The 144,179-nt window shown below is 44.6% G+C and overlaps 2 protein-coding genes across 3 annotated transcripts; both read right to left on the bottom strand.

Moving 5' to 3' along the window:
• Nucleotides 1-9,970: 9,970 nt before the first annotated feature.
• Nucleotides 9,971-71,718, bottom strand: LOC131204636 (carcinoembryonic antigen-related cell adhesion molecule 1-like). Of its 2 annotated transcripts, XM_058196096.1 has the most exons (8): nt 71,578-71,718; nt 66,707-67,093; nt 28,839-29,111; nt 28,185-28,445; nt 21,404-21,527; nt 16,907-16,959; nt 15,072-15,100; nt 9,971-12,903 (listed from the first exon to the last, which is right to left on the bottom strand). In XM_058196096.1, the coding sequence occupies exons 1-8, from the start codon at nt 71,666-71,668 to the stop codon at nt 12,781-12,783; spliced, it is 1,341 nt and encodes a 446-aa protein (XP_058052079.1). In that variant the 5' UTR covers nt 71,669-71,718; the 3' UTR covers nt 9,971-12,780. The 2 variants fall into 2 exon arrangements, with proteins under 2 accessions (XP_058052079.1, XP_058052080.1); XM_058196097.1 differs by lacking the exon at nt 16,907-16,959 and having other exon boundaries at nt 12,814-12,903.
• A 50,455-nt stretch (nt 71,719-122,173) lies between these two features.
• Nucleotides 122,174-143,958, bottom strand: LOC131204572 (carcinoembryonic antigen-related cell adhesion molecule 8-like). The gene is made up of 7 exons (XM_058195964.1): nt 143,655-143,958; nt 141,907-142,188; nt 140,048-140,213; nt 127,789-127,937; nt 126,101-126,370; nt 124,929-125,189; nt 122,174-122,484 (listed from the first exon to the last, which is right to left on the bottom strand). The coding sequence occupies exons 1-7, from the start codon at nt 143,956-143,958 to the stop codon at nt 122,174-122,176; spliced, it is 1,743 nt and encodes a 580-aa protein (XP_058051947.1).
• Between the last annotated feature and the right edge of the window lie 221 nt (nt 143,959-144,179).

A 144,179-nucleotide genomic window follows, 5' to 3' on the forward strand; every position in this document is an offset into this window, starting at 1 on the left:
GGGATGGAGTGGGGGTGGGGGAGGGGAAAGTACATTCAGACTTGCAAGCTTGAATAAGTAATATTAGCTTTGGTTTCCAATTTTGGTCTCCTTTGGTGGGCCCGAGTGAGGGAACGTTCCTCTCCATTCTGATCTCAATTGATCTTGGAATGAAAGAAAGTAAAAACAAAATGCACAGGTATCGTATATGTGGTAGCTTGCTCAATAGTAGTAACTGCCAGAGGGATCTTGGAGTCCTAGTGGACAACCATTTAGATAGGAGCCAGCCGTGTGCAGCAGCTGCCAAAAAAGCCAACACAGTTCTAGGCTGCATAAACAGAGAAATAGAATCAAGATCACGTGAAGTGTTAATACCACTTTATAATGCCTTGGTAAGGCCACACTTGGAATACTGCATTCAGTTTTGGTCGCCACGATGTAAAAAGGATGTTGAGACTCTAGAAAGAGTGCAGAGAAGAGCAACAAAGATGATTAGGGGACTGGAGGCTAAAACATATGAAGAACGGTTGCAGGAACTGGGTATGTCTAGTTTAATAAAAAGAAGGACTAGGGGAGACATGATAGCAGTCTTCCAATATCTCAGGGGCTACCACAAAGAAGAGAGAGTTGGGCTGTTCTCCAAGGCACCTGAGGGCAGGACAAGAAGCAATGGGTGGAAACTAATCAAGGAGAGAAGCAACTTAGAATTAAGGAAACATTTCCTGACAGTAAGAACAATTAATCAGTGGAACCACTTGCCTCCAGAAGTTGTAAATCAGGGATGTCCAAACTTGGCCCCTTGAAGAGTGGTGGACTTCAACTCCCAGAATTCCCCCAGCCAGCAACTTGCTCATATTTATAGCTCATGCTGGCTGGGGAATTCTGGGAGTTGAAGTCCAAAAGTCTTAAAGGGACCAAGTTTGGACACCCCTGTTGTAAATGCTCCAACACTGGAAGTTTTTAAGAAGAGATTGGATAACCATTTGTCTGAAGTGGTGTAGGGTTTCCTGCCTACAGGGGGTTGGACTAGAAGACCTCCAAGGTCCCTTCCAATTCTGTTGTTGTTGTTGTTGTTGTTGTTGTTGTTGTTGTTATTATTATTATTATTATTATTATTATTATTATTATTATTATTATTATTATTATTATTATTATTATTATTATTATACCTAAGGCAGGACTAGAACTCACCATCTCCCTGTTTCCAAGTCTGCACCTTCATCGCTAGTTCAAACTTGTTTTTTTAATATTAATCTTAAACTCTCTAGTGTGTTTTAATTTGGCCAGATGAGACCATCTGAAAAAAAACCCCCATCCAACCCTTCCTTGTATTGCGTGCAGGAAGAACGAATCACAAAAATCCGGCACCTTTGGAATCCTTTAGATCCCATGATTGAAGTAAAATATTTGGAGGGTGAGAGGTCATTGGCGGAGCTGGAGTTCATGACTTCCTCATAGGCTTTTATGACCAAGAATATTCATTAAGTCTGTTCTAAATATAATCAGGTTTCGTGAAGTCAGTTCCTTGCTTTGCATCCCAGGCAGAAATGGAAACCAGCTGAGAAGGTGGGGAAGAAAAGGGGAGGGGGGGAGGAAGAGAAGGCAAGAAAAAGAGAAGAGAAAATAGAAGAAAGAGAAGAGGAAAAGATGCAAAAGAGAAAGAGAGGTGAGAGGAGAGAAGAGAAGAGATGATAAAGAGAAGAGGAGGGGAGGGGAAAGGAAGAGAAAAAAGAGATGAGAAAGCGAAAGAGAAGGGAAAAGAAAGAGAAGAGATGACAAAGAAAAGGAGGGGAGTGGAAGAGAACAGAAAGAAAAGAGAAGAGAAGATAAAAAGAAAAGGAGAGGAGGGAAGGAAGGAAGAGAAAGAAGAGATGAGAAAGCGAAAAAGAAGAGAGAAGAGAAGAGAAAGAGAAGAGATGACAAAGAAAAGGAGGGGAGGGGAAGGGAAGAGAACAGAAAAAGAAGAGAAGAGAAAGAAGAGAAGAGAAGATAAAAAGAAAAGGAGAGGAGGGAAGGAAGGAAGGAAGAGAAAGAAGAGATGAGAAAGCGAAAAAGAAGAGAGAAGAGAAGAGAAAGAGAAGAGATGACAAAGAAAAGGAGGGGAGGGGAAGGGAACAGAAAGAGAAGAGAAGAGAAAGAGAAGAGACAATAAAGAGAAAAGGAGAGGAGGGGAAGGGAAGGGAAGAGAAAGAAGAGATGAGAAAGCGAAAGAAGAGAGAAAGAAGAGAAAGAGAAGAGATGACAAAGAAAAGGAGGGAGGGAAGGAACAGAAAGAGAAGAGAAAGAGAAGAGACAATAAAGAGAAAAGGAGAGGAGGGGAAGGGAAGGGAAGAGAAAGAAGAGATGAGAAAGCGAAAGAGAAGAGAGAAGAGAAAGAGAAGAGACGACAAAGAAAAGGAGGGGAGGGGAATGGAATGGAATGGAACAGAAAGAGAAGAGAAAGGATGTTTTTAAGGGATGTTTTAACTATTGTGTATATCTGTATTTTATCTGCCTGTTCACCGCCCTGAGTCCTTTGGGAGAAGGGCGGTATACAAATTAAAATATTCATATTCATTCATTCAGAAGAGAAGAGAGGAGAAAGAGAAGAGAAAGAGAAGAGAAGAGAAAGAGAAGAGAGGAGAGGAGAAACAAAGAGAGAAAGAGAAAGAGAAGAGATTTGCTGTTGAATTAGCCTTAGGAAGGAACAAGTGGAGAAGAAAAAGGAATTTATGTGCTTGCTTTTTCCACACGGGGTGCTTCACACACAAGGTCAGGTTAATGCATAATCAGCTACCCCTTGTAACCTGCTGCCTCCCAGTCTGGAATGAGGCCACTCGGCTCTTGTAGCCAAAACAGTTCCCAGAAGGTTCAAAAGTTCTGAGGTTAACTTCTTCTCTGCAGGCCGACGGTTTGAAAAAGACACAACACCAAAGGAAGAGAGACGGGGAAAGAGAAGGGGGGGGAAAAGTAAGCTCCCCAGTGGGGAAATCGCCCATGGCGTTGCTTAGAAAATAATAATAATAATAATAATAATAATAATAATAATAATAATAATAATAATAATAATAATAATAATAATAATAATAGAGTAGGATTGCTATCCCTTGTACATTGTCTCTGTTCTAAAGTTCCCTTAAAGTCCTCTTCCTCAACAAACAGGGGTGGAGATGTTTGGCTTTACTACCGTTTTAACACACAACCAACAACGCCTTTCCGAATTGATAGGAATGATAAAAGGATGGTCTGCCTTAGCCAAACATCGTAAAGGTCTTCCTCGCCCTAAAATCCTCTCTTAAAAGCTGTGTCAGAGTTACTTCCCGGATTTAACTGGATAAGGCGATGGGTCATCAAGGTGTTTTTGACTCCTAGCAACCTCCTCAATAAATTTTTCGCCTGGAGCATCGGTCCCCCGCCCCATCCCTGCCCAACTTGGTTCTTTAATAGATTAACAGAGTTGGAAGGGACCTTGTAGGTCATCTAGTCCAACCCGCCGGCCAAGCAGGAGACCCTACACCAGGGGCGTCAAACCTGATTTCATTGCACCCGGAGGCTCCAGTTAGTTCAGAATGCGGCTGCGCGGGTGATAGAGGGAGCCCCTCGTGGCTCCCATGTGACACCTCTCCTGCGCAGACTGCACTGGCTACCTGTGGCCTTCCGGGTGCGCTTCAAGGTTTTGGTAACTATCTTCAAAGCGCTCCATGGCATAGGGCCGGGCTACTTACGGGACCGTCTGCTACTACCGAATGCCTCTTACCGACCCGTGCGCTCTCACAGGGAGGGACTCCTCAGCGTGCCATCGGCTAGGCAGTGCCGCCGGCTGGCGATGCCCAGGGGAAGGGCCTTCTCTGTGGGGGCTCCCACCCTCTGGAACGAACTTCCCCCAGGACTCCGCCAACTTCCTGACCTTCGAACCTGTCGCCGCGAGCTTAAGACACATCTATTTATCTGCGCAGGACTGGACTAGAATTTTAAATTTTAATTTGGTTTTAATGGGGTTTTATTATTTGTCTTGCTATTTTTAATTATTCGGCCTTATGTAATAAGTTTTTTAATGGATGTTTTATCGTGTATTTATATGTATATTTTATCTGGCTGTGAACCGCCCTGAGTCCCTAGGGAGATAGGGAGGTATATAAATGTGAAAAATAAATAAATAAATAAATAAATAAATAAATTGAGGGCTGCATCAAGGTGGGTGTGGCCAGCTCAACCTTTGTTGGAGGAAATGGGGATTTTGCAGGAACCTTCCACTGCCACGCCCACCAAGCCACACCCACCAAGCCACACCCACAGAACTGGTAGTAAAAATATTTTGAAGCCCACCACTGTTCTGCAATGACTTTACAATGAGGACTTCCGCTCCCAGAATTCCCCATCCCGCCATGTCTCTATATGCTGAGAGGGTTTAAATGCCCATTCAAAATCACAACAGCGCCCCACCTCCTAAAAAAGCGACTTCCGACCGGCCCTCACACTTATGATTGTCGTAGCGTTCCCCACGATCTTGTGGTCCAAATTTGTGCGCTTGGCAACCGGTGTGCATTTACAATGCACACCTGATCCAGCTGCTGATCCAATTCTACAGAGGAATTATTGAGTCTGTCATTTGCACCTCTATAACTGTCTGGTTCGGTTCTGCAACCCAACAAGAAAAACACAGACTTCAGAGGACAATTAGAACTGCAGAAAAAATAATTGCTACCAACCTGCCTTCCATTGAGGACCTGTATACTGCACGAATCAAGAAGAGGGCCGTGAAAATATTTGCAGATCCCTCGCATCCAGGACATAAACTGTTTCAACTCCTACCCTCAAAACGACGCTATAGAGCACTGCACACCAGAACAACTAGACACAAGAACAGTTTTTTCCCAAAGGCCATCACTCTGCTAAACAAATAATTCCCTCAACACTGTCAGACTATTTACTGAATCTGCACTACTATTAATCTTCTCATCGTTCCCATCACCAATCTCTTTCCACTTATGACTGTATGACTATAACTTGTTGCTGGCAATCTTATGATTTATATTGATATATTGACCATCAATTGTGTTGTAAATGTTGTACCTTGATGAACGTATCTTTTCTTTTATGTACACTGAGAGCATATGCACCAAGACAAATTCCTTGTGTGTCCAATCACACTTGGCCAATAAAAAATTCTATTCTATTCTATTCTATTCTATTCTATTCTATTCTATTCTATTCTATTCTATTCTATTCTATTCTATTCTATTCTATTCTATTCTATTCAACTGTTGCACAGTCCCAGGGATTCCATAATTGTTATTTGCGAGCTTCCTAGCTGGCTTCCGACTGGCCAATGGTCAATGGAAGAAGCATGACTCACTTAATGACCTCATGGTTCACTTAACGATGGCAGCAACTTGCTTAACACACCGTTAACAAAAAGGTCGTAAAATTGGGTGTGACTCCCTTAACCATTGTTTAGCAACGGAAATTTAGGTTATAAGTCAAGGATTATATGTACTTCGGAGCAGACTTTTGAGGTGAAAAGGTGCTTATCTGAAAATAAGCCCTTCCCCAAAAATAAGCCCTCCCAAAATTATTTAACCGCATGCGCAGCCGGTCCCCGATATTTCCTCTGGGTAGGGTTAGAGAGACAGAGCTGGAAATCAGGTAAGACGGCAAGAGGATCCCCGTCTTGCTCCACGCGTCCCAAAATAATAAGACCTCCCCCAAAATAAGGCCAAGAGCTGATTTCGGGGTTCAAAATAATATAAGACAGGGTTTTATTTTTGGAGAAACAACGGTATGAAAAATTCAGCATTCAAGAGACAGAAATTTGTCGTGGACCATCCTATTCTTCCAAAACACCTTTTCGTGCCTCGTTTTGGAGAATCAGGGTGGGTGGTACCTTAAAAAACACACACATCCCCGCAAACGCCCCCCCACCAAAGCCGACCCCAAAGCCCGAAGCCTGCCCACCCTCTCTTTAAATAGGCCCTTCCAACACGACAGATGAATGGGGCCGGAGGTCAGATAGCGCTTTCTAAAATTACCTCTTTCTCTCCTTCTTTACATTCAAGGCAGAGGCCGCCTTCGGAGCGAAACTATTTTAGAAATCCAAAGTGTGCTGCCCACCAACCCACCCCCAAACCGGGAGAGGTGGGGGAGAAATATGCATATGCTTCCTTGTCCCAATTTATTGAGCAGAGCTTCAATTTTCCTCATCCCTCTTTCTCTCTGCTCGGTTTGATTGCCTTGCCTTGCCTTGCAAACGCTTAACGTTAATGTTTCCTAATTGTGTGAGTTCAGATTCCGTCTGTGTGTGTAAGGGGTGCATCCAGAAATTAAATTTCCAAGTGGGAGGCATTGCCACTGTTATTTGTGAAAGCCCATCCCTCCGGTGCCACCATTGCCCGCCGAGGTGCGGAAAGCAACCTTCTGCTTTGCACATCGAGATGATGTTTTTGAACCATAGGAGATTTATGACTTTCCTTGCCTAGCGATGTTGGGGACAGAAATATCCCTGTTTCTAGCACTTTTTCTGTGCAGGGATGTGAGTCACACAAAGGCTCCGTCAGCGGTATTGGACTTGCAACTACCGTCGTCGCCAGCCAGCAACTTAATCTTGCGTAGCTTCTTCTCCGGAAAGATTACACTACTAACCAGAGCATACAAAACATTTGCTAGACCAGTTCTCGAATACAGCTCGCCTGTCTGGAACCCACACCTCCTTTTGGACATTAATACAATTTTTTTGTTTTTGTTTACATTTATATCCCACCCTTCTCCGAAGACTCAGGGCGGCTTACAGTGTGTAAGGCAATAGTCTCATTCTATTTGTATATTTACAAAGTCAACTGAATTGAACGTGTCCAGAAATATTTTACAAGAAGAGTTCTCCACTCCTCTGATCGCAACAAAATACCTTATGCCACCAAACTTGAAATCCTGGGTTTAGAAAATTTAGAACTCCGCCGCCTTCGGCATGACCTGAGTATAACTCATAAAATCATCTACTACAATGTCCTTTCTGTCGAAGACTACTTCAGCGTCAGTCGCAACAATACATGAGCACACAATAGATTTAAGATTAAAGTGAACCGCTCCAATCTTGATTGCAGAAAATATGACTTCAGTAACAGACTTGTTAATGCCTGGAATGCACTACCTGATTCTGTGGTCTCTTCCCAAAATCCCCAAAGCTTTAACCAAAGACTATCTACTATTGACCTCCCCCCATTCCTAAGAGGTCTGTAAGAGCCGTGCATAAGAGCACCAGCGTGCCTATGGTTCCTGTCCTATTGTTCCCTTTGATTGTATCCAATTCGTATGGTTATTTCATGCTTATATATACTATATATAAGTATATATAACTATATATACTATATACTATAGTATATATACTTGACATAGTGTAAGCCGCCCTGAGTCTTTGGAGAAGGGCGGGATATAAATGCAAATAAAATAAAAAATAAAAATAAAATAAATATACCATTGTGTTTGACAAAATAAATAAAATAAATAAAAAAATAAAAAAACTTCAGCCAGGTGTGGGAAAATGTCGGAAAACTTGCTGAAGGCTGATTTCCCTAATGGGGAGAGAGCTGGAAGGGACCATTGAGGTCCTCAGGTCCAACCCGTTCAAGCAGGAGGCACTCTACCAGTGTTGGTGAACATTTTCGGCACCGAGTGCCGAAATGCACATCCATGCGCGTGCATGCTGGAAATCAGAAGAGCAGCCGCCCAGTGCACATGTGCACGCCGGGAAATTGATCTTCCAACTTCCTGCACACACATACGCACTGGCCACCGGCCAGCTGGTTTTCATGCGCGTGAAAACCAGCTGGCTGGTACTCCGGAACCGGGAGAGCAACAGGTGATGGCTTTGCGTGCCACTTCCGGCACACTTACCATAGGTGGCCCTATAGTCCGGGGTCTGCAAACTTGGCTCTTTTAAGACTTGTGGACTTCAACTCCACAAGTGGAGAGTTGAAGTCCACAAGTCTTAACAGAGCCAAGTTTGCAGACCGCTGTCCTATGGCATCCCTCCATAATTGCCCAGAGGTGGCACTTTTCTAGCTCTTATTCAGAGGACTATAAAATACTCCCAGTTGCTAAAACAATTCCGTAAATAGAGAGAGTACTCTATTGAGCTGGCTTCTAACGACGACGGGGATCAACTTACCTCGTGTGGGTCTCCGGATTGTTTGATGACGGGGAAGTTACTTTGCAATTATGTTCTGTATACAGGGGTCCGCAAACTTGGCTCTTTTAAGACTGGGAGTTAAAGTCCACAAGTCTTAAAAGAGCCAAGTTTGCAGACCCCTGCCCTATACCCAGTTGTGGGATTCAAGTAATTTAACAACCGGTTCTCTGCCCTAATGATTTCTTCCAACAACTAGTTTGCCAAACTGTTCAGAAAGTTAACAACCGGTTCTCCCGAAGTGGTGCGAACTGGCTGAATCCCATCACTGCCTATACCAATTTCAGATAGGTGGCCGTCCAGTCTTTTCTTAACCTCCAGTGAATGGGAGTACCGGCAACTTCTGGTGGCAAGCTGTTCCACTGGTTAATTGTCCTCACTCGCTCATGGGATCAAAAATGCCCCGATGTTCATGCGTTATGCATTGCGCTATGCGCCATGATTGGATGATAATTGCCTGTGTCTCCTTGCCAACCCACAACGGGAAGCATTTTAAACTGCTGTTCAGTTGTCCAGATTTTAATATTTTCCTCTGCTGGCTTCTCTTGTTGATAAATGACGGCACAAGCAGGATCCCAAATCTGTCCCATCCGTAGTACAGGTAGTCCTCGACTTATAACCTCAACTGGGTGACGGCTGGCTCTGAGTGCCAGTTCTAGCACACGTGCCATAGGTTCGCCAATCACCAGGAGACGGTGAGTTCTAGTCCCGCCTTGGCCATGAAAGCCAACTGGGTGGCTTTGGACCAGTTCCTCTCTCTCAGCCTAACCCACCTCGCAGGGTTGTTGTTGTTGTGGGGAAAATAGGAGAGAGGGAAGTGTGTTGTTGGATATATTCAACTGCCCTGAATTATTTGTAAACGGAACGAAGATGGGACACAAAGAAAGAAATAAGCAAAATGTACAAGGATCACAAACATTCTGCGCATCCCACTGACTGCAGAGAAACAGCTTAATTATACACTGCAGGATAATTATGGCGTGCCGTATAAGCATTTAGGTATGTAAGGAGTTACTGTTATCTGAAAGTGCTGTGGTCTTTTAAATAACCCTGTCAAAACTTGTGCCTGCGGGAAGTCTTAGGACTGTCTCCTACCACCCACCCTCCAAGATTTGTGACTTACCAAGTTGAATGCAAGCCAACATATACACATTAACATTTCTGGTCACTTGGTAACCTCAGATAACAATTTCCTCCCTGCAACGTGTTTTTTTTTTTTTTGGCAGCATGCAATCCAAGGCGAGGAAGAGGCTATGGATTTTGGGGGGGGGGAAAAAGATTCTGCCTTCCCCCCAATCTGAGGGGTCCCTGATGCTCTCTGAGTTTTGTTGATTTCTTGCAGATGTTTCATTACTAGTGACACTGAGGACGTCACCCAGCTGGGTCATGAAACGCCTGCAGGAAAACCACCAAGCTCAGAGAGCACCAAGGACCCCACAGTCCTCCTCCTCCTTCTCCTCCTCTCCTCCCCTTTTCCTCCTCCTCCTCCTCCTTACAAACCCCACTCCCTTCTAGCACTGATGACGCTACCCAGCTGGGTCATGAAACGCCTGCAGGAAAACCACCAAGCTCAGAGAGCACCAAGGACCCCACAGTCCTCCTCCTCCTTCTCCTCCTCTCCTCCCCTCTTCCTCTTCCTCTTCCTCCTTACAAACCCCACTCCCTTCTAGCACTGATGACGTCACCCAGCTGGGTCATGGAACGTCTGCAGGAAAACCACCAAGCACCAGAGAGCATCATTCCAATCCTAAATTACAAATATTCTCCTTTATTGCCCCCCCACCCCCCCCACCAATAAATCTACAAGGCAACAAACTGGATGTGAACGTTTGTTGGTTCCCCTGCAACGGAGACTGGGTAGGATTCAGCCGGTTCGGACCAGTTTGGGTGAAGCAGATGCTAATTTTACATCTGGTTCGCCGAACCGGTAGTTGCAAGGACTGGCTGGCCCCATTCATCCCTCCCATCCCCACAGTTTCCACACAGCCCGTTTTGGATGCCAGGTAAGTGCAGGGGCCAGATGGAGGCTCCGGGAGGGCGAAAAATGGGCCTACCAGAAGTACCGGAAGTCTGGAAATGGGCCAGTTTCCGACCTCCGGAGTCTGGGGGAGGCTGTTCTCGCCCTCCCGGAGGCTCAAGGAAAGCCTCTGGAACCTGGGGAGGGCAAAAACGCCCACCCCCCCCGCCACTGTGGTGCAGGCAGCGGACTAGGCCACTCCCACCATGGCCACGCCCACCCAGCAACCGAGCAGAGAACCGGTTTGCTAAAATTTTTGAAGCCCACCCCTGACCCGAGAGCAATTCTGATTTTTTTTTTGTTTTCTTTTAAGGGCTGACGATATACAAACTCGTCTCTTTTTTTTTTTCCCTCCTCGTTTTATTATTATTTTTTTTATTTAAATTAAAAAATAGATATCCAGGCACATCCATCGAAAAATCAGCTTCAAACGACCAACGGTGAAAACAACCGGCCAAGCCAAATACGACAATGAACACGAGGTCTCTGGATGGGGAGTTCCTCCGCAGATTCCGCTCTTTCCAGAAAACACAGATGATGACAGATGGTTTCATTTGGAGCCCGGGAACGTTAAATGCGACGTCCTTATTCCCAAAACACTGTGCCATTGTCCTTGTGCGCCAAAGCTTCGTGCGATCAGCAGGCTGTGCAGCCATACCTGACAATTAAATCGTGCGAGGCCCTGGTTGTGTGAGATGCTATCGTGCCAGGTAGAGAGTGGCTGAAGAGTTTTTTTGTTTTTTGGTTTTTTGATCAAAGGAAAGAAACAGGGAAGGCGGAAAGAAGGGCAGGGGAGACCTAAATTGGCTATCCCAGGGGTCTGCAAACTTGGCTCTTTTAAGATTTGTGGACTTCAACTCCCAGAGTATTTTATAGTCCTCTGAATAAGAGCTACAAAAGTGCCACTCCTCTGGGAAATTGTGGAGGGATGCCATAGGACAGGGATCTGCAAACTTGGCTCTTTTAAGCTTTGCTTTGCTGGCTGAGGAACTCTGGGAGTTGAAGTCCACAAGTCTTAAAAGAGCCAAGTTTGCAGATCCCTGGGCTATCCTAACACCAAGCGGTGGATATTAAAAAATAAAAAAAAATTCTTCTCTCCTGTTCCAGACCTTAAATGGCTTGCATTTGGAAACAAGATAGACCGGCTAATTCGAATACCATGAAGTTGAAGCAGGCAGACCGTTTAACTGTTAAAAGAGAGTTGCTTCCCTCTACACCCTACACCCGAAATGAGGAGACACCCTTGGCTAAACACACCTTCTCTCTCTCTGCTTGGATGCCTTCAAAGAGGCAGCCTTTCTTTCTGCCTAGCTCAAGTGTTTTTATTTTTTCTGCAGCGGGGGAGTTCTTCGGACATTTGGGCCCTGTTATTTTACAATCCTTCTACGCTAGCGGGTCATTTAAAAGCTGCTTCTTCTCGTGCAGATGTCGTACTGCCCTAACCAGATGTCGATCTGAAGAGCTGGGACCAGCTCAAAAAGAGATGGTCTTCCAAGCTTTTTCTGTAGAAAGATCATCCAAAGTTCTGGAATTGTCAACCAAGCACCAAAGTCATTTTCATCTGGAGTTACGGGAAAACCTCACTGGGATAACTAAATTCCTGTCTGCCTGGGGCTCACCTTTTTCGTTCCCTCCTGCCCCCAGCAAATGCCAGTTGGCAGGAGAAAAATAAAAAAAACAAAACCTGGGAAAAGTTATTTTTCAAACAGGAACCTCATCGCTCCCTCATTGCTATCTGGCGCCTGATCGTTCTTCGTTTATTTGTGTCTTCTAATTTGGTGTAGCTGATCTGGAGAAAACAAAGAACGGTTCCAGAAGGAAAATCACAATGCCCTTTTGTCGTCACCGCCTCCCACCGCAGCCTGCAAGAACAGAAGCCCAACTGATCTACCTATCGATTAAAAAAAATAAATAAATGCCAAGGGATATTTGAGGATCTAGAAAGCGGCAGGAATCTGGCTGGGGGAAATCAGCTCCTCTGCCTTCAGAAAAACAATGAGGGCCGGCAGCACGTCATATGCTTTTCCGAGGAAACGAGACCTTTAAAAAAAAAATTTTTTTTTTCACGTGGCACGAAAAAGCCCAGGAGGGTTAGAAGCCACAGCTGGCTGGCAAACACCAAAACTCAAGTTGCAAAACAAAACAAAGAACCGTTTGGCACAACTCGGGAATCGCAGCGAGGACGAGAATGGGAGGGGAAGGCAGAGAACGAAAAATGCAACCTTCTTGTTTTGCTTCCTGCCGTTTGGGGGGGTGGGTGGGTGGGTGGGTGGGATGAAACGGCTTCCCCGCTCCGCACACATGGAAGTCTTAACATGATAAAAAAAAATGTACGTGCTGGCTCTCGCACGAGGCTGCCAACCCTTTCATTACATCCTGGAGAGGAACTTCGCTGTTGTTGCTGTTTTGCATCCAACTTGAGAGGCGAGGCGGCATCTGGACAGTAATCGAGCACCTGGGAAGTGGTTTCTTGTCCTTCCTTCTTGGAGAAGATCATTTTTATCCTCCCGTCTTCCACATCAAAGCTCGCCACTGGAACCCAGCCGAAAGAGGAAGGAAGCAGAAGGAGTGGAGGGGGGGGGGTTAAATAACCTCTCCCCTCTCCCAGACAAAGATCAATCCGCAATCATTTTTTCTTGATTTCAGAATAAATGATACCGCTGTCCAAAGGCCGGGGGGATTTGGAGAGTGGTTGAGAAGTAGTTTTTGTGTTGAAAGCTAGTGTTGAATATTGTACGTCTTCTTCACCCTGTAAAAAGAGGAAGGCGGAGGGAAGGGGGGGGGGAAGAGACGGAGAGATTAGAACCCAGGACACAGAACAGTAGGAGAAACGGACAACGCGCCCTCTCTCTTTCTCGGATCGTCAGGGTGAAAATCTGTGCGGAATTGGCCCTTCCCTTTGCATCGTCAGCTCTCCACTGAAGGAAGGAACGAGAAACAGGAATAGCAACGACGGCACAACAATTGTGCGCCTTTGGGTGCCAAACAAGGCATAGCAAACATTAGTTCAGAGTTTTCACAGCACACCGTGTTCTTCCCTTCCAAACGGCAAACGATTCGGGAAGCACGAGAAGTCCGTTTTAAAATACACGCACAAACACACACACACACACACACAAAACCCCCCACATGTAATTTGTCAAGCTATGATTTAAATACTCATGCTTGTCTATTTTAATTCTTTTTGCATCTTGCTCCTGTTTTCTCGAGAGGTTTTTTAATGGTCGTTTTGCTTGGATTCTGCTCATTTAAAGCATCATTACTGGGGGTTCGCAGAGGTTCGGGTGAACCTCTAGCTAAGATTCTGTGCAGTTCGGAGAACTCCCCAAATCCCACTCCTGGCTGACCCCACCCATCCCTCCCCTCCCCAGAGTCCCCACGTGGCCTGTTTTTGATGCAGGTAAGTGCAGGGCACGCGCAGAGGCTGGGGGAGTGTGAAAAACGGGCCTACCAGAAGTTCAGGCCCATTTCCAGCCTCCAGAGCAGGGGTCTCCAACCTTGGTCCCTTTAAGACTTGTGGACTTCAACTCCCAGAGTTCCTCAGCTAGCTTTGCTGGCTGAGGGACTCTGGGAGTTGAAGTCCACAAGTCTTAAAGGGACCAAGGTTGGAGACCCCTGCTCCAGAGGGCTTCCAGAGCCTGGGGAGGCCCTTTTCGCTCTCTCGGAGGCTTGAGGAAAGCCTCCGGAGCCCAGAGAGGGCAAACCCCCCCCCATGGTGCAGGAGGATGACTAGGCCATCCCCACCCAGCAACCAGGCAGAGAACCCCTTGCTAAAACTTTTGAAGCCCACCCCTGATCATCACCCCCCAATAGCGGTGCCCAGTTAAAGGCACTGGAAGAGAAAAAGAATGTGTGGCAACTCTTCCTGCTTTTTGTAAGAGGCCCAGAAAACTCACAACTGAATCTGGTTTTCTTAAAACTCTTCTTGGATCTCCGCGGCCAACAACTGACTATACTACAGAAATACTTAACTTACCCAAACTTACCCAAGAGTTTAAAAAAAAAAAGGACCCTCTTGATTGTCTGAACTGGGACTATACTTTACTCACCTTGGGGAGAGCTGCTCGGGCTCCTGAGTCTTTAGAATCCATTAAGTTATGATCACCCAGGGACAGGGGTGAAATGCTACTGTTTCGCTCCGGTTCGGGCGAACCGGTGGCGGCGGCACTTAGTTTGGTGAACTGGTAGCGGCAGCAGTATGAGGCTCCGCCCATCTGCCTGGACGTCATTACTTCCTGGTTTTAACCAGAAAGTAACCTGTTTTTGACCATCTGCGCATGCACAGAAGGCTTTGCGCATGCACAGAGGGTCTAAAATTGGATAATGACGATGGTGCGCGCACTTCCGAACCGGTAGAGAATGTAAGTAGATTTCACCCCTGCCCAGGGAATAATTGATATTAACGATGAAATAATAACGATGGTAATAATACGATGCACCTTAGTAGCAACTTGGTCTACAGAATGCAGCAAGTTCTTATTTGGTTTTTGGTTGTTTTTTTTAGTTTTCAAATAATCTGGAGATATGTACAGGCAGTCCTTGACTTATGACCATAACTAGACTTTCAGTCGTTGCGGGTCATTAAGTTGAATCAGGCCGGATTTTATGATAATTTTTATGATGGTCGTTAACTTTTTCCAAGGATGTCGTCCCTTTGAACCGCCGTTAAACAAACAAGTCATAAGTCGAGGACTCCCTGGTATGACTGCTTGGCCAAAGTCTGTAGAACGAAGTGCCGGGAAAGCAAAGCAGCATGATTGAAATAGTGGGCCATTCTTAAGCAGGCCCTTCATCTCTCTCTCTTTCTCAAGACTGAAAAGGGATTCTAAAGTTAGACCCTCAACATTTCCAGTTTTCTGACTTGACCTTCTTTCCACCTTGAAATCTGGAGACGATAGAAATGATAAGGATTCTTACCGGTTTGGATTTGGTATCAGTGACCTGGTCTGAAATGACAGAGACAGACAGGATAGAGAGAGAGAGAGAGAGAAAAAAAATCAGGGAACTGGAACAAAAACAATTGCATCCATGCCCATAAGAGATACACACACAGGCATGGACTGTTGTCTGAAAGCACATATGCTGGCCCTTAAATCAGTCCCTCCTGGTTTAAGAGACGTGGCAGAGCATGGAGAAAACACCACATTTCTTCTCTCCGTGCCAAAGTTATCTCCAACTAAATTCATTCCCCCCCACCCCGCCCCCAGATCAGAGGTCTTCAAACATGGCAGCTTTAAGACTTGTGGACTTCAACTTCAGCTATGCTGGCTGGAGAATTCTGGGAGTTGAAGTTCGCAAGTCTTAAAGCTGCCTGCTCTAGATTATTATTTTCAACTAAAGGCCAGGGAAGGAAGAGCCAAGATGGTTAAAGTCCCTTCTGGTGGAGTTCTTGAAGGCTCTCTACGCTCGATGGTTTCGGTGTAGAATTGGGTCTTGAAATGAGAAGCTCATCGAGCTCAGAAGATGACAAGAAGACCACTCTTCAATCCCAAGCTACAGATTCGCTTCCGTTGAATGGTCCTTCCATTCTTAAAGAACTTCAGGAAAGCCCAGATCGTGGAAGATCAACGGAAGACCACTGTTGATTTGACAAAAGGGACTGGAGAGTTCTAGAATGGGGCTCTTCTCGCCTCTCCCATGGTTCAACCCACCTACCTTCCCCTTCCTACCTGAGTCAAGGTCTGGACCATCCAAGCCAATGCAGGGGTAGACAACGAAGGTCAACAGCTTCCCCACCTCCCCAACATGCCTTCTTCATGTTTGTATCCATGCAGCAGAAGCTCAACGGAGATGAAGAACCATTTCTCCAAAGGATCCTGCCTAATCTCACCACCTCTGGGGAGCTGTGGGGTTTCATCCCTCCACCCTCCATGAAACTATCATGTAATATAGCAGCAGAAATCCCAAGTGATTCAAGCTTTGGGGGCAAGTGAGGACAGAAGGACAACCACAGATGGACAGGGGAGAAGAGGAGAGATGAACCCCGACAAAAGCAGTAGCTTTTCCCCCCCGAAAACCAAGATGCCAAGAGTAAAGTCAGAGAAGGATATTCCCTTTGTAAATAGGAGCCAGAGCAGCTGGGGAAAAAACCCACCCTGTACCATAAGAGCATGCAGGAAATTCCCAGGATGCATATGGGCTGCCGATGAAGACACCTAGGCTCCTACGCTCTGGCTGTAAAGCAGTACTTTCGCAACCCGCTGACATTTTAAGACGCGTGGACTCCAACTCCCAGAATTCCCCAGTCATGCAGGAATTTCCCCAGGATGCATTAGGGCTGTAGATAGAGAAACCTGCTCTCCTATATTTTGGCTCTAAAGCAGTATTTCTCAACCCGCCGACATTTTAAGATGCATGGATGCCAACTCCCAGAATTCCCCAGTCATGCAGGAATTTCCCCAGGATGCATTAGGGCTACGGATGGAGAAACCTGCTCTCCTACATTTCGGCTCTAAAGCAGTGTTTCTCAACCGTTGGCATTTTAAGAGGTGTGGACTTCAACTCCCAGAATTCCCCAGCCAGCCAGGGTGGCTGGCTGGGGGAATTCTGGGGGTTGAAGTCCACACCTCTTAAAATGCCAGCGGTTGAGAAACACTGCTTTAAAGAGTGCAGGGAAATCTCCTCCACCTTTTCTCCAATGTTAGAGAGGCTCCCCTAAATGGTGAAGCGAAGTGTTAGTAGCAGGGAGACCGTATCACAAAAACACGCATGCGTCATACAGATCCCGGCCCGGCCCACGGGCTGATACTTACTGTGGCCGGGTCCCGAGGGTATGTTTCCATTGGATGCGTGCTGTTCCGTCTTCCTAAATAAACAGCAGACACGTGTGACCCCAAACGAAGCGGGGATCCGTTTCCCGACATAGCCAGACAGTTATTTGGGATCCTGCACTACTAAACATCCACCCACCACGCTTCTTAGAAATTCACCCGGGGTTTCCCTTCCTTGCTGTTTATCTGGCCAGAGATACTACTGTGGCTTTCATTTTTTAAAAGTTTTCTATTTTTAACGGCATCTGTATTTGCAGATTAACTCTTTGTTTTCTTTCCTAGGATATAGCTTCTTTTCCAAGGGGGGACGCCTGTCAGGCCTGGAAACCATACTAGACTTTAGGGTTCCAGACGCTGCCACATTTTTCCCCTGAGGGGAAGAAGGGGGGCTGAGGGGTATGGTAACATTCTTCAAGCGGTCAAGGTCGGATGGTGTTCACATCTGCAGGAAGAGTGGCGAGAAGATATTCGAATGAACAGGGAGAACGTGGGACCATGTGACCAGCAAAGGGGTCAGGGGGGTGGGACTCTTGGGGTTTGTATAACGGGGAAAAGAATCCGGAAGTTCAGTTTTGGAATTTCACTCATCGTGTGCCAGTTTCCTCATGCTAGTAAAGAACACTAAAAGACAATGGCTTCTGAGTTTTTTTTATGCAGAAAAGGTTTTTCTGGAACCTTGACATTAAGCTCTGCATGGAAGGAATCCAAAAATCAAGATAGTAGTAGTAGTAGTGGGATCGTAATGAACGGCCGATGCTTTGGTAGTACTGGCACGCCTCTGCTGTTTTTGCCAGTTTGAGGCTTCCCTGCAGACGCTGCTGCCAAGAGGATTCGGGCGCGAGGGGTCCTTGGTGCTCTCTGAACTTGTGTTGTGGCCTGTCGGCCGCCGGGCCCTCCAGCAGCCGAATCAGAGGAGGCGGCGGCGTGGGAGTCAAGGTCAGCATCAAGGCAACCTGAGAGCTCCGAGGAGGAAGACGGAATGGAGCTGTCAGAGAGAGAGAAACAGAGGCGGAGCCCGGGCCATCCGTCAGTCCTCAGATGGAGAGTCAACGGCCCCCAGGTCTGGAGGTGGCTGATGAGGAAGAGGAGGAACAGCTGGGTCCAGTGCCTGATGCATGGAAGCGCAGAAGGCAGAGGAGAGGAGAGCAGTGGAAATCTATGGGCTGATCCTTGGGACTGTCGTGTTTGGAAGCCGGGTCATTACTCAACTAGATAACTTCACCAGAGTCACTAATATGGGTAATGAAACGTCGACAAGAAAACCTCCAAACTCAGAGAGCACCAAGGGCCCCACATTTCAACCCTGAGCTACAAATATTCTCCTTGACTGGAATTCTGGCATCTATGCACATGCTCACTACTCACACCTGACCCCGCTGATAGGTTTATAAGTAGTCCTCAACTTATGACCACAACTGAGATTGGAAAATTGTTTGTTAAGCGGTACAGTTGTTAGGTGAGGCATCATGTCACCGCAGCCGATGTTTGTGACCACTTTTGCTGCGGTCGTTAAGCAAGACACAATGGGATCGTCCCAGAAATCAACCGGGAAGGTTGCAAGTTATGGTCACAGGACCCCCTTGGATGCTGCGACCACATGACCCCAGTTCTTGATCACATGACTACGGGGACGTTGTGATGGTCATAAGTGTGAGGACCAACCATAACTCACTTTTCCAGCTCTGTTGTAACTTTGAATAGACCACTAAACGAATGATCGTAAATTGAGGCCTACCTGAATTGTGGGCTGTAGTAACAGTAGTGGCCAAAATTGTGGAAACCTTTTGGGAAAAGTGTATTTTTGAAGTTTGATGGCTCATAATATAGAATAGAATAGAATTTTATTGGCCAAGTGTGATTGGACACACAAGGAATTTGTCTTGGTGCATATGCTCTCAGTGTACATAAAAGAAAAGATACGTTCATCAAGGTATCATTGTTGTCAAGAGCTGCCAGAAGGCAAGAGCAGCTAAAGCAAAAAGGACGACTTGGGAGTAAGGCCAGGAGATGATTGGCCCCTCCCATAAGGCTTAAAAAAGCAGCAATGACTCCTGGGATCTTTGTAGGAAAGCATCGTTGCTACATTTGTTTCCAGTCAGCGTCTCTTATTTCTGAACTTCATGGGGCTTTGCCAAGAAAGGCCTTTGGCAAGGTGCCAAAGAAGACAAAGGTTTGTGATAAGGCCGAAGGACTTTTTCTGAAGGACTTTGTTTTGGAATTAATTTGGACTAAGCTGGGAATGAAGTAATTCTCAGCTGTTATAATAAAATAGTTTTGTTTAAGACTAATTGTGTCTTTTAATGACTAAGTGATATCATTGTTGTTGTTGTTGTTGTTGTTTTTTGGAGTTTCAAGATCATCCTATTCCATTGCTGGAATGGCCTGGGAATAGCCCAGACCTTCACCCAATTGAAAATCTATGGAGCTGACTAAAGAAACTGGTTAATCAGAACTTGCGACCCAGCAATAAAACCCAGTTAATAGAAGCCATCATTCCATCTTGGTTTCACATGATAACAGCTGCTGAACTCAAAGACTTGGTTCACTCTATGGGAAGATGTTGTAAGGCCGTTCATTCATGCTAAAGATTACCCAATGAAGGATTAACTGACATGGGGATCATTTTTGCATATCTCATTTTTCTATGGTGATCATATCTCATTTTTTCTATGTGTTTCACTTTTCTTCTTTATACTGTAACTGCTATTCTAATAGCAAATCCTTCATAAAAGTGATTTACATTCTTGATTAAATTATCTTTCCATTGATATACAATTTTAGGGTATGACTCAAAAAAAACCCCCGTGGTGTTATTAGCTACGTCTTCTCCCTGAACTTCGGACCTTTAAACGCGAGCTCAAAACTTTCTTGTTTCACCAAGCAGGGTTGGCCTAATGATTTTATTGAGGGTTTTCAGTGGGGCTTTTAAAATTTTTAGAGTTTTATATTTCTATTTTAATTCGTTTAGCATATTTGAATCAGATTTTTAACTTGTATTGTATTTTAACTTTTTTGATATTTATGTTTTATTTATGCTGTACACTGCCCTGAGTCTTCGGAGAAGGGCGGTATAAAAATTTGAAAAATAAATAAATAAAATAAATAGTTTTAGAAAATACACTTTCCCCAAAAGGTTTCCACAATTTTGGCCCCTACTTAACAGAGTAAGGCCAATTTTTTTCAGAGAAATTTCTCTGACATTGGTTTGAAGCTCAAATCAATGGGATATTATATTTAAATGATAGATAAGTTGGATGGCCTCGTTGGCTGGAAATTCTGGTCCCACCTAGGTGCCCTCCAGATGTGCTGTAACTACAATTCCCAAAATTCCTAGCCCTTGCAGCCAGCCCTTATATACTGTATCTGCATGGCATAAGATCAGTGTGAGTAAAACGTTTGGTCGCTATTTCCTTGCTAATACCCCAAATTGTCATTTTGGCACCGCTCTCCCTTATACTTCTCCCCTAATTTGACCTTGAACCAGGGGTGATATCCACCAGGTTCTGGAGAACCGGTAGCGGAAATTTTGAGCAGTTTGAAGAATCGGTAGCGGAAATTTTGAGTAGTTCAGAGAACTGGCACATATCCATCTCTGGCTGGCCCCAGAGTAGGGTGGGAATGGTGATTTTGCAGTATCCTTCCCCTGGAGTGGGGTGGGAATGGTGATTTTGAAGTATCCTTCCCCTGGAGTGGGGTGGGAATGGAGATTTTGCAGTATCCTTGCCCTGGAGTGGGGTGGGAATGGAGATTTTGCAGTATCCTTCCCCTGCCACGCCCACCAAGCCACACCAAGCCTACCAAGACATGCCCACAGAACCGGTAATAATTTTTTTTTGGATCTTTCAAATATTATAATTACAAATATTATTTAAAAAAAAAACATTCATAAATTCTATGCAAACTGCCTTCCTCCCCAGAAATCCAATGTCTTAATATTTTATAATAGTTAAGACATCAGGAAAGACTCCAGCCTTTCCCAAAGATGAACTGGGACTACAGCTCCCAGCATCCCCAGCCAGCACACCTGTTGGCTCATCCACGGGGATTATAGCTCCACATACCTGCAAGGCCTTGGAAATTGAAACGTGTCCGGTTGAGGTTAATCTGTTCTTATGGCCCATTGTGCTCCGGTCTATTAGAATTATTAGATTCAGCAATGGGCACTGAATCTAATCCCAGATCTACTGGGATGCGGATACCTACTCTGTTCCTTAGCAGATCCCATTTTGAAGCTAGAGTAAGCCTGGTTAGAGCTGGTGTGCTTGCCATTTGCCCCCTTAAGAGCTTCCAAAAGGTTGTACCAGGATAGATTGCAATCCGAGGCGAAGGAGGAGGAAAGAAAACAACAATTGGTGAAATTGGTGCCACCAGCCCCTTAAGAGTGCAAGTCCAAAGTTAAGCAAAACCAGGCACCCAAGAGGAGGAAGGACCTGGAGAAGTTCGAGAAGATCGGGAACGCCGACTCGGTGGGAGACTTACCAACAGGAAACCTTGGTCCACAGGACGTAGACAACGATCACGCAAAGCACCACTCCGGCTACAGTACCGATAGTTGTCCCAGCAATGGCTGCAGCCGACATACGGGGCTGTATCGCACTCTCGTCTGTCAGAGAAGACATGTGAAGGTTGGAGAGCGCATAGCTATGGACGTTTTGTTGAGTAAGTCACTGGGGGAAAAGGCGGGTAAACGTCAGTGGAAGTCCCACTCTATGCCTGGTATCTTCTGAACACGAAGCTAAGATGGGAATCTAACAGAATCACAGAGTTGGAAGAGACCTTCGAGGTCTTCTAATCCAACCCCCTGCTCAAGCGGGAGACCCTGTACCATTTCAGACAAATGGTTGTCTTCTTAAAAACCTCCAGTGATGGAAAACCTACAACTTCGGAAGGCAAGTCATCTCCCTGGTTAATTGTTCTCACTGTCATGAAAATTTCAATGCAGCTGTAGCCCTGACACCTTTAAGAGCCATCTGAAGAATAGATATTTCTCTAGTACTATACAGTGTTTCCCAAGCTTGGCTATTTTTAGGGATATGGACTTCAACTGCCAGGATTCTTATCAGTGGCCATGCTGGCAATGGAATTCTGAGCGTTGAAGTCCACTTATCCAGAAATGATCAAGATTGAGAAATACTGCCTTGGTGGGAGAAAGGATAACATCAAAAGCTTTGGATGCTAACACAACCCCATACACCAAACAACAGCTTGTCACTTCCGCTTTCCACACCTGATATAGCTTCTGAACACTGACACACAAGGAGAAGTTGTGACCCTCCTGTTGTGGTCCACCAGTAGCCTGCGGAGCTGGCAGTGGAGTCAGATAGTGAGGAGGCTGGGGAGGACAATGGGCCAGTCCTGGAGTCAGGGGAAGGCCCGGACAAGGGCTCTGTATCGGAGGCATAGATGGGGCGAGGGCCATCTGGGAGCGATGCGTGGACTCCGGAGCCTCCAGAGGCGGACAGCAGAGAGGCAAAGGAACAGGAGGAGCCTGTTCCTAGTGCATGCATGCCAACAGCTGCCAGAAGGCAAGAGCAGCTAAAGCAAAAAGGACGACTTGGGAGTAAGGCCAGGAGATGATTGGCCCCTCCCATAAGGCTTAAAAGAGCAGCAATGGCTCTTGGGCTCTTTGTAGGAAAGCAATGTTGCTACATCTGTTTCTATTCGGCGTCTCTTGTTTCTGAACTTCATGGGGCTTTGCCAAGAAAGGCCTTTGGCATGGTGCCAAAGAAGACAAAGGTTTGTGATAAATAAATATGAAAAATAAATAAAATAAATAAATAAATAAGACCGAAGGACTTTTTCTGAAGGACTTGTTTTGGAATTAATTTGGACTAAGCTGGGAATGAAGTAATTCTCAGCTGTTCTAATAAAATAGTTTTGTTGAAGACTAATTGTGTCTTTTAATGACTAAGTGAGCCTGGGTCACAACACCTGCAGGAGATAACGTGAGAATGAAGGCTTTTGCCATACTTGCTCAAAACAATCCCAACGAACACTTAGGTGTTGTGGAGATGGAATTCCATGACTACCTTATTTAAAAGTTTATTGTCATTCTAGATTCACAAATTCTTATCAACTGGTAGTGCTAAAACAACACAATGGCGATTTCCAAAAACATTTAATGGTATATGGTATTAAAACTCTTTTTCCTGTAAGCTTTAACTGGGCAAAACAGTGTATCACAGGACAAAAACATTTTGAACCAAGTTTCCTCAAATAAGCTAACTTACAGAATGCATCTAAACACTAGCAACCCATGACTCTTACGGTATTAAAATTTTATAAAATATTTTATCACATTCAATGATCACCAGATAATTTTATGACAAAATGTGGGAGAAGGAGTGGCAAAACCAAGGGGCGGGCGGAGTCAAGAGAGCAATTAGCCTAGCAGTGTTTCTAGGCAGCCACAAATGGACTAATCTCTTGAATTCCTTTGACTCTTTATCTGATGCCAAGATAAGGCTAACCAGTAGTTAAGAATATTCCTGCGCCTACGCTTTTTTAGCAAAACATCCGTTTAATTGGGCCTTCACATCTGGATCTGATATTTCACACCTGACACACATAATACAATATGTCGTAAAATATTTCCCGGTCAACATGAGCTATTTTGCAGACAAATGCATATCACAACTACACCAGTAAAAACCATACGTCAGAAATTCTCTCACGGTGGAAGATATTAAAGAAACTAGTAATGAAATATCTCTGAAAGAATAAAATTAGCAGGTTGTGAGTTGTCTACTCTCTTTTAACATTATCCCCACAACAACAGTCCTGTGAGGTAAGTTTGACCAAGAGAAGAAATGGCCCAAAGTCACCCACCCAAGTGTTCGGGTTTAAGATGGACTTGAAATTCCTCCTACCCTCAAAACTCCTACCCTCAAAACGACGCTATAGAGCACTGCACACCAGAACAACTAGACACAAGAACAGTTTTTTCTCGAAGGCCATCACTCTGCTAAACAAATAATTCCATCAACACTGTCAGACTATTTACTGAATCTGCACTACTATTAATCGTTTCATAGTTCCCATCGCCAATCTCTTTCCACTTATGACTGTATGACTATAACTTGTTGCTGGCAATCCTTATGATTTATATTGATATATTGACCATCAATTGTGTTGTAAATGTTGTACCTTGATGAAGGTATCTTTTCTTTTATGTACACTGAGAGCATATGCACCAAGACAAATTCCTTGTGTGTCCAATCACACTTGGCCAATAAAAATTCTATTCTATTCTATTCAGAAATGTGGTTCTTAACTTAACCCCCATTTGGGCAGGTGAAGGTCAGACTAGAAGACTTCCAAGGTCCTTTCCAACTCTGTTATTCAGTTATTAACCAGGTAAAAACCTTGCTGAGCATTTCAAGAACATCCAAGGTTGGCTGGGTGCTATCGCTCCCCTCGTTTCTTTTGTTTTGCCTTGAAAACGTTTCGCTTTTTGTCTAAGAACCGAAGAAGCTTCTGGGATGAGAAGCAAAAGGTCTTCAAGGAACAATGAAGAAAGTCCCGTTGCCTCTTGAAAAAGCACCTTTGGGAGAACCCCGACCTGGATGACTGAGAATCTCCATAGACACGTGATGGCGAACCTATGGCATGCATGCCATAGGTGGCACACGTAGCCATATCAGTGGGCATGTGAGCTCAGCTCTGGCATGCATGTGTGCGCCGGCCAGCTGATTTTTGGGTCTTCTGGGCCCACCAGAATTATGGTAACAAGCTGTTTCCTGCCTCCGGAGGGCCTGGGTGGTGGTGGTGGTGGTGGTGAAGGCCCGTTTCTCTCTCTCACCTGGCTCCAGAGCCTTTCTATGAGTCTGGGGAGGGCAAAAACAGCCTTCCCCATCTCCCCTGGAAATCCTCTGGACGCTGAACTCAACAACTTCTGGTGGGACCGGAAGGCCTGCTTTTTTGATGTCTCCAGCCTGCAGGGCCTCTCTAGGAGTCTGGGAAGGGCAAAAATGGCCTCGCCCCCCCCGGAGGTCCTCTGGAACCGAAAACTGCCCATTTGACAACTTTCCACCCCCCCACCCCGGCACATGATGGCAAAAAGGTTAGCCATCACTGCCATAGACGTTCCCTTGTTAGGTAGTAGATTGCAAATCCTAGAAAAGTATGAAGGAAAGCAAGGTATGGTAGCATCTCCTGCCATGGGCCGAGGGTTAGACTAGAAGACCTCCAAGGTCCCTTCCAGCCCTAGGATTCTATGATTCTATCCCCTCTACCCCTGTTGTGTCTTGCCCGCTCTCACCGCAGCCGGGGCCTTCTTATCTGCTTCCGAACGCTGAGGAATGTCCTAGTATGCCTCCCGGCCCCAGCCCTGGCTCCATGCCCAAACAGGCTGAGGAGGAAGAAGTACCTCCAGCCCCCAGCTCTGGCTCCATGCCCAGGCAAACGGAGCAACTAGACCCCTCCCCCTCCCCCACAGCATGTGAGCCTGAGGGAGGCCAATTACCAACAGCTGCCGACTGGAGTGACCCTCGCTTCAGAAAAATTGATAGGCGGCGGCGTCAGAAGGAAGGGAGGGGCAGGCCTGGATAAGTGCTGAGTCATGGAGCCACACCCCATGGCCTATATAAAGGATCTGCTTTCTGGCATTCTCTGAGTCAGGCAAAGTCTAAACATATCTTGCTGAAGTCACTTTCTGGTCTCCTGCCTGCCCTGAGGACTTTGCTAGGACTTTGGCAGAGCTGCAGAGGGACGCCTGATTCGGATTTCCCTGACCCGGCCGTCAGCGGAGGAGTGGGACATGACAACCCCCACCATGTCCACAGTGGCTCCAGATAGCCCAATTCTTAAAAGTCACAGCAAGATTGACCAACTCATGGAGAATCCCAAATCCGTATGCAATAGAAGAGGTATTATTATGCGTATTACCCCACAATATACCTTTATAACACCTTCTCAACCAATTTTCTCCCTGACAAACACACCACAAACACACCTATGTACGCTCCAGTGTAAAACATTAGTAACACACAAAGCAAAAATCTATTTGGGGAGAACGTTGCTCCAATATTTTATTCAGCAGCAAAGATAGAAGGCCTCAATTGGTATTCCCGACGCCCACAGGTTAATTTTTCTATGTTGCAAGGGGTGCGCAGTGACAGAGTAGTTTTGTAAATCAAAAGCTACCCAACCACAATTTTATTTACTTAGCTTTTTTTATCTGGTCTTCTTTCCTTTAACTAGCCTGCCGAGGTTGGCAAAGAGAAGCGAAAAATGTTAATCTCTCCCACTGTTTTGTTCCACTTCTGCATCTGGAATCTCTGACAATTAATTTTTCCTATCAGGGCATTGATTTTTTTTTTTGTGTGTGTGTGTGTATGTGTGTTTGCTAAAACCCTAAGTGCGTTTTTTTTTGTCAACTGGGAAGGTTTGAACGACAAAGCATGAAAAGCACATTATTTGCAATGCAGTGAAGTGCAAGGAACAAAAATAATACATCAACAATACCACAATAAAGAAATTACATATGTTATAAGAGCGGTTTAGTAGCACTGCTTCCGATGAATGCATTTTAAAAAAAAATACCACGTATCATTTTTAAAAGGCTTTCTGCCTTTTATTGCATTGAAAATGATTAGATGGAAAAGGCGCCAGTGAATCCTTTTAGCACCAGAGATTATGCTGACTCTCCCCTTATGATACATGGCAGCAGTGAAAACATGCTGAAACTTAAGGGAGGGAAAAGATTACGGAGTAAATAAAGCCAAATATAAAATCCATGACATACCAATATAACATTAATTCAATCCTAAAACCTGCTCTTAAACGTAGAGCGGTGTCTCTCAAACTTGGCCACTTTAAGCGGTGTGGACTTTAACTGCCAGAATTCCCCCAGCCACCTAGCTGGGGAATTCTGGGAGTTGAAATCCACACCGCTTAAAGTGGCCAAGGTTGAAAAATATTAATCTAGACCAGGGGTAACAAACGCAATTTCATTGAGGGCTGGCATCAGGGTTGTGTTTGACCCCGGGGGACCAGGGTGGGTATGGCCAGGGTGAGCGGGGCTAGCTTGACGTCACTCATGTCGGGAACGCCTATGGTGGCCCGAGTGCTCTGCCATTGAAAACGGGCTCCCGAGCTCCGTTTTCGGCTGGAATGGCCTCCTGCAACCCTCTGCCAGTGAAAACGGAGCTCGGGTGGACCGCAGGCGGCCCTCCCCAGCTCCATTTTCAGTGGCAGAGGCACCACAGGCCGGTCCTTTGATGTTTCCAGGGTGGCCCTGTGGGCCAGATCTAAGCACCCCGCGGGGCTGGATCCGGCCCCCGGGCCTTGAGTTTCACACCCCTGATCTAGACCCAAAAGGTCTCCAACCTTGGTCCCTTTAAGACTTGTGGACTTTGCTGGCTGAGTGACTCTGGGAGTTGAAGTCCACAAGTCTTAAAGGGACCAAGGTTGGAGACCCCTGATCTAGACCATATAGAAACATATGATGGGAGTCATACTGTATGTTTCTATATGGTCTATATCCATGATGGCGAACCTAGGGCATGCTTGCCATAGGTGGCATGAGGAGCCATATCTGCGGGCAAGCGAGCCGTTGCCCTAGATTAGCTTCAGCGTGCATGCACGTGCCGGCCAGCTGATTTTTGGCTGCCCACGCCACCCCTCCCCTCCCAGGAGTCTCCACATGGCCCATTTTGGATGCCAGGTAAGTACAGGGTTCATGCAGAGGTTCCAGGAGGGCGTTTTCGGCCTCTGGAGGGCCTCCGGGGTGGGCTGTGGGAGGCTGTTTTCGCCCTCTGGAGGCTTCAGGTAGGCCTGATAGGCCCAAAACAGGGAATGAAAGGGGGGTTGTGTGCGCATCTGTGGGGGAGCGCGAGGGGGTCATGCACTTATGCATGGAGGGGTAGGGCGCATTGGTCTATGGGTGTGGGCACGCACATATACGACCCCCCCCCGCTTTTGGCACGTGACAGCAGAAAGGTTAGCCATCACTGGTCTATATCATCCCTCAGACTATGAACACATTTTATTAACAGATTCTCTTTGTTGAGCCCTGGACTCCGCACCAAGACTTCTGTTCATGCAGATATTTGTGCTCAGTTCCTGGAATGATAGCGAATATAAACCTGGATTCACACCTCCTTTTGGCATGAAGCTTGTTATACTACTACCCTTCCCAGGATATAATCTCCAGCCCCGAATCATTTGACCCATGAAGACCTCAGATGAGCCAAAAACGTGGGAGGAACCAGAAAGGATCATGGACGGGTGGTCGATTCCAAGAAACCGGATGTCTCACCTGTCAATTTCACATAGACAGAGGCCGAAGTGGTGTGATTGGTGAAGGGGTTCGTAGCCTGGCAGGTGTAAGTGCCTTCATCTTCCCAGTCCTTCAAGTGAACACTGAGCGTGTCCTCCGTCCCATTCTTGACCGTGTTATTGAAGAACCACTCAAACGTGGCCTTAGGCACGGATTCTGCAGAACACTGGAGAACCAATCCGGAACCGAGGGGTTCCTCTATGGTTCCTGACCGGTTCAGCTGAGCAGACTTGGGCCCGTCTAGAAAGGAAAGGAGGAAGAATCAGGGCAAAGGGGTGGAAGAGAAGAAGGCCCAGCTGGTAAGCAGGAGGAACGTACCCCACCCCACAAATCAGCAAGATTATTAGGACACCGTTGGGGGTCAGGAATGGGGCTTCTCATGATTCCAACATAAATTTTGATGGTGCGGTTCCATCTCAGCATCTGAGAAGGTTGCATTGAGTCTCTCCAGAGACTCTCCTTTGGAAGGTCTTCTTCAGCCGTCTTCCAAGAAGGTTTGGAGGAAGAGGGCTCATCTCTTGTCAACTAAGAATCCCCGTATTTTTCATTTTGGAGATGGGAAGGAAAACTCTAGTAGCCGTATCTTCACCATGAATCAGGAAGAAAGGCCCCGTCAAAGGGGAGATTACTTACATGCCAGTGTAAGTGTACTGGTGTCGCTTGTGACGACGCTGAGAAGGTGCTGGGCCGTACAAGTATAGGTCCCTGCATCTGGTTGTTGGAATTTGCGCAGTGTGAGGGTTCGGTTTCCATGGTCAAATTCTACATTTGTTGGGAAAGGTTTACTGTCCTTGGACCAGGTAACGCTGACCGTGGAACTATTGGAGGTGTTACAATTCAGCGTGAAACTTGCGTTCTCAGCCACAAAAGATTTCGAAGGCCACAGGATTGGCTTTGAGAGTTCTTCTGCACACAAAACACAACAAGGGTCATCTACTGAGTACTTACAGCTTCTGGTATTTGGCTTGTCCAGCAAGGTAGGTCACCATCTAGGATTTCCAGAGTGTTCTGTCCCCCCCAGCCACAATCAAGAAGACATGCGAGCTGACTATATTTGCCAGCAATTTATTCCTACGACAGATATCAATTCTGGCAACGAACCTGCGATTGCCTGCCAAGTTCTCTTATCTTCTCAGAAGCCAGCGTAACTGCAGTTAATAAACAGAAATCCAGAAGCCAAATTCTTAGACTCGAAATATTGCAGCCAAAGTTTCCAAGAGTCACTTTTTGTCCATCACAAGAAGCTATAGAGCAGCTCATCCTGCTTTTATACCCTGTGGGGGTGTGGCTCTGTGACTGAGCACTCTCTAGGCCTGCCCCACCCCTTCTTTCGTTGTTCCCGCCTCTCCTTTCTGCGATGCCTGGGATTTAACCAGGACTGATTGTCAGCAGCTGGGTCTTGAGGCATTGCCTGGGGAGGGGGGAAGGTGCGGGAGAAAGAGGTCTCGTCATCTCCTCCACCTGGCCTGCCTCTGGGACCTGGAGTGGAGCCAGAAAGGAAGGTCCTGCAGAGGGAAGTCCTGTCGGCTCTTCCCCCTCACTCTCTGAGTCACTCTCTGCCAGGAGGCCCGGCTCGGGAGCCAAAGACACGACACAGAATTGGGAAGTTTTGAGAACTCTCCTTTGTTTGGAGCAGCTTACAAAGACTCAGGTGCCTCAAACAACAACAACAACAACAACAACAACAACAACAGTGGGTGTGTTATCTTACCCACTTCCCCTTCAAGCCAACGGACCAAGTCAGGGTGATGGGTAGCACCAACAACTTTCTGCTAAGAAGTTCCTGCCAGAATCCTAGATTTGGGTCCACGAGCAAGCTGTGCACCAGAAAGATACTAAGTTGGGTTGAGAATGGCTCGTGCTGCCCGCTTTGAAACCAGCCATTAAGTGGAATCATTTATCACAAGCTTTCAGAAAATGGAACTTTAATGGTTTCTTTCCTTCTCTTTGATTGAACGGGCTGGACATTCTCTCTTATACTGGTTCAGAGGGTCGGGTCCCTTTTCTTGAAAAGGACACGGAGAGCTAAAGACTGAAGGAGGCCCTGGCCATTACCCTCCACCCCAGTGGCGAAATTATTTTTTTTTTAAACTACCGGTTCTGTGGGCGTGGCTTGGTGGGCGTGGCAGGGGACGGATACTGCAAAATCCCCATTCCCACCCCACTCCTGGGGGAAGGATATTACAAAATCCCCATTCCCACCCCACTCCTGGGGCCAGCCAGAGGTGGCATTTGCCGGTTCTCCGAACTACTCAAAAGTTCCGCTACCGGTTCTCTGGAACCTGCCAGAACCTGCTGGATGCGCCCCCTATTTTAACGTGAAGCAGGACCCAGAGGAGGGGCAGAAAAGGGTGGGTTTCCTTCTCAGTAGGTCTGCTTCTGGACTTGCCGTTCTTGGGGGCCCCAACCTTGCAAGAGGAGAGAAAACTGGCGAAGAGAATTGAACCTTCTCCTTTTTTTTTTTTAATTTGCATTTATATCCCGCCCTTCTCCAAAGACTCAGGGCGGCTCACACTATGTTAGCAATAGTCTTCATTCTATTTGTATATTTATATACAAAGTCAACTTGTTGCCCCCAACAATCTGGGTCCTCGTTTTACCTACCTTATAAAGGATGGAAGGCTGAGTCAACCTTGGGCCTAATGGGACTAGAACCTGCAGTAATTGTAGGCAGCTGCTGTTAATAACAGACTGCATTAGCAGTCTGAGCCACAGAGGCCCCTTGATCTCTGAACTTGCTTTATTGGCAGGTTAGGGCCCCCAGGCGTCCAGTTGGTTGCAACAGGCAAAAACGGGGTGGGGGTGGGGGTGGGGGAAGGCACCCGCTCCCCCTTTGGAATTTGGACAACTACTAGAAGAGCTCTCACAAAATGGCTGCCACTGGCCATTGCGAAACCCCCATCAATACGAAAGGAAACAACGGAGGCGGCTGCTTCCTACGTTTTAAAATCCCGATTGATCTCTCGGCTTCGAAATGTTGAACCCAAAACGTCTATTGTTAAGCGGGACATCTGTTAAGTGAGCTTTTGCCCCAATTTTACAACTTTTCTTGCCGCAGCTGTTAAGTGAATCGTGACTTTTATTTGCCAGAAGGCTACAAGAGGGGAATCAAGTGATTCCCGGACGCTGCCATAAATATGAGTCGTTTGCCAAGGGTCTGAATTTTTGATCTCGCAACCATAGGAATACTGCAACGGTCGTAAGTGCGAAAAAGGGCCGTAAGTCTTTCCTGCCACAATTGTCAACTGAATCATTACAGTTGCTAAGTTAGTTAGAACAGTTAGAACAATTAATAAGTGGAACGACTTGCCTGCAGAAGTTGTGAAGGCTCCAACACTGGAAATTTTAAAGAAAATGTTGGATAACCATCTGACTGAGATGGTGTAGGGTTTCCTGCCTGGGCAGGGGGTTGGACTAGAAGGCCTCCAAGGTCCCTTCCAACTCTGTTGTTATATTATATTATATTATATTATATTATATTATATTATATTATATTATATTATATTATATTATATTATATTATATTATATTATTATATTATATTATATTATATTATATTATTATTTTATATTATATTTTATTATATTATATTATATTATATTATATTATATTATATTATATTATATTATATTATATTATATTATATTATATTATATTATATTATATTATATTATATATTTTTATTTATTCATTTATTTATTTGATTTTTATACCGCCCTTCTCCCGAAGGACTCAGGGCGGTGTACAGGCAGAATAAAACGAACAATACAAAATACAATTAAAACGGAATTTTAAAAACTTATTTAAATTAGCCTGAAAATTTAAAAATTTACCATACGCTAAAAACCCCATTTAAAATTAATAAAATTTAAACATTTAAAATCAATTTAAGCCAGCCCCGCGCGGATGAAAAGGTGTGTCTTCAGTTCGCGGCGGAAGGTCCGAAGGTCAGGTATTTGGCGTAAACCCGGGGGAAGCTCGTTCCAGAGTGTGGGAGCCCCCACAGAGAAGGCCCTTCCCCTGGGGGCCGCCAGCTGACATTGTTTGGCGGACGGCACTCTGAGAAGTCCCTCTCTGTGAGAGCGTACGGGTCGGTGGGAGGCATGTGGTAACAGCAGGCGGTCCCGTAAGTACCCAGGCCCTTATATTATATTATATTATATTATATTATATTATATTATATTATATTATATTATATTATATTATATTATATTAGATTAGATTAGATTAGAATAGAATAGAATAGAATAGAATAGAATAGAATAGAATAGAATAGAATAGAATAGAATAGAATTTTATTGGCCAAGTGTGATTGGACACACAAGGAATTTGTCTTGGTGCATATGCTCTCAGTGTACATAAAAGAAAAGATACGTTCATCAAGGTACAACATTTACAACACAATTGATGGTCAATATATCAATATAAATCATAAGGATTGCCAGCAATATTATACAATGGTTAAGCGAACCTGACTTTGTCAGAAAGTCACAAAAAATGGTTGTATAACCCCGGGGATATTGCAACCGTCATAAATGTGAACCTGTTGCCAAGCATCTGAATTTTGACCATGTGACCATGGGCCATGAGTCACTTTTTCAGAGCTCTTGTAGCTTTGAACGGTCACTAAATGAACTGTCATAAATAAGAGGACTTCCTATGTTTCTCAGTAGTCTCCTTGAGAAAAAACTGGGCTGTAGCCCAAAATCCATGCATTGATTGATGCCCAGTGAAGCTGATCAACTCAACCTCCCATCTATTGATTTGGCACACCTAGCCGCTCCACCGGACTTTAAAGGCAGTCCTCTACTTACGATCAAAAATTGGGATCAAAATTTCTGTTGCTAAGCAAGGCGGTTGTTAAATGAGCGAGCTCTCGGATACTGACTGGCCTTTTGTCTCTTTTCGGTCTTCGATTTTAGACTGCACGTTTTATGGAGAATTTTAGAAGCCCGGAAGAAAGCTTTTTAAAGAAGAAAGTGTTTGTAATCTGATAGTTTATTCTCTTTTTTCCTATGTCCGGCTTTCTAACATTTACTGGGTGTTTCATTTGTTTAGAAAAAAGGATCCAGAGATTATTTTGCTACGGGGAAGAGACAATGGAAGACATAAATAATAATTACGCAGCTCTTGTTTTCTTGAAGTGCTGAACGCATTCAAAACAATCATAAAAGAAAGAACGAGAGAAAGAAAAGCAATATATAACAACCCACGGATACTATTACTCGGGGTTGGGGGGGTGGGAATCCTCTTTTTACAAAATTTCTCTGCACGGAAGACACGTACAGGAATTTTCTCAAACAGCAGATATATTTTCAGCCAAGCACCGTGCCTCATTTTTAAAAAAAATAACAATTCTAGTAAGCATTGGCATTAGACTGTTTTTCATAAGCTGAGGATAGATGGTTCCCATGATCAGTGCGGTATATTGCCAAGGTGGACTGCTGCCAACATAAAAGGGCATAATATTGGCAGATTTTTTTTTTTTTAAAAAGGAGGGCAATTAAACACAGTGGCTTCCATCCAGACATGTCTGTATTAGCCAGGATATTCCCTGTTGGCTCTAGAAACCATCACTCTATCTCATATCTCAGTAATTGAATTTCATGAGTCCAACGAAGGGGAAAACGCCCCCCCCCCAAGAAAACAAAATATAGATATATAAATCGCAGCATTGGCTACAATATTATTCAGGATGCCTTATTTTGCTGGCATCAATGGTGGGAATTTAAATAATTTAACAACCGGTTCTCTGGTTGGGTAGGTGTGGCCGGGTGGTCATGTGACTGGGAGGGTGTGGCCAACTCAACGTCACTCATCACACCCAGCACACCTCCTGGCCAATCGCCTCAAAGGCAGAGGTGGGATTCAGCAATTCTGACCGGTTCGGCTTAATCCCAACACTGGCTGGCCCCACCCCGCCCATATTTCAGGCCTTTTTCCAGCCGTTTTCCATCCACCCAATATGGTTTAAGGATGACCAAAAGGACAAGGAAAAAAAAAAATAGGAAGAGAGATCACAACACTATATACTTTGACATAAAGGCAACAATATCGGAGAATTTTGAATATGGAGATGGAGACAAGTGAATTTCTAATGTCCCATCGTATAAATTTCAACTTAAGAAAGAACGACAGCAAAAGGTGGTGGACTATCCAAACCTTTGAAGGAAACAGTAAACAGTTGCGTCAAAACTGAAATCCAGTTACAGGACACAAGAACGTATCTTAGGAAGGACAGTCGCAAGCACAAACCATACAAGGAGTTGGCTAACCCCCAATGAAAAGTGGCGTTCCAGTGTTGACTTTTGAAGTTTTCGTCATGAGGCAGACAGTTTAAATCCATCCAACCCAGTCACATGGGATCATTTGGGGACAGAACCCCTGTCAACACACCCAAAAGAGTCGTAGATGGAGGAGAAGGAGCTGTCAAGGAGACAAGAATACCTAAACAGGTACAATAAATAGAATGGAATGTGAAAAAGAGACGTTGTCAGGCCTGGAAACCATACTAGACTTTAGGGTTCCAGACGCTGCCACATTTTTCCCCTGAGGGGAGGAAGGGGGGCTGAGGGGTATGCTAACATTCTTCAAGCGGTCAAGGTCGGATGGTGTTCACATCTGCAGGAAGAGTGGCGAGAAGATATTCGAATGAACTGGGAGAACGTGGGACCATGTGACCAGCAAAGGGGTCAGGGGGTGGGACTCTTGGGGTTTGTATAACTGGGAAAAGAATCCGGAAGTTCAGTTTTGGAATTTCACTCATCGTGTGCCAGTTTCCTCATGCTAGTAAAGAACTCTGAAAGACAATGGCTTCTGAGTTTTTTTTATGCAGAAGAGGTTTTTCTGGAACCTCGACAGACGTTGGGACTGGATCTGGATGATTCCAGACAAGTCCCATGGAGATAGGAAATACAGAATAACAGATTTCGAAAGACCTTGGAGGTCTTCTAGTCCAACCCCCTGCTCAGGTAGAAGATCCTAGTGCCATTCTGTACAATTGGCTGTCAAATCCCCATCGACCTCCAGTTGTTCTGTCCCCCCTCGCCTCCGTCCGAGCGATGGCTTAATTAGCCGGCACTATTAGCTCTGGCAGCAAACTAGCGAGCATCTGCCAAGTGCCTCTGTTATCTCCCTCGATGCCGATGAGTCAACAAACAGTACTTCAGCTCTAGTCAAGCAGTTGATTTGCCTGCTACGAAGAGGCATAGCAGCCCTTGCTGCTTTTATATCCTGTGGGGTGTGGCTCCATGACTCAGCACTTCCTAGGCCTGCCCCACCCCTGCTTCTGTTGTTCCTGCCTCTCCTGCCTACGAAACCTAGGGTCCAGCCAGGCCTGATTGCCATCAGATGGGTCTGGAGGCGTGGCCTGGGGGGGGGAAAGAGTCAGGAGACAGAGGCCTCGTTATCTCCTCCACCTGGCCTGCCTCTGGCTCCTGGAGCTGATTCAAGGAAGCTGGTGCTCCCGAGGTAAGTCCTGATGGCACTTCCCCCTCACTTTCCAAGTCACTTTCTGGCAGGGTGCCCAGCTCAGGAGGCGCAGACACAACACCAGTGATGTAGCATCCATAACTCCTGGAGGCAAGTCGTTCAAATATATAAATTACTAGCCTCAGAAAAGCTCAACCCAGTTAAGAGAAGTCATTTATGGAGACCAGAAGTCCATACAACCATGAATATACTCACCCAGGACACAGACTGGCTGGACTTTAGACTGGGAGAGTTTGGTCTCGTCGTTGGAGGCCTCACACGTATAGGTCCCATTGTTGGCAGAAGACAAACGAAAGAGCCGATAGGTCCCCCCTGAATGTGTAGAGTTCTTGAAGGACCATGTATAGTTGGCGGGTGGGTTGGAGTCGGCTTGGCAGGAGAGGGTGAGATTGGAGCCTTCTGCATAAAACTGCCCACTGGGGCTGATGACTGGCACATCAGGCCCATCTGGAGCAAATATAGGAGAGTTACAGGTTGAAGGCGGCCAGGGAATTTGGGGACAACGCCACGTTCGATCAAAAAACCTACGAGATGTAATGACGCATGCCCGTGTCGTTGGCGTGCCCGTGTCGTTGGCATGGGGCCACAACGTTGTTCAGGTGATAATATAACACCAGGGGTCTCCAACCCTGGCAACTTTACGACTTGTGGACTTCAACTCCCAGAATTCCTCAGCCAGCTTAGCACAGCCGGCTGAGGAATTCTGGGAGTTGAAGTCCGCAAGTGATAAAATTGCCAGGGTTGGAGTGGAGGCCCCTGTTATATAGGGAGGAGCTGCCCTCCAATACTGAGCTTGTCCTTCATATCCAGGAGTTATTTAGTTCATCAGCCTAAATAGCAATAGTGCTTAGACTTATATACCGCTTTACAGTCCTCTCTGAGTGGTTTACAGAGTCAGCCTCTTGCCCCCAACAATCTGGGTCCTCATTTTACCCACCTCGGAAGGATGGGAGGCTGAGTCAACCTTGAGCCTGGTGAGGTTCGAACTGGCAAATTGCAGGCAGCCGGCAGGCAGCAGAAGTAGCCTGCAGTACTGCACTCTCACCACTACGCCACCGTGCCTCATATACAAGTAGTCCTCAACGATACAAGTAGTCCTCAACTTACGAACGCCATCGGGACGAGAGTTTCCATTTGTGGCTGTTAAGCGAGTCACATCCGATTTTACCATCTTTTTCACCGGAGTTGCTAAGCAAATCACTGCAGTCGTTAAGTGAATTGTGTAGTCGTTAGGGCGAAACCAGCTTCCCCATTGACTTTGTTTTTCGGAAGCTGGCTTGGATGATCCTGTGACCCTAGGATGCTGCTGCTCTTGTTAATACATGCCCGTTTCCCAAGCGCCTGGATTTTGGTCACGTGACTGTGCAGCTGCTGCGCCGGTTGTAAGTGCGAGGAGACAATCCCAAGTCACTTTTTTTCGCCCAGCGCTGTCGCAACTGAGCATGGCCGCTAAACAAACGGTTGTAAGTCGAGGACTACCTGGATACCTTCCAGTAGCCTTGGAGCAGGTCTCAATATCCATTTATCTCAGTTCCATGCCTACCAAGCATTCAGAACCCCAAATTCTTTTCCACGAAAAAGAGGGACGGTAAAAGAAATCTGATTTGGCTCGTTATGATTCAACTTTGGGGGCCAGGCATCTAATGCACACAGTTTAACATTCTCAGGGTGCCCAGGGACCCTCCTTTGGGGTACCCTGGCCAGACAGAGAAGCAAAACAGGGGAGCTAACTAACATGGGACAGCTAAGGCAGCTAGGCAGCTAGAAGGATGGGTGGGTGAGTGGGTGGGTTTCCAATTCCTGTTTTACGTCATGCTAGTTTCATCAGCCTGATGTTACTTTCTCGAGTTACAGGTGGCCTGTAAGCCAACCCCCTCCCTCCCCCAGAAAGCCTTAAACTGCCTTTCGAGAATAATAAGCCCAGGTGGGGCATTGAAGAAACTGGAAAACGAAACTACTCTTTAAATATGCAGAAGAAGTTAATTACTTCTTCTGGTTCTTTGGGTGGGGATTGTAAGCAGCAGTCTGCAAACCCCCTAAAATAACATTTTGGCAAGGAAGCTACCTATTTCACGGAGCAGGGAGAAGTAATATACAGGAAGTTGCAAAAGGTGTACAGGACGCCTCACAATGTTGTCAAGTGTGGCTTGCTTACAACGAGAAAAAATAATAATTGACGTATCTACTTAAAGATAGGGGAAAAAACACCACCTTTTGAACAGAGACTGTGTCGTGCGGTGGAGGAATAATCGATGGGACATTTTATTCTCTATGGCTGTAGGGTGGGACCAGGAAGGCAGGGTCAAATGCGTCACCAGTTTGGAATCCTTACGCTCCCACAAATTATTTGCCTCAGCCATCTGTGGGTCAGATTCTTGTGTATAGGTAGCATGTAGTAAACTTAGAGGGCTTGGAACTCAACTCCTGTTCCTGGTGATGTGTCCTGACTACTGTCATCTCGTCAGCAGGAATTATAATTTCTGCTCTGCCCTAAATATCCTGCTCGTTCTGATTTTGCTTTCATCACCAAATGTTATTATCGGATCGATCTGATTTTATTTCCTTGAGCGCAGGGCTACCTGTAGTAACTCCAACCCTTTTGAGATCGTTTAGAACAGGGCTCTCCAACTTTGGCAACTTTAAGCCTGGAGGACTTCAACTCCCAGAATGCCCCAGCCAGCAAAGCTGGGAATTCTGGGAGTTGAAGTCCTCCAGGCTTAAAGTTGCCAAGGTTGAAGACCCCTGGTTTAGAATAACTATATTTCCCCCCCTCCTCTTATCTTAAGTAACTGTTTTATTTGTTGTTCTATGATGGGGAGAAAAAAGTTTTAATTGATTGATTGATTGACTGACTGACCAATCTCTACTTAAGGATTTTAAGTCTAGGCTGCTGGAGAGATTCCAATTGCCCATACAGATGGTGAGTTTCATACTACGACGATGCCTGGATTCAGTGGTGGGATTCAGCCGGTTCTGTCCGGATCGCGTGAACCGGTAGTGGCGACTGCAGGAGGCTCCGCCCACATGCCCGGACGTACTGCACGAAGGCCGTGCGCATGTACAAAGGTGGCCCCTGCGCTCACTTAGGGAAGGTAAGTGAATCCTACCGCTGTCTGGATTGTCTCCGTTTCACCCAGATCCTTGTGGTTTCAAGGGAGATGGTTGTCCCATGGATTTTTTGAGTTTCCCACAAAAAAGCTGGTCCTTCTCCATTCAACCTACCACTGGCAGATGACTCTAAACACTTGCTCAGGATTTGTGTTTGCAATTATATTATTATATGTAGCCCAAGGTGATCCTCTCACCCTGTCTAATGATAGGTTTCTCCTGTTTAGTCAGATTATTATATTTAGGAGTGATGCAATTTCTCAGACGGATTGACCTGTTAGCGACACGGCTCCAGATCAAAGTGAATCTTGCAAGCTGACCTATCTAAACAGTTATTCGAGGGGTTTGGATAACAGGCCCAGGTAGTCCTCGACTTACGGCCACAACGGAGCCCCCAAATGTCCGCTGTTTAACGGAGACATTCGTTAAGTGAGTCTTGCCCCCATTCTACGACCGTTCTTGCCTCAAGTGAATCCCAGCACAGTTGATAAGCGGGTAACTCAGTTGTTAAGTGAAACCGGCTCCCCTATTGACAGAAGGTCGCCAAAGTGGATCACGTGACACACACCCCTCCCCCACCCGGGACACAGCAGCCGTCATAAACATGAACCAGTTGCCAAGCGTGTCGATTTTTCATCACACAGATCACCAGGATGCCGCAATGGTCGTAACTGTGAAAAACGGTCGTAAGTCACTTTTTTTCCAGTGCCGTTCTAAGTTGAGGACTACCTGTAGGAGTTGATGCGGTGGCAAGGGAGAGAAGAGTGACCGGATCACATGGAATGCACTCAGAATACTGGATGCCTCAAATGAATCCGTTCAACGTCTTATCCCCAATTTAGAAGTTAGACTCTTACATAAGATTGTTCGGGACGCTTATTCCCCAAATCCCCACATCTCTACAGTCCCCCCTCCCCACATGGCAAAACCAGACTTACAAAAGACATTCAGTGTGTAGTCGGTGGAGTCGTTAGAGAAACTGTTAATCCCACAGCAAGTATAGAGGCCCGAGTCCTGACGGCTTGTTCGACTCAAGCTAAGGTTTTGACCATTGCTGCTTAAAGATATGTCACCTCCCGCCTCCAGCTTCTGGTTCCCCTTAAGCCAATAGTAGGAAACATTAAAGCCAGAGGCTGTGCAGTTGAGATATGTGGTGCTATTCTCGACAATCTTGCCAGGGTCTCTGACGGAGATATGATTGACGGCCTCTGTTAGAAAGATAAAAGAGAAAAAGAGTGGGACGTCATTGTTATTTAAGACAAACGTCTGATGTGACTCCTCATCGTGGTTCACTGACTCAGGACTTCAAGATCTAATCTTGAATTTCCATTCAGAAGGGGCTGGGCAGTCAGATCTGTGGCTGAGAGGTGAGCCTCTATGCATTTAGAAAACAATGGTCAATCGATTCTTGTACCTGTGAGGCACAAAGGAATGGTAAAGTTAAAGGTTCCCCTCGCATATATGTGCTAGTCATTCCCGACTCTAGGGGGCAGGTGCTCATCTCCATTTCAAAGCCGAAGAGCCAGCGCTGTCCGAAGACGTCTCCGTGGTCATGTGGCCGGCATGACTCAACGCCAAAGGCGCACGGAACACTGTTCCCTTCCCACCAAAGGTGGTCCCTATTTTTTTCTACTTGCATTTTTTACCTGCTTTCGAATTGCTAGGCTGGCAGAAGCTGGGACAAGTAACGGGAGCTCACCGGCGCTAGGGATTCGAACCGCTGAACTGCCGACCTTTCGATCGACAAGCTCACCGTCTTAGCCACTGAGCCACCGCATCCCTTAAAGTACAAAAAAAAAAAAGATGGAGAACTTTGATATAAATCAATTATCTTCTCCTGGATTTTGCCAAGGTGACTCAAATGTTCCATGGAGGACGATGGCTAAAATGGGAAGTTGGGAAAAGATGAGGCCAAAATGAGGTTAAGCTGAAAATCTTGGCAATTTAAAAAAAAAATACTAGGTTACAGTATTGGAAACACACACAAGGAAAAGAACTAAGTTTGACCTGACAGGCTCAAAATAGGCCAGTATCTGAACTGGTGACCGTAAAGGAGAAGTTTTGAAGGTGACCTGTTGAATGTAGGACTTCATTTTTACTGGAATGACTTTCAGAGGAATCAGATGGAAATCTAGTCTACCAAGATCACAGAGATAGAATAAGAAAAGGAATCAAAATAAAAGAGGAACAGTCTCTTCAGGTAGTCATGGTAAAATATCCAGGATGGAGTACCATGATAAGAAAAAAAAAAAAAAGATGGAGAACTTTGATATAAATCAATTATCTTCTCCTGGATTTTGCCAAGGTGACTCAAATGTTCCATGGAGGACGATGGCTAAAATGGGAAGTTGGGAAAAGATGAGGCCAAAATGAGGTTAAGCTGAAAATCTTGGCAATTTAAAAAAAAAAACTCAAACGAAAATGCAGGAACGTCCAAAACCAAATCCATGCAGAGCTCTGAAACGGACATCCCAGATGACAGGAAGCGAAGACAGAGTCACACCAAAAGATACCCAAACAACAAAATCACCCACAGCAAGTATAGAGGCCCGAGTCCTGACGGCTTGTTCGACTCAAGCTAAGGTTTTGACCATTGCTGCTTAAAGATATGTCACCTCCCGCCTCCAGCTTCTGGTTCCCCTTAAGCCAATAGTAGGAAACATTAAAGCCAGAGGCTGTGCAGTTGAGATATGTGGTGCTATTCTCGACAATCTTGCCAGGGTCTCTGACGGAGATATGATTGACGGCCTCTGTTAGAAAGATAAAAGAGAAAAAGAGTGGGACGTCATTGTTATTTAAGACAAACGTCTGATGTGACTCCTCATCGTGGTTCACTGACTCAGGACTTCAAGATCTAATCTTGAATTTCCATTCAGAAGGGGCTGGGCAGTCAGATCTGTGGCTGAGAGGTGAGCCTCTATGCATTTAGAAAACAATGGTCAATCGATTCTTGTACCTGTGAGGCACAAAGGAATGGTAAAGTTAAAGGTTCCCCTCGCATATATGTGCTAGTCATTCCCGACTCTAGGGGGCAGGTGCTCATCTCCATTTCAAAGCCGAAGAGCCAGCGCTGTCCGAAGACGTCTCCGTGGTCATGTGGCCGGCATGACTCAACGCCAAAGGCGCACGGAACACTGTTCCTTCCACCAAAGGTGGTCCCTATTTTCTACTTGCATTTTTACCTGCTTTGAATTGCTAGGCTGGCAGAAGCTGGGACAAGTAACGGGAGCTCACCGGCGCTAGGGATTCGAACCGCTGAACTGCCGACCTTTCGATCGACAAGCTCACCGTCTTAGCCACTGAGCCACCGCATCCCTTAAAGTACAAAAAAAAAAAAGATGGAGAACTTTGATATAAATCAATTATCTTCTCCTGGATTTTGCCAAGGTGACTCAAATGTTCCATGGAGGACGATGGCTAAAATGGGAAGTTGGGAAAAGATGAGGCCAAAATGAGGTTAAGCTGAAAATCTTGGCAATTTAAAAAAAAAAGATGGAGAACTTTGATATAAATCAATTATCTTCTCCTGGATTTTGCCAAGGTGACTCAAATGTTCCATGGAGGACGATGGCTAAAATGGGAAGTTGGGAAAAGATGAGGCCAAAATGAGGTTAAGCTGAAAATCTTGGCAATTTAAAAAAAAAAGATGGAGAACTTTGATATAAATCAATTATCTTCTCCTGGATTTTGCCAAGGTGACTCAAATGTTCCATGGAGGACGATGGCTAAAATGGGAAGTTGGGAAAAGATGAGGCCAAAATGAGGTTAAGCTGAAAATCTTGGCAATTTAAAAAAAAAAGATGGAGAACTTTGATATAAATCAATTATCTTCTCCTGGATTTTGCCAAGGTGACTCAAATGTTCCATGGAGGACGATGGCTAAAATGGGAAGTTGGGAAAAGATGAGGCCAAAATGAGGTTAAGCTGAAAATCTTGGCAATTTAAAAAAAAAAAAGGAAGTACGAGGTTTATGTTTTCAGGAACAACATCTATATTGCTTTACTATAAAAGAAACAGCGGGTTTCTGAATTACTTCTGAGATATTCTACAACCACCGAGAAGGAAAGCGGTGGAGATAAAACTTCAAATGAGGCAAGTTTGAAGCAGATAATATAAACGGAAGAAAAGAATGTCGAACAGTTATAGAGTCTAAGTGAATATCAATGGGTGGGCTTGAAAACTTAAGCCAGAATCTGGCCAGTTTGTCAGTGCCAAAGATATAAACGAAACAAAGTTAAAGAGAAGGTACACGAAAAAGAAGAAAGACTAACAAAAAAATTGCATAACTGTTTTAAATATTTGGGTTCTCACAACGGTGAGGAAAAAAAAAATACTAGGTTACAGTATTGGAAACACACACAAGGAAAAGAACTAAGTTTGACCTGACAGGCTCAAAATAGGCCAGTATCTGAACTGCGGTGACCGTAAAGGAGAAGTTTTGAAGGTGACCTGTTGAATGTAGGACTTCATTTTTACTGGAATGACTTTCAGAGGAATCAGATGGAAATCTAGTCTACCAAGATCACAGAGATAGAATAAGAAAAGGAATCAAAATAAAAGAGGAACAGTCTCTTCAGGTAGTCATGGTAAAATATCCAGGATGGAGTACCATGATAAGAAAAAAAAAAAAAAACTCAAACGAAAATGCAGGAACGTCCAAAACCAAATCCATGCAGAGCTCTGAAACGGACATCCCCAGATGACAGGAAGCGAAGACAGAGTCACACCAAAAAGATACCCAAACAACAAAATCACCCACACAGCAAGTCCTCCAAAAGATTTGGGTGAGCTTGGCCATCCAAGCTACTCACCCCGAATGCTGATCTCCAGTATGGTGGCGTTCGAAAGTCCACTTTCAACATTGGTAACTTTACAAGTATAGTTTCCAGCGTTCTTCAGAGTAAGACGCTGGGCCAGGTGAGAATCGTTCTGTTGTTGCAAAGGTTCTCCATTAAGATACCAAGAAAACTTTGCAGGTGGATTAGAGACGGCAGAGCAGAAGAGGTTCAGAGTCGAATGTTCATTGTAAACTTGTTGTAGGGGGCTGATTATGGGGTGTTCAGGCCCGTCTGGAGCAAACATAGCAAAGTTATATGTTGGGGGAAAAAAATTATGCTGCTTAGGAAAACTACCAAGTGCTATTATGGCATTATGCCCGAAAACGGAATAGGACAACTCCACCCGCGGCCAACTTTTTGTGAGACAAACTCACCGTGGGACAATTCAACAAATACAAAAGTTAAATTAATTTTGACGGATATGTGACCCTTAATAACAACGTAAAAGAAGCCAATCCATAAATAAAAGAGTTACAATAATTTCGGCAAGAACGTGGTGTCACCAAGAATCACCAAGACCTGAATGAAATGATTAAATACGGCACTAAATTGTCCTGCGGAGAATAGTCCTCCAGGGAGTTGGCCATTGCGAATTGTCCTAGACCCATCTAAAATACAATCCTACATTTTTGGTGTAACTATATGCTGGAATCCCAGGAAGTGGAAGACTAGGGAATGTCTGAATGAAACCAAGAAAAACCAACAACTACCTCTCAAAATATTACTTGGCTCAGTTTGTTGGGTCATCTTTTATTTCTTGCTCGTTGTCAAGCTCAAAGCTTTAATTCAAGATAGCTTGAAGCTCAGTGAAAAAGCTGGTTCCTATTTTGGGGCTTTTCTTTAGCATCCATTTGAGGAGCAAAGAGCTGGTTAGATGATCCTTCGAGGAGCACGTTGGGTTGAAGGAGAGTTACTAGGCCACAATCACCCGGCTGGTTTTCAAGGTTAAGGCAGTACTTGAACTCACAGTCTCACGTTTTCTATAGCCTGATGCTTTAACCCCTAGACCCATGATGGCGAACCTATGGCATGTGTGCCACAGGTGGCACACTGAGCCATATCGGTGGGCACACGAGCATTGCCCTAGCTCAGCTCCAGCATGCATGTGCATGCCAGCCAGCTGATTTTCCAGCCTTCCGGGCCCACCAGAAGTCTCCGGAGGGCCTCCGGTGGGATAGGGTTTTCACCCTCCCCAGGCTCCTAGAAAGTCTCTAGAGCAGGGGTGTCCAAACTTGGTCCTTTTAAGACTTTTGGACTTCAACTCCCAGAGTTCCTCAGCCAGCTTTGCTGGCTGAGGGACTCTGGGAGTTGAAGTCCAAAAGTCTTAAAGGGACCAAGTTTGGACACCCCTGCTCTAGAGTCTGAGAAGAGCGAAAAATGGGACTTCTGGTTCCACTGGAAGTCGAGAAACAGGCTGTTTCCGGTCTCCGGAGGGCCTCCGGTGGGATAGGGAAGGCTGTTTTCACCCTCCCCAGGCTCCTAGAAAGTCTCTAGAGTCTGAGAAGAGAAAAAAGCGGGACTTCTGGTTCCACCGGAAGTCGGGAAACAGGCTGTTTCTGGCATCTGAAGGACCTCTGGGATGGGGTGGGGAAGGCCATTTTCATCCTCCTCAGGCTCCTAGAAAGCCCCTAGAGCCTGGGGAGAGCGAAAAACGGGCCTACTGGGCCCACCGTGCCATTGCGTGCCAAAAGCGGGGGGGGGGAGCGCGGGGGGTCAGGTGCGCATGCCTAGTGGCGCGGCACATTGAATTATGGGTGTGGGCACGCACTTGCCCCCTCCCTCACTTTTGGCACGCGATGGCAAAAAGGTTAGCCATCACTGCCCTTGACCAAACTGACAATTTATGCTTGTTGGCCGCTGGTAATAAATTACAGGACTGGATCCTGCATTCAGACCAACAACATTTCCTGCCTTTAGGTTCAGCCTGAATTTTTTTCAGCTCCCTGGGCTGAAAGAATAATTGCCACATAGGGCAGGTCAGGGGAAAAAAAATAAATAAATGAAATGCAAGGGCCAAAGTCTCATCCTTCCTTGGATGCCGATTAACCAAAAATCCACCTATTCCAAGGGAAGACGGTGAGAAACTAAAACCAAGCACATGGCTAATCAAGCACATGGCAAATTTATTGGAGGTTGGCTCGCCTTCCTTTTAAAGCCAGCTGTCTTCAGTTAGTTAGGGGATAAAAGTGTGACAAAAGGCATTTTATAGTGCAGGGGTCTCCAACCTTGGTCCCTTTAAGACAGCGGTTCTCAACCTGTGGGTCGGGACCCCGTTGGGGGTCGAATGACGATTTGCCAGGGGTCGCCTAAGACCATCGGAAATATGGGAAGTATACTTGCGAGTCGAAGAATTGTGCTCCAATGGTTGACTCCACAAGCCAGCTGCAGGCTCTTCAAATCGCTAGCCGAATTCGGCTTCAATGCGCGATGAATTAAAAAAGAGAGAAATCTTTGCTCTGATGTCTCCCTCTCAAGCCAGCTGCAATCACTCCCAATCGCTAGCCTAATCTGGCTTCAGGCGCGATAAACTTAATAGGGGAGGAGTCTCCGCTTTAATGCCTCCGTCCTCAAGGCAATCGCAAGCAGTTCAGATCGCTAGCCAAGACGGCTTCGGGCGCGATAAATTCAAAACGAAAATAATTTTACTCTGGGAGTTGAAGTCCACAAGTCTTAAAGGGACCAAGGTTGGAGACCCCTGTTATAGTGGTACCTCGGTACTCAGCGGTACTCAGCCGCTTTGAAACTCATCGAATTTGGTAATCAACGCATCTCACTGAGAAATTTTTGTCCCGGTACTTGTTATGTGTTCGGTACTAAACATACAAGCTAGAACTTGTCATTGTCGGTAGCCCTTTCACACAGTAGCTCTTGCCCTGTGCACATCCCTTTGCTGTCTTATACTACTTTTTGTGTAGTTTGAGCTCCCCCCCCCCCATCAGTACAGGCCAAGTGAAGTTTTTATTTTATTTAATCCAAGCATGTCTTAATTTGTAGGTTTATTTCTTATTTGTTTATTTGTAGGTTTAAAGTAATGATATCCGACTCTCATCTTTTTACAGATTGCCTTAAAATGTGCATTGTCTTTGGTTTGGGAACAGATAAAATTTAATTACATTATTCCTTACGGGAAAAATTTGTTTAGTACTCATTCTTTTTGGTATGCCTCCCAGAACCAATTAATGATGAGTACCAAGGTACCACTGTATCTTCTATTGAGGGTCTATTAAAAGTATAGGTTTCCCATCTCCTGTTGTGTCCAACTCATCATTTTTTGACCGAGGGGCTCAGCATTGTCAGAAGACATTTTCTGTGGTCATGGGACCAGCATAGCTATACGCCAAAGGCACACGAAACACTGTTCCTTTCCCCCCAGAATGGTACCTATTTATCTACTTGCAGTTGCTTTCAAACTGCTAGATGGGCCGGAACTGGAGCAATTAACAGTAGCTCACCCTGTCTCACGGCATTCGGGTCTTGAACCCAGGCTGTCAGCTTTCCAGTTGACAAGCTCAGTGTCTTTAACCACTGAGCCATTGCACAAACACCCACCGAAGGTCCAGGGGTGAAATGCTATCAAATCACTCCAGTTCTAGCGAACTGGTAGTGATAAAAGCTACTGATTTGGGTGAACTGGTAGTAAAAAAAAAAGCTTACCGGTTCGCTTGAATCAGTAGTTAAAAAAGCTATCAGTTCAGGCGAACTGGTAGTTAGGTACCGGTTCAGTGAATCGGTAGTTACAAAAAACTACCGGTTCTCTGAACTGGTATTTCCGACGATCAGTATGGCGCTGGGTTTAGCTTTGCTAGAAAGCAGATAATCCTGCTTTCTAGCGAAGCTAAATCGTGCGCCACAGTTGATCCTCTCCTCACTTCTAATTATCTTCCCAAGCTTCCTTTTGGGAAGCATACGCGTGCGCACCAAACATTTGGTACGCAGCATGCATACGCGGCCAGCGAAGCGGTAGCAAACCAGTTCGGATTTCACCACTGCGAGGGTCTATTAAAAGGGGCCAACTGATGGTGAGCCATTAGATTGGTCCGGTGGCCTAGAGGTAGAGCTCTTGCCTCACAATCAGGAGGCTGTGAGTTTGATCCTAGGTAACAGGCAGATATTTCTCTCTCTGGGTACACTGAGAATATATCTGCTGAAAAAAACCCTCCACATTGGCGACAGGCCGTTAAAAACACTCAGCTCCATTCAGTGGCCCAGTGGCCCAGTAAGCCTAAATTTCAGTGACCCAGTAAGCCTAAACTTACAGAAGATTTCAAGCTGGTGAGGCTCACTGCTGTTGGCCGAGAAGCTATTTTGCCCAGAACAGGTATAGCTGGTTGCATCACTCCGAGAAGTTGAAAGGAGCGTGAGGCTGTTGCTCTCCACAAGGACCTTCCCTCCTGCTTCAATCTGTTGGCCTCCCTTCAACCAGGAGTAGGAAACATTGAAACCCAAAGAGGAACAACGAAAAGTGACAGGACGGTTTTCTACAACATGAGAAGGCCCGGTGACGGTGACTTTAAGGACAGCACCTGTGAGGATAGAAAAGGGGCAGAAGAAGCTCCAGATTGCTGGGGGAATCAAATCGTCCAGCCCACCACCACCAATTTCAAAGCAGATCACAAAGTCCAGGAAAAGAACTAAGCACCTCTTAGAAACAGACACAGATACCAACAGTCACAAGGAAGGACAATCAATTCTCTGAACAGTACAGAGGAACACACTGTAAAACAACAGCATTTAACGGCTGCAGGAGAAGTCAGAGAAATACAGGTCGTCCTCGACTTACAACAGTCTGTTTAGTGATCCAACTTACAACGGCACTGAAAGAACTTAGTAATTTAGGATTGTTTTATCGCACTTAACGTCCCACGATCGAAATTCAGATGCTTGGCAACCGACTCATATTTATGACGGCTGCAGTGTCCCAGGGTTGTGTTTGGTGACCTTCCAACCTTCCAACCCACAGTGTCAATGGGGGAAGTCACTTAACAACCGTGTTACTAACTGAACAGCTGCAGTGATTCACTTAACAGCTGTGGCCAGAAAGGTTGTACAATGGATCAAAACTCACTGAACCGCTGTTCGCTTAGCAATGGGAATTTACGGATCGTTAGGTCGAGGCTTACCTGTATTAAGGACTTAGAAATAGGGGCAAAGTAACCAAGGAACCACGTCATCAGAATTAGGTTGAAAAATTCTTTGTTTATAGGGTGGCAGGATGAGATGGATGCCAATCCTACGGAGTGGAATGGAGACCCCCAGAATCCAGCAAACACAGAAAAAGTGTTATAGAATTCATACATACACAAAAGAGATACCGAAAGCCCTTTGCACAAATGCCTTTTTGGGGTTTTTTTGGGTCATTGCTCAATTTGTTCAGTTTTTTAATGAACCCGGTAAAACACGCAAGCGATCAATAAAGCGCACCTTAAAACACAGAGGAACTAAAAGAGAAACCGTTAAACCCAAAACTTCAGCAAGTTATAGCTAGGGCTGGGAAAACCTGGCAACCTTTCCCAGCCTTTGGCCCAGTTAACCATCGGTATTTATGCAAGACGCAGGCGTTTTATGAGTTATCGTTAAAATAATACAACTTTGCTGTGTACAACTGTGCAATCCTTCTACTTCTTTTTCCATCCAGGGTTACAGTTAGGAGGGTCTGCACTGCAGTCACGGACGGTGGTCTCAATCATTGGATCAAAGCCCTTCCTGGAGTTTTGATGTGCATCGTTGTCATGTAGCTTGGACTGGAGTGTCGTGACCACAATCTTCTAACACCCCCACACTAGGGCCTGCTGTGGACCGACTAGTCCAGGGGTCGGCAACCTTAAACACTCAGAGCCACAAAAGTCTTAACCGGAAGCCCACCCTCCCCTGTTTCAATTCTGGAGCTGACTGGAAGTCCGGTTCCCCCACCATAGAGTCTCCTCCTAGCGCAGCATCCTTTTTCCTCTACCTGTCCTAACTTGAAAGCCCTATCAATTGTGGAGCTGACCAGAAAACCCACCCTTTGTTGTGTCTTGCCCACCCTCAGAGCAGCCGGGGCCTTCTTACCTGCTCCCGAACACTGAGGACTGTATGCCTCCCGGCCCAAGTCCTGGCTCCATGCCCAGACAAACTGCAGAAGAAGGAGCACCTCCCGGCCCCAGCCCTGACTCCATGCCCAGGCAAACGGAGCAGCTAGACCCCTCCCCCTCCTCCACAGCATGTGAGCCTGAGGAGGGTTTATTACCAACAGCTGATTGGAGTGACCCTCGCATCAGAAGATTGGATAGGCGGAGGCAACAGAAGGAAGGAGGCAGGCCTTAATGAGTGCTGAGTCATGGAGCCACACCCCATGGCCTATATAAAGGATCTACTTTCTGGCAGTCTCTGAGTCAGGCAAAAGTCGAACTTATCTTGCTGAAGTCACTTACTGGTCTCCTGCCTGCTCTGAGGACTTTGCTAGGACTTTGGGCAGAGCTGCAGAGGCAAGCCTGATTCGGCCGTCAGCGGAGGAGTGGGACACGACACCCTTTGCCATAGAGTCTCTTCCTGGTGCACCGTACTTTAACTCCCCATAACTGGAAGCTCCTCTCAAAATTGTGGCAGTGACAGGGATGGAAGAGCACAAGAGGGATGGAAGAGCCACATGCGGCTCCAGAGCCGCAGGTTGCTGACCCCCGGGCTAGTCGGTGCGTTTGTTTGTTTTGCACACCTTATAAAACGCTTCTGATTCAGGAGAAACCAAAGCTGGATTTTTAATGGTTTAATGGCTTAAGGTGGCTCTTCTTTATTTTGAACAGACACCGTATTTCTCGACCACAATTGAGCCCAAAATTTCCACTACTAAGCGAGACAGTCGTTAAGCGACTTCCCCATTTTACAGCCTTTCTTGCTACGTGTCGTTACGTGACTCGTGGCAGTCGTTAAGTTAGGAACATGGTTATGAAAAGAATCTGGCTTCCCATATTGCTTGTCAGAAGGTCACAAAAGGGGATCACACGTCCTTTGAATGAAATATGAACCAGTTGACAAGAATCTGAATGACCATGGGGATGCTGCAATGGTCGTAAGGGTGAAAAATGGTCATAAGTTTGTCTGAAATGGTATAGGGCTTCCTGCCTGAGCAAGGGGTTGGACTAGAGGACCTCCAAGGTCCCTTCCAACCTTGTTTATTCCATTCCATTCCGTATTCTCTCCTCTCCTCTTTCCTCCCCTCCCCTCCCCTATCGTCGCTTTTTTAATTGCCGTTTTAACTTTGATTGGTCACTAAAAGAAGACTGTCGTACGTCGAAGACAGCTTGTGTAAGAATGCTAGGTGTGTGGCCTCCTCTCACAACTTCTGCCCAGCTCCTTTGAATGCGACAACCTCCGAAACTGCACCAATGCAAGCTCTAGCAAAATCTAATTTTGCTAAGCAAAGCTAAGCAAAATCACATCAGATACCTGTACAATTAGCACAGCCACCCCTCCCCCACAAGGCTGTGTGCTCTCCCCACTTCTCTTCTCTCTGTATACCAATGACTGCATCTCTAACGATCCATCTACTGAAGTTTGCAGATGATACAACATTGATTGGTCTCATTTGAGACAACCATGAATTGGCATGCAGATGGGAGGTTGAACAACTAGCCTCGTGGTATGACTGGAACAATCTGGAACACACTCAAAACTGTATGGTGGTAGACTTTAGGAGAAACCCTTCCATACTTCTACCTCTCACAATACGAGACAACACAGTATCAACAGTAGAGACCTTCAAATTTCTAGGTTCTATCATATCCCAAGACTTAAAATGGACACCTAACATCAAAAACGTCATCAAAAAAGCACAACAGAGAATGTTCTTTCTGCGCCAACTCAGGAAGCTCAAACTGCCCAAGGAGCTGTTGATCCAGTTCTACAGAGGAATTATTGAGTCTGTCATCTGCACCTCTATAACTGTCTGGTTCGGTTCTGCAACCCAACAAGACAGACACAGGCTTCAGAGGATCATTAGAACTGCAGAAAAAACAATGGCTACCAACCTGCCTTCCATTGAGGACCTGTATACTGCATGAGTCAAAAAGAGGGCTCTGAAAATATCTACAGATCTCTTATATCCTGGGCATAAACTGTTTCAACTCCTACCCTCAAAACGACGCTACAGAGCACTGCATACCAGAACAACTAGACACAAGGACGGTTTTTTCCCAAATGCCATCACTCTGCTAAACAAATAATTCCCTCAACACTGTCAAACTATTCACTAAGTCTGCATTACTATTAATCTTCTCATCGTTCCTATCACACTTACGACTGTATGACTGTAACTTGTTGCTGTAGCCTTACAATTTATAGATTGTTTCCTAGTGTGATTCGATTGCTTATTTATACCCTATGACTATCATTAAGTGTTGTACCTTAGAATTCCTAATGAACCGATCTTTTCTTTTATGTACACTTACGCACCAAGACAAATTCCTTGTGTGTCCAATCACACTTGGACAGTAAAGAATTCTATTCTATTCTATTCTATTCTATTCTATTCTATTCTATTCTATTCTCTTTGATCTGGTGCTGACGATTTCCCCTCACCTGTTACCAAAAAGCTGCATAGATATAACTATCTATGCAGACTCTATAACTGTCTGGTTCGGTTCTGCAACCCAACAAGAAAAACACAGACTTCAGAGGATAATTAGAACTGCAGAAAAAATAATTGCTACCAACTTGCCTTCCATTGAGGACCTGTATACTGCACGAATCAAGAAGAGGGCCGTGAAAATATTTGCAGATCCCTCGCATCCTGGACATAAACTGTTTCAACTCCTACCCTCAAAACGACGCTATAGAGCACTGCACACCAGAACAACTAGACACAAGAACAGTTTTTCCCCGAAGGCCATCACTCTGCTAAACAAATAATTCCCTCAACACTGTCAGACTATTTACTGAATCTGCACTACTATTAATCTTCTCATAGTTCCCATCACCCATCTCTTTCCACTTATGACTGTATGACTATAACTTGTTGCTGGCAATCCTTATGATTTATATTGATATATTGACCATCAATTGTGTTGTAAATGTTGTACCTTGATGAACGTATCTTTTCTTTTATGTACACTGAGAGCATATGCACCAAGACAAATTCCTTGTGTGTCCAATCACTTGGCCAATAAAATTCTATTCTATTCTATTCTAGATCACACAATTATTTGCATTCGAGGATTTTCTGCCCTGTCTTCTTGCTTTGACCTCTTGTCCTGCTGGCACCATTTTCAAGGCACGGCTGCTCTTCTACTTCCTTGCTTTCCGAGGGAATTGCTAGGTCTTGTTAGGTGTTGAAAGAAAGCAGCACCTGGGAACTTTCCTATCCGCTGGGGATCTAGAAGATTACGAACAGCCTCAGCAGGATTTGTGCCACAACATATTGCAGAAAGGCGCAGGAAGCTGTAGCACTCGGCTAACTGTCATCTCAGAAATCTAAGTACAGGTACGCAGAATAACCGAGCTGGAAGGGACCTTGGAGGTCTTCTAATCCAACCCCCTGCTCAGGCTGGAAACCCTATACCAGCGGTGTCAAACTCAAGGACCACAGGCTTGATCCCACACGCGGGGTGCTTAGATCTGGCCCGCGGGGCCGCCCTGGAAACTGTGAAGGACCGGCCCGCAGTGCCTCTGTCAGTGAAAATGGAGCTTGGGTAGCCAGTGTGCAGCCCTCCCGAGCTCCATTTTCACTGGCAGAGGGCTGCAGGAGGTGTTGTGTCTTGCCCGCTCTCACCGCAGCCGGGGCCTTCTTATCTGCTTCCGAATGCTGAGGAATGTCCTAGTATGCCTCCCGGCCCCAGCCCTGGCTCCATGCCCAGACAGGCTGAGGAGGAGGAAGCACCTCCCGGCCCCAGCCCTGGCTCCATGCCCAGACAGCCTGAGGAGGAGGAAGCACCTCCCGGCCCCAGCCCTGGCTCCATGCCCAGGCAAACGGAGCAACTAGACCTCTCCCCCTCCCCCACAGCATGTGAGCCTGAGGGAGGCCAATTACCAACAGCTGCCGACTGGAGTGACCCTCGCTTCAGAAGAATTGATAGGCGGCGGCGTCAGAAGGAAGGGAGGGGCAGGCCTGGATAAGTGCTGAGTCATGGAGCCACACCCCATGGCCTATATAAAGGATCTGCTTTCTGGCATTCTCTGAGTCAGGCAAAGTCGAACATATCTTGCTGAAGTCACTTTCTGGTCTCCTGCCTGCCTTGAGGACTTTGCTAGGACTTTGGCAGAGCTGCAGAGGCACGCCTGATTCGGATTTCCCTGACCCGGCCGTCAGCGGAGGAGTGGGACATGACAGGAGGCTGTCGCAGCCAGAAACGGAGCTCGGAAGCCCGTTTTCACTGGCAGAGCGCTCGGGCCCCCATAGGCATCCCCGACACAAGTGATGGCGAGCTGGCCATGTCCCCCTGGACACCCTCCCAGGTCCCACCCTCCCCCAGGAGGTCAAACACAACCCTGATGCGGCCCTCAATGCAGGGGTGAAAGGCTTCCGGTTCGCACCAGATCGCCTGATCTGGTAGCGAAGGTGGCGGGTGGTTCAGAGAACCGGTAGCAAAAATCCCTGCCCTCACCCATGCCCAGCTGAGCTGCACAATTATCAGAGGGTTTTTTTTTTAAACTTTTAAAAGCATTTTTTTGCAACCTTTTCGACGGAAGAGGTTGTAGAAAAAAAATGCTTTTAAAAGTTAAAAAAAAAAAGTTGACAACGCCCACCCAGTCACATTACCCCCCCTCACCCCACCTAGCCACGCCCACAGAACCGGTAGTAACAAATTTTACATTTCACCCCTTTCTCAATGAAATCGAGGTTGACACCCGTGCCCCTATACCATTTCAGACAACCTGTAGAGTTGGACGGAAAGCGACAGAGCAGACTGAAAGTTGAAAAACGTTTTGTAAGTCGGCAGTGGCAAAAATTATTTTTCTGTTCGGTGGCCAAGAAAACGACACGGATGTATCCACCAAATCCCCAGGAATTTAGCCTGACTAGTGAAAGAAAACTTATCTTTTTATGGTGGAAGAAAAAAAACATCAGACAATTCTTAGCACACATTAAACTTGTCTACTCAATCTTGATATATCCAACCAGGGCGATATTTATTATTTCTTTATTCCTTCCTTCCAAGACAATTGAGAAAGTGCTCATCATCACAAACATAACATACAGGCGGTCCTTGTCTTACGGCCATATGTCTAAGCAACGTTCAAAGTTACAACGGTGCGGGGGAAAAAAGAGACTTACAGCTAGTCCTTGCGCTTGCTCCACTGGTCACAATCAGAGGTGGGTTTCAGCAGGTTTTGACCAGTTCGGGAGAAACTTTGAGTAGTTCGGAGAACCGGTAGAAAAAATTCTGACTGGCTCCGCCCCCATCTATTCTCTGCCTCCCAGGTCCAAGCTGATTGGGAGGAAATAGGGATTTTGCAGTATCCTTCCCCTGCCACGCCCACCAAGCCATGCCACGCCCACTAAACCACGCCCACAGAACCGGTAGTAAAAAAAATTGAAAGCCACCACTGGTCACAATGATCCAAATTTGGACAATTGATAATTGAGATGTATTTGCAACAGTCCCAAGGTCACAATTTGCAACCTTCCCAGCTGAATCAACGAGGGAAACTGGATTCACTTAGCGGCTTAACAATTGTTGCAAAAAAACAAAACAAAAAACCCAAGGTTGTAAAATGAAGCATGACGCACTCAACAGCCACTCTGCTTAGCAACGGAAATGCTGATCCCAATTGTGGTCATAAGTAGAGGACTAGCTGTTTGCTGATCTGTTTTGGTCTGGCGTGCAAATGGAGCAAATTAATTCATTCTTTGGATACGAAATGTGCTCTAATCGTGACCAGAAATCTTTACTTTGCGAAGCTCCGTGTTTCATGATTAAAAATTATCATTCCGTGGCCAGATAACTGCACTTCAGTGGCGACAATAAACTTCTTGGTTTCTGATTAAATTTTTGCCCTAGTTGACAAAACACTGCTGGGCAACTTGGCTATGAAACCTCGGCCCCCCAAATAAAAAGCGACTTTAAAAATTTGCAGACAATTCCACATTAAAGGCTGTTTTCAAGCGCCTGGCTAACAGGCGAGACAGAGGGGAAAAAAATTATTGTTTAGTTAAAAAGAAAAAGAGAATAAATGGTTTCTGGAGGGCCATTTCTGAATAAATAATAGATGAGCGTCCTTGGATTGCTTCGTTTTCAAGGCACAGCCTGGGATCTATCTCAATTTTTGTCCCTTTGCCAACGTCAACCCAAGCAAACGGTGCGGTTCCTTCTGCCCAATTTAATCTCTCCTACCGGTGCGTAGGGGGGCAGCGTTCCTGATGCCAGCAGTCTTATCTAGGCCTGGTGCCAGCCCATTAAAAAAAGAAAAAAAATAGCTGTTGGTTAATGAAAAACAAGGAAAGAGAAGGAATGTGCAAGGCTTGGCAAAGGGAGGGAAAAAAACAACAACAGGTAGCGTGTATCTCTACGGGCCCTTTCGTAAGAGAAACCCTTTCGCACTTACAACCCGGGTGCGAAACCATATTGAGAGATCCTCGTTTTCCCGAAATTGCTGACCCCACTCTCTGACTAAACGTTTCTGCAGAATCTGTCACGAGAACAGAAGAAGGAAAAAGAGAGTAAGGCAGGCTTACAAGTATCAAGGAAACGAGTCGAGTGAACAGGAAACAAGATGTTTCTCCTATCCTCCTTTGCCACGTGTTGGTTAACGGACTCAGAATTCAGAATAATGAGAACTCGTCTCACGCAACCATGAGTGTCTTCTCTTGGTCAATAGAATACAATCACTCGCCTTGAAAAAAACAGGCTTAAAAAGGTTGCAGAGGCATTTTCTCAAGGACCTGGAGATAATATTGGAACAATATTGATTTTATTATTTCACTAATGCTTCTTCGGGCACTTAAAATGCTTTCTGTTCTTTTCCTTCCTTCCTTCCTTCCTTCCTTCCTTCCTTCCTTCCTTCCTTCCTTCCTTCCTTCCTTCCTTCCTTCCTTCCTTCCTATTTTTTTCCTTTCTCTGTCTCTCTCTCTCTTTCCTTCTTTCTCTCTCCTTCCTTCCTTCCCTCCTTCCTTCCTTTCTCTCTCTCTCTTTCCTTCTTTCTCTCTCCTTCCTTTTCCTTCCTTCCTTCCCTTCTCTCTCTCTCTTTCCTTCTTTCTCCTTCCTTTTCCTTTCTTCCTCCTTCCTTTCTCTCTCTCTCTTTCCTTCTTTTTTCCTTTCCTTCCTTTCCTTCCTTCCTTCCCTCCTTCCTCTCTCTCTCTCTCTTTTTTCTCTCTCTCCTTCCTTCCATCCACCCTTTCCTTCCTTCCTTCCTTGATAAATAATTCAAGATGGCAAACATACTTAATACTCCTTCTTCCTCCTATTTTCCCTGTAACCACAACTCTGTGCGATTAAGTGGGGATAGGGTTGGTGACTGTCCCAAATCACCCAGGTGGGACTAGAACTCACTGTCTCCTGGCAAGTGGCTCAAAATAACCCAGCTGTTTTCATGCCTAAGGTGGGATTAGAATTCCCAGGCTCCTGGTGACTCTTCCAAAGTCACCCAGCCAGCTTTCACGCTTGAAACGGGACTAGAACTCACTGTCTCCTGGTTTCTGGGCCAGCACCTTCACCACTAGACCAAACTGGCTCTTTTGTTACCGTAGACCAGCAGTAGTTTGAAACAACAATACCCTTCAGAACCTCTGCACAAAATTTTGTAAAAGCAATGCTGGATTATGTGTCGTGTCCCACTCCCACTCCGACGAACGAGTCAAGGAAGTCCGTAACAAACTTGGCAACGAAGCCTCTGCAGCTTGCCAAGTTCCTTCGAGGTTTATCAGGGCAGGCAGGAGTCCGAGTTATGACTTCGGCGATAGGGTCCGATATCAGCAAACTAGATAAGACTTTGTTTGACTCAAGGTTGGAATGCCACAAGCAGGTCCTTTATATAGGCTGTGGGGTGTGGCTCCATGACTCAGCATTTATCCAGGCCTGCCCCACCCTTCCTTCTGCTGGCGTCGCCTCTCAGATCTCTGGAAGCGAGGCTCCACCCACCCTGAATTGTTTTCAGCTGGATCTGCTGTCAGCGTCTGGGAAAGGGAGGGGTCAGAGGGAGTAGGCCCGGGTAATTCCACCACCTGGCTGGCTTCCTGCTCTGAAGGCTGAGCCAAAGGAACACACGCTGTATGTGAATGAGGTTTATTGGGCTTCTCCTTTCACTCCTGGAATCCTCTCCGGGCATGGGGCCAGGGCCGGGGGCTGGAGTCATGACAGGCCGTTCATCTTCATTATCAGACTCGGAGTCTGATAAAAGGCCTGGTTGGAGACAGGAGGGGCCCGGCTGAGGAGAGGAGGGAGGATGAGTCACAACGTTATGGGACTTGACTCAACGCACCCAGAGGCTGACAGATCGGCAAAGGCTGATGTACAGTAAGAAGCTACCTTTTGCTATTAAAAGAGTCTCTTTGGATAGCGAGACGGACACGCATACAGAGGTGGTATTCAGCTGGTTCGGATCAGTTCAGGCGAACCAGTCGCGCCAATAATCAGCTGGCCCCGCCCACCTGTCTTATGCTGTCCTTTATTATGTTTATTATGGCTTAGGGCCTGGGTACTTACGGGACCGCCTGCTGCTACCACATGCCTCCCACCGACCCGTACGCTCTCACAGAGAGGGACTTCTCAGGGTGCCGTCCGCCAAGCAATGTCGGCTGGCGGCCCCCAGGGGAAGGTCCTTCTCTGTGGGGGCTCCCACACTCTGGAACGAGCTTCCCCCGGGTTTACGCCAAATACCTGACCTTCGGACATTCCGTCGCGAACTGAAGACACATCTTTTCATTCGCGCAGGGCTGGCTTGAATTGAATTTTATTAATTTTAAATTTTTATTAATTAATTTTAAATGGGGTTTTTAGTTTATTGTATATTTTAACTTCTCAGGCTAATTTTAAAATAAGTTTTTTAATTGCATTTTAAATTGTACATTGTACAATTTGTTTTATTTTTGCCTGTACACCGCCCTGAGTCCTTCGGGAGAAGGGCGGTATAAAAATCAAATAAATAAATAAAATAAAATAAATAAAATAATAATTTCCTTCTTTCTGGCTCAGCTGATTTCCGCATCTCAGCTATTCTACTCACCGGCGGCTGCCTTAGAAGGTTAAGCAGCTGAGCTTCAAATTGCTGTATTTTGAACGCTGCGCGGAAGCGCGCGCTCACCGAACCGGTTGTTAAACCGGTTGCATCCCACCGCACACATATATTTAATAACTACTGAAAAAGTACAATGAAATTGTGGGTCTCAAGTCATCACACCTTGGGGGCAGTGGGAAGAAAAAGCCAAAAGCCTACGAACGTTCTTCCTTGGCTCAAAAGAGACAGAACGTCCCGGCCAGGGAAATTAAGTCTGTTCAAGGACGTCAGTTGTTTAACCAAACAAATCTCGTATTTACACTGCGGTTGGCAGCCCAAACAACAGTTGAAGATTCCCCCTCAGGAAGGACAGAAGCAAAAAAATGCAGAGAAAGGAGGGGACTCCATCAAGTGGGGCCCGTGGAACTAAAGGACTCGGCATACTGGAAGTTTTAAAAGAGCATATGCTGAAGAGGTGGTTGCTTCGTCCAAAGCGCCAGGCGATAAAAGTTATGTATTTTTGCATCGCTCCCTCACTTTTTCTTGAGACCTGAAAGGAGAAAACCCTGTTTCTTTCAGAAAAAGCTTGCAGGATCAACTAGGTTAAGACAGATTGGACCAATGCCACCCAAGGAGCTTTGTGATTAACTGAAGGTCTGTTTTACTATCTAATATAATAAATAAAATCTCTCATTCTCTCCATCTCTCTCCGTCTCTCTCTCTCTCTCTCTCTTTCTCTCTGTGTGTCTGTCTCTGTCTCTCTGTCTCTCTCTCTCTCACACACACCCCTCAGTCTTATGAGCACCTAATACGAACACCCATGCTTCCATTGTTGCTCTTTGCTATCCAAAGCTGGCTGAGGAATTCTGGGAGTTGAAGTCCACGAGTCTTAAAGTTGCCAAGGTTGGAGACCCCTGGTCTAGACAGTAAGGAAGAGAGCTTAGCAGTGCCACATGGAAAGAGGAAGAAGACTTTCCAAAGATAGAGGAACTACTCCAGACTCCTTTAAATTGCATGTGAGCAATTCCGAAAGTTTTAGCTCTTGTTAGGATTCATGGATGAGACATTCAGAGTTTAAAAACTCGGGTTCTTTACGGAATCCAGGGCACCAGGCTTGGCCAAAGAAATCTCAGACTCAAAAGAATTACCCACTCGCATTTCAGCTTCACCAGTGAGTGATGCGGTAACCTAGAGGTGGAGCTCTCGCCTCACAATCAGGAGGCTGCGAGTTCGATCCTAAGTAGAGGCAGATATTTCTCTCTCTGGGCACAATGAGAATATATCTGCTGAAACAGAACTCCGCATTGGTGACAGGAAAGGCATCCGGCCATTCAAACACTGCTAGCTCCGTTCAGTTGCCCAGACTCTTACCCGGCAAGGGATTATGGGGTCATTTAAAAGAGAATGATGATGTCAACTTCACAAATGCACGCGGACAATTCAAGAAACGTAATCTAGTGTTAGACAGCAGGGATCTTGGTCTTTGTCAACCCATCCGGAAATATTCAAACAAGCTCATTTATACATAAATCCAAAACTACCAACGGCAATGATGCTTGGGTCTGTCCTCCCTCAAACCGGCAGAACATTTGGTGAGGCAAACACCTAACCTTTGTCTTCCTTTGTTTCCTTTAAAAATTTATTTTTCTCTTGTTAAAACTGGAAGTCAAATATCATCATGGGATCTCAACCTCATAAATGCTGCAAAACATCCTAACAAGCAAAACAGTGGGGTAGCAGATCTAGTTACAAGAGTGGGGAGCTCCCCAGACAACAACAACATTATCATCATCACAACAACAATAGAGTTGAAAGACACCTTGGAGGTCTTCTAGTCCAACCCCCTGCCCAGGCAGGAAACCCTACACCATTTCAGACAAATGGTTATCCAAATTTCCAGTGTTGGAGCATTCACAACTTCTGGTGGCAAGTTGTTCCACTTATTTCTAACTGTCAGGAAAGTTCTCCTCAGTTCTAAGTTGCTTCTCTCCTTGATTAGTTTCCACCCATTGCTTCTTGTTCTACCCTCAGGTGCTTTGGAGAATAGTTTGACTCCCTCTTCTTTGGGGCAACTTCTGAGATATTGGAACACTGCTATCCTGTCTCCCCTAGTCCTTCTTTTCATTAAACTAGACATACCCAGTTCCTGTAACCGTTCTTCATATGTTTTAGCCTCCAGTCCCCTAATCATCTTTGTCACTCTTCTCTGCACTCGTTCTAGAGTCTCAACATCTTTTTTACATCCTGGCGACTTCAGGTGCTCCATCAAAGACCAGACCAATGTGGACTTCAGCTCCTAGAATGCCAATGCACAATGGCCATGGTAGCTAGGGAATTCTGGGAGTTGAAGTCCCAGCTGTTGGCAGGACAATTCTGGGAGTTGAAATCCAAGCATGGTGACCAAGGAATTGTGAGAGTTGAAGTCTAAGCATACTGACTAGGGAATTGTGGGAGTTGAAATCCCAGCATACTGGCCAGGGGATTGTGGGAGTCTAAGCATGCTGGCTAGGGAATTCTAGAGTCCCTACATCTTAAAGGTTGCCGCAATTGGAAAACGCTGAAACAAGACAGCCATTTGTTAAGGATATCTGAATTTGGCTTTCTGTATTGATCAGGAAGCTGGATTCAATACCCCAAAGGGCCTTTTCCAAAGTCTAGTGTTTTAAGGATCATTTTGTGGATTCAGAAAAAACTCAGAGCAACAAAGGTAGCATTTAATACAAAACTGAGAAGCAACCAGTAGTTCACCAGTATGATTTAACGGGTCCAATCAAACTATCTCCATAGAATCTGCTCAGCAGCAGGCAATCTGGAGGGGTGGTGAGTCCTTTCACACATGCATTTAACAACAGCAACATAAATTAACACCTTGCCTGAAGAAATGAAACCCGATTGGAAAAGAATTCTAGTATCCCACTTAAATCACATCCAACACAACACTTTCCAGTGGACGCCCACACGTGTATAACTGCGGGAAATCAAGTATTGAATAACCAAGCAAGAACTCCAATTTCCCCAAGCCTACCTTGGTTTTAATACTATGTCGATGGTTGGATCTTGTATGTTATTTTTTAGTGAACATTCAGTGCTAGAGGCTTTTCTGGATCCAGGAAATATAACAGAATAACAGAGTTGGATGGGACCTTGGAGGTCTTCTAGTCCAACCCCCTGCTCAGGCTGGAGACCCTAAAGCATTTCAGACAGTTGTCCAATCTCTTTTTAAAAACCTCCAGTTTTGGAGCACCCACAACTTCTGGAGGCAAGCAGTTCCACTGATTAATTGTTCTAACTGTCAGGAAATTTCTTAGTTCTAGATTGCTTCTCTCCTTGATTAATTTCCATCCATTGCTTCTTGTCCTGCCCTCAGGTGCTTTGGAGAATAGGTTGATCACCCTCTTTTTTTGTGGCAGCCCCTCAAATATTGGAAGACCGTTATCGTGTCATCCCTAGTCCTTCTTTTCATTAAACTAGACATATCCAATTCGAGCAACCGTTCTTTATATGTTTCAGTCTCCTGTCCCCTAATCATTTTTGTTGCTCTTCTCTGCACTCTTTCTAAAGTTTCAACATCTCAAAATATAACTCACACGCTATTTGGGTATGGTCAATTGGACCACAACTCTGCAGTTGAACTGGTAGAAGATGTGTCTCCAGCCAGGATTTGTATCACCAAGAGATGTCCGGATGGAAGTCACATCCATGTGTGCAAAATTGAGATGGGGTGCATGCCACTAATTTCATGTTGTGAAGTGGCTTGAGATAACTTCTAACAGAGTGTTGTGACCCAGGCCCAAGTAGGTAGTAGGAAACTCAGTCAGTGAAAAAACAAACAAACTTTATTCGAACAGCTGAGAATTACTTCATTCCCAGCGTCGTTCAACTAAATTAAAGCAAATTCCTCCCAACACAAATTCCTCAAAGTCCTATCGCAAACCTTGGTCCAATTAGACAAACTGCCAAAGGCCTTTCTTGGCAAACGTTCAGAAGACACAGATACAAAACAAATGCAAGAAGACGAAGCTACCAACATTGTTTTCCGGCAAAGCCCAAACGCCGTTGCTGGTCTGTTTTAAGCCTTATGGGAGGGGCCAATCATCTTTTGGCTGTACTCCTGAGTCGTCCTCTTTGCTTGAGCTGCTCTTGCCTTCCGGCAGCTCTTCTCATGTGTGCATTAGGAACAGGCTCCTCCTGTTCCTCTGCCTCACTACTGTCTGCCTCTGGAGTCCACACCTCACTCCCCGAAGCCCTGGCCCCACCTCTGCCTCCGACGCAGAACCCTCATCCGGGCCTTCCCCAGCCTCCAGGACTGGCCCACGCTCTTCCTCAGCCTCATTGCTATCCGACTCCGTTGCCAGCTCCGCAGGCTGCTGGCGGACCACAACACAGAGTTAGCAATAGCACTTAAGACTTATATACTGCTTCCCATCCGGGCCTTCCCAGCCAGCTCTAAGCGGTTTACAGTGTCGGCCTGTTGCCCCCGACAATCTGCGTCCTCATTTGACCGACCTCGGAAGGGCGGAAAGCTGAGTCACGAAGACCTCCAAGGTCTCTTCCAAGTCTGTTATCCTATATTCTGCGTAGGCAAGCAGAACCGAATTTTCACTCATCCATCATGTGAGTTATGTTTCATTTTTTTCCTCACAATTCAAGAGTCACTCTCCTCTCATTGCTCAGCTGGATTTAAAGTATTCAAATCAACCGAAGAGGTTTAAAAACAGCACCAGAGGCCTCAGTCTCTTGGCTGCCCAATTCACCACCACACAGACTTAAAGCCCATCACAGGCAGTTTTGGGCCGATCTAATAGGGAGGTGACAACACATTTCACTTTTCTGAAAAGTCATTTCATTTCTCCAGGAAAAGGCCAGCAGTTACAACCAGATTCCCAAACTGAAATCTCCTTTTCTCCGTGTACAGATTGATTGTGGCTGTATAATGCCCTAAGTCCGTGATGGCGAACCTATGGCACGCGTGCCACAGGCGGCACATGTAGCCATATCAGTGGGCACGTGAGCTCAGCTCCGGCATGCATGCGTGGACCGGCCAGCTGATTTTCAGGCCTTCTGGGCCCACTGGAAGTAGGGAAACAAGCTGGGGTGGTGGTGGGGAAGGCCCGTTTTTCTCTCTCCCCAGGCTCCAGAGCCTTTCTAGGAGCCTGGGGAGGGTGAAAACAGCCTTCCCCATCCCCCAGAGGCCCTCCAGAGGCCGGAAAAGCCCTGTTTGCCAACTTCCGGTAGGCCCAGAAGGCCCATTTTTTGCTCTCCCACCCCCCACTCCTGGCACACGATGGCAAAAAGGTTAGCCATCACTGCCCTAAGCCAACATTTCTCAACTTTAGCAACTTGAAAATGTGAAGGATTTCAACTCCCAGAATTCCCCGGTCGGCACTGGGAATTCTGGGAGTTGAAGTTCACACATCTTCTTCAGGTTGCGAAGGTTGAGAAACAATGTCCTAAGCCAGGGATGGTTAACCTTTTTGGTGCCGAGCGCCCAAAGCACGCACACACAAGTGAATGCACAAGCGCGTACCACAATCCCTAAAATGCAATGTGAGCGCCCCCCTGCGCATGTGCTCCGGGGCCCCGTTTTGGCTTCCAGGTCGGTGCAGGCGGCTTTCAGGCCCAAAATGGGGTGCGGGGGGGGGAGGGAGGGGGCTTGCAGTCTCCACAGTTTCTCCCCCCATCGTGTCCTAGCCTTCTCCTGCCTTCCTGCCATGGAGAAGCACCTGCGGAGGGTGGAACCTGCAGAGATCAGGGAAGGCCCCGCCCCGTACATGCGCGGCAGAGACCCAAAGACCAGCTGGCCGACAGGAGGTGTGTGCGCATGTGCAGTGGAGCTGGGCTGGGGCGACGGCTGGCATGCCCGCAGAAAGGGCTCTGTGTTGTGTCTGCGCCCCCCGAGCCTGGCACCCTGCCAGAAAGTGACTTGGAAAGTGAGGGGGAAGGGCTGTCAGGACTTACCTCGGGAGCACTGGCTTCCCTGGCTCAGCTCCAGAAGGCAAAGGCAGGCTAGGTGGAGGAGATAACAAGGCCTCCATCCCCTGACTCTTTCCCTCCCCAGCCACGCCTCCAGACCCAGATGATGGCAATCAGGCCTGGCTGGACCCTAGGTTTCATAGGCAGGAGAGGCGGGAACAACAGAAGCAGGGGTGGGGCAGGCCTAGGAAGTGCTGAGTCATGGAGCCACACCCCACAGGATATAAAGGCAGCAAGAGCTGCTGTGCCTCTTCGTAGCAGGCAAAATCAACTGCTTAACTAAGATCTGAAGTACTGTTTGTTCCTGGGTGACTCATCAGCGTCGAGGGAGATAACAGAGACACTTGGCAGACACTCGCTAGTTTGCTGCCAGAGCTGATAGTGCCGGCTAATTAAGCCATCGCTCAGACGGAGGCGAGGGGGGACAGAACACTCTGCGTGCCACCTATGGCACGCTTGCTATAGGTTCGCCATCACGGCCCTAAGCCATACTTTATCACGTTTGGCTGCTGAAGCCACGACAGCAGAGTTCACATTCTGAGCAAAACCATAACATGTTAGAACATATAACAACACGGTTGGTGGGGACTTCTCATCCGTCATCTAGAGGTCATCTAGTCCAGGGGTCTCCAACCTTGGCAACTTTAAGCCTGGAGGACTTCAACTCCCAGAATTCCTCAGCCGGCTTTGCCTCCAGGCTTAAAGTTGCCAAGGTTGGAGACCCCTGATCTAATCCAACTCTCTGCTTGAGCAGGAGATCCTATACCCATGATGGTGAACCAATGGCACACGTGCCAGAGGTGGCACACAGAACTCTTCCTGTGGGCACATGCGCAGTCAGCTCACTGTAAGACACACCTTAGTTTTTGGGGAGGAAAATAAGAAAAAAGCAGATTGGTGGGTTGATCGGCCTCCCAGAATACCCCCACTCAGCTGTTCCCAGAGGTGAATTTTAGCAATAGGTTCGTTGGTTGTGAGTTCTGTGCCTTGCTTTTTCAGCCTCTGAAACCTCTGTTTCAGAGGCTTTTTTTCTGAAGCTTTGTTTCAGAGGCTTTTTTTCTGAAGCTTCGTTTCAGAGGCTTTTTTTTTTTGAAGCTCTGTTTCAGAGGCTTTTTTTCTGAAGCTTCGTTTCAGAGGCTGGGTGAGGCTACATTCGGAGTATAAGATGCACCCGGATTTTCACCCTCTTTTTTGCAGGGGAAAGGTGCGTCTTATGCTCTGAAAAATACGGTAATCAAGAAGAAAGGCAACCTAGAACTAAGGAGAAATTTCCCGACAGTGAGAACAATTCTCTCACAGGGAGGGACTCCTCAGAGTGCCGTCAGCCAGGCAGTGCCGACTGGCGACACCCAGGGGAAGGGCCTTTTCTGTGGGGGCTCCCACCCTCTGGAACGAACTTCCCCCAGGACTTCGCCAACTTCCTGACCTTTGAACCTTCCGCTGCGAGCTTAAGACACATCTATTTATTTGCGCAGGACTGGACTAGAATTTTTAAATTTTGAATTTGGTTTTAATGGGGTTTTATTATTTGTATTTCTATTTTAAATATTCGGCCTTATTTAATAAGTTTTTTAATTGTTGTTTTATCCTGTATTTATATGTATGTTTTATTCTGGCTGTAAACCGCCCTGAGTCCCTAGGGAGATAGAGCGGTATAAAAATGCGAAAAATAAATAAATAAAAATAAATAAACAATTAATCAGTGGAACAGCCTGCCTCCAGAAGTTGTGGGTTCTCCATCATTGGAGGCTTTTAAGAAGAGACTGAGCAACCGTTTGTTTGAAATGGTATAGGATCTCCTGCTTGAGCAAGTAGTTGGGACTAGAAGACCTCCAGGGTCCCTTCCAACTTACGTTATGCTGAGTAAGGAAGGAGAGTGTTCAAGTCATTTGGAAGAAGAATTCCAACAGAATTTTGGAATGACAGGTGACAGTTCTTCCAAGGTTCAGCAGAGGAAGTAAACCATACCTAAGACTTGTATTCTTACGTCCCCTTTCCCGTGCACTGAAGGTCCGTTCATGGTGACCACGTAGGTTCCAGAGTCGTTCAAATGTAAGTTATGAATGAATAGAGAGCAGCCAAAACCTGCAACTTCACGCCCGGTGTGGGAAGGCCCAGTCGTGTTTCCGACGAGTGGCGGTAGGTAGAGCGTGACGATCAAATTTTCTTTGACATCGATCCCTCGGAACCAGCTGCAGAAAGCAAAGTTGGTTGCATTGTGCTTGAGCGTCAGATTGACAGCCCGCCCTTCTAATGCCGCTGGTGGGTCCGCGGAGATCGTGATGTTGTAAAAGGCCGTTTTAGCTGCCAGGGGTGGGCCCTGAGCCAACAGGAAGGAAGAACTGAGGATGAAAGCTAGAAAGTAGAAGGTAGAAGAGGGAAGAGAGTTAAAAGGAGGGGGTGGTGACTGGGTAAACCCGACTAATTGTATATGACTGTACATTGGATGAGTTGTTGGATATGAATGTAAAAATAAAACTTTTCGAGATATATATATATATATATATATATATATATATATATATATATATATATATATATATATATATATATATTTGTTTTCTGAGGTTTTGGTGTTTGTATGTGGGTCTTTGGTTGTTGGGTTTTCTCCCGTGTAAAATTGGAAGTGTCTTGGCGACGTTTGAAGTCTCATTCGTCATCTTCAGGCTTCAGCTTCGTGCTTCTGGGAGCAATGTGTGATCGCAGCTGTTTCTTCCTTTTAACTGCTAGTGGGGTTTGAACTGATTGGGTGGGAGCTTGGCTGTGCTCTGATTGGCTGGGGTTTTCTGTGCTCTGATTGGCTGGGGTGTGTCCTGTGTTGGTGGGGGCTTGGTTGTGCTCAGTCTAGTCTGTGCTGCAGGGGATTTGAGCTGGTGAGCTGCACTGCTGCTGTTTGGCCGTGTTCGTGGTGGGTGCTACATCTTCGTAGTGGGTGCACCACCACCAACACGGCCAAACAGCAGCAGTGCAGCTCACCAGCTCAAATCTGCAGCACAGATTAGACTGAGCACAACCAAGCCCCCACCAACACAGGACACACCCCAGCCAATCAGAGCACAGAAAACCCCAGCCAATCAGAGCACAGCCAAGCTCCCACCCAATCAGTTCAAACCCCACTAGCAGTTAAAAGGAAGAAATAGCTGCGATCACACATTGCTCCCAGAAGCACGGTTGAAGCCTGAAGATGACGAATGAGACTTCAAACGCCGCCAAGACACTTCCAATTTTACACGGAGAAACCCAACAACCAAAGACCTATATACAAACACCCGTGAAAACCTCAGAAAATATATATATATATATATATATATATATATATATATATATATATATATATATATATATATATATATATATATATATATATATAGAAAGCTAGAAAGTAGATCGGGGGTGGGGTGGGGAGGAGAAAAAGCTCATTTCAAGCAAACTACCCATTCTGGCCACACCACAGTTATATACCCTGTCGATGGAGATTCTCAGTCATCCAGGTCATGGTTGTCCCAAAAGTGCTTTTTCAAGAGCTCCCTGGATGTTCTTTTGTTTTTCCTTGAAGACGTTTTGCTTCTCATCCAAGAAGTGTTGTGGTCTGCCAGCTGCCAGCGGTGCTGGCGACAAACTCGGACGATAAGGAGGTTGAGTTCTGAAGTCTGGGGAAGGCTCCGATGGATGCTCTGCGTCGGACGCAGAAATAGAGCCAGGACCGTCCGATATTTCCCAGCCACCGGAGAGGCAGCTGCCTTTGGAGGCTGATAGGAGTGAGGAGGAAGAACAGCTGGGGCCTGTTCCAGATGCACGTATGCGCAGAGCAGTTAGGAGAGGTGGACAAGGAGTCGATTCGGAAGCAAAGCACATGTGGACCCTCAATGGCCCCTCCCTGACTGGGGAATAAACAGAAGGAATAGGGAATAGTTGTCGTAGGAGACAACCATTCGTATTTCTGATGATTTTGCCCATTGTGTTTTGTGCTACGAAGACTGCTTGCCAGAACTTAATTTGCAGCCTTTCAGCTGGGAGCTCAAGGCCTTGCAATTATGGCAAGGAATTGATAAGGTCTGTTACTGCGGTTAAATCCTGCCTGGATTTTTTGGTGGGTGAATGCAATTAATTCACAAGAGGTAAATGAAGAGGGGTTTTTTTTTTTGTGACAAGGAGTTTGTTTCTTGCTTCTACTAAGGTTAGGTCAGAACAAGAACAAAGACCTCTTCTCCCTTTTGAAAGCCAAGAGAAGAGTTCTTCTTCAGAACTGAAGAAGCTTCTGGGATGAGAAGCAAAACGTCTTCGGGGGGGAAAAAAAGAAAGTCCAGTTGCGCCTCTTGAAAAAGCTCCTTCGGGGCTCGTCAAGAGAATCTCAGCTGATCAACACATGCCTAATTCCTCAAACTAATCCTAAAAGGGCTGCGGTGTGGCTCAGGCTGTAAGAAGCCTGTTATTAAAACACAGCTGCCTGCAATTACTGCAGGTTCTAGTCCCACCAGGCCCAAGGTTGACTCAGCCTTCCATCCTTTATAAGGTAGGGAAAATGAGGACCCAGATTGTTGGGGGGGCAATAAGTTGACTTTGTAAATATACAAATAGAATGAGACTATTGCCTTACACACTGTAAGCCGCCCTGAGTCTTCGGAGAAGGGCGGGATATAAATGTAAATTAAAAAAAACCATTTATTCTCATTCAAAATTTGTAACCCTAATAATCATGGCGAGGAACACCCTAAAGATGCAAAGGAAGACCTTCATCTTCCCCAAGCATTTGTTAGAAAATGATAAAATATAAAAATAAGGGGGAAAAAATTAAAAGGAAAAAAGAAAAAAAAAAAGACAGTGGAGCTTATTTATTTATTTCGTCTTGTGTAGCAAAACTCAACCTAGTGCATAAAGCTCCCAGAAACGACATATCAAATGTGTATCCCAATAGTTGAGCTAAAGGATCTAAAATCTACGGTGTATTTTATTCCCCCCCCCCTCTTTTTTTCACAATAAAGCTACCTTCCTTCCTCCCGGTCCTTTCCAAATACGGTGGAATTTAATTCCTGCAACTCATCAACATTCTCAGGTCTAAGATTTCTGGAAACTGATGCAGAGGGGAAATGAGACTGTAACCTGGTTATTTTGTATCCATCTTTTGACAACTATTGTCAAACTATTGTCTAGTCCAATGTCTCACTTTCACACAGGGGTTTTTCCTAGAAGAGAAATCGGTAGGTCTACTGGTGTTAAATTCTAAATTTAATCTGGGGTTAGAATTTGCAGACAAGATTCTATATTGAATGTTCAGGATGTTCTACGTTTGTTGTTATAGAACTGGCTTGTATTGTACATATTATGTACTCTTCTATTATTATAGAAGAGTAAAAAATCGAGGTTTCATGTTATTACTTTATTCTACTGCACAAAAATTAGTCGGAAATCAATTCCTTTTTATTCTCCCCCCCTCTTCCTACACATTTCTCTCTTCCTCTCTTTCCTCCTTTATTGAACTGTTTTATTTTCATTTTTCTTCGTGTTCCTGCATTTTATATTTTGATAAACCAATAAACCTTTTGAAATTAAAACAACAACAACAACAACACTATCACAATATTCAGGATTTTCCTTGCTAGAAGAACATTTCCGATGCATGAAAACAAAACCATGACGTCTTTTTTTTTCTGCCACACACAATTAACAGATGTCTAACGGAGTAGAAAAAACTACACTTTGGATTTGCTAACACTTTTTTTTTTTAAATGCTCCGAGGAACAATGGCTAAAAGTGGTGCTGGCTGGCTTCAAATAGACAAGGCAAAGCTTGTCCAGCAATGGGGAGGCACGGAGTTCTAATTCTCCCTCTCTCTGGTGGATTTTTAGCTATTCCCGCTATGTTGGCAGCTTTCAGGATCTAGTAGGCACTTAGTTCAACATCTTAGCAGGTTGGGTGAACCAGGTGTTGCCTTTAAGCCCTTCTTTTTATTTATATATTCAGGCACGGCAGTTTATGAGAATTTAGCAACTGTGTTTTATGAAGCTGAGCCTAGGAGTTAGGTCTGCTGCGGTGCCCAAATGCCCTCTGTAATATGGCACCCTGCTTCTCTCCACAATTTGTGGGGTTCAGGAAATGATTAAAACAAGGGTCTCCAACCTTGGCAACTTTAAGCCTGGAGGACTTAAAGGCTGGGGAATTCTGGGAGTTGAAGTTGTCCAGGCTTAAAGTTGCCAAGGTTGGAGACCCCTGGATTATAAAGTTGGTTGTTCACCCCCACAAGCACATAGTACAGGATGGGCAACAGAGTCGCCACCAGTTAAGTCTGAGGTTTTGAATTAAATTCCCAGTCTGCTCACGCTATTATATTTTATTTTTATTATTTGTGTGTGGTTGTTCTTGCACAAACCTTGACAAAACGGATTGAATAAAGAAACAAGCACACTCCCAGCCCAGGCAGCAGGTAAGAAAAAAAAGGAACAGCCACCCCGCCTGTTCTAAATTTGCAATTTAGGGAATCTGCAAACCTTTTGGGGAAGGCCTGGGCCAGATGGGAACCAAAGACCCTCCTCCTCCTCTCCCTTTTGAAAGCCGGCTGCTTTGCAGATGTGCTTGGGACCCCCCTCCCCACCTCCACCCCACCCCCCCAACTCTCACGATCGGCAGCCACGATCGGGGAATCTGGGTTAAGGGCTGGGGAAAAATTGATCAGAGTCCAAGCTGACCTGGACCAAACCACAATTTCTACGGCAAGGAAGGATTTTCGGGGATTCCCGAGGGTCTCCGGGGACCTTTCCGTGGGAAACAAACAAACAAACAAACAAACACCTGGAGTTCCAACTTCAAAAAGTCGAGCCGACGGAACCCCCACCCCTTTTTACCTGCCAAGAACACCGCTCGCCAGGGTCGCGAGTTCCATCCGGGAGGGTCCCCAGGGCGCCGGCGCCCACCTTCTGCCTGCCACCGCTCCATGCTGGGGTCACCACCACCCGCCGGCAGCAGCGCCTAGTGGTTTCTGCGGCCGTCCCAACCGCCGGCCGAGAGAGAGAGAGAGAGAGAGGCACCCAACCCCACCCAGCTCGGTCGCCCCGCCTTCTGGGCCGAGCCAACAGCGATGGGGCCCGATCCCTCCGCTTTGCCAGCTCGGTAACGGGGACGCAGCTCCGATAGGATCCCGGGCAGAGAGAGGGGAGGACGAGAACCCGCCTCCGGGTGGGCTGGCGGGGAGAGGGTGGGTGGGTAGTCGTAGGGCTGGGCGAGCCGAGGGGAAGCGCCGTTGCAAGCGGACGTGAGCCTCAGTTTCCCCTCGGGACGCCCGCTGGCTGTCCCAGCTTGAGCGATGGTTGGAAAGGCAAGGTTGGCCAAGAAATCCGGGGTTTTGATGGCTTGGGGCGATCCCTGGCTGTGCGCGGATCGGGTGGGCTGGATCGCGGGATGCGGGCATATAAGTCTAAATGCTATTCCTATCTATCTATGTCTCTGTCTCTGTCTCTCTGTTTCTTTCTCTCTGTCTTCTCTCTATGTCTATCTGTCTAGTCTGTCTATCATCGATCTATCTATCTATCCATCCATCCATCCATCCATCCATCCATCCATCCATCCATCCATCCATCTCTGTCTGTCTGTCTGTCTGTCTGTCTGTCTGTCTGTCTGTCTGTCTATCTATCTATCGTCTATCTCTGCCTATCTATCTATCCATCCATCCATCCATCCATCCATCCATCCATCCATCCATCCATCCATCCATCCATCCATCCATCCATAGATAGTTAGATATGGGGTCTTCTCTCCCCCCTGCCTTGCGCTAAGACCGATTTTGGGGAAGGTAACGCGGGGCTCGTGGGGGATCCCTCCGCTCGAGGGCTTTTTGCGTGCAACGGGGGACGAGCCCCCCACCCACCCCGGTCTGAATGTGAGCTGGGGGGGCGGGCGGAACGCAGGGTGGCAACGTCGCCAATTAATTGCCCCCCTCCCTAAGACTTTTTTTTTAAAAAAATAGTTTTTTAAAATTACTTTACAATACGGCATACAAAGAAAATACTAAAGGAAAACTAGCAGGGGAAAACAGGGAAGGGGAAAGGGGAAAGGAAAAGCGAGGGAAAGAAAAGGGAGGAAAAGAAGGAGGGGGAAAAAGAGGAATTCCGAGTTACTTTGGTGCGGTAGAATAAGGCATGGACAGCAAACCTCAACTTTTTGACTTTGATCGTTTAAACCAGGGGTCTCTCACCTTGCCCACTTGAAGCCTAGTCGTGCAGCACTGAAAATGCAGTCCTGTGACCACAGGAGGGGGCCATTGTAGGACTTTAAATCAGTTGGTCACCAACCTTGGCAACTTTAAGCCTGGCCAGCCCCTTGAGCAATTCCCCCCACCCTCGCCATCCAGTCCTCCCCCCCCCCGCGTGTCTACCCGCAAGCCGCCATTCGTGGTTTGCTTAAGACCGGGCTGAGTTAAAACTTGACATTAAAGGCGAGCCGACTTTAAGGGGGATCTGGTTTAGGATGACGCAGCCCGCCTTCGGGATTCCAGGGAGGGAGGGAGGGGTGGATGGGATGGGGATTTCCAGGAACGAGGCCGTGCCAAGCAGGGAAGACCCCCGTCGGACTTTCGCCTTCCAAGCCAACCGCTGTAACCCAACCGCTGGAGAAAGTATCATCTGGTTTCTGCCGAACGCCCATCCCTCCTTGCCCGCCGCGGATTATAGGCACGATCCCCGCCTAGGACCCGGAGCTAGAGAAACCTCGAGGGAACCGCTCTCCCCTCCCACCCTCCCGCAATCTTTCGCACCAGCTGCGCGGAAACTCCGCGTTTCGTCCTTTTTTTAAATGCGGAAAGTCGCGTTCAGTTCCAAAACTTGCGCCTGGTTGATTCCCAGCGGGAGAGGAAAGCCTCGCTTTATGGCGCAAAACCATCAGGGAATTGACTCAGTGGCTACGACGCTGAGCTTGTCGATCTTTCAGAAAGGTTGGCAGGTTTGACGGTTCGAATCCCTACTATAGGGCTCCTGCGGGAGCAGAGGGGTTGGATTAGATGACCTCCAAGGTACCTTCCAACTCTTTTTCTGTTACAGTTACACTGTTATAAGCCAGGAAGAGAGACCGTGGGGGGAGGACGACAGGGGAACCCCGCAGGATGCGGTCAAAAAAAAGTCGCAGCTGTTGAAGATGTAATTGTGATGGCGCTACATATTTTCACATTTGGTGGACTTGTAAGGATATAAAGGCCTTTTGGATAAAAATTTAGTGGATTTTACAAAATGTTTTGAAAAAGAAGATAAAAGTTCCTGCCGCAATTTTTTCTGTTGGGAATTATTACGGACTGTACAGTAATTGAGACTAAATTGATTTTAAATCTAATAACAGCAGCAAGATTACTAATAGGACAATACTGGAAGAAAAAAGAAGTACCTACAATAGAAGAATGGATATTGAAAGTTGCCAATTTGGCTGAGATGGCGAAGATATCAGCCTTTTTGAAAGACAATACGCAAGAAAGATACTTAAAGGAATGGAAAAAATGAAAGAATTGACTATATTCAACGTAGATATCAGACTAAGAGTTATCAGACTGTTTTTGAATGATTATGATGTATTATTTTTGATTGTTTTCGGGGGAAGTTAGGAATTGATGATTGTAGGGGTATAATTAAGTTGGGATGGAATTTTTTTAGCATATGTTTGTTTTATTTTTAACTATACCTTGTGCTCGTTCCGGGAAGTGGGGGGGGGAGGAGGGTTGTGAAGGGAAGTGGGAGGGGGGGGAAGGGGAAAAAAATTTTCTGTAAAACTTTTTGAATTAAAAAAAAAAAAAGTCACAGCCGAACAGCTCCAGCTGCGACTTAGCTAAAAAAAACTTCGGGGATTCCATTTTAATTTTTTTGGCCACAGCTTGCAGACATAACTTATAAAAATGGAGAGAATGGGACATTGGATGTTGACAAAAGCAGTCAGTTCAAAGCGTGTTCTAAGGCTAAGCCACGGTTTGGCCAAGCAAAGTGACTACAGTAGTGACCAAAATTGTGGAAACAATTAGTTTCATGGCTAATAACACCACTTTTTATTTTTGGGAGTTTCAAGATAATCCTATTCCACAGCCGGAATGGCCTGGGAATAGCCCAGACCTTCACCCAATTGAAAATCTGTGGAGCCGACTAAAGAAACTGGTTAGTCAGAAGCGACCCAGTAACAAAACCCAATTGATAGAAGCCATCCTTCAATCTTGGTTTCACATAACAGCTGCAGAACTCAAAGACTTGGTTCGCTCCATGGGAAGACGTTGTAAGGCCGTCATTCATGCTAAAGGTTACCCAGCAAAGGATTAACTGACATGGTGATCAATTTTGTATATCTTGTTTTTTCTATGGTGATAATTTTTGTAATTTTTTCTACATGTTTCACTTTTCTTCTTTATACTGTAACTGCTATTCTAATAGCAAATCCTTCATATAAATTATTGCATTACATTCTCGATTAAATTATCTTTCCATTGATATATAATATTATGGTACTACTCCCCCCAAAAGTGGTGTTATTAGCTAATTTTAGAAAATACACTTTTCCCAAAAGGTTTCCACAATTTTGGCCACTACTCTAGCTAAAAAAAACTTCGGGGCCTCCCTCCATTTTGACTTTTTTGACCACAGCTTGCAGACATAACTTATGCAAGTGAAGAGAATGTGACTTTGGATGTTGACAAATGCAGTATGTTCAAACTATTCCTAAGGCTAAGCGACGGTTTGGCCAAGCAAAGTGACTAACTTGCTAAAATCCTGGAGCTGGAAGAAGGAAGATAAGTGTGAGTAGATATAAAGGAATTTGGGATGGTGCCCTAAGATTGGGGTGGTGAGTTTATGGGAATGATTTAAAGCAGGGGTCTCCCACCTTGGCAACTTTTAAGCCTGGAGGACTTCAACTTCCAGAATTGCTTTGCTGCCTGGGGAATTCTGGGAGTTGAAGTCCGCCAGGCTTAAAGTTGCCAAGGTCGGTGACCACTAATTTAAAGTCCTACAATGGCCCCCTCCTGTGGTCACAGGACTGCATTTTCAGTGCTGCACAACTGGGCTGTATTTGTATAGGAAAGATAAGAAAATTGAATAACAGGGTAAAATGTAGAGGAAATAAAGGAAGACAGATAATATAAAAGCAGAATAAGACAGAATTAAAATATGTATAAATAGTAAGAAAGGACCGCTTTGAATAGCTGATAAGAAACAGCGATATGTATATAAATGATATCTGTTTGTCTTGTGTTTTAATGTGTTCAAAATAAAAAACTTAAAAGAAAACAAATACAGCACAATGCCAACAGAAACAATGAGAAAGATTTATTGAATACAAATTTCCATACTTCTTAGTGCTTTTTGATTAACTGTATCGACTACCTGTATTGAAATTAATCGATTTTCATAATTTCATAATTGCAATTAAATCATTTTAATTGAAGAGGGAGTTACAGATTTTTTTTTAAAAAAAAATCAAAATAATCTTGAAGCCCATGAAGGTACTTTTCAAAAGGCAACTGGGCTTTCTTGATTTTTATTTTGAATTACATTTCTCTTCTCATCCCGGAAGCTTCTTCAAGAACTGAAGAAGCTTCTGGGACGAGAACTGAAACCTCTTCAAGGGAAAACAAAGGAAGTTCAGTGGCCTTCTAAAAAAGCACCTTTGAGACAGGAATGATTGAGAATCTCCATAGACAAGCAGGCGAAACCTCAGACAGACAGCTGGTTTCCCATTCTTCTTCTTCTGCCGTGATATTTTTCATCCGAATTCAGCGAGCCTAAGCTGGAAGGGAAATCATTTGATGGTTAGGGTGCAATTTTTATTCCAATCGTTTTGGAGCCCTGTTTGAAAACTCTCCATTGGGAAGTTTGGTTTTTAACTACAGCTGGGGATCAGAGGTGGGTTTCAGAAGGTTCGAACCAATTCTGGAGAACCGGTAGCGGAAATTTGGAGTAGTTCGGAGAACCGGTAGTAAAAATTCTGACTGGCCCCGCCCTCATCTGTTCTCTGCCTCCTGTATCCCAGCTGATCGGAAGGAAATGGGGATTTTGCAGTATCCTTCCCCTGCCACGCCCACAAGCCACGCCCACCACGCTATGCCACGCCCACCAAGCCACACCCACAGAACCGGTAGTAAAAAAAAAATTGAAACCCACCACCACTGGTGGGGGTTTCAAATATGTTTACATACCCTGAATCAGTGACGGTTAACCTTTTTGGCAGCGGTAAAATCCCCCTAGTTCTATCCGGCTCACCGAACCAGTAGTGCCGGCGGGCGGGAAGCTCCGTCCCATTTTTTTTACCATCTGCGCATGGCCAGAAGAGGCGCCTGCGCCCCCGTGCACTCCAACGCGCTCCCACGCAAAGCGAATGCATGCGTCTGTGCCAGAACCCCCAAAATGCAATGAGAGGGCCCCCCCCCCACGCACGCAAATGAATGCGTGCGTGCCAAAACCCTCAAAATGCAATGAGAGAGCCCCCGTAACAGCCCCCTGTTTTGGGTTTGGAAAGCCTCCTGCACCAACCTGGAAGCCAAAACGGGGCACGAGGGCACTGCGCAAGACCCCCCCCCCGTGCCCTCATTTTGGGCCTGGAAAGCCAACTGCACCAACCTGCAATTGACCTGCGCTGCCCCACACACATATGCAGCAGAGAGCCAAAGGCTAGCTGGCCAGCGGAAGGCTCTCCTCACGCATGTGAGGTGGAGCTGGGTTGGGGCGACAGCCGGCATGCCCGCAGAGGGTTCTGTGTGCCATCTGTGGCACACGTGCCATAGGTTTGCCCTGAGTTGTAGTAAGGCTACCATTAAGAAGAAGAGATATAGTTGCAACTTGAAAATAGCAAGGAAGAAAAAAAGAGTTATACCTACAATAGAAGAATGGATATTGAAAGTTACTAACTTGGCTGAGATGGCTAAAATCTCAGCCTTTTTGAAAGACAATACGCAGGAAAGATATTGAATTGAATGGAAAAAATGGCTTGATTATTTACAAAACAGATATCAGATGAAGAGATATCAGATTGCCTTTGAATAATTAGGATGTATTGTTTTATATAATGGGAGGGTTAGGAAATGAAAAGATTTGGATGAGGTTAATTGGATTAGAAGGGAAAACTTTATGCTGTGTTTGGTTTATGTATAACAATACCTTGTGATTGACCCGGAAGCGGGGGTGGGGGTGGGAGGGGGTGAAGGGAGGGGAAGGGGGTTGCAGGGGAGGGGGGAAAGGGGGGAAAATGTTTTTGTTTGTTAAAATTTTTTCAATTAAAAAAAAAAGAAAATAGCAAGGAATAATGGGAACTTTCCCCTTTTTTTAGTCACGTTATATGATTTCTTACATAAAGAAAGACATTATAGGTAGTCCTCAACGTACGAGCGCAACTGAGCCCAAAATTTCTGTTGCTAAGTGGGAAATTTGTCCAGTGAGTTTTGCTCAATTTTACCACCTTTCTTGCCCGCCGTTGTGAAGTGAATCAATGCGGTTGTTAAATTAGCGACACAGTTGTTGAGTGAATCTGGCTTCCCCATGGACTTTGCTGGTCAGACGGTCGCAAAACATGGTCACATGACCCTGGGACACCATGACCGTCATAAATACGAGTCGGTTGTCTGGCATGTGAATGTAAATGACATGACCAGGGAGATGCTGCAGCGCTCATCAGTGTGAAAAATGGTCACGAGTCACTTTTTTTCAGTGTCCGTTGTAACTTCAAACAGTCACTAAATGAATTGGAGGACTACACATATGATTCTATGATTCTGTGAAACAGAACAGGGGTCTCCAATCTTGGCAACTTTAAGACTTAAAAAATATGAAATATGACTTAAAACCTATGAAGAACGGTTGCAGGAACTGGGTATGTCTTGTTTAATGAAAAGAAGGACTAGGGGAGACATGATAGCAGTCTTCCAATATCTCAGGGGTTGCCACAAAGAAGAGGGAGTCAAACTGTTCTCCAAAGCACCTGAGGGTAGAACAAGAAGCAATGGGTGGAAACTGATCAAGGAGAGAAGCAACTTAGAACTAAGGAGAAATTTCCTGACAGAACAATTAATCAGTGGAACAACTTGCCTGCAGAAGTTGTGAATGCTCCAACACTGGAAATTTTTAAGAAAATGTTGGATAACCATCTGACTGAGATGGTGTAGGGTTTCCTGCCTGGGCAGGGGGTTGGACTGGAAGGCCTCTAAGGTCCCTTCCAACTCTGTTGTTATATATATATATATATAAGACTTCTGGATTTCAACTCCCCGAATTCCTCAGCCAGCATTGCTGGCTGAGGGATTCTGGGAGTTGAAGTCCACAAGTCTTAAAGTTGCCAAGGTTGGAGATCCCTGAAACAAAAGAACCTTGTGAATTCTTGTGGCCCTTTTTCAAGGGTTTCCTGTGGCAGGGATGGCCAACTATGGCAACTCTATGATCTGTGCATTTTAATTCCCAGAATGCCATGCTGGCCTGTGGACATCAACTCCCAGAATGCCATGGTGGCTTAGGAATTCTGGGAGTTGAAGTCCACCGGTTGTAACGTTGCCATAGTTGTCTAATCTCTGTTCTGAGGGAAATGCCTTGCAGGCATTTCAGTACCCAGCTGGGTAACGTGTTCAGTACCAGAAGGGAGTTGGGTTTATAAACAGAGAACAAACCCCACTCCCGTATAACATTGATGACATTATCCCGTTGGGTAATGAAACGCTTGCAAACCCACCCACCCCTTCCTTATGCTCAGAGAGCACCAAGGAGCCCACAGTTCAACCCTGAGCTACAAATATTCACATTTGGTGGTGTCACAAAATTATGACTATATAACCTTCCTGCCAGGTTTCCTGCCTGGGCAGGGGGTTGGACTAGAAGGCCTCCAAGGTCCCTTCCAACTCTGTTATTATTATTATGATGATGATGATCTGAGAGAAAGGGGAAACATTAATAAATTACGAATGTACGGTTTAAAACCAAAGTAGAACTGGACAAAGGCAAGGAAGTCCAGATGCTGCGACAGTTGTAAGTGTGAAAAACGATCATAAGTCATGTCCCCACCCCACTGCTGTTGTAACTTCCAACAGTCACTAAACAAGTTGTTGTGAATCAAGAACAACCTTTCCCCTGCGTAAATGGCTCCAGCCAATGTTGGGATTTAAATAATTTAACAACCGGTTCTCTTCCCTAATGATTTCTTCCAACAACCAGTTCACCAAACTGCTCAGAAAGTTAACAACCGGTTCTCCCGAAGTGGTGTGAACTGGCTGAATCCCACCACTGGCTCTAGCCCTCTTTGCATCTCAGAAAATCACAAGGGAAAAAAAGAGAAAGGTATTTAATTTAAGCCGTACCTGCAAAAGTTACTGTTACAGAGCCTTCTAACAGAAGTGAAGGTGCTCCTTCTATCAACTGATATGTTGTCGCATCTTGGGGTGTTAACCGTTGGATGGAAAGAGTACAATTTGGCAAAACTTCCTCCCGTCCGGTGTATTGCGGCCCTTCTGAGGTGCCTTTCTTTGGGAGCAGGTACCTAGTTTGAATTTCCTGCATCGTTGCTGGAGACGAGCCCCTGGACCACTGGCAATAGACAATCCCATCCATGGGTACTGGTGGCACCAAGATTACGCTAGATGACTCCGTAGGATTTGGGGGAACGACCTCAATATAGATTGACACGTAGGCGCCAGCCAGATGGAAGATGGCAGCTGCGGTAGAGGAGGAAAGAGAAAGAGAAAGGGGAAAAAACAAAAATGATCCTAAACCGAGTCACTTTTTCAAAAAATAATCCCAATTGAATTAAATCATTCTGTGCAGAAACAAACATTTGGCAAATGTTGCTGCAATGCTGATTTGAGTCCTGCAACATAAAAAGGACAATCTCCCTGCTAAACAATTGACGGAGCGTATTAAAATATTGGAGTTCAAGTCAGGGGTGAAACCCAGCAGGTTCTGACAGGTTCTGGAGAATCGGTAGCGGGAATTTTGAGTAGTTCGGAGAACCGGCAAATACCACCTCCGGCTGGCCCCAGAGCGGGATGGGAATGGGGATTTTGCAATATCCTTCCCCCAGGAGTGGGGAAGGAATGGAGATTTTGCAATATCCTTCCCCCAGGAGTGGGGAGGGAATGGGGATTTTACAGTAACCTTCCCCTGCCACGCCCACCAAGCCACACCCACAGAACCTGTAGTAAAAAAATTTGGATTTCATTACTGCCTTGGAGCATGTTAAAACATTGGAGTTCAAGTGACCCAGATTCTTACTTTTCCAGCAAGCCATTTCAGATCTTTTGGGGATTTTTTTTTGGTGTGTGTGCGTGTGTGTTTTGTTATGCTATTCAATTTCAGGATCCATAAGTTTATTAACTGAAATGCAATCCATAACCATTACGGCAACCAAAAAAGTCCCATTTTGCAATATAAGACCAGCATTTATGTCAAAACGATAGTGGACGGCTGCAAAAAACAACAACAACCAAAATCTGGTAGAAGCTTCAAGAATTGTAATTTGAATTATTATTAATAATTAGATTGACTATAGTAGCCCATTCTTATTTTATGTATTTGTTGATAACATTAAAACAACTGCTCGTCTTTTCAACCAACTCCAGGCAGCTTCCCATCGTATGAAAGCTATAAAACGCAACTGATTTAAAACAATAAAAACAACCGAACCGGTTTTCTTTAGCAGCTTATATAAAATAAAATTATATTGGAACAATTAAGAACATCAATTCATCAAGACAGCTTGGACTAAGCAGCCATTAAAAGTGATAATCCAACTCAGTGGTGAAATCCAATTTTTTCCCCCCTACCGGTTCTGTGGGTGTGGCTTGGTGGGCATGGCAGGGGAAGGATACTGCAAAATCTCCATTCCCACCCCACTCTGGGGCCAGCCAGAGGTGGTATTTGCCAGTTCTCAGAACTACTCAAAATTTCTCTACCGATTCTCCAGAACCTGTCAGAACCTGCTGGATTTCAATCCTGATCCAATTGTCCACTTACGTTCACATCAAGTGCCTTCAGACATTGTCAAAAAAACCAAAACAAAAAAAACCCCATAACCCCAGGTAAATGCAACAAGAATTCTAATGAAGACCTAACCCTCCACCCAAGGTCTCATCCGACCTTTGCAGACTGTTTATTTGAGGTCCTCATCCATACCTGTCCAAAGCACCATCCACCAGACACTCTTCCCTCCAACGATGCTGCGTACACTATCCATTGAGCAAGGTGACTTTCTCAGCCCTGGAAAACTAGAAATTCACTAGAACCTCCAGCAACTGGTATCATCAGGGCCACAGACCAAGCTTTTATCCTGAAGAACCTGGCAGGTGAGAGGTGTCCATTTCTTAACTCTCAGCCTTCACATCATTACACAGAGGCAGCTTGTTCTGTCCAAACAGGTGTAGGAAGATTCACAAGTTGTAATGTTCAACAAGGACGGTGCAAATGCGCTAGCGAACCCACAAAGTTTGCCATTTCTAAAAGAATGGATCATGTCAACCAAGTTCAAAGCATTTAAAAAACAAACCGATTTACCAAATTTAAATGCCGCCCACAGGCAACTAACTTTGTAACTTATTACAAAGGGCTACAGTTCATGGTATCTGTGGTACACCTTGCAGAAGTAATTTAGCCTTGGGTTACAAGCAGACATAAGGGAAAAGTAATATTTGAATATAATTCTCGTGAAATTATCAGTGATTCTGACGTAAGATGGCAAGAAGTTTTCCTCAAATTCTTTTCCACAGAAAACAATACAAAGTGAACACAATTATTGTGCAATATCCCTCATTCCTCATACACCGTGAAGATAATGTATATGCCCTGATACGCTACCTATCATACCACCTTTAGAATAAGCAGATCGATTAATAAGGTGACCCAAGTTTAGAGAACAACGAGGGAACTGTTCTGAACATCCCCTACGCAATGGCCTAGATCTACAAAGATCACTCCAGATTCTTAGGGACAGACAGAAATTCCTCCTAAAGAATAAAGACTCTTTTTGGCAGATATGTAAGTAAATCTAAAATTAACACAGTTAGTCCCACGGGAATCACCAATCCTTACTTGTCTTAGTTCTATATTAAGCCAAGAAGGTATATCAAAAGGTAGCTTCCTGCTATTTGCAGAACTGGAAAATTGAAGAAACTGCTGGGAAATCAGATTTATCGCTCTTTGTAATGCAAACAAACTAGAGTAAATGGAAGGAAAAGTTCTCATCCTTAAAAGAGAATGATATTTAGTTAAATTGATGGCAAGGAAATACTTTCATTTAATTAAGGGTAGGTCTGTTTTATCACAAAATCTGTTTTATTTCTTTTCCTTTTCTTGGAAAAGTGCCTCTTCCTTCTGCGATTTTACTAGCCCCAACAACAACAACAATCATCATCTCCTCCTCCTCCTCCTCCTCCTCCTCCTCCTCCTCCTCCTCCTCCTCCTCCTCCTCCTCCTCCTCCTCCTTCCCTATGAAGAATTCAAGTGGTGGAATCTCTGTCATATGTTCCCTTATATTTCTTATATCTTTATAAGGGGTAATGGAAAAGAAATAGAATCGAATAGAATTAGAACCAGAGAGGTTTTTATCTGTACAAAGAACATGAGTCTGAATAATTGTGCAATGAAAGCATCTTTTTTTGATTCTGCCTAAGGGCAAGTTGTTCCATTGGTTAATTGTCCTCACTATTAGGAAATTTCTCCTTAGTTCTAGTTGCTTCTCTCTTTGGTTAGTTTCCATCCATTGCTTTTTGTTCTGCCTTCAGGTGCTTTGGAGAATAGCTTGACTCCCTCTTCTTTGGGGCAGCCCCTGAGATATTGGAACACTGCTATCATGTCATCCCTAGTCCTTCTTTTCTCTAGACTAGCCATACCCAATTCCTTTAATCGTCTGAGTTTCTCTTCTCTGCATTTTTTCCAAAGTCTCAACGTCTTTTTTGCAATGTGCTGACCCAAAAATGGCTGCAATATATTCTATTTAAGTTTGGTCTTACTAAGGTTTTATAAAATGGTACTCATGATCACGGAGAGAAGCAACCAAGAACTAAGAAGAAATTTCCTGGCAGTTAGAATAATTAACCAGTGGAACAACTTGCCTTCAGAAGTTGTGAATTCTCCAACACTGGAAGTTTTTAAGAAGAGACTGGACAACCATTTATCTGGAATGGTACCATATAGGATTTCCTGCCTGAGAAGTGGGTTGGACTAAAAGACCTCCAAGATCCCTTCCAACTCTTTTATTCTACCCTGCTTCCTCCAAAATAAGACATCCCCTGATAATAAGCCCAATTGGGCTTTTGAGCGCATGGCAATAAGGCCAAGCGCTTATTTCAGGGTTCAAAAAAATATAAGACAGGGTCTTATTTTGGGGGAAACACGGTAAATGTATAAGATGTTTTTGATCCTGTGGGATAATTGTTCATAGGATATGCCCTAGCTAATTTGAAAGTATGTGTGTTTGCCACCCAACACCAAAATATCCACGACAACAGCATGACAACAATGAGAATATAAACAAATAGTGCCAACAGCTCAGTGGGAAAGATTTATTGAATACAAATTTCCATACTTTTCTGTGCATTTTTGATTAACTGCAGACATTTTCTTTCCAGAAGGGAAAATTAGAAATCGTATGCAAGTATTGGAATGAATACATTTTCATAAGAACTTAAACAAAGTAAGGACATTTTTCTGTAAAGTATGAACAACCAACGATTCAAAGCACTTTAAAAATGTACTTAGGAGATCCGAATCCAATGCCTTGAGAATAAAATTGCCATCTTAATACGTAGTGATTAAGATTTGCTTTTACTTAGGGTATTTAATACTTGCATGGAAAAGTCTCCAGGGATTCGGCTTTAAAGAGGGAGGTAAAGATTTCCCCCAAAAAAATCAAAATTATTTTGAAGCAGACGAATCCTCAAATAGGCTGTTATTCTTACATTCTTCTGCCTTGATATTTTCCACTAGAAATCAGAGAATGGATGCTGAAAGGGAAATAGATAGTCTATTAGATGCAACTTTTATTCTACCTCTTGGTTTTAAAACTCTCTGCTGGAAAGTTTGATTTTAACTACGGGTGTGGGTTTAGACATCCTGAGTTGTAGTAAGATTAGCATTAGGGAAAAGAGATCAGATTTTGAAACTTTTGAAACTCACCACTGGAGTAGTTACAACTGAGTAAGAAATAAGGGATCATGTTGCTGTCTTTTGTAGTAACCTATCATTTCTAACATAAGAAAGACGTTACCAAGAATTTTTTTATGGATTTTATGAAACTGGTTATGGTATTAAGTTTGCTTCTGGGTTCAATTCAAGTTGCCGGTTTGACCTTCAAAATCCTTTTTGGCAATCAATTGGGAATTCTGGGAGTTGAAGTTTACAGTCTTAAAATTGCCAAGTTTGGAGACCCTTGTATTTGGCAAATGATCGGGGGTGAAATGCTACCAGTTCGCTCCGGTTCACGAGAACCGGTAGCAATAAAAACTACCGGTTCGGCTGAACCGGTAGTTAAAAAAAAAAAAAAGCTACAGGTTCAGGCTGTTAGCTATTGGTTAAGTTGAACCGGCAGTTTAAAAAAGCTACTGATTACTCCGAACTGGTATTTATGACGATCAGCTGTGTAGTGGGGTTTTGCTTTGCTAGAAAGCAGGAAGTCCTTAGTGACCATTCAAAGTCACAAGCGCATTGAAAACATGGACTTATGACTGGTCCTCATGTGTATGGCCGTTGCGGCATCCCTCCAGTCTTACGATGAACATTCTTCTGTTCATCTGTCTTCTGTCCACTGGAAAAAGGCAAATGATAATGCTGAAGGTCTCTCCAGAAGGAGAAGGCCTGGAGTGGCGCATGAAAAGCAGATGGCAGGAGTGGATAGGACAGATAGAATAGAATAGAATAGAATAGAATAGAATAGAATTTTATTGGCCAAGTGTGATTGGACACACAAGGAATTTGTCTTGGTGCAGATGCTCTCAGTGTACATAAAAGAAAAGATACCTACATCAAGGTACAACATTTACAACACAATTGATGGTCAATATATCAATATAAATCATAAGGATTGCCAGCAACAAGTTATAGTCATACAGTCCTAAGTGGAAAGAGATTGGTGATGGGAACTATGAAACGATTAATAGTAGTTTAAAATATAAATAGTATATATAAATAGTAAATATAAATATAAAATAAATAGTAGATTAAAAGCAGATGACCACAACATGGGAAAATCAGTGACGGGGAAGCTCACGTGGACACAACTACAGGTAGTCCTCGCTTAGTGACCATTCAAAGTTACAAGGGCATTGAAAACATGGGCTTATGACTGGTCCTCACATGTATGGCCGTTGCGGCATCCCTCCAGTCTTACGACGAACATTCTTCTGCTTGGCAACTGGAATGGATTTATGATAGTTGCACTTTCCAAGGGTCATGTGAACCACGAGAGCCATGGTGGCGCAATGGTTAGAATGCAGTATTGCAGGCTAATTCTTCTGACTGCCAGCAGTTCAGCAGTTCTAATCTCACTGTGTTCTGACCCAGCTCCCCAAACATGACAAACCCTCTGTAGTTAAATGATTGATTTCTTTATTAGGAGCCCCAGCAGCCTCGGCAAAAAGTCTCTCTCTCACCGCAGGCTATCCTTACAACCATTGTTCACATGTCCAAGGTCATGTGATCAAAATTTGGGCGCTTGGCAACTGGCAGGTATTTATTATTACAGTTGCACATCCCCCAGCGAAGTCAATGGGGGAAGGTGCAATTCACTTAATGACTGCATGTTTCACTTAAAAACCACTGTAATTCCCTTAACAACCATAGCAAAAAAAAAAAGTACATAAAATCCTGTCCAGCTCACTTAAACAGTTGCCTCTGCTTAATAACGGAAAGTCTGGACCTGATTTGTGGTCATAAGTTGAGGACTACCTATAGTGGTTATGGATTACTACTTTTAACTCCACCTTGGTTACTGTTGTGGCTCCAGCCCCCGAACCTGACCCCATGCCCGAAAATGACTCTTTGAGTGAGGGGGAAGGGCCGTTAAGGCTTACCTCAGGAGCACCGATTCCTTTGGCCTGGTTACAGGAGCCAGATCCAGGCCAGTCGGAGGACGTAATGAGGCCGAGATCCCCTGATTCCTCCCTTCCTCAGGCTACGCCTTCAGACGCAGCTGATAATCATACTAATCAAGCCTGGATCGACCCGCGCTTCAGAAGATTAGAGAGGCGGCATCATCAACGGGAAGGGTGGGGCAGGAGCCCCACCCCACAGGATATATAAGGAGCTTTGGGACTGCTCTCAGTTCCACGGGAAGCAAATTAGCTGAACCGTGTCGAAGTGAGCTGAAGTCTTAATCTATTCGGCCAGGACTGATAGGAGCCGTGAACCCACTGGCTGTAGGCCAGCTCGTTACTTCAAAGTGAGGACGGAGACAGAACAGTTACTCACTTTTTTCCAAGTAAATCTCCAGGCTGCTGCTGTTTCTTTTCCTCTGAAGGAATTCATTTTCAGCTTGGCAGATATAGCTCCCCGTTTTGTCTTCCGTGAAATTTTCGAGGAATAATTTCACCCCCGTGCCTACTTGCTCTCCGTTATGAAACCAAACGTATCGTGGCTGGGGAACGGAATCGGCGTTGCAGGCGAGCACGACATTGGTGTGTTCGTTATAATATCGTTGGGTTGGCTGGATTTCAGGTGTACCTGGACCATCTGGGGAAAATATATTGTTGGGATGGATTTTTTTAATGCAACAAGTACAGTAGTGTTCAGCAACTGGATGGCAGTGTTTACAAATTTGGATCTATGGTATATACTCTATGTCTGTGGTGGCGAATATATGGCATGCATGCCAGAGATGGCTCTCAAAGCGCAGCTCTCTTGTGTTTGTTGCTGTCGTTTGCAGGGAAACAAAAGTTTGTGGGAGTGAAAAAAAAAGTTCACTCAATCAATTCCAACTTTTTGCGAAAGAAAAAGATCTCACAAAGTTGGAATTGATTGAGTGAACTTTTGTTTTTAGTCCCACAAACTTTTGTTTCCCTGCAGACGATGGCGAGAAACACGACGGAGAAATGCAATGGAGCTGGAAATCAGGGAAGCAAAGAAATGCAGTTATGTTCTTTTGTACTAAGCAGTTTCCTGCTTCCTGTTACAGTTAAACAGTTGAGCAGTAAAACACATGGTGACTGTGTTCTTTGTTTGCTCTGTAGTGCTATATATAAGCAGAATTTCTAACATATATATAGATAGATAGATACGAATTGTATATCTTCCCTCTGCTATTTCAGTTTGAAAGACTCTTTCACAGATTAGAGCAGTGTTTGGCAACTTGAAGATACGCGGACTTCAATTCCCAGAATGCCATGTTGGACCTGAATTTCAGCTCCGAGAATTTCATGCTGTCTGTGGACTTCAACTCCCAGAATTCCCTATTGGCCATGGACTTCTACTCCCAGAATTCCATGCTGTCTATGGACTTCAACTCCCAGAATTCAATATTGGCCATGGACTTCTACTCCCAGAATGCCATGCGGTCTATGGACTTCAACTTCCAGAATTCCATATTGACCATGAATGTCTATTCCCAGAATTCCATGCTCTCTGAGGAATTCTGGGAGTTGAAGTCGACAGCAGGGGTGAAATCTACTTACCTTCCCTACCAGTTTGGACGTGCTTGCTTTGCTTGCGCGCATGCACGCATCACGTGCGCTTGGACCCTCTGCGCATGCGCAAGGGTAAAAAACAGGTTACTTCCTGGTTTTAACCGGGCAAAGACAACCGGGCGGATGGGCGGAGCTTCATTCTGCCATCACTACTAGTTTGTCTGAACAGGTCCGAACTGGTAGCATTTCACCCCTGGTCCACAGGTCGTAAAGTTGCCATACTTGCTCACCCCTGTCCTAAGGGAGGTTAGGAGAACTTCTCAGGAGCTGGTGAACCTGAGAGCTAAGACCAAGCTAGACATCTTGAAAGCCAGATACTTACAGACAACATTGAGTTTGAGAACGTCACTGATTCTTGTGCTGGTGCGGTTGGTAATTTGGCATTGATACTCCCCAGCATCGCTCTTGGTTAAAGATGAAATGAAAAGAGTCTTATTATTGTCCAAGAGATGGGAAACCTTGGTATAATGTTTTCCATCTTTAAACCACGTAATTGTTAGGTCTTTCGGTGCCCTGCAGAGGAGACGAACTTGAGCCAATTCTGGAAGGAAGTTGCTTGGGTTTGCAGTCACGTTTGGCTTGGGCAGAAAATCTGCAGGGCGGGGACGGAGCGTTATTAAGAGCAATTCTTTCAAATGTACATGCATACATTTATTTATTTATAAATGCCTCTCAACCTGTTATTTGCACGAGATCTCAGAAAACAGCAATTAAAAAAAGGTATTAAGCATACCTACAACAGTTATGTTTGCGTAACCTACAATAATAAGTCCAGGTCCTCCTTCTATCAACAGATAGTTCACCGAATCTTGGAATGTTAAATTGCTGATGGAAAGGGAACAATTTGGGTAAATCTCCTCCCGTCCGGTGTATTTCGGTCCTTGGTTGGACCCATTTATTGGGGGCAGGAATCTTATTCCAATTTCCTTCATGGTTTCTGGAGACAGGCCCTTGGACCAGCTGCAGTAGACAAGCCCATCTCTGGGTTTTGGTGGATCGAACATAACACCAAGTCTCTCCATGGGAACTGGAGGATTTAACACAATAGGGACGGTCACTTCGGCTCCAGCCAGATGAAAGATGGCGGCTGCTGCAGAGGCCGAAAAAGAAAGAGAGAGAGAAAAAATAGCTCTTAGCGAAATAAATTTGAAGCAGAAAGCACATTGAATTACAGGAAATCCTCGATTTACAACTCTTCCATTTAGCAACCGTTCAAAGTTACAATCGCAGTAAAAAAAGTGATTTCTCCTCCCCCCTCCACACACAACTATTGCTGCATTCCCCTGATCAAAATTCAGGTGCATCACAACTGGTTCCTATCTATCATTTATTATATTATCAAAAACATCATCAAAAAAGGACAACAAAGAATGTTCTTTCTGCGCCAACTCAGTAAGCTCAAACTGCCCAAGGAGCTGCTGATTCAGTTCTACAGAGGAATTATTGAGTCTGTCATTTGCACCTCTATAACTGTCTGGTTCGGTTCTGCAACCCAACAAGAAAAACACAGACTTCAGAGGATAATTAGAACTGCAGAAAAAACAATGGCTACCAACCTGCCTTCCATTGAGGACCTGTATACTGCACGAATCAAGAAGAGGGCCGTGAAAATATTTACAGACCCCTCGCATCCTGGACATAAATTGTTTCAACTCCTACCCTCAAAACGACGCTATAGAGCACTGCACACCAGAACAACTAGGCACAAGAACAGTTTTTTCCCGAAGGCCATCACTCTGCTAAACAAATAATTCCCTCAACACTGTCAAACTATTTACTAAATCTGCACTACTATTAATTTTCTCATCGTTCCCATCACCAGTCTCTTTCCACTTATAACTGTATGACTGTAACTTTGTTGCTGGCAATCGTTATGATTTATATTGATATATTGACCATCATTTGTGTAGTAAATGATGTACCTTGATGAAGGTATTTTTTCTTTTATGTACACTGAGAGCATATGCACCAAGACAAATTCCTTGTGTGTCCAATCACACTTGGCCAATAAAAAATTCTATTCTATTCTATTCTATTCTATTCTATTCTATTCTATTCTATTCTATTCTATTTATGACGGTTGCAGTGTCCCAGGGAGACTTGATCTCTCTTGGGACAAGCAAATTCAATAAGAAAACCAATTATTCACTTAATAACCAAGAAAGGAAGAAAGGTCATAACACGGGGCAGATCTCCCATAACAAATGTCTCGCTTAGCAACAAAAATTTGGGGCTCAGTGGTGCCCATAAGTCGAGGGCTATCTGTAATTACCTTTTCCGTAGAAACAAATGTTGGCAAATGTTCTTGTGTGCTGATTTGCAAAATAGGTAGTCCTCGACTTACGACCACAATTGAGCCCCAAATGTATGTTGCTAAGGCTGATATTTGTTAAGTGAGTTTTGCCCCATTGTATGACCTTTCTTGTCGCAGTCGTTAAGCGAATCATTGCAGTTGTTTAGCCGAACCGGGCCGAACCGGTAGCGTTTCACCCCTGCTTGAAACCCATTTATTTTAACAACAAATAGAAGACTGGGTGCTTCTAAAATATTCAGTCAAAGGCCAAACGTTCACAAAACCTTGTAAAAGAAAAATGACATCGGACTTTGCCATAGTGCTTTGTGACTAGTAAACTGTGTGACTCACGTTCTATTAGCAAATAAATTTTTTTACTAGTTCGAAATACACTGCACTACGGGAGTTTTCATCTTTTCCCATTACCGCTTGTGAATCCAGCCGCACCTCTTCGATTAGCAATGAGGAAGTCGAGAGTCAGGGAGGTGGCCACACCTCAGCTGTAAAATTAAGGAGGTGTCCAGATCTGGTTTACCAAGCTCATGTTGGACCAAGCTTGGCCAGGATCTCTGATGGTTCCAGATTTGGGTTCTGGAACCAAGAACCCTGAAGACCTTCTGCTTATGCAATGCAGACAAAGCCACCTTACTTGATGAATGGAGTCCGTAGTATTCTTGGACGGAGAAGTTCCTGGTGGTCGGTGCTTTGGACAGGAATGGATGAGAACCTCAAAAAAACAGAATCTGCAAGGATTTTATGAGACCTTGGTTGGAGGGTTCTGTTCTGCTAGTCAAATCGATAGAAAATTGCTAATTTTTCCTGAATATAGATTTGGTTTGACTCTTAGTTATATGAGTAATCTTTGATTTACAACAGTTCATGAAGTGACGGTTAAAAGTTACAACATGTAAGTGACTTAGGACCATTTCACACATGTACGACCGTTGCAGCCTCCCCATGGTCATGTAATCAAAATTAAGACCGTCGGCAACTGTCTCACATTTATGACGGTTGCAGCAGCCGGGATCCCCTGAATCCCTTTTTGTGACCTTCAGACAATACAATGGGAAAGCCAGATTCACTTAACACCCGGGCTACTAACTAAATCAGGGGTCTCCAACCTTGGCAACTTTAAGCCTGGAGGACTTCAACTCCCAGAATTCCCCAGCCAGCTTTGCTAAGGACCCCTCCTTTCACCCCGAGCTATAAATATTCTCCTTTATTAGCTTATTTATTATAAGCTTCTTAGATGAGAAGCATAACATTTTCAAAGACAAACAGCCAAGAAAGTCCCGTTGCCTTTCAGAAAAAGCACCTGGATGATTGAGAATCTCCATAGACACCCCTAAAATTTAATGTGAATTCTGGTCACATTAGACTGTACTAACTTTCTCTCAAAGGGTGACCTAACATGCCACAGGGTTGCCTAGTTAGAAATCAAACCGATTGGTCATGTCTCATGTTGTTGACCGACAGGTAAGGTGGCCAGGATGAGGTCTCTGGGTGTGTTACGAAGCACAGAATGCCAGCTTATAGGTACTTTCTGGCAATTGTTTTGGAAAGGAGAAATTGACTTTGGCTTATTTCCCCATTGAGTAGTGCCCAGTCTGGCAGGGAGGAGGCATCAAATGTGTCTCTAGTCTAGAGTCACTGTGCAATCACTAAAGGCCTAGGACCGCTCCCCTCCCCTCCAAGTTCCTTGGAGCCTGATCTAATTATTACCAAGAGTTGACTGGGAGGTTATAGGCAGGACATAATACAGGAAGTCCTTGACTTACAACCATTTGTTTAGTGACTGTTCAAACTGTTATAACACTACTGGAAAAAGAGACTTGTGACCATTTTTCACTTTTTATGTGAAAAAAATTTTATGACTGTTGCAGCATCCCCATGGTCTCGTGATCCAAACTTGGATGCTTGGCCACTGGTTCATATTTGTAACAGTTGTAGGGTCCCAGGGTCATGTGATCCCCTTTTGCCACCTTCTGACCATCAAAGGCCACGGGGAAGCCAGATTCATTTAACAACCGGGTTACTTACTTAACAACTGTAGTGATTTATTTAACAACTGTGGCAGGATAGGTTGTAAAATGGGGCAAAACCAAGGGTGAAACCCAGCAGGTTCTGACAGGTTCTGGAGAACTGGTAGTGGAAATTTTGAGTAGTTCGGAGAACTGGCAAATAGCATCTCTGGCTGGCCCAGAGTGGGGTGGGAATGGAGATTTTGCAGTATCCTTCCCTTGTAGTGGGGTGGGAATGGAGATTTGCAGTATCCTTCCCTTGTAGTGGGGTGGGAATGGAGATTTTGCAGCATCCTTCCCCCAGGAGGGGTGGGAATGGAGATAGTGGACGGCTGTAAAAACCCCTCCAAAAATCTGGTAGAAGCTTCAGGGATTCTAATTTGAATTATTATTAATAATTAAATTGACCATAGCAGCCCACTCTTATTTTATGTATTTATTTATAACATTAAAACAACTGCTCGTCTTTTCAACCAACTCCGGCCAGCTTCCCATCGTATGAAAACTATAAAACCCAACTGATTAAAACAATAAAAACAACCAAACCGGTTTTCTTGGCAACTTATATAAAATAAAATTATATTGGAACAATTAAGAACATCAATTCATCAAGACAGCTGGACTAAGCAGCCATTAAAACTGATGATCCAACTCAGTGGTGAAATCCAATTTTTCCCCCCGACCGGTTCTGTGGGTGTGGCTTGGTGGGCATGGCAGGGGAAGGATACTGCAAAATCTCCATTCCCACCCCACTCTGGGGCCAGCCAGAAGTGGTATTTGCCGGTTATCCGAACTACTCAAAATTTCATCTACCGGTTCTCCAGAACCTGTCAGAACCTGCTGGATTTCAACCCTGATCCAACTGTCCACCTACGTTCACATCAAGTCCCTTTAGACATTATCAAAAAAACCAAAAAACAAAACAAAAAAAACCCCCATAACCCCAGGTAAATGGAACAAGAATTCTAATGAAGACCCAACCCTCCACCCAAGGTCTCATCCGACCTTTGCAGACTCTGTTTATTTGAAATCCTCATCCATACCTGTCCAAAGCACCATCCACCAGACACTCTTCCCTCCAACGATGCTGCGTACACTATCCATTGAGCAAGGTGACTTTCTCAGCCCTGGAAAACTAGAAATTCACTAGAACCTCCAGCAACTGGTATCATCAGGGCCACAGACCAAGCTTTTATCCTGAAGAACCTGGCAGGTGAGAGGTGTCCATTTCTTAACTCTCAGCCTTCACATCATTACACAGAGGCAGCTTGTTCTGTCCAAACAGGTGTAGGAAGATTCACAAGTTGTAATGTTCAACAAGGACGGTGCAAATGTGCTAGCGAACCCACAAAGTTTGTCATTTCTAAAAGAATGGATTGTGGCAATCAAGTTCAAAGCATTAATTAACCTAATCTTGCGTAGCTTTTTTTCCAAAAACACTATACTACTAACCAGAGCATATAAAACATTTGCTAGACCAATTCTAGAATACAGCTCACCTGTCTGGAATCCTCACCCACATTTCTGACATCAATACAATTGAGCATGTCCAGAAATATTTTACAAGAAGAGTTCTTCACTCCTCTGAAAACAACAAAATACCTTATCCCACCAGACTTGAAATCCTAGGCTTAGAAAACTTAAGTCCGTCGCCTTCGACAAGACTTAAGTTTAACTCATAGAATCATCTATTGTAATGTCCTTCCTGTTAAAGACTACTTCAGCTTTAATTGCAATAATACAAGAGCAACCAATAGATTTAAACTTAATGTTAACCACTTTAATCTAGATTGCAGAAAATATGACTTCTGTAGCAGAATCATCAGTGCTTGGAACACTTTACCTGACTCTGTGGTCTCTTCCCATAATCCCAAAAGCTTTAACCAAAAACTCTCTACTATTGACCTCACCCCATTCCTAAGAGGACCATAAGGGGCGTGCATAAGAGCACAAACGTGCCTACCGCTCCTGTCCTATTGTTTTTCTTTTCTTCTTCTTATATATATATATATGCTTATACCTCCTTATATTTCTTCATATATATGTTTATATACTATATAATCTTTTTGTGTGATGCTTATGTAATTGTTGCGACAAAATAAATAAATAAATAAATAAACAAACAAACAACAACAACCCGATTTACCAAATTTAAATGCTGCTCAACTCACCTTCAGGCAACTAACTTTGTAACTTATTACAAAGGGCTACAGTTCATGGTATCTGTGGTACACCTTGCAGAAGTAATTTAGCCTTGGGTTACAAGCAAACATAAGGGAAAAGGTAATATTTGAATATAATTCTCATGAAATTATCAGTGATTCTGACGCAAGATGGCAAGAAGCTTTCCTCAAATTCTTTTCCACAGAAAACAATACAAAGGGAACACAATTACTGTGTAATATCCCTCATTCCTCATACACTGTGAAGATTACTGATCATAGATCATGTATATGCCCTGATACGCTACCTATCATACCACCTTTAGAATAAGCAGATCGATTAATAAGGTGACCCAATCGTCCTCTTTTAGGGAGGACAGTCCTTCTTTTGTAAGTTCTGTCCTCTCTCGAAAAGGGTCCTCCTACATGTCCTCCTTTTCGAAATTTGAAGACTAATCTGTAAATCTTCGTATTCTATCAATGCCGATCCAATCCGTTGCGTGTGATGTGACGTATTTGTATTTGACATGACGATTCGTCAAGTCTCGGTACAGTGCGGTGAGACACATTATGAGATGTATGCGCTCCGCACAGCAGAATTGTTTTGAGAGAGTGCGCCACGCGCAAGTGCTTTTATTTTTTTTAAATTTGCATTTATATCCCGCCCTTCTCTGAAGACTCAGGGCGGCTTACACTATGTCAAGCAATAGTCTTCATCCTATTTGTATATTTATATACAAAGTCAACTTATTGCCCCCAACAATCTGGGTCCTCATTTTACCTACCTTATAAAGGATGGAAGGCTGAGTCAACCTTGGGCCTGGTGGGACTTGAACCTGCAGTAATTGCAGGCAGCTATTGTTAATAACAGACTGCATTAGCAGCCTGAGCCACAAAAGCCCCTTTGTTTACTTCTTACCGAAACACGACACGGCACACATTAGACTCATTTCTTTCTCAGTGAATATTCAATCATGCACAGGTGAGTACAATAATTCACGTTTTATGAATTTATTATCTATTTAACAATTTCCAAATATGTATAATTTTATTTACAAGTTTATTCGCTTATGTTATTGTTTCAGTTTTAATAATTAATTGATGGCATAATTACAATATAAATATAAAATGTTATTGTTGCAAATGTTTTTTTATTATGCATTTATCATGTTATAGTCTATTCTGTATTATTGTTGCAATGAATAAAATGTTTCTTTTATTTATGGTATTTTTTTTCTTCAATTTATTTGTGTCCTTCTTCTCATTGTAAAAAAGTTGGTCACGTTAATAATAGAGCAGATGAAATAAATATATTGGAAAGAGGCACAGTATTCCTATATTTGTTTGCTTGGGGAACTCCACAAAAATGAAGTTTAGAGAACAAGGGAACTGTTCTGAACATCCCCTACACAATGGCCTAGATCTACAAAGATCACTCCAGATTCTTAGGGACAGACAGAAATTCCTCCTAAAGAATAAAGACTCTTTTTGGCAGATATGTAAGTAAATCTAAAATTAACACAGTTAGTCCCACGGGAATCACCAATCCTTACTTGTCTTAGTTCTATATTAAGCCAAGAAGGTATATCAAAAGGTAGCTTCCTGCTATTTGCAGAACTGGAAAATTGAAGAAACTGCTGGGGAATCAGATTTATCGCTCTTTGTAATGCAAACAAACTAGAGTAAATGGAAGGAAAAGTTCTCATCCTTAAAAGAGAATGATATTTAGTTAAATTGATGGCAAGGAAATACTTTCATTTAATTAAGGGTAGGTCTGTTTTATCACAAAATCTGTTTTATTTCTTTTCCTTTTCTTGGAAAAGTGCCTCTTCCTTCTGCAATTTTACTAGCCCCAATAACAACAACAATCATCATCATCTCCTCCTCCTCCTCCTCCTCCTCCTCCTCCTCCTCCTCCTCCTCCTCCTCCTCCTCCTTTCCTATGAAGAATTCAAGTAGTGGAATCTCTGTCATATGTTCCCTTATATTTCTTATATCTTTATAAGGGGTAATGGAAAAGAAATAGAATCGAATAGAATTAGAACCAGAGAGGTTTTTATCTGTACAAAGAACATGAGTCTGAATAATTGTGCAATGAAAGCATCTTTTTTTGATTCTGCCTAAGGGCAAGTTGTTCCATTGATTAATTGTCCTCACTATTAGGAAATTTCTCCTTAGTTCTAGTTTGCTTCTCTCTTTGGTTAGTTTCCATCCATTGCCTTTTGTTCTGCCTTCAGGTGCTTTGGAGAATAGCTTGACTCCCTCTTCTTTGGGGCAGCCCCTGAGATATTGGAACACTGCTATCATGTCATCCCTAGTCCTTCTTTTCTCTAGACTAGCCATACCCAATTCCTTTAATCGTCTGAGTTTCTCTTCTCTGCATTTTTTCCGAAGTCTCAACGTCTTTTTTGCAATGTACTGAGCCAAAAACGGCTGCAATATATTCTATCTAAGTTTGGTCTTACTAAGGTTTTATAAAATGGTACTCATGATCACGGAGAGAAGCAACCTAGAACTAAGAAGAAATTTCCTGGCAGTTAGAATAATTAACCAGTGGAACAACTTGCCTCCATAAGTTGTGAATTCTCCAACACTGGAAGTTTTTAAGAAGAGATTGGACAACCATTTGTCTGGAATCGTACCGTATAGGATTTCCTGCCTGAGCAGTGGGTTGGACTAGAAGACCTCCAAGGTCCCTTCCAACTCTTTTATTCTACCCTGCTTCCTCCAAAATAAGACATCCCCTGATAATAAACCCAATTGGGCTTTTGAGCGCATGGCAATAAGGCCAAGCGCTTATTTCAGGGTTCAAAAAAATATAAGAGTGGGTCTTATTTTTGGGAAAACATGGTAAATGTATAAGATGTTTTTGATCCTGTGGGATAATTGTTCATAGGATATGCCTTAGCTAATTTGAAAGTATGTGTGTTTGCCACCCAACACCAAAAGATCCATGACAACAGCATGACAACAATGAGAATATAAACAAATAGTGCCAACAGCTCAGTGGGAAAGATTTATTGAATACAAATTTCCATACTTTTCTGTGCATTTTTGATTAACTGCAGACATTTTCTTTCCAGAGGGGAAAATTAGAAATCGTATGCAAGTATTGGAATGAATACATTTTCATAAGAACTTAAACAAAGTAAGGACATTTTTCTGTAAAGTATGAACAACCAACGATTCAAAGCACTTTAAAAATGTAATTAGGAGATCCGAATCCCATGCCTTGAGAATAAAATTGCCATCTTAATACGTAGTGATTAAGATTTGCTTTTACTTAGGGTATTTAATACTTGCATGGAAAAGTCTCCAGGGATTCGGCTTTAAAGAGGGAGGTAAAGATTTCCCCCAAAAAAATCAAAATGATTTTGAAGCAGACGAATCCTCAAAAAGGCTGTTGTTCTTACATTCTTCTGCCTTGATATTTTCCACCAGAAATCAGAGAATGGACGCTGAAAGGGAAATAGAGAGTCTATTAGATACAACTTTTATTCTACCTCTTGGTTTTAAAACTCTCTGCTGGAAAGTTTGATTTTAACTACGGGTGTGGGTTTACACATCCTGAGTTGTAGTAAGATTAGCATTAGGGAAAAGAGATCAGAGGTGGGTTTCAGCAGGTTCTGACCAGTTCTGGAGAACCGGTAGTGGAAATTTTGAGTAGTTCGGAGAACTGGTAGTAAAGATTCTGACTGGCCCCGTACCCATCTATTCTCTGCCTCCTGAGTCCCAGCTGATTGGGAGGAAATGGGGATTTTGCAGTATCCTTTCCCTGGATTGGGGAGGGAATGGAGATTTTACAGTATCCTTTCCCTGTCACGCTCACCAAGCCACCCCCACCAAGCCATGCCACACCCACCAAGCAACACTCACAGAACCACTAGTAAAATTTTTTGAAACCCACCACTGGAGTAGTTACAACTGAGTAAGAAATAAGGGAGCACGTTGCTGACTTTTGTAGTAACTGATCATTTCTTACATAAGAAAGACGTTACAAAGAATGTTTTTATGGATTTTATGAAACTGGTTATGGTATTAAGTTTGCTTCTGGGTTCAATTCAAGTTGCCAGTTTGACCTTCAAAATCCTTCTTGGCAATCAAAGCTTTTTAATTTGACTGCTTTTGACACTTTTATTGCTTTATATTTTTTTTGCAGTACGCTGTCCAGAATCACTTGTTATGAAATGGGAGGCCATATAAAAGGGACAGATCGATAAATAGATGCTGTAGATAGATGATAGATAAATAGATAGAGAGATAGAGAGATAGATAGAGATAGCTAGCTAGATGATGGATAGATGATAGATAGATATAGACAGAAAAATGATAGATAAATATTGGGATGGATGGATGGATGGATGGATGAATGGATAGATAGGTGTTGAATGTTAGATAACGGATGGTTAGATAGATAGATACTGATAGATAGATGGATGGATAGATAGATAGATAGATACAGACAGATAGACACATATATACATGCATACATATCAGTTTTGGAAGGCAATTTTCTTTTTGCTTCTTAACTGCCAAATATTTTAGCTAGGGAAATTGGGAGGGGGTTGTTGTTGGAGCAGTAGAAAGTTAGTCATAACAACATTCCGTATTCAAGGACATCCTATGTCTGATGTAGATTGCCTGAAGATTGTATCCAACTGAGTGTGAAGAGTTGATTGGGCAATGTGATGAACTTGTGGGTGTGGGGGCAGGGCTGTGAACTGTCAACTGGGTGTGGAAAACCTGGAAGCTTTCAGTTTCGGGTTTTCCCAGATGTGCCAACATGACATCTCTAATAAATTGGAACTTTGAGGAACCTCAAGCCTCAGAGCTTTATTTCGCTGGGGGTGTTCCTTGGAACCCTGACACATAGATTGTTAGATAGATGACTGATGAACGAATGGCGAGATGGATGGAGAGATTGATGGATGGAGAGATGGAAAGGTAGATACAGATATAGATAGGTGGGTAATAAATGGATGGATGGAGAGATAGATAGATGATAGGAAGACAGAAAAATAAAAACTTGGGGAAACTAGAGCACGTGAATCATTCCTGAATATTTACTGTAGAACTGATACTTACACCGTTGTCTTTTTGCCCTTCATTTCTATTTTAGGCTTTTAAACTTTCCTAAAAAGAGAAAGAGAAAAAGAGATCTCAACAGTGTTATAAGGAATTATAACAAACACCTTCAGTCCCAAGGTGCAGACTCCTCAATCTATTTGGCCTGGATGGCTGTGGTATCCTCCAAACTTGGCAATTTTAAGACTTGTGGACTTCAGTTCCCAGAATTCCTCAGTCAGCCATGCTGGCTGGGGAATTCTGGGAGTTGAAGTTTACAGTCTTAAAATTGCCAAGTTTGGAGACCCTTGTATTTGGCAATTGATCAGGAGTTCCCTGTTCTGACTACTCACTTTTCATGTCGATCTCCAAAGTGGTATTTCTCTTCAAAAAAGAGATCGTATTAATCACACTACAAGTATAATTTCCAGAATTCTCTGGGCTAATTTTCCGAAAGAGAATCGTATCCTTCAATTCCATTCCGTTGTAAAACCAAGTATAAAAGGCAGGAGGAAATGCAACCGCTTTGCAAGTCAATTTGACTTGTTCTTGCGGGACATCAATAGTCTCATTGATAACTGGAGGGTCAGGTCCATCTGGAAGAAACATGCATATTTAGGATTATTTTTAAGCAGAAGAACACTTTTTCGAAAGAAAATCCTTGCAACTTTCTGAAGTACCAAGAACTTTCCCTTTTTATTTTATTTAAGGTGTCTGTTAAAAGGACTACCTTGGTCAGTAACTGGACTAAGATTTCTACACTTGGCAACTTTAAGGCTTCAGCTCCCAGATCCCTAGCCACCATCTTAGCAAATTTAACATGTATGGACTTCATCTCCCAGCATTCCCCAACCAGCCATCTTGGCAAGTTTAACTCATGTGGATTTCAGCTCCCAGCATTTCACAGCCAGCCATCTTGGCAAGTTTAAGGTATGTGGACTTCAGCTCCCAGAATTCCACAGCCAGCCATCTTGGCAAGTTTAATGTGTATGGACTTCAGCTCCCAGAATTCCCCAACCAGCCATCTTGGCAAGTTTAACTCATGTGGATTTCAGCTCCCAGAATTCCACAGCCAGCCATCTTGGCAAGTTTAAGGTGTGTGGACTTCAGCTCCCAGAATTCCCCAACCAGCTATGGACTTGCCAAGTTTGATAAACGCTGAACCAGACCGATCCAAGTCCAACTGAAGAAAAACAAAACAGAATTAACCCGGTCTCTGGGACCTGCACTGAAAACTGACCTGTACACTAATCAAATAGATTGAGATTATACAAAATGGTATAAAACCACTGAGTAAGAAGGTTAAGTACACAAGAAGGGTCTCCCAACTCTTAACAGAAATGTGAGATAAACAATAAAAAAAAGATAATGTTGAATTTAGAGGTCGCTGGCTGCACACCATGACTCAAGACAGAAAGAACAGACTTACAGATAATGTTTAAGCGATAGGGTTTGCTCTGGTTGGAAGAGATGCTGTTGGAACCATGGCAGATATAATCCGCAGCATCTCTTCGGTACCCTAGATTCAACTCAAGGGTCTGGTTGTGGTTTTTCAGAGAAATGTGGCCGCCTGCATGCACCACCTGGCTCCCCTTGGTCCAGTAATATGAAACGCTGTCACCTTTTGATGTGCAATTCAAGGAGATTAGCCTGCCTTCAATGGCCTGAGGTGGACCGGTGATGGTGACGTTGCTTACACGACCTGCAGAAAGGGAAAAAGGCAGGGGTGAAATGCTACCAGTTCACTCCGGTTCAGGAGAACTGGTAGCAATAAAAACTACCGATTCGGGCGAACCGGTAGTAAAAAAAAAAAGCTACAGGTTCGGGCTGTTAGCTATTGGTTCAGTTGAACCGGCAGTTTAAAAAAGCTATGGTTACTCCAAACTGGTATTTATGATAATCAGCTGTGTAGTGGGGTTTTGCTTTGCTAGAAAGCAGGAAATCCTTAGTGACCATTCAAAGTCACAAGGGCATTGAAAACATGCACTTATGACTGGTCCTCATGTGTATGGCCGTTGCGGCATCCCTCCAGTCTTACAATAAACATTATTCTGTTCATCTGTCTTCTGTCCACTGGAAAAAGACAAATGATAATGTTGAAGGTCTCTCCAGAAGGAGAAGGCCTGGAGTGGTGCATGAAAAGTAGATGACAGGAGTGGATAGGACAGATGACCACAACATGGGAAAATCAGTGATGGGGAAGCTCACGTGGCTTACCTCAGGAGCACCGATTCCTTTGGTCCGGCTCCAGGAGCCAGAACCAGGCCAGTCGGAGGACCTCCCTTCCTCAGGCTACACCTGCAGAAGCAGCTGATAATCATACTAATCAAGCCTGGATCGACCCGCGCTTCAGAAGATTAGAGAGGCGGCGTCATCAAAGGGAAGGGTGGGGCAGGAGCCCCACCCCACAGGATATATAAGGAGCTTTGGGACTGCTCTCAGTTCCACGGGAAGCAAATTAGCTGAACCGTGTCGAAGTGAGCTGAAGTCTTAATCTGTTCGGCCAGGATTGATAGGAGCCGTGAACCCACTGGCTGTAGGCCAGCTCGTTACTTCAAAGTGAAGACGGAGGCAGAACAGTTACTCACTTTTTTCCAAGTAAATCTCCAGGCTGCTGCTGTTTCTTTTCCTCTGAAGGAATTCATTTTCAGCTTGGCAGATATAGCTCCCCGTTTTGTCTTCCGTGAAATCTTCAAGGAATAATTTCACCCCCGTGCCTACTTGCTTTCCGTTATGAAACCAAACGTATCGTGGCTGGGGAACGGAATCGGCGTTGCAGGCGAGCGTGACATTGGTGTGTTCGTTATAATATCGTTGGGTTGGCTGGATTTCAGGTGTACCTGGACCATCTGGGGAAAATATATTGTTGGGATGGATTTTTTTAATGCAACAACTACAGTAGTGTTCAGAAAGTAGATGGCAGTGTTTACAAATTTGGAGCTATGGTATATATTCTATGGAACCTATGGAATACGTGCCAATTTTGTGAGAAAAAGATCTCACAAAGTTGGAATTGATTGAGTGAACTTTTTTTTATTAGTCCCACAAACTTTTGTTTCCCTGCACACGATGGTGAGAATCACGACAGAGAAGTGCAATGGAACTGGAAATCAGGAAAGCAAAGAAATGCAGTCTATGTTCTTTTGTACCAAGTAGTTTCCTGCTTCCTGTTACAGTTAAACAGTTGAGCAGTAAAATACATGGTGACTGTGTTCTTTGTTTGATCTGTGGTGCTATATATAAGCAGAATTTCTAACATATATATAGATAGATAGATATGAATTGTATATCTTCCCTCTGCTATTTCAGTTTGAAAGACCCTTTCACAGATTAGAGCAGTGTTTGGCAACTTGAAGATACGTGGACTTCAATTCCCAGATTTCTCCAGCCAGTCTTACAGGCTGGGGAATTCTGGGAGTTGAAGTCCACTCATCCAGTTGCCATAGTTGGGAGATACTGGATTAGATAGAATACATGGATGATTATTTGAAGTACTGGGGTGGGGGGAGAAGCCTTTGCCTCCCAAAACGGCTGGGAGTGGGGAAGCCTCCAAAACGGCTGGGAGCGGGGAAGCCTCCAAAACGGCTGGGAGCGGGGAAGCCTCCAAAATGGCTGGGAGGGGGGAAGCCTGTGCGTGCATGCGCAGTGGAGCTGAGTGGAGCGATGGCTTGCGTGCCCACCTGTGGCACGCTTGCCATAGGTTGACCATCACGGGGCTAGGGAATGGCTACAGGGAGTTGTGGTCCAGCCCTGTTCTCCACCTTCTCCGGCTTCTCTTCCAAGCGGCTGGGTGTTGCCCGCTCTTCTCTGCTTTTGCCAACATCATAAATTCCCTACCTTATGACTTTCAGTGCCGTTTTGGAGACCAAGCAGTGCCAAATTACTCACATGCAATAAGGAAACAAATCCTCCTTAAAGGACATAAAACCATTGATGGGAATCCTCGCCCAGCCACCTAAATTTAAATTTAAATCCTCTCTTCTCTCCCCCGCCCTGCACAGAATGGTGTGACTCTTATTTAAAAAAAAAGTACTTTCATTTTCTGATATAACACCAACACTTTCCTGCCTGCGCCAAACTGCCATACTTGGCCTCCAAGTAGAGTGGCCCCATTTCAAGGACCTCCTGAGGCAGGGGAGAGAAACTATGGCCACTTTACGATCCGTGGATTTCAATTCCCAGAATGCCATGTTGGCGGTGAATTTCAGCTCCGAGAATTCCATGCTGTCTGTGGACTTCTACTCCCAGAATTCCCTATTGGCCATGAACTTCTACTCCCAGAATTTCATGCTGTCTATGGACTTCAGCTCCCAGAATTAAATATTGGTCAAGGACTTCTACTCCCAGAATGCCATGCGGTCTATGTACTTCAACTTCCAGAATTCCATATTGACCATGGATGTCTATTCCCAGAATTCCATGCTGGCTGAGGAATTCTGGGAGTTGAAGTCAACAGCAGGGGTGAAATCTACTTACCTTCCCTACCAGTTTGGACGTGCTTGCTTCGCTTGCGCGCATACACGCATCATGTGTGCTTGGACCCTCTGCGCATGTGCAAGGGTAAAAAACAAGGGTAAAAGACAACCGGGCGGGTGGGCAAAGCTTCATTCTGCCATCACTACTAGTTTGTCTGAACAGGTCCGAACTGGTAGCATTTCACCCCTGGTCCACAGGTCGTAAAGTTGCCATACTTGCTCACCCCTGTCCTAAGGGAGGTTAGGAGAACTTCTCAGGAGCTGGTGAACCTGAGAGCTAAGACCAAGCTAGACATCTTGAAAGCCAGATACTTACAGACAACATTGAGTTTGAGAACGTCACTGATTCTTGTGCTGGTGTGGTTGGTAATTTGACATTGATACTCCCCAGCATCGCTCTTGGTTAAAGATGAAATGAAAAGAGTCTTATTATTGTCCAAGAGATGGGAAACCTTGGTGTAATGTTTTCCATCTTTAAACCACGTAATCGCTAGGTCTTTCGGTGCACTGCAGAGGAGACGAACTTGAGCCAGTTCTGGAAGGAAGTTGCTTGGGTTCGCAGTCACGTTTGGCTTGGGCAGAAAATCTGCAGGGCGGGGACGGAGCGTTATTAAGAGCAATTCTTTCAAATGTACATGCATACATTTATTTATTTATAAATGCCTCTCAATATGTTATTTGCAAGAGATCTCAAAAAACAGCAATTAAAAAAAGGTATTAAGCATACCTACAACAGTTATGTTTGCGTAACCTACAATAATAAGTCCAGGTCCTCCTTCTATCAACAGATAGTTCACCGAATCTTGGAATGTTAAATTGCTGATGGAAAGGGAACAATTTGGGTAAATCTCCTCCCGTCCGGTGTATTTCGGTCCTTGGTTGGACCCATTTATTGGGGGCAGGAATCTTATTCCAATTTCCTCCATGGTTTCTGGAGACAGGCCCTTGGACCAGCTGCAGTAGACAAGCCCATCTCTGGGTTTTGGTGGATCGAACATAACACCAAGTCTCTCCATGGGAACTGGAGGATTTAACACAATAGGGACGGTCACTTCAGCTCCAGCAAGATGAAAGATGGCGGCTGCTGCAGAGGCCGAAAAAGAAAGAGAGAAAAAATAGCTCTTAGCGAAATAAATTTGAAGCAGAAAGCACATTGAATTACAGGAAATCCTCGATTTACAACTGTTCTATTTAGTGACCGTTCAAAGTTACAATCGCAGTAAGAAAAGTGATTCTCCCCACCCCCCAAGCACACAACTGTTGCCGCGTTCCCCTGATCAAAATTCAGATGCGTCACAACTGGTTCCTATTTATGACGGTTGCAGTGTCCCAGGGAGACTTGATCCCCCTTGGGAAAAGCAAATTCAATAAGAAAACCAATTATTCACTTAATAACCAAGAAAGCAAGAAAGGTCATAACACGGGGCAGATCTCCCATAACAAATGTCTCGCTTAGCAACAAAAATTTGGGGCTCAGTGGTGCCCATAAGTCGAGGGCTATCTGTAATTACCTTTTTCGTAGACACAAATGTTGGCAAATGTTCTTGCGTGCTGATTTGCAAAATAGGCAGTCCTCGACTTACGACCGCAATTGAGCCCCAAAAGTATGTTGCTAAGTGAGATATTTGTTAAGTAAGTTTTGCCCCATTTTATGACCTTTCTGGTCACAGTCGTTAAGCGAATCATTGCAGTTGTTTAGTTCAGGGGTCTCCAACTTTGGAAACTATAAACCTGGAGGACAAAGCTGGCTGGGGAATTCTGGGAGTTGAAGTCCTCCAGGCTTAAAGTCGCCAAGGTTGGAGACCCCTGGTTTAGTTAGTAGCCCGGGTGTTAAGTGAATCTAGCTTTCCCATTGTATTGTCTGAAGGTCACAAAAAGGGATTCAAGGGACCCCGGCATAAATGTGAGACAGTTGCCGACAGTCTGTCGTGTCCCACTCCTCCTCTGACGGCCGGGTCGGGGAAGTCCATATCAAGCATGGCCGCAAAGCCTCTGCAGCTTTGTCAAAGTTCTGTCAGAGTTCTCAGGGCAGGCAGGAGTCCAAGATGTGACTTCAGGAATCCAAATTAGACTTTGCCTGACTCAAAGAATGCCAGAAAGCAGATCCTTTATATAGGCCATGGGGTGTGGCTCCATGACTCAGCACTTATCCAGGTCTGCCCCTCCCTTCCTTTTGCTGACGTCACCTTTCCATTCTCCGGAAGCATGGATGTTTCGTCCCCAGCTGCCGGAAATCCCAGCTCGTGGCTGGCTTCAGGCGCACATGCTATCGGGGGGAAGTTTGTTTGCTCGGTTTGTCCGGGCATGATGCCAGGGCTGGGGGCTGGAGGCATGCCAGGACATTCTTCTGCACTATCAGTCTCTGGCTGAGATAGCAGGAGATGAGAGGGGCCCGGCTGCGGAGAGGGGGGCGAGCGAGGCACAACACTGTCTTAATTTTTTTGTTTTTGTTTACATTTATACCCCGCCCTTCTCCGAAGACTCAGGGCGTCTTACAATGTATAAGGCAATAAGGCAATTTTGATTACATGACCATGGGGAAGCTGCAACGGTCGTAAATGTGGAAAATGGTCCTAAGTCACTTTTTAGTGATGTTGTAACTTTTAACTGTCACTTCATGAACTGTTGTAAATCGAAGATTACCCATATAACTAAGAGTCAAACCAAATCTATATTCAGGAAAAATTAGCAATTTTCTATCAATTTGACTAGCAGAACAGAACAGAATAACAGAGTTGGAAGGGACCTTGTAGGTCATCTAGTCCAACCCCCCGCCCAAGCAGGAGACCCTACACCATTTCTGACAGATGGCAGTCCAGTCCCCGCTTGAAAGCTTCCAGTGATGAAGCTCCCACAACTTCTGAAGGCAACTTCTGTTCCATGGGCGGATTGCTCTCACTGTCAGAAAATTTCTCCTTATTTCTAGGTTTAATCTCTCCTTCATCAGTTTTCCATCCATTTCCACTCTTAAATGAGTTTGTTCAAGCAGTTCCTGACCTGCCTTCCTTACCCTTGATTACAGGGCAACAGCTACAGGTAGTCCTCCACTTACAACGATAATCGAGTCCATAAATCATGATGATCGTTAAATGGGTCATCGAATGACTGCCCAATTTTACAAACTTTTTTGTGTTGGTTGTGAAATGAATGCGGTGGGTTGTTAAACGAACCCATTGTTTCAATGGACATTTTAAAAAGCACAGAAATTTCAGGTGCGTACCTCCTGTTAAATAAACATTTCATTGTAATTCATTGAATACTGGGCTCACCTAGCATACGCTACCAAAATCGAACAAGCTATATTTTAAAATGTAATGTACACTTATAACTACATCATGGTAGCTAGTATCACTTTTTTAGACTAATGTCTTAGCTCTCTAACTTTTTTGCCTTGACCTGAACCGTCTGAAATTTCCCAAATAGTCTACAAGGGCAGCTTCACATTCATATTCAGCACACAATTTAATCTTGGCTGAGAGATAGAGGGATAGAATCAAGATCACGTGAAGTGTTAGTGCCACTTTATAATGCCTTGGTAAGCCACACTTGGAATATTGCATCCAGTTTTGGTCGCCACGATGTAAAAAAGATGTTGAGACTCTAGAAAGAGTGCAGAGAAGGGCAACAAAGATGATTAGGGGACTGGAGGCTTAAAACATATGAAGAACGGTTGCAGGAACTGGGTATGTCTAGTTTAACAAAAAGAAGGACTATGGGAGACATGATAGCAGTGTTCCAATATCTCAGGGGCTGCCACAAAGAAGAGGGAGTCGGGCTGTTCTCCAAAGCACCTGAGGGTAGAACAAGAAGCAATGGGTGGAAACTGATCAAAGAAAGAAGCAACTTAGAACTAAGGAGAAATTTCCTGACAGTTAGAACAATCAATAAGTGGAACGACTTGCCTTCAGAAGCTGTGAATTCTCCAACACTGGAAATTTTTAAGAAAATGTTGGATAACCATCTGACTGAGATGGTGTAGGGTTTCCTGCCTGGGCAGGGGGTTGGACTAGAAGGCCTCCAAGGTCCCTTCCAACTCTGATGTTATGTTATGTTATGTTATAGCCGCCTAGGCAATTGTGGTGCTACAACCCCACAAGTTTTTGAGTGCCGCAACAATTAAAGGACAATCTCGTTTATATACAACCAATGGGACCTTTGAGTAGGTTAAAATATTAGAGTTCAAATGATCCTAATTCTTATTTTTTTCTTCTTCAATGCTATATATCTTTGAGGTTTGATCAAGCCATTTCAGATTTGTTAGTTCGTTTGTTATTAAATCTCAGGATCCATTTAGTTCGTTAACTGGAATGCAATTCATAACCATTATCAGCCCCAAAGTCCTGTTTCGCAATAAAAGACCAGTATGAATGTCGAAACGATAGAGCAGAACTCCAAAAAGAACAACAGCAACAACCTGGTAGAAGCTTCAGGTATTCTAATTTGAATTATTATTAATAATTAGACTAAATGTAGCAGCCCACTCTAATTTTATTTATTTATTTATTTATTTATTTATTTATTTATTTATTTATTTATTTATTTATTTATTTATTTATTTATTTATTTAAAACATTAAAAAAACTGCTCGTCTTTCAACCAACTCTGGGCAATTCCTCATTATATGAAGGCTATAAAACCCAATCGATTAAAATGTGTTAAAAACAAATGAAACCTGGTGCCCAATCGGTTCTCTGGGCAGCTTACAAAAAATAATACTATATTAAATCAGTTAAGATCATAAATTAAACAAGACAGCTGGGATTAAGCAGCCATTAAACCTGGAGATGATCCAACCATCCACCTACGCTCACCTCCAGCCCCTTCAGACATTGCCAAAAAGCCCACCCCCAAATAGATGCGTCAAGGTGTCTAATGAGGACCCAACCCTCCAACCAAGGTCTCATCCAATCCTTGCAGACTCTGTTTTTTTGAGGTTCTCATCCATACCTGTCCAAAGCACCGACCACCAGGAACTTCTCCGTCCAAGAATACAACGGACTCCATTCATCAAGTAAGGTGGCTCTGTCTGCATTGTATAAGCAGAAGGTCTTCAGAGTTCTTGGTTCCAGAACCCAAATCTGGAACCATCAGAGATCCTGCATGGTCCTACATGAGCTTGGCAAACCAGATCTGGACACCTCCTTAATTTTGCAGCTGAGGTGTGGCCACCTCCCCGACTCTCGACTTCCTCATTGCTAATTGAAGAGGTGCGACTGGATTCACAAGTGGTAATGGGAAAAGATGAAAACTCCCATAGTGCAGTGTATTTAGAACTAGTAAAAAAATTTATTTGCTAAAAGAACATGAGTCACACAGTTTACTAGTCACAAAGCACTATGGCAAAGTCCGATGTCATTTTTCTTTTACGAGGTTTTGTGAATGTTTGGCCTTTGACTGAATATTTTAGAAGCATCTCACCCAGTCTTCTAATTGTTGATAATATAATATAATATAATAATAATAATACTATAATACTGATAATACTTCAGTTTCAACTACAATAACACAAGAGCTACCAATAGATTTAAACTTAATGTCAACCGCTCCAGTTTGGATTGCAGAAAATATGATTTCTGTAGCAGAATTATCTGTGCTTGGAATGCATTACCTGACTCTGTGGTCTCTTCTCATAACCCCAAAAGCTTTAAACAAAATCTATCCACTGTTGACCTCACCCCATTCCTAAGAGGACTCTAAGGGGCGTGCATAAGAGCACAAACGTGCCTACTGTTCCTGTCCTTTTGTTTCTTTCCCTATATATATATATATATATATATATTATTATTATTATTATTATTTAAATTTTTATACCGCCCTTCTCCCGAAGGACTCAGGGCGGTTCACAGCCAGATAAAAATACACAATAATATTACAATATAAATACAATTAAAATACAATTAAAAAACTTATTCAATTGGCCGAGATTAAAAAATTTAGGATAAATAATAAAAAACCCATTAAAAAACCCATAAATTTAAAAACTAATCCAGTCCTGCGCAGATGAATAAGTGAGTTTTAAGCTCGCGACGAAAGGTTCGGAGGTCCGGAAGTTGACGGAGTCCTGGGGGGAGTTCGTTCCAGAGGGCGGGAGCCCCCACAGAGAAGGCCCTTCCCCTGGGCGTCGCCAGACGACACTGTCGCGCCGACGGCACCCTGAGGAGTCCCTCTCTGTGAGAGCGCACGGGTCGGTGAGAGGTATTCGGTAGCAGTAGGCGGTCCCGTAAATAGCCCGGCCCTATGCCATGGAGCGCTTTAAAGACGTTCACCAAAACCTTGAAGCGCACCCGGAAGGCCACAGGTAGCCAGTGCAGTCTGCGCAGGATAGGTGTCACGCGGGAGCCACGAGGGGCTCCCTCTATCACCCGCGCAGCCGCATTCTGGACTAACTGAAGCCTCCGGATGCCCCTCAAGGGGAGCCCCATGTAGAGAGCATTGCAGTAATCCAGACGAGACGTCACGAGGGTGTGAGTGACTGTGCACAAGGCATCCTGGTCTAGAAAGGGGCGCAACTGGCGCACCAGGCGAACCTGGTGGAAAGCTCTCCTGGAGACGGCCGTCAGGTGGTCTTCAAAAGACAGCCGTTCATCCAGGAGAACGCCCAAGTTGCGCACCCTCTCCATCGGGGCCAATGACTCGCTCCCAACAGTCAGCCGCGGACTCAGCTGACTGTACCGGGATGCCGGCATCCACAGCCACTCCGTCTTGGAGGGATTGAGCTTGAGCCTGTTTCTCCCCATCCAGACCCGTACGGCTTCCAAACACTGGGACAGACCCGTACGGCTTCCAAACACCGGGACAGCACTTCGATAGCTTCATTGGGCTATATATATATATATATAGGTCTTTGGTTATTTGGGTTTTCTCCCGCGTAAAATTGGAAGTGTCTTGGCGACGTTTCGACGAAGTCTCATTCGTCATCTTCATGCTTCAGCTTCGTGCTTCTGAGAGCAATGTGTGATTGCAGCTGTTTCTTCCTTTTTAACTGCTAGTGGGGGTTTGAACTGATTGGGTGGAGCTTGGCTGTGCTCTGATTGGATGGGGTTTTTTTGTGTGCTCTGATTGGCTGGGGGTGTGTCCTGTTTGGGTGGGGGCTTGGTTGTGCTCAGATTAGTCTGAGTTGCAGGGGGATTTGAGCTGGTGAGCTGCATTGCTGTTGTTTGGCTTCGTGTTTGTGGTCGTGCTACTAATCTGAGCACAACCAAGCCCTCACCCAAACAGGACACACCCCCAGCCAATCAGAGCACAAAAAAAACCACCCCATCCAATCAGAGCACAGCCAAGCTCCACCCAATCAGTTCAAACCCCCATTAGCAGTTAAAAAGGAAGAAACAGCTGCAATCACACATTGCTCCCAGAAGCACGAAGCTGAAGCATGAAGATGACGAATGAGACTTCGTCGAAACGTCGCCAAGACACTTCCAATTTTACGCGGGAGAAAACCCGAATAACCAAAGACCTACATACAAACACCCGCGAAAACCTCAGAAAACAAATATATATATATATATATATATGCTTATACTTCCTTGTTTCTCCTCATATATTTGTTTATACATTATATAATCTTTTAGTGTTATGCTTGTATATATTGTTTTGACAAAATAAAATAAAATAAAAAAATAAAAAAAATAAAATATAAATGGGTTTGCAGCAGGGGTGAAATGCTACCGGTTCGGACCGGTTCGCCTGAACCGGTAGCGATGGCAGCAGGTGGTTTGGAGAATCGGTAGCGACAGCATGATGTTACCTAGTTGGGTTGTGAAACATCTGCAAGGAAACAACCAACCCCTCGTTTCACCCCTGGGATATAAATATTCTCCTTTATTAGCTTATTTATTATAAGCTTCTTAGATGAGAAGCAAAACATTTTCAAAGACAAACAGCCAAGAAAGTCCTGTTGCCTTTCAGAAAAAGCACCTGGATGATTGAGAATCTCCATAGACACCCCTAAAATTTAATGTTAATTCTGGTCACATTAGACTTTACTAACTTTCTCTCAAAGGGTGACCTAACATGCCACAGGGTTGCCTAGTTAGAAATCAAACCGATTGGTCATGTCTCATGTTGTGGTCTGCCAGCAGCCTACGGAGCTGGCAATGGAGTCAGACAGCGATGAGGCTGAGGTGATGCCAGGGCCATCGGGAAGTGAAGTGCGGACTCCAGAGCCTCCAGAGGCTGACAGTGGTGAGGCAGAGGAACAGGAGGAGCCTGTTCCTAATGCACGCATGAGAAGAGCTGCCATAAGGCAAGAGCAGGTCAAGCAGAGAGGACAACTCGGGAGTAGGGCCAAGAGATGATTGGCCCCCTCCCATAAGGCTTAAAGCAGACCAGCACCGGCGTTTGAGCTTTGCTGGAAAACAACGTTGTAGCTGCATCTTCTGCTTCGTCTTCTGCTTCATACATGTCTTTGTTTTTGTGGCTTCTGGACATTTGCCAGGAAGGGCCTTTGGCAGTTTGCCTAATTGGACAAAGGTTTGTGAGATAACTGAGGAATTTGTGTTGGGAGCATTTGTTTTACTTTGAGTTGAACGATGCTGGGAATGAAGTAATTCCCAGCTGTTCGAATGGAGTTTGTTTTTTCCACGGACTAAGTTTATTACTACCTACTTGGGCCTGGGTCACAACACTGACAGCTAAGGTGACCAGGATGAGGTCGCTGGGTGTGTTATGAAGCACAGAATGCCAGCTTATAGGTACTTTCTGGCAAACGTTTTGGAAAAGAGAAATTGACTTTGGCTTATTTCTCCATTGAGTAGTGCCCAGTCTGGCAGGGAGGAGGCATCAAATGTGTCTCTAGTCTAGAGTCACTGTGCAATCACTAAAGGCCTAGGACCGCTCCCCTCCCCTCCAAGTTCCTTGGAGCCTGATCTAATTGTTACCAAGAGTTGGCTGGGAGGTTATAGGCAGGACTTAATACAGGAAGTCCTTGACTTACAACCATTTGTTTAGTGACTGTTCAAACTGTTATAACACTACTGGAAAAAGAGACTTGTGACCATTTTTCACACTTATGACTGTTGCAGCATCCCCATGGTCACATGATCCAAACTTGGATGCTTGGCCACTGGTTCATATTTATAACAGTTGTAGTGTCCCAGGGTCATGTGATCCCCTTTTGCCACCTTCTGACCATCAAAGGCCACGGGGAAGCCAGATTCATTTAACAACCGGGTTACTTACTTAACAACTGTAGTGATTTACTTAACAACTGTGGCAGGATAGGTTGTAAAATGGGGCAAAACCAAGGGTGAAACCCAGCAGGTTCTGACAGGTTCTGGAGAACTGGTAGTGGAAATTTTGAGTAGTTCGGAGAACTGGGAAATAGCATCTCTGGCTGGCCCCAGAGTGGGGTGGGAATGGAGATTTTAGGAAATGGAGATTTTGCAGTATCCTTCCCCTGGAGTGGAGTGGGAATGGAGATTTTGCAATATCCTTCCTCTGCCACACTCACCAAGCCATGCCCACAGAACCGGTAGGGAAAAAATTTGGATTTCCCCCCCTGGGAAAACTCACTTAAAAACAGTTTCGCTGAGCAACAGTACTTTTGGGCTCATTTGTGCTGGTAAATTGAGGACTATCTGTAAAGTAGTTAGCCTGAACTCTGCATGTGTAGTTCAGTTTATCCTGTATTATGTTTGGTTACTTTACTCTTTGTATTTTCTATTTATAGTTTATAGTTTACTTTATTGTCATTGCACATGGTACAACGCAATTAAATGCCGTCTTTCAGTGTACATTATAACTATAAAAATAAAAACACAAACATACATCCCCTGCATTCTATATAATTGAAATATGGTTACTGCCCTGGGATAGCAGCTGTTTTTCAGCCTATTTGTCCTTGTTTTTATTGACCTGTACCGTCTGCCAGATGGTAATAGTTCAAAAAAAAAGAAAAAAAAAGGGGTGCCCAGGATGAGATGGATCCTTAAGAACGTTTTGAACTTTCTTAAGGCAACGGGAGCTATCAAGCTCTTCCAAATTATTTCTTCTCAATGCAAACTGTCTCAAGGTTTATAAGAATTGGTCAGCCAGTTATGAATCCATCTGGTGATGGTGCTGTCTAACCCACATTTTTCTACTTTATCTAGTAGTAGGTTATGATCTACTTTATCAAATGCTTTATTGAAATCCAAGTAAATTATATTGATAGTATTCCTCTGGTCTACTAATTTTGTCACTTTGTCAAAGAATGTAATAAGATTAGTCTGGCATGATCTGTTTTTGACAAACCCATGTTGGCTTTTGGTCATTACTTTGTTTGCTTCTAGGTGTTCGGTGATTTGTTGCTTGATTATCTTTTCCAGAATCTTCCCCGGTATTGAGGTCAGGCTGATAGGTCTGTAGTTTCCTGGATCTGTTTTTTCCCCCTTTTTGAAGATGGGAACTACATCAGCTCTTTTCCAGTCCTCTGGCAGCTCCCCTGTGCTCCAGGATCTTTGAAAGATATAGTTCAGTGGTTCTGAGATCACATCTGCCAGTTCCTTCAGAACCTTGGGGTATAATCCATCTGGTCCTGGTGATTTGAACTCGTCTAGGGTAGACAAGTGTTCACTTACCATTTTCTTCCCTATTTTAACTTGTGTTTCTAATCTGTTTTTTGTGGTGCTGTTTTTGATAGATTGGATTGTTTTTTCCTTTTGTCTGAGATGGCGTAGGGTTTCCTGCCTGGGCAGGGGGTTGGACTAGAAGGCCTCCAAGGTCCCTTCCAACTCTGTTGTTGTTATTATTGTTATTATTATAACCCATAAAGCAGATAATAAATAACCCAATATGGTTGAGCCCTACTAATGCAAAGTCATGTTGCAGATTGAACGATGTTGGGGTAGAGATGTAGTGACTGCCTCAAACCTGAAGCTGACCTGACCGAGGCTACCTGGGTTAAAAGCTGGGATGTGAAGGCAGACGGGTTGGTTAAACAATTCCACGACAAGTACCTCCAGAAGCTTAAGGGCCCCCCCAGGGGTGAATGGTGCGTGGATGGGTGGGCGGGGAGGCTAAGATGAATATTGAATAACCTCTCTGCAATCTTTTTTCTTTGCAGGAAGTCCTCTTCAGTTAAGGGGGAGCCACCTGTCAGCCCTTAGCTGGCCTGAGGGAGGCCATTTTGAGACTTCAGTGTTGCTACACTGGAGCTGAGGGATAGGAAAGGGGGAATAGAGGTAGAGGATCTTGTAGCCAAAACAAACTACTTTCTCATGGGAACCAAGGACATTCCCACCAGTGGCCGGGACAGACAAGGAGCAATGTCGCCTAGCAACCGGACGGGACCTTGATTGGACCATGTGACTGATTGTTTGGGAAAAGGGAGAAATTTTTACTTTTTAATTAGATGAAAACTGCGGAAATATTCAGAGTCGGTTTCCACCAGCTTTTGCCAATATGATATGTCCAATATTGATATAAACCAATTCTTTGAGGAACCTACTTGCCTCGGAGGTCTGTTTATTATGGATGTATTACTCGGGACCCTGATGTTGACCTTGTCAAATTGGTGTGTGATTCAACACTATCTGGGCCACCGCAAAATTCTTTTTAGATAACCTTCCGTCCTACAGGTAATCCTAAAATTGTCTCCCAAGTTTTGGAGATGAGGCCATAAGGGACTGTTTTAAAGGCCTAAGACAGGGCCAGCTTATAAGAATCTCAAGCAGTAATTTATATTTTTTTTATAGAGACTGTGGAGTTAAAACCCAAGATATTTAAAGGCTAGGGAAGGCTTCCAGTGCAGAAGAAAGTGAATGTCGTGTCCCACTCCTCTGCTAACGGCCGGGTCAGGGAAATCCGAATCAGGCGTGCCTCTGCAGCTCTGCCAAAGTCCTAGCAAAGTCCTCAGGGCAGGCAGGAGACCAGAAAGTGACTTCAGCAAGATATGTTTAGACTTTGCCTGACTCAGAGAATGCCAGAAAGCAGGTCCTTTATATAGGCCATGGGGTGTGGCTCCATGACTCAGCACTTATCCAGGCCTGCCCCTCCCTTCCTTCTGTTGCCTCCGTCTATCAAGTCTTCTGACGCGAGGGTCACTCCAGTCTGCAGCTGTTGGCAATTGACCTCCCTCAGAATCACATGCTGTGGAGGAGGGGGAGGGGTCTAGTTGCTCCGTTTGCCTGGGCATGGAGTCAGAGCTGGGGGCTGGAGATACTTCCTCCTCTTCAGCCTGTCTGGGCATGGAGCCAGGGCTGGGGCCGGGAGGCATGCTAGGACATTCCTCCGTGTTCAGAAGCAGATAAGAAGGCCCCGGCTGTGGTGAGATCGGACGAGACACAACAGTGAGTTTAGGCCTTAAGGATTGTTTTTTTTTTTCTTGTTAAGATTTTTTTTTTTTTTAGGCGTGGTCCAGCTAATAACGCAGATGTACATCACCGACTCTAACGCTACAGAATCAAGAGGTCAACCATACTCTACTTTGACGCTGACAACAACCACAAAGACACACAACTGCCAAAGAGAATGATTTTATTGAGTGCGAATTTTCCCTACTTCTCAATCCATTTGAATGACGACATACGTTCTTTCATTACGGAAATTACAAATGATAGCTGGGTATCGATACGATCCGTTGTTGTCGTGTTAATGGAGAGGCAAGGGTGAGGAAATCAGAAAGTCGAAACCTAAAACAGAGAAAACACCAGATGATTTTAAAGCACAGTTTTTGTTCCAGGTTCTGGGTCCCTGTTTGAAAACGGGATGGGACAACATTCTGCAACCAACTTGCCACGGACAACTCATCAGAGGAAAATGGCAACTCATCACCTCGAAAATGGCCAACTCGCCACGGGACAATTCAACAATTCAATTGAATCATTGATGATCGCACGGCTCAGCTGGGCATGGGTGGGGGAGGGATCATTGCTACCGGTTCTCCGAACCACCCGCCGCCATCGCTACTGGGTCGGACGATCAAGTCCGAACTGGGAGCATTTCACCCCTATTCTAGACCCATTTAAAATAGCCTTTGGGGAATTTGATTTTAGTCTGAGATTGGAGGGCATTGAAAAAAAATATGTTTATACACCCTGAGTTGTAGTAAGATTCCTTTTCTTTCTTTCTTTCTTTTTTCAAGAGAAGTACAGGTAGTTCTTGACACTGGGAAAAGTAACTTACAACTGGTCCTCACGCTTATGACCATCGTAGCACCTGCCCCACAGATGCTTGGCAACCGGCACACATTTATGATGGTTGCAGCATTCCAGGGTCATATGATCACCATTTGTGACCTTCCCAGCAAGCTTCCGACAAACCAAGTCGGTGAAAGAAGTGGCATGCGTGATCCACTTAACAACCGCAGCGATTCGCTTAATGACGCTCGCAAAAATTCATAAAGCTGACTATTCCCCTAGCCACTGCATGATTCACCTATCACAGGGGTCTGCAAACTTGGCTCTTTTAAGACTTGTGCACTTCAACTCCCAGAGTTCCTCTTTGCTGGCTGAGGAACTCTGGGAGTTGAAGTCCACAAGTCTTAACGTTGCCAAGGTTGGAGACCCCTGGTCTAGTTGAGGACTACCAAAAAAGTCAATGGTGAAATCAGAGCTCTGGCTCATTTTTATGTGCATCGAACACGCTACTCGGATAAAACCAGGTGGAGCGCCTGTGTTGTGGCTGCCATCTTGATTGTCTTCGTCTACATTGTGGAGACCCCAGATGTGAGTCCCGGATTCCCGCCCCGATGTCTTGCAAATATCATAACACTTGGGAAAACTAGGGCGATATAAACAGTTCCTGAATATTTTCTGAAAAACTCATACTTACAGTGCCCTCAACGGCGTCTTAAGCGTGTTTGTTTTTCTAATGAGAGAAAAAAGAAACCACAAGGTAATATTAGGTGTGTCTCCATCCTCAATCCCCAGGCAGGAACCCCTCAATTATTTTTGCCATGGATTTTGCCAAGGGTTTTCCTTCCTTCTACTCACCTATCATGTCAATTTCCAGACTGGTCTGACTTCTTTCCCCAGATCTGGGATTCGTTGCTCGACAAGTATAATTCCCAGAATTCTCTAGGGTGATATTCCGAACGAGCACCTGGCCCATAACTGGCTCTCCATTGTAAAACCACTGATTATCCGTGGGGGGAAAGGAGACAGCTACACACGTGAGGCTGATTGTTCCTTGGTTGATGTTAATTGTCTCGTTGATAAAAGGAGGATCAGGCCCATCTGCAAGATAAAGACATAATTTAAAAGAGAGATGAACATCTTTCATGGCCTTGCAGTCTTTTGAAATACAAAGAAGAATGCTTCCATTTCATTTTGTGTAACAGGTCTGGGGAAGGGACTGCCCTGGATGTCACCTACCATGTTTTCCCCAAAATAAGACCCTGTGTTATGTCCTCCCTCGCCTCCGTCCGAGTGATGGCTTAATTAGCCGGCACTATTAGCTCTGGCAGCAGAATAGCCAGTGTCTGCCAAGAGCCTCCGTTATCTTCCACAACGCTGGTGAGTCACCCAGAAACAAACTTCAGCTCTTAATCAGTGGATTTGCCTGTTATAAAGAGACACAGCAGCTCTCGCTGCCTTTTATATCCTGTGGGGTGTGGCTCCATGACTCAGCACTTCCTAGGCCTGCCCCACCCTTGCTTCTGTTGTTCCCTTCTCTCTTGCCTACGAAACCTAGGGTTCAATCAAGCCTGATTGCCGTCAGCTGGGTATGCAGGCATGGCCTGGGGGGGCGGGAAGAGTCAGGGGACGGAGGCCTTGTTATCTCCTCCACCTGGCCTGCTTCTGGCTCCTGGAGCTGAGCCAGGGAAGCCGGTGCTCCCGAGGTAAGTCCTGACGGCCCTTCTCCCTCACTGTCCAAGTCACTTTCTGGCAGCAGGGCCGGCTTGGGGGCACAGACACAACACCCTGTCTTATATTTTTTGAACCCCAAAATAAGCGCCTGGCCTTATTTACGTGCGTAAATATTTTGGGGAGGGCTTATTTTTTGGGGAAGGGTTTATTTTCAGGGAAGGGTTTATTTTCGGGGTAGGGCTTATTATCTGATGGGGTCTTATTTTCGGGGAGACATGGTAGGTCAGTGTTTCTTCAAAGGTGGCCATTTTCAGATGGGTGGACTTCGACTCCCAGAATTCCCCAGCCAGCATGGAAAGTTGAACTGTGGGAGTTGAAGTTCACGCATCTGAAAATTACCAACTTTGAGAAAACACTGCCTTTGACCAGGGGTCTTTTAAGACTTGCGGACTTCAACTCCCAGAGTCCCTCAGCCAACAAAGTCTTAAAAGAGCCAAGTTTGCAGACCCTTGGCCTAGACTGACCAGAATGCCAATCATGGCAAAACCAAAATTAAGCCAGATTTGGGGTTGTGCACTAAACTGAGAAATGGGCTGGGTTCATAAAACGTGCTGATTTATTGAACCCCTCTGAAACAAAAAAGAAAGAGGCAGTCTCAGAAAACCAGCTAAATCTGGGAGCTGGGCAGGGGACAGAATATATCTGCCCTCAGTGTGAAAGGTATTGCCACCCTCGAATTGGCCTTTTTAGTCACACTAGATGCTGTTTTAGGATCTCTTTCCAGAGCACGATACCACAGTCTTTTGAGACTGAAGCACGCCAATGCCCAAACAAACCAAGTTTAAAATGAACTCAGTTTACCACATCATTTGAATGTAGCCACTAGGTCAGGGGTCTCCAACCTTGGCAACTTTAAGACTTGTGGACTTCAACTCCCAGCAAAGCTGGCTGAGGAATTCTGGGAGTTGAAGTCCACAAGTCTTAAAGTTGTGCCAAGGTTGGAGACCCCTGCACTAGGTTACCAATTGAGGTGGTTCCTGGGCCGTTTAGAGATGCAAGACCGAAACTGTTACAATCCCTATGCTGAGAATTGAACTTGTTCAAAACATGAAGGTTGGAAGACCTCAAGATAGAGAGCGCTTGCAAAAAGGACACAACCCAGGTAACTTCTGCATTTATCTGACAAAATTGGAAAGTTTGTGAGACAAACAAGCCTCTCTTTCTAGCCTTCTAACCTAGAATCAAGAATCAAGAAGAGGGCCGTGAAAATATTTGCAGATCCCTCACATCCTGGACATAAACTGTTTCAACTCCTACCCTCAAAACGATGCTATAGAGCACTGCACACCAGAACAACTAGACACAAGAACAGTTTTTTCCCGAAGGCCATCACTCTGCTAAACAAATAATTCCCTCAACACTGTCAGACTATTTACTGAATCTGCACTACTATTAATTGTTTCATAGTTCCCATCACCAATCTATTTCCACTTATGACTGTTTGACTGTAACTTTGTTGCTGGCAATCCTTATGATTTATATTGATATATTGATCATCAATTGTGTTGTAAATGTTGTACCTTGATGAACGTATCTTTTCTTTTATGTACACTGAGAGCATATGCACCAAGACAAATTCCTTGTGTGTCCAATCACACTTGGCCAATAAAAATTCTATTCTATTCTATTCTATTCTATTCTATTCTATTCTATTCTATTCTATTCTATTCTATTCTATTCTATTCTATTCTATTCTAGAACACTAGGTGTTCTAGTTGCTGATTCTTTTCCTAGCTTCCTAGTTTTCTTCCGTTCCAGAGTAAGAAGGAATAACAGAACAATAGAATAACAGGTGGAAGGGAGCTTGGAGGTCTTCTAGTCCAACCCCCTGCTCAAGCAGGAAACTCTATATGATATCTGGCAAATGGTTGTCCAATCTCTTCTTAAAAGCCTCCAGTGATGGGGAAGGAATGAGTAATAGAATAGAGAGTAGATAGAATAGAATAGAATAGAATAGAATAGAATAGAATAGAATAGAATAGAATAGAATAGAATAGAATAACAGAGTTGGAAGGGACCTTGGAGGTCTTCTAGTCCAACCCCCTGCTTATGCAGGAAACCCTACACCACTTCAGATAAATGGTTGTCCAATCTCTTCTTAAAAACTTCCAGTGTTGGAGCATTCACAACTTCTGGAGGCAAATTGTTCCACTGATTAATCGTTCTCACTGTCAGGAAATTTCTCCTTAGTTCTAGGTTGCTTCTCTCCTTGAATAATGTCCATCCATTGCTTCTTTCTAGCCTTTAGGTGCTTTGGAGAATAAGCTGACCCCCCCTCTTCTTTCTGGCAGCCCCTGAGATATTGGAAGACTGCTATCATGTCTCCCCTAGCCCTTCTTTTCATTAAACTAGACATATCCAATTCAGTCAATTCAGAATAGAGTTGGAAAGGAACCCCGGAGGTCTTCTAGTCCAGTGGTCACCAACCAGTGATCCGTGGACCACTGGTCGTTCATTAGAAAACTTTGGTGGTCCGCAGAAAAATTATTGCATTTTTTTATATTGCACTAAATACTATTTATCTTTTTAAAAAATTCATATTAGTGGTCCGTAGGATTTAAAATTATGAATTTAGTGGTCCTTGAGGTCCAAAAGGTTGGTGACCCCTGTTCTAGTCCAACCCGTTGCTCAAGTAGGAAACCCTACACCACTTTAGACAAATGGTTGCCCCAACATCTTCTTAAAAACTTCCAGTGTTGGAGCACTCACAACCTCTGGAGGCAAATTGTTCCACTGATTAATTGTTCTAACTGTCAGGAAATTTCTCCTTAGTTCTAAGTTGCTTCTCTCCTTGATTAGTTTCCATCTGTGGCTTCTTGTCCTGCCTTCTGATGCTTTGGAGAATAAGTTGACCCCCCCCCCCCAAATCTTCTTTGTGGCACCCCCTGAGATATCGGAAGACTGCTATCATGTCTCCCCTAGTCCTTCTTTTCATGAAACTAGACATACCCAATTCCTGCAACCGTTCTTCGTATGTTTTAACCTCCATATGAGAGGTTGCCCCACTCTTAACACAAACGCAAAGTGAGGCACATCAGCTACATGGCATGATCCAAGATAAGAAGATCAGACTCACATATGATACTTAAGGCAACGGGATCGCTCTGACTGGAAGAGTAGCTGTTGTGAGCATGGCACGTATAGCGCGCAGCATCAGTTCGATGAGATGGGTTGAAAGTGAGGTTTTGGCCATTCTCTGTCAAAATGATACGTCCATTTCCATTCACGGTCCGGTTGTCTTTCGTCCAAAAATACGTAACGTTGTCACCTTGGGCTGTGCACGTCAAGGAGGTGCTTTGGTCCTCTGTGCCTTCTAATGGACCATCGACGGTCACCTCGCTCACGCAACCTGAAAGGTGGGCAAAAAGAGCGGATGATGCAGAAGGTCTCACCAGGAGAAAGAGACCTGGGGTGACACATGACAAAAGCAAAGTGCAGGAATGGAGAGGATTAATGGAGAGGCAGTTCGGTCTAGTGGTTGAGGCACCAGGCTAGAAACCTGGAGACCATGAGTTCTAGTCTCACCTTAGCCATGAAAGACAGCTGCGGGACTTTGGGCCAATCACCAGGAGATGGTGAGTTCTAGTCCTGCTTTAGATATGAAAGTCAGTTGAATACCTTTGGGCCAATCACTAGGAGATGGTGAGTTCTAGTCCTGCCTTAGATATGACAGCTATTTGAATAGCTTTGGGCCAATCACCGGGAGATGGTGAGTTCTAGTCCTGCTTTAGATATGAAAATCAATTGAATGACTTTGGGCCAATCACCAGGAGATGGTGAGTTCTAGTCCTGCCTTAGATATGACAGCTAGTTGAATAGCTTTGGGCCAATCACCGGGAGATGGTGAGTTCTAGTCCTGCTTTAGATATGAAAGTCAATTGAATGACTTTGGGCCAATCACTAGGAGATGGTGAGTTCTAGTCCTGCCTTAGATATGACAGCTAGTTGAATAGCTTTGGGCCAATCACCAGGAGATGGTGAGTTCTAGTCCTGCCTTAGATATGACAGCTAGTTGAATAGCTTTGGGCCAATCACCGGGAGATGGTGAGTTCTAGTCCTGCTTTAGATATGAAAATCAATTGAATGACTTTGGGCCAATCACCAGATGGTGAGTTCTAGTCCTGCCTTAGGCATGAAACCAGCTGGATGACCTTGGACTCCTCCCTCTATCTCAGCCCAACCCACCTCACAGGATTGTTGTTGTGGGGAAAATAGGAAGGAGTTTCCGATATGTTCCCCACCTTGAGTGATTTGTAAAAACGATACAGGCGAGATACCAGCAAACAAATAAATACATTTGTTTATTACGGGCAGTGCTTCTCTTAGAACCACAATTGCGCCCAACATTTCCACGGCTAAGCAAGACGGTTTTTCAAATGAATTTTGCCTCATTCTATGTCCTTTCCTGCCACAGCTGTTCAGTGAATCCCTGCAGTTGTTAACTTAGTAACACGGTTATCAAGTGAATCTTGCTTCTTCCTATTAAACAACTGTCTAACAACTGTCTCACTTAGCAACAGGTATTTTGGACTCGAATGTGGTCAGAAGTCGACAACTCCCTCTACAGTTGATCTCTAATACCTTTCTCAACCAATGGAGTCAAAGTTCGTTTCTATTTGACAACACAGTATCAACAGTAGAAACCTTCAAATTTCTGGGTTCTATCATATCGCAAGATCTCAAATGGACAGCTAACATCAAAAACATCATTAAAAAAGGACAACAAAGAATGTTCTTTCTGCGCCAACTCAGGAAGCTCAAACTGCCCAAGGAGCTGCTGATCCAATTCTACAGAGGAATTATTGAGTCTGTCATTTGCACCTCGATAACTGTCTGGTTCGGTTCTGCAACCCAACAAGAAAAACACAGACTTCAGAGGATAATTAGAACTGCAGAAAAAATAATTGCTACCAACTTGCCTTCCATGGAGGACCTGTATACTGCACGAATCAAGAAGAGGGCCGTGAAAATATTTGCAGATCCCTCGCATCCTGGACATAAACTGTTTCAACCCCTACCCTCAAAACGACGCTATAGAGCACTGCACACCAGAACAACTAGACACAAGAACAGTTTTTTCCCGAAGGCCATCACTCTGCTAAACAAATAATTCCCTCAACACTGTCAGACTATTTACTGAATCTGCACTACTATTAATCGTTTCATAGTTCCCATCACCAATCTCTTTCCACTCATGACTGTATGACTATAACTTGTTGCTGGCAATCCTTATGATTTACATTGATATATTGATCATCATTTGTGTTGTAAATGTTGTACCTTGATGAACGTATCTTTTCTTTTATGTACACTGAGAGCATAGGCACCAAGACAAATTCCTTGTGTGTTCAATCACACTTGGCCAATAAAAATTCTATTCTATTCTATTCTATTCTATTCTATTCTATTCTATTCTATTCTATTCTATTCTATTCTATTCTATTCTATTCTATTCTATTCTATTCTATTCTATTTGGAGGATTTGGATAACTCCCAATCCGTGGACTGGCACTGGGCCATGGCATGCCAGAAACTAGGCCACGCAAACAAGCGAAGCCCCATCCCCTAGGGATACAGACAGCATGCGAAACCTCGGCCCTTCCAGTCCACAGAAAAATCTCTCCCCCACAGAACCGGTCCCTGGTACCCAAAAGATTACGGGGGAGGGAGGGGGGGTGTCACTGATTTCAGTTGTGGCAGGTGGTCCCACAAACAGTGCTGGTGAAAGGGGGCTCGGCCCCAGACCCACAGTCACAAGGGACCAGACGCGTTGAACCCAATGATCCTACGTACTTTTCTTCAAGTGAATGTGCTGACTATTGCTTCTCGACTGTTTTTGAAGGAGGTCATTCATGGCTTCGCAGATGTAGATCCCGGCTTGGCTCTCGTTGAAGTTTTCGATGAATAATTTGGGCCCGAAATCTATCAGGACATTATCACGGTACCAAGTATACTGAGGCTCGGGCCAGGAAGCAGCCCGACAGGTGAGTTTGATGTTTACGTCTTCTTCATGGCAGGCTTTATTTGGAGTGATGACAGGTACCTCTGGACCATCTAAGGACGAAGAGGCAATGCAGGAAAATTTGGATTTGAACGGAAGGATTTCGGCGGACTACTTCCAACCGTTCACACGCAAGAGCAAGCAGAGTCTTGATTGTCCCAAAAGTGGGGTGTTTTTTTTCAAGAGACAACTGGAAATTTCTTTCTTTCCTTCCTTCCCTCCCTCCCTCCCTCCTTTCTTCCTTTGAATCTTTCCTTTGAATCTTTCCTTTGAATCTTTCCTTCCTTCCTTCCTTCCTTCCTTCCTTCCAATCTTGCCTTTGAATCTTTCTTTCCTTCCTTCCTTCCCTCCCTCCTTTCTTCCTTTTAATCTTGCCTTTAAAACTTCCCTTCTTTCCTTCTTTCCTTCCTTCCTTCCCTCCCTCCCTCCTTTCTTCCTTTTAATCTTGCCTTTAAAACTTCTCTTCTTTCCTTCTTTCCTTCTTTCCTTCCTTCCTTCCTTCCTTCCTTCCTTCCAATCTTTCCTTTGAATCTTCCCTCCCTCCCTCCCCCTTTCCTTACCTTTCCTTTCCTTTCCTTTCCTTTTCTTTCCTCTCCTCTCCTCTCCTTTCTCCCTCCCTCCCTCCCTCCCTCCCTCTTTTTTTCTTTCTTTCTTTCTTTCTTTCTTTCTTTCTTTCTTTCTTTCTTTCTTTCTTTCTTTCTCTCTCTCTCTCTCTCTCTCTCTCTCTCTCTCTCTCTCTCTCTCTTTCTTTCTTTCTTTCTTTCTCTTGACAAGGCTGTTTTTGAAAGAGTAGAGCTTATTCTCTCTTTAGGTTCTGCGCCTCCCCCCACCAATTACGACAGAGGACGTCTCCTGTGCCAGAAGGATTTTAACATGTCCTCTACAGAGACCCTGCAATGAAAATAGCAGTTCTGTAGGTGACATGTAAAACTGAGCTGGAGGAAAATGGACCCCAAATACTCACAGATCACGCTGAGGTATTCCGGTTCACTTTTGACCGTAGTGATACCGTTGAAGACTTGGCACTGGTATTTCCCGGTGTCCGTCCGCTTTAGCGAGGCGATGGAGAGGACCCGGTTGGAATCTGTGAGATTTTGGCCATTGCCGAGAGAGTCTCCGTCCTTAAACCAGCTAACGTCTTGAGTGATGCTTGTATTGCAGCGTAGCTGAATGGACTGAAATTCCATCAGGAAAGGGGCTGGAGTGATGATGACATTCGGCTCCCGCACAAACTCTGCAGACGGAAGGGAGGCGATTATTACCAGCAAACTGTGTGCAGTGAGAGAAACCAAAGTGTGATATGCACAACCGGAGGCCCTAGGCCAGGGGTGTCAAACTCAAGGCCTGCGGGCTGGATCTGGCCCGCAGGGTATTTAGATCTGACCCATGGGGCCACCTTGGAAACAGCAAAGGACTGGTCCACGGTGCCTCTCGCATCCAAAATGGAGCATGGTGGGAGGCATGCCCATTTTCACTGGCAGAGCGCTACAGGCAGTGGTGGGATTCAAATAATTTAACAACCGGTTTTCTACCCTAATGACTAGCTGGGTAGGCGTGGCTCGGTAATCATGTGACTGTGTGGGTGTGGCCAGTGGTGGGATTCAAATAATTTAACAACCGGTTCTCTGCCCTAATGATTTCTTACCAACCACCAGTTCACCAAACTGCTCAGAAAGTTAATAACCGGTTCTCCCGAAGTGGTGCGAACTGGCTGAATCCCACCACTGGGTGTGGCCAGCTCAACTTCACTCACATCGATGGGCGCTTCACCTTAGCTGTTACAATGTAATAAGGGTTAAACCAGAGAGGCGGTTTCTGTAAGCAGGGCAATAAAGATTAAGCTAGAAACACCACCAGAATGTTTCCTTCCTGCCTTCCTTACAGGATTAGCCCTGTAAAGTGGAAAAAAACAAAAGAAGATTTCTTCCAACCACCGGTTCTCCGAACTGCTTAGAAAGCTAAAAACCGGTTCTCCCGAATAGGTGCGAACCGGCTGAATCCCACCACTGGCTACAGGAGGCCGTTCCAGCCAAAACCGGAGTCCTGGGGGAGCCGCGCAGGCCACCACAGGTGCCAAGCCACAACCACCAAGCCACACCCACAGGACCGGTAGTAAAAAAAAAATTGAATCCCACCACTGCATTGTACACCATTAGAAATCAACCATCAGAAACACCCCACCCCATGACCACCACAAACACAATCATATAAGCCATTTGACTGCCTCCCCGGATCAACTTGGGGTCCCCAGGCCCGCTGGCAAAAAACCACGTCTTCAGATCCTCCTGGAAAAAAATCACAAGGAGGAAGGCATGCAGTCATGCAGGACTTCATGAGAAGTCTCCATCTTCAGCTGAATAACCGAGCCAGATGTTTCCACACATGTGTTGGTGGAACTCTGAATGGCCTCCCTGTCTCAAAATTAAAAATAATAACAGAAAGGTTAACAACTCTTACGTTGGACATTTAAGCTTATATTTCTATTAGAAGTTGTAGATCCTACAACTGAAAGCACATAGGTTGCAGTATCATTTAATCTTAAATTCTTGATGTGAAGGGTGCAGTTGGGGTAGACCGTTTCTCTCCCAGTATATCCTGGTCCGGGTTGGTTTACAACTGGTGAAGTCAGTATCACCGTCATGATTAATTGACCCTCAGTCTCTGTTAGCTGGCGGATCCAGTTGCAGAGGAAAGTATCATCCGGGGGAACCGGTGGGATCAGCAGGACCTCTTGGGTCTCCATTGGATTTGGAGGAACTGCCTTAATAGGAATTGTTTCTTCAGCTTGAGCCATGTGGAAACTGCAATGGAGGATGGCGCCTGCAGGTTGAAAGGAGAAAGAGGGACGGAGGGAGGGAAACGAGAGAGTCTCAGTAAAGCACATGTCATCAAGCAAAAGACCCCCTTCCTAAAATTGAATTGCAGAAAAGGTTTCTGGACGATGTTTTGCATGCTCCATCACAGGGGTCCAGATCCTCATATCAATAAAGCCACCCTTAGTATCCCGCAGGAGAAATTAGAAAACGCCATCAACCAATTAAAAAAGAAGAAGAAGAAAAAGCAACGTGGATAACACTTGAAGGAATTTAACACACACACACACACACACACACACACACACACACACACAACATCTGGTCAACCCGTAATTTGTTTAACTTCGTTGTTAGTTGCAAAATCATGTCCGAACCATCGCAACCCCATGGGCAACGTTCCTCCAGGCCTTCCTGTCCTCTACCATCCTCTGGAGTCCATTTAAGCTCACGCCTACTGCTTCAGTGACTCCATCCAGCCACCTCGTTCTCTGTCGTCCCCTTCTTCTTCTTTCGCCCTCAATCGTTCCCAGCATTAGGCTCTTCTCCAGTGAGTCCTCCCTTCTCATTAGGTGGCCAAAGGATTTCAGTTTCCTCTTCAGGATCTGGCCTTCTAAAGAGCAGTCAGGGTTGATCTCCTCCAGGACTGACCGGTTGGGTCGCCTTGCAGTCCAAGGGACTCGCAGGAGTCCCTTGGATCTATCTATCTATCTATCTATCTATCTATCTATCTATCTATCTATCTATCTATCTATCTATCTATCTATCTATCTATCTATCTATCTACAGTATCTATCTTTGCTGTTGTTGTTAGTTACGAAGATGTTTCCGACCCATCGCAACCCCATGGACAATGTTCCTCCAGGCCTTCCTGTCCTCTACCATCCTCTGGAGTCCATTTAAGCTCACGCTGATAGCTTCAGTGACTCCATCCAGCCACTTCCTTCTCTGTCGTCCCCTTCATCTTTTGCCCTCAACCTTTTCCAGCATTAGGCTCTTCTCCAGTGAGTCCTTCCTTCTCATTAGGTGGCTAAAATATTTGAGTTTCATCTTCAGAAAATTTAACTAACAAATTAACAGCGCTCTAGAGCAGGGGTCTCCAACCTTGGCAACTTTATGACTTGTAGACTTCGACTCCCAGAATTCCTCAGCCAGTTTAGTAAACTAAACTAAACTAAGCTAAACTAAACTAAACTAAACTAAACTAAACTAAACTAAACTAAACTAAACTAAACCACTGTGGTTGGTTTCGCATGACATGCTAATCCCAAGTCAAGCAAGCTATGCATAAGTTAATGACACCAGAGAACCTTATAATGGCTAAATGTTAATTCAGAAAAACATTCATTGCCTTCTGAGACATGGAAAAGTGGACCTTTGGCACTTCCATGGATTTTGAGACTCCATAACCAAAACTAAATCAATAACAATCATCAGTGGAAAAATTAAGAGATTCCCTACAGATGAAAGTGTAATAAAAAAAATATCAGAATGTGCAGAAATGGATAGATTAACACTTAAAATTAAGGCGAAGGAAGAAACAGAATACTTTTTAACATGGGATTTGTTTTACCAATGGCTAACTACCCTGTTTCCCCGAAAATAAGACCTCTCCAGATAATAAGCTCAATCGAGCTTTTGAACTCATGCACTAAAATAAGCCCTCTCAGAAAATATTTCACCGCATGCGCAGCCGGTCCCCACCATTTCCTCTGGTTAGGGTTAGGGAGACAGAGCTGGAAATCAGGTAAGATGGCAAGAGGAGCCCCGTCTTGCTCCGTGTGCCCCAAAATAATAAAACCTCCCCGAAAATAAGGCCAAGCACTTATTTTGGGGTTCAAAAAAAATAATAATAAGACAGGGTCTTATTTTCGGGGAAACACGGTAACAGAAATTTAAATGCTTAAGAGAATGATCAATTATATAAGAAAGGTTTACTAAACTGAATAAGCAAATACTACTACTACTACTATTAAGTGATTATTATTAATGTTATGAATATCATTGTTATTATTATCGTTATTATTTCTCAAAATTAACTGTACCCAGACAACACAATGTTTAGGCAGACAATGAATTTTTTGCATGTTTAACAATAATAATAAAATCTATTTAAAAAAATCATCGGTAATAAAGCCCCTGTTTTGTAAAATAAAGCTGGCATGGATATCAAGCAACAGAACCATCCAGCAGAACCCAGGTAGATACACCAGGAATTGTAATGAGGACCTTATTCCTCCACTAAAGATCACATCCAGCCAGTGGTGGGATTCAAGTAATTTAACAACCGGTTCTCTGCCCTAATGATTTCTTCCAACAACCAGTTCGCCAAACAGCTCAGAAAGTAACAACCGGTTCTCCCAACGTGGTGCGAACTGGCTGAATCCCACCACTGCATCCATCCCCTCCTTACTTGAGCTTCTCATCCATACCTGCCCAAAGCACCATCCACCAGGAGCTTCTCCCTCCAAGGTTACGCCGTACACCATCCATTGAGCAAGGTGACTTTCTCCGCACTGGGAGGCCACTAAACCTTCCTCTTCTTTTGTTCAAAACCAAATCTGGTACCACCAGGAAGATTCAAGCTTTTATCTGTCAGGAAACCGGTATGTGGTCACCTTCTCCAAACGAGCCAACACCTACCTGCCCTTCCCAATGAGGTGTGGCTGGATGTCCAAGCTGCAATGGAAAAATAAGGAATGCACATACAGTACATTCAGAATTAGAATGTATATTTGTCTATATATATATATATATATTATTTGCTAAAAGAACATGAGTCATTCCAGTTCACGTGAAAGCATCGTTCGATGTTCAATGCAGGTTTACTAGTTACAAAGGGCTCCAATTTATGTGTTTGTGCTGCCTTTTGCACATATAATTTAGCCCTGACTCTAAAGGGATGGAAGGACAAAGACGTTGTATACTGTGCTGGCAATAAAGATTTAATTCGATTATATAAGTTATATTCCGAGCATTTTTCACTATCATTGTCATTGTTGAAGGATGTCAAGAACATTATATGTCAAGGAAATGATAGCAGTCTTCCAATATCTCAGGGGCTGCCCCAAAGAAGAGGGAGTCAAGCTCTTCTCCAAAGCAGCTGAAGGCAGGACAAGAAGCAATGGGTGGAAACTAATCAAGGAGAGAAGCAACCTAGAACTAAGGAGAAATTTCCTGACAGTGAGAACGATTAATCAGTGGAACAATTTGCCTCCAGAAGTTGTAAATGCTCCAACACTGGAAGTTTTTAAGAAGAGGTTGGATAACCATTTGTCTGAAGTGGTGTAGAGTTTCCTGCCTAAGCAGGAGGTTGGACTAGAAGACCTCCAAGGTCCCTTCCAACTCTGTTATTCTATTCTATTACATAAAAAGAAAAAAAAAAAGAAAACCCAGGTTTAAAAAAATCCAAACATTTTGCATCTACAAAGAGGTTCCAAGGTTGCTCATTCCAAGATGGTACTATTAAAAACCTATCCTCCAATCTACCCCACTCCCCAAAATTAGCTGTTTTCAATTCCATTTAAAATAAGATAAAATACCACGTGTGCTGAAAAGATTTCAGAGCTTTCTTTTCTGGCCCCTAAATACAGGAAGTTCTCGACTTACAATAGTTCGTTCAGTGCCCGTACAGTGGCAACGGCCCTGAAAAATGTGACTTACGACTGTTTTTCTCACTTAACAACCATTGCAGGGCTAAATTCACTTAACAAACATCTCACTTAGTAACAGAAATCTGGGGCTCAATTGTGATTGTAAGTCGAGGACAACCCATGCTTATTTTTAAATATCGGGATGTCAGTTCCGTTCTTGTGCCTTTCGCTTTTTTTTTTTCCTTCTATGTTGGTGGGTTTATTTATTTTCTGAGTACATTGGGTTTTTTTTTTTTATTTCTTCTGTTTTGACTATTTTCTTTCGTCCTGTGTTATAGCAGTAACATCAGCTACAAACCGAGGCCGGCCTATTCCTGCTCGTACGGACAAAAGACAAAAGGAACACACAGCCCATGTTGTGATAAATAATATTGAAGCTCGTCGCACCACGAGATTATTATTTGTTTTTGTAGCAGTGCAGGCTTTGCCTTTGCAAAATGACTTTTGGGTGTGTGTGTGTGTGTGAGAGAGAAAGTTTTTAAGTCGGAACGGTAAGGATGGAAGCAACAGGATTCACCTTCCAGATTTGAGCAGAATTTAACATAACATAACATAACATCAGAGTTGGAAGGGACCTTGGAGGCCTTCTAGTCCAACCCCCTGCCCAGGCAGGAAACCCTACACCATCTCAGACAGATGGTTATCCAACATTTTCTTAAAAATTTCCAGTGTTGGAGCATTTACAACTTCTGCAGGCAAGTCGTTCCACTGATTAATTGTTCTAACTGTCAGGAAATTCCTCCTTAGTTCTAAGTTGCTTCTTTCTTTGACCAGTTTCCACCCATTGCTTCTTGTTCTACCCTCAGGTGCTTTGGTGAACAGCCCGACTCCCTCTTCTTTGTGGCAGCCCCTGAGATATTGGATAAGATATTAAGATAAGATAAGATATTAAGATATTAAGATTAAGATAAGATATTAGATAAGATAAGATAATTTGCTGGTTGTGACGGTTGCTAAAAGAATGGGTGAGCCGAATACTTTGTTTGCTCTCATTTTATCATGCTATATCTTGCTTGTTCTCTGGGCTGAGGGGTCTGCAAACATCCCCCCCACCCCCCAAAAAATGAAGATGACGATCACAATAGATCGCGACCAACAGGCGGCGCTTCTGTTGGCTGCCATCTTTTTTTTTTTTTAATTTGCATTTATATCCCGCCCTTCTCCGAAGACTCAGGGTGGCTTACACTATGTTAGCAATAGTCTTCATCCATTTAGAATAGAATAGAATAGAATTTTTATTGGCCAAGTGTGATTGGACACACAAGGAATTTGTCTTGGTGCATATGCTCTCAGTGTACATAAAAGAAAAGATATGTTCATCAAGGTACAACATTTACAACACAAATGATGATCAATATATCAATATAAATCATAAGGATTGCCAGCAACAAGTTATAGTCATACAGTCATAAGTGGAAAGAGATTGGTGATGGGAACTATGAAACGATTAATAGTAGTGCAGATTCAGTAAATAGTCTGACAGTGTTGAGGGAATTATTTGTTTAGCAGAGTGATGGCCTTCGGGAAAAAACTGTTCTTGTGTCTAGTTGTTCTGGTGTGCAGTGCTCTATAGCGTCGTTTTGAGGGTAGGAGTTGAAACAGTTTATGTCCAGGATGCGAGGGATCTGCAAATATTTTCACGGCCCTCTTCTTGATTCGTGCAGTATACAGGTCCTCAATGGAAGGCAAGTTGGTAGCAATTATTTTTTCTGCAGTTCTAATTATCCTCTGAAGTCTGTGTTTTTCTTGTTGGGTTGCAGAACCGAACCAGACAGTTATAGAGGTGCAAATGACAGACTCAATAATTCCTCTGTAGAACTGGATCAGCAGCTCCTTGGGCAGTTTGAGCTTACTGAGTTGGCGCAGAAAGAACATTCTTTGTTGTCCTTTTTTAATGATGTTTTTGATGTTAGCTGTCCATTTGAGATCTTGCGATATGATAGAACCCAGAAATTTGAAGGTTTCTACTGTTGATTTGTATATTTGTATATTTTGTATAATTTGTATATTATATGCAAAGTCAACTTATTGCCCCCAACAATCTGGGTCCTCATTTTACCTACCTTATAAAGGATGGAAGGCTGAGTCAACCTTGGGCCTGGTGGGACTAGAACCGGCAGTAATTGCAAGCAGCTGTGTTAATAACAGACTGCATTAGTCTGTTGAGCCACCAGAGGCCCTTTGACTTTTCTGACCACATGCCCTGTATAGGTATGTGCATAGATGTGGGCGTGGGTTGCGGGGAGCTTTCTGAAAAGATTCATTCACCGGAAAGCCTGGTTCAATGTTAGTTAGCCGTTTTGAAATGGATGAGCTTCCATTTCCAGATATCTGACCGGCTGGGAAATTCTGAGAGTTGAGATCCACACCACTCAAAGTGGTTGAGGTTTGAGAAATGTAGAATTGGTGGGTTTGGTAACCTGTGTTTGAACAATTTGGGAGGGGAAACACAAAAACATGGTCCTTCCCCCACCCCCACCCCATTGCAAATGACAGAATAACAATATTGGAAGGAATCTTGCAGGTCTTCTAGTCCAGGGGTCTCCAACCTTGGTCCCTTTAAGACTTGTGGACTTCAACTCCCAGAGTCCCTCAGCCAGCAAAGCTGGCTGAGGAACTCTGGGAGTTGAAGTCCACAAGTCTTAAAGGGACCAAGGTTGGAGACCCCTGTTCTAGTCCAACCCCTTACTCAAGCAGGAGAACCTATATCATTCCAGACAAATAGTTGTCCAATCTCTTCTTAAAAGCCTCCAGTAATGGAGCACCCACAACTTCTGAAGGCAAGTCGTTCCACTGACTGATTGTCAGGAAATGTCTCCTTAGTTCTAGGTTGCTTCTCTCCTTGATTAATTTCCACCCATTGCTTCTTGTCCTGCCTTCAGGTGTTTTGGAGACTAGGTTGATCCCTCTTCTTTGTGGCAACCCCTGAGATATTGGAAGACGGCTATCATGTCACCCCTAGTCCTTTTTTTCATTAAACTAGACACACCCAGTTCCTGCATATGTTTTAACCTCCAGTCCCCTAATTATCTTTATTGCTGTTCTCAAACACCTGCCGTTTTTGCTTATTTGTTAATACAGGAGTTCCCAATATTTGGAATATTCTGCCGACCCACCCACCTACCCATCCCCTATTCTGGAGATACAAATAGCCCCCACTTTGCTTGCATTTTGCAAACATCTGAAAACCACCATAATTTAGTGTGCTTTGGGCCCTTAATTGTTTCTTTGCACGCTGTCATATTTTAAACTTTATGGGATGATTGTCTTTCATATTTTATTTCTGTTGCTCCCCCCGTCTTCTTCCACAGTCCATTAGGCTCGCGCAGAATATTAATTTTGGAAAGAAATAAAAGAATGGGATATGAACACAACATGATTCACTGCTCCAAGTGACAATCCAGAGGGATTTATTCTTCAAAACACAGATCCTTTTATCAAAAATGATTGTGTGGCCAACTTTTCCCATGGGCACGGTTTTAGTATGATAAATTTCAGGCTGACCGGCTAAAAAAAATGATCATTTTGTCTTTGTAAACACAAATATATATCCAGGGATAAGAAATCATCCATATATTAGTAAGAATAATATAACACGGGGTGTTCTTGGTTTCATTTTTATAGGGTTTTTTTTTTTTTGTTTACATTTATACCCCGCCCTTCTCCGAAGACTCAGGGCGGCTTACAGTGTGTAAGGCAATAGTCTCATTCTATTTGTATATTTTTACAAAGTCAACTTATTGCCCCCCCCAACAATCTGGGTCCTCATTTTACCTACCTTATAAAGGATGGAAGGCTGAGTCAACCTTGGGCCGGGCTTGAACCTGTAGTAATTGCAGGCTGCTGTGTTCTAATAACAGGCTTTACCAGCCTGAGCTATCCGGCCCAGGTTAACAAGTAGTCCTCGACTTACAGCCACAATTGAGGCCAAAATTTCTGTTGCTAAGTGAGACAGTTGTTAAGCGAATTTTGCCTCATATTACAACCTTTCTTGCCACGGTTATTGAGCGAATCACTGCAGTTGTTAAGTGAGTCACAGGGTCATTAAGTGAATCCAGATTCCCCCATTGGCTTTGTTCGCCGGAAGCTGGCTAGGAAGATCGCAAGCGGTGATTGTGGGACTCCGGGACGCTAAATACATAAATACATGCGAGTTGTAAAGCCCCTACATTTTGATCCCATGATTGTGAGGATGTTGCAATGGTCATAAGTACGAGGACTGGACCTAAGTCACTTTTTTTTCAGCGCGGTTGTAAATTTGAATGGTCATTAAGTGAGCGGTTGCATATCGAGTATTCTGTGAGAAGCAATTTCGGGGAACGGTTAAAGGCACCGGGCTAGAAACTGAAAAACCCAGAAGCCAGCTAACGTGATTTCGGACCGTTCAAATTCTTAATACCTTCCTCATGGCAAGGGTGTGGAGGAGCCCTTTCACACCCAACACACACACACACACACACACACACACACACACACACACACAATTCATTGCCACATTTACCAGCAACCGCACACCAGCAACCGTGAGAGGGATCTTGGAGTCCTAGTGGACAACCATTTAGATAGGAGCCAGCAGTGTGCAGCAGCTGTTAAAAAAGCCAACACAGTTCTGGGCTGCATAAACAGAGGGATAGAATCAAGATCACGTGAAGTGTTAATACCACTTTATAATGCTTTGGTAAGGCCACACTTGGAATATTGCATCCAGTTTTGGTCGCCACAATGTAAAAAAGATGTTGAGACTCTAGAAAGAGTGCAGAGAAGAGCAACAAAGATGATTAGGGGACTGGAGGCTTAAAACATATGAAGAACGGTTGCAGGAACTGGGTATGTCTAGTTTAACAAAAAGAAGGACTAGGGGAGACATGATAGCTGTGTTCCAATATCTCAGGGGCTGCCACAAAGAAGAGGGAGTCAGGCTGTTTACCAAAGCACCTGAGGGTAGAACAAGAAGCAATGGGTGGAAACTGGTCAAAGAAAGAAGCAACTTAGAACTAAGGAGAAATTTCCTGACAGTTAGAACAATTAATAAGTGGAACGACTTGCCTGCAGAAGTTGTGAATGCTCCAACACTGGAAATTTTTAAGAAAATGTTGGATAACCATCTGTCTGAGATGGTGTAGGGTTTCCTGCCTGGGCAGGGGGTTGGACTAGAAGGCCTCCAAGGTCCCTTTCAACTCTGATGTTATGTTATGTTTTATGAAGGCGCTTTAGTAAACATCATGGGGGAAAAAAATACCCGCTAATATAAACCGTTCTGGTTTTCCTTTCTTTTTTCTCTTTCTCTTCTCCTTTCCCCCCCCCCCCCACCCTCCCCACTTTCTGGAACTTTCCTTTTTGTTCAGTTCCCATTAAGTCTGTCTATTAAAATTTTTAATTAAACAAAAAAAAAAAAGGTGCACCCCGTAAGCCAGATAATTAAAATATTTGCCCAGGCAATAAAAATGTTGAAGGAAGTAAAACTGAAAAAAAATATATCAAAATGGTGTCACGGGAAAACCCAATGTCTCAAATTCGGCGAAAAAGTGATGGCTTTTATGGTTTATTGCCAGGGTGGTGATCTTGGGATGCTTAAAAATGGATCGGTTCCTGGCATTCCACATCGCTGACCGAGCTGTTTGCCTTGCGGAGAGCTGAGGACCAGGGTGGGACAGGAATGGGGTGGGGCTCACCAGTTCTCTTCGACCCACTCTTCTCAGATTCCTTGGGGGCATCCTCCATATTATCCGTTCAAATCCGGACAATACCGGTTTCTAATGGGCAAGTTTTAGTACTCAGGTAGTCCTCGAAGTCCAGCCGCAATTCGGCCCAACATTTCCATTGCTAAGCGTAACATTTGTTGAGCGAGTTTTGCTCCATTTTACGACTCTGCTTGCCGCAGGGGTTTACATATAACATAACATAACTTCAGAGTTGGAAGGGACCTTGGAGGCCTTCTAGTCCAACCCCCTGCCCAGGCAGGAAACCCTACACCATCTCAGTCAGATGGTTATCCAACATTTTCTTAAAAATTTCCAGTGTTGGAGCATTCACAACTTCTGAAGGCAAGTCGTTCCACTTATTAATTGTTCTAACTGTCAGGAAATTTCTCCTTAGTTCTAAGTTGCTTCTCTCCTTGATGAGTTGCCACCCATTGCTTCTTGTTCTACCCTCAGGTGCTTTGGTGAACAGCCCAACTCCCTCTTCTTTGTGGCAGCCCCTGAGATATTGGAACACTGCTATCATGTCTCCCCTAGTCTTTCTTTTTGTTAAACTAGACATACCCAGTTCCTGCAACCGTTCTTCTTATGTTTTATCCTCCAGTCCCCTAATCATCTTTGTTGCTCTTCTCTGCACTCTTTCTAGAGTCTCAACATCTTTTTTACATCGTGGCGACCAAAACTGGATGCAATATTCCAAGTGTGGCCTTACCAAGGCATTATAAAGTGGCACTAACACTTCACGTGATCTTGATTTTATCCCTCTGTTTATGCAGCCCAGAACTGTGTTGGCTTTTTTAGCAGCTGCTGCACACTGCTGGCTCATATCTAAATGGTTATCCACTAGGACTCCAAGATCCCTCTCACAGGTACTACTATTGAGCAAGGTACCACATATACGGTACTGGTGCATTTTGTTTTTTTGGCCTAAATGTAGAACCTTACTTTTACGTTTAGTTAGTAACACGGTTTTTAAGCGAATTTGGCTTCCCCGTTTGCGTGTCAGAAGGTCGCAAAATGTGACGTTGTAAACGATTAGCTCAGAGAAAATATGGATTGAAGAGAAAAGTCCCTCTAAGTTTGAAAAGGGGAGGATGTATTTTGATACCCAGAGGTGGGGTTTAAGCAGGCTCTGACCAGTTCTGGAGAACCGGCTACGGAACTTTTGAGTAGTTCGGAGAACCGGTAGTAAAAATTCTGACCGGCCCCCATCTATTCTCTGCCTCCTGAGTCCCAGCTGATCGGGAGGAAATGGGGATTTTGCAGTATCCTTCCCCTGGAGTGGGGTGAGAATGGAGATTTTACAGTATTCTTCCCCTGCCATGCCCACCAAGCCACGCCCACTGAGCCATGCCACGCCCCCTAAACCACACCCACAGAACCGGTAGTAAAACATTTTGAAACCTGCCACTGGTGGTACCCCTTACTCTCTGATAGGTCCTGGGTGTTGTGTATGGCAAATAGTCTCAGCTCTTTTAACTAATTTTTTTAGAGAAAACGTGTTATTTTTCATTTATTCATCCCATCATAATCATTGCGCCTTACTAAGAAGAAAAGCTGAGGAGGTGGTGCATAGAATGAATCAGAAATATTATTTGATAATCGGAAATGACATATGCAGGTCCAACAGGTAATTAGAGCCTTCAAATGAGGAATAGCTATAGAAGAGAATGTTTGTAGATCAGGGTTGAACTGTGGGGTTCCTCGCTGCCTTCTGAGCTTGGTTGTTTCCTTGCAGACGTTCCATGACCCAATTAGGTAACATCATCAGTGCTAGAAGGGAGGGGGTTTGTGATGGTGGAGGAGGAGGAGGAGGAGGAGGAAGAGGAAGAGGATGAGGACTGTGGGTTTCTTCGTACTATCTGAGCTTGGTTGTTTTCTTGCAGACGTTCCATTACCCAGCCACGTAACATCACCAGTGCTAGAAGAGAGCGAGGTTTATAAACAGAGAGCAAACCCCACTCCTGTTGTGTCTGCGCCCCCAAAGCTATGCCCCCTGCCAGAAAGTGACTTGGAAAGTGAGGGGGAAGGGTCATCAGGACTTACCTTGGGAGCACCGGCTCCCCTGGCTCAGCTTCAGGAGCCAGAGGCAGGCCAGGTGGAGGAGATAACGAGGCCTCCGTCCCCTGACTCTTTCCCCCGCCAGGCCATGCCTTCAGACCCAGCTGATGGCAATCAGGCCTGGCTGGACCCTAGGTTTCATAGGCAGGAGAAGTGGGAACAACAGAAGCAGGGGTGGGGCAGGCCTAGGAAGTGCCGAGTCATGGAGCCACACCCCACAGGATATAAAACCAGCGAGGGCTGCTATGCCTCTTCGTAGCAGGCAAAATCAACTGCTTAACTAAGAGCACTGTTTGTTCCTGGGTGACTCATCGGCATCAAGGGAGATAACAGAATCACTTGGCAGATGCTCGCTAGTTTTGCTGCCAGAGCTGATAGTGCCGGCTAATTAAGCCATCGCTCGGACGGAGGTGAGGGGGGCAGAACAACTCCCTTCTAGCCCTGATGATGTTAACTAGTTGGGTCCTGAGACGTCTGCAAGAAAACAACCCAGCTCAGAGAACGCTGAGCGCCCCAAAGCAAGCCCTTTCAATTTGAGGTGTAGCAGACTCCACAGAAACGTGGTTCTAACCTCGACAACATCAGGGTCTGATAGCGGCTACCCAGCAGCTATTCAATCTCTAAAGTTGTGTTTTCCTTCAGCTGAGTGAAAGGGTTAGTCGCCTGGCAAGTGTAAGTCCCTGACTGAATGTTCTTTAGAAGAACTTCGGCCTTCTTGCTGAATTCCTTCCCGTTGTGGAACCAGCGATACTCGGCTTCAGGAAACGACCTGGCTTTGCAGTTGAGTCTTTGGCTGGAGGGTTGGGTGAGGAACTTGGCAGTTATCTTGATGACAGGAGGGTCTGGACCATCTGCGGAACATAATTTAGGGAGAGGTTCAGGGGCTTGTAGCAGTTGGTCATCCTCCCTTGTCCCCTTTAAGAACCTTAAAAATTCTCCGAGATAATTTTTTAAAACAATATTTGATAACGTGGCGAACAAAACCGCATTAGGTTTTGCTCGCCATTTTATAAAGAAGATGTAGAGATTCTGGAAAAAGTGCAGAGAAGAGCAACAAAGATGATTAGGGGACCAGAGGATAAAACGTGTGAAGAACGGTTTCAGGAATTGGGGCATGTCTAATCTAGTGAAAAGAAGGACTAGCGATGACATGATAGCAGTGTTTTAATATTTGAGGGGCTGCCCCAAAGAAGAGGGGGTCAAGCTATTCTCCAAAGCACTGCACACCAGAACAACTAGATCTAAGAATAGTTTTTTCTCAAACGCCATCACTCTGCTAAACAAATAATTCCCTCAACACTGTCAAACTATTTATTAAATCTGCACTAGTATTAATCTTCTCATTGTTCCCATCACCCATCTCCTTCCACTTATGACTGTAACTTGGTTGCTTGTATCCTTACGATTTATACTGATATTGATTGTTTCCTGATTGCTTATTTGTAGCCTATGACTATCATTAAGTGTTAAATTTGTACCCTATGACATTAAGTGTTGTAAGTGTTGTACCTTGATGAAGGTATCCTTTCTTTTATGTACACTGAGAGCGTATGCACCAAGACAAATTCCTTGTGTGTCCAATCACGCTTGGCCAATAAAAAATTCTATTCTATACTATTCCAAAGCACCAGAAACCAGGACAAGAAGCAATGGATGGAAACTAATTGAGAGAAGCAACCTAGAACTAAGGAGGAATTTCCTTATAGTGAGAAAAATTAACCAGTGGAACGACTTGCCTCCAGACGTTGTGGGTGCTCCAACATTGGAGGTTTTTAAGAAGAGATGGGACAAATATTTGAAATGGTATAGCAATACCACTTAGACTAATATACCGCTTCATATTGCTTTACGCACTCTCTGAGCAGTTTACAAATCTCAGCAGCCCTGTTTCCGACAATCTGGGTCCTTGTTTTATCGACCATGGAAGGACGAGTCAACCCTGAACTGGACAGGATTGAACTGCTGGCAGCCGACAGAGTTAGCCTGCAATACTGCATTCTAACCACCGTGCAGGAAGGAAGGAAGGAAGGAAGGAGAAAAGAAAGAGCAATAGCAATTGCACTTAGATTTATATACCACTTCACAATGCTTTACACCCCTCTCTAAGCGATTTACAGAGTCAGCCTCTTGCCCCTCACAATCTGGGTTCTCATTTTACTGACCTCAGAAGGATGGATGGCTGAGTCAACCTTGAGCCGGTCAGGATCGAACTGCTGACAGTGGGCAGAGTTTGCCCGCCATACTTCATTCTAACCAATACGCCACCATGGTTCTATATAGAGTTCACTGCTGGAGCAGCGGATTGGACTAGAAGACCTCCAAGGTCCCTTCCAACTCTGTTGTTCTGTATTCTGAGGGACCCAGATTGTTTGGGGCGAGAAGCTGACTCTGTAAACCTCTTGGAGAGGGCTGTCATGCACCGTGAAGCGGTATATAAATTTAAGGGCTATTTTTATAGATTCCCCACTCTTGCACATACCGATATGCAACCTCTGGCAGCTTTCTCTCAGGAAAGGAAAAGCTGCCCATTAGGTGAATACTCACAGATCACCGAAATGGTGGCGGCGTCACTCCTTTGAGCAGACAAGGGGTTGGAAATATGACACTGATACGCGGCAGAATCATGACGGAGAACAGGCTGTATGGTGAGGGTCTGGTTATTATTGGACAGCTGGATCCGAGGGCAGGAGTTAAGGGGTTTCCCATTCTGCAGCCAGCTGATATTTGCAAATCTCACAGTTGTGTCGCACTTGAGATGGACCGAATCCATATTCTCTCGGAAAAGCTGGACGATGGACATACTCGGCTTGGGTAGTAAGCCCGGAGCTGAAAAAGAGAGAAAATGGCCACCGTGAGCATTGGCGCATGGCTGATTAAGTCTCAAAATTTGACATCAGGTGGAATAAAGCAGGGGTGAAATGCTACCGGTTCGTACTGGTTCGGCCGAACCGGGAGCGATGGTGGCGGGAGGTTCGGAGAACAGGTAGCGAAGGCAGCGCTAGGCTCCGACCAACCACCCGGTCATCATTACTTCCTGATTTTAACTAGGAAGTAACTTGTTTTTTTTTTTTTTAGGGACATGGTGGCTCAGGGGCTAGGACGTTGAGCTTGTTGATCGAAAGGTCGGCAGTTCGGCGGTTCGAATCCCTAGTGCTGCCGTGTAACGGGGTGAGCTCCCGTTCCTTGTCCCAGCTTCTGCCAACCTAGCAGTTTCGAAAGCACATAAAAAATGCAAGTAGAAAAAATAGGGACCACCTTTGATGGGAAGGTAACAGCGTTCTGTGCGCCTTTGGTGTTGAGTCATGCCGGCCATATGACCATGGAGACGTCTTCAGACACCGCTGGCTCTTCGGCTTTGAAATGGAAATGAGCACCGCCCCCTAGAGTCGGCAACAACTAGCACATATGTGCGAGGGGAACCTTTACCTTTACCTAACCTGTTTTTTACCCTCTGCGCATGTGCAGAAAGGTTTGCACATGTGCAGAGAGTCAAAGCGCGCATGTGCACTTCCGAACCGGTAGGTATAACCGGTATAACTGCCTGGTGATTCCCTGAATTATGGGATACTACGAGTTCAAGTTACGTGTTAACCATGAAATCTGGCTGGGTGACTTTGGGCCAATCAACCAGGAGACGGTAAGTTCTAGTCCCGCCTCAGGTATGAAAGCCAGCTGGGTGACTTTGAGCCAATTACCAGGAGATGGTGAGTTCTAGTCCCTCCTTAAGTATGAATGCCAGTTGGGTGGTTTTGGGCCAATCAACCAGGAGACAGTGAGTTCTAGTCCCGCTTCAGGTATGAAAGCCAGTTGGGTGACTTTGAGCCAATCACCAGGAGATGGTGAGTTCTAGTCCTGCCTTAAGCATGAATGCCAGTTGGGTGGTTTTAGGCCAATCAACCAGGAGACAGTGAGTTCTAGTCCCGCCTCAGGTATGAAAGCCAGCTGGGGTGGTTTTGAGCCAATCATTACAAGACTGTGAGTTCTAGTCCAAGTTTAGCCATGAATGCCAGCTGAGTAACTTTGGGCCAATCTCTCTCTCTCTCAGCCCAACCCACCCTCCCAGGGCTGTTGTTACAGGAAAATAAGAGAAGAAAGGTGTATTGGATATGTTCACCAACTTGAGTTGTTTGTAAAAACAATAAAGGTGGGATAGAAATAAATAAATTATTGGGTACGATTTGATATTTGGGGTTTTGAAGGCAGGTGTCAACCTTTGGTTCCTCACCAGATATTGGCAGGTGCATTTTTTTCCTGAGGGACAGCCGAAGCGGAAGGCAAGAGAAAATTCATACCTAGAACCTCGACGCTGAGTTCTCCTTTTCCATGGACAGAAGGCCCATCTTCGGTCACGGTGTAAATCCCAGAGTCATCCTGGTTTAGATTTTCAAGGTGGAGAGAACAATTCGGGCCTGGAGTTTCTCGCCCAGTGTAGGCAGGTCCAAAGACGTAGCCGCTTAACGGAAGCAGGTAGATGGTGACGATCAAATTTTTTTGACTATCTCCCCCTCGATACCAGTTGCAGATAAAGAAGGCAGTCGGGGCGGAACCGACGGTCAAATTGATTCCCTGCCCTTCTATGGCATTTGAGGGATTCATGAAAACGGCGAGGTTGTATTTTGTTACCTGGGCTTGGGTCGACAGGAAATTAGAGCTGAGGATGAAAACTATCACATGAAGGGGGGGGGGGAAAGAGAGAGAGAGAGAGAGAAACATTCATTCAATCAAAACATTCTATCCAAGCTGCATTTACCAGGCATATATGGAAGAAAGTGTTGTGTCTCGTCCGATCTCACCGCAGCCGGGGCCTTCTTATCTGC

The sequence above is a fragment of the Ahaetulla prasina genome, chromosome 10, assembly GCF_028640845.1.
Source record: "Ahaetulla prasina isolate Xishuangbanna chromosome 10, ASM2864084v1, whole genome shotgun sequence".
NCBI classification, from domain to species: domain Eukaryota; kingdom Metazoa; phylum Chordata; class Lepidosauria; order Squamata; family Colubridae; genus Ahaetulla; species Ahaetulla prasina.

Excerpts from the sequence above, each read along its gene's own strand:
- LOC131204572 (XM_058195964.1), bottom strand. The coding sequence starts at position 143,958 with ATGAATCCCTCAAATGCCATAGAAGGGCAGGGAATCAATTTGACCGTC. Across the intron at positions 142,189-143,654 it reads ACTCAGCGTCGAGGTTCTAG|CTCCGGGCTTACTACCCAAG; the intron begins GTATGAATTTTC and ends TCTCTTTTTCAG. Across the intron at positions 127,938-140,047 it reads GTTCTTCTAAAGAACATTCA|TTTCCACATGGCTCAAGCTG; the intron begins GTCAGGGACTTA and ends CCTCCATTGCAG.
- LOC131204636 (XM_058196096.1), bottom strand. The coding sequence starts at position 71,668 with ATGGAGCGGTGGCAGGCAGAAGGTGGGCGCCGGCGCCCTGGGGACCCT. Across the intron at positions 29,112-66,706 it reads CGTAAGAATACAAGTCTTAG|AAGAACTCTCAAAGCCAATC; the intron begins GTATGGTTTACT and ends TTTTGTGTGCAG. Across the intron at positions 21,528-28,184 it reads TGTCTATGTGAAATTGACAG|ACGAGAGTGCGATACAGCCC; the intron begins GTGAGACATCCG and ends CTTCTCTGACAG.